Genomic DNA, 137,500 nt, shown 5'->3' with positions numbered 1-137,500 from the left:
TGGTCACACACACAATCATACAGAGTACAACATGCAGTGAAATGTGTCGTGTCCGAGCTGCAGACAGGCTGCAGATGTAGCCGCGCCATGTCAGGGCTCGGTGGGCCTAGCCAGGACCCATACTGGATACTGGGAGGGAATCAAACTTGCGACTTCCACTCCAAAGCTGTGTGGTCTTACCACTACGCTAAGAAGGGCGACGTGTTTCGATACGTTTCTGCGAATGTTTGATGAAATCTGATTGGTGAGTTAATCCAGGCGCTCCGTGTGGCCGCTCATACTTCCTCAGTTCTCAGGCTCTGTCACTGTGTGAAATCTCTAATGGTTAAGAAACGCACGTCAGTCCTGCTTCATGCTATGATGACATGGACGGCAAATAGATGAAAGTAAACCTGTGAAGTTCTCCCTGGTCAACGTGTTGCAGGTCGAGTGACGTACTCTTTGGAAAACAGAGCTCAGGTTGTTTTGAACCCAGAACAGAAGCTGGTTCAGAAAAAGAGGAAAAAGTGTTTGTGCGAGCAGAGGCGAGACGGCGTTTCCAGGGTGGTAGAAATGCTCCACTGCCTTCAGGACTGAGAACAGATGCAGCTTCCTGTCATGAAGCCCGGATTCAGATGGAATCCACACAAACTTCCTGTTCACCAAAAGTCTTGTCTGCACTGGACTCGCTGTGGTTCTGTCTCGGCCCGTCCTCTGTGCTGTCAGTCGTGTGCCAGCCGCTCTTGAAACTACAGAAACCAGCAAAGAGTCCTGACTTCTTCGTCTCTGATGTTCTAGATGGAAAGTTGCTTCATTGTCCTGGTGGATTCGACTGCTGTTCTTCAGCCAGTATAATCCTGCTCTCAGCAGCGCTCCGCTTTACGCCAGTTTGTTTTTCAGAGTCGTGACAGAGTTGGTCGCCTCAGTCAGCGACCGTCACTCCAGTCGGTCTGCCTTCAGTTTTTGCTGCTCGTCGAGTTCCTCTGCTTGTTGTTGTTTGTAGGAGTACAGATATTCCAGTCCTCCAGTGTGGGTGACTTTGACACGGCTCAGCTCACGTACTCAGGTTTTACGTACAGACCCTCCAAACCTGCAGAGATGGGCTGCTGTGCCCCATGCACCGCAGTGACAGCAAACCTCAGTCAAGCACAGCATCAGTGAAAACAAAGGGTCAGTGTGACATGAAGCACTCAGTCCTTTCAAATACTGCCATGAAACACGTGTGCACATCCGCCTATGTGTGCAGGAGCTGTAGGCGTGCAGCTTGTTGTCAGCCTCCATGTCTCAGGTTTATCCCTCCATATGAAGCTGTGTTTTTATGTCTCGTGTGCAGCAGAGGCCGGGTTTCCTCGCCGAGCTGAAGGTCACATCGTGTGAAGGAAGACTTGTTTTTGTGCTGGTCGGAGCGAGCGTCTAAATGGAGCGACGGTGACAGTCAGCGTAACCTCTAACTATATCTGTTAGCTTTGGCATGGTGCCGTCTTTGCAGCGACTCCTTAATAACACGCTGCGAAGCGTTTAGAGCCGCAGCAGGCCGCACTCTGAAACCACGGCTATCATCTCGCTGCATCCGTCCTCTCCAGTTTAAATCAGTCAGATTAGGGAACAGACGGATGTGCACAACATTCCCGAAGAGTCGAGCCGAGCCACTCTTTGAGACACACGCAGCCGTCTGATAGGCGGGTCACCTTTTTCCTCTCAGCTCACAGACAGCTGACGGTTTCCCGCCACACACACTGCTCTGATTGGTCACCAACTCAAATTCAAACCCTCGCCAGCAGGCTCAGCGTGTCAGAGACGAACCATTTGACCCGAGAGCTTCACCGAGCACCGACTCTGGGTTAAAACTGCAGGAACACATCCACGCCAAGATCACCATGGTAACAGATGACTCTGTGATCAGTCACCTGATGGTGGTAACCATGGCGGCAGCAGGAAGTGGTAAATTAGACCCCAGCGAGGGTCCTGTCAGTGTTTGCTTCATCCTCAGAGTGCTGTGCCACAGAGCTCATCCTCGTCATCGTCGGCTCTGATTGGCTGAGACGGGTTTGTAAAATAAGCACGTTAACGATGCATAATAAACAGGACGGCTAATAACGGTGACATAAACACATTTCCTCCAAATCACAGGATGTTTGTGTTTGCTTTAGCCCATCGTGAGAAGTTCTGTCAGCGCACAGCGGCGTGTGAGCGCACAGCGGCGTGTGAGCGCACACCGATGTGCCTGCAGTGCTGCTCGCTTCACGGGGTCTCTGATTCATGTGAAGCTGCTGTAGACGACTGCTCGCCACGAAGCACAGCTGTTCCCATGCCGGACGTCGGTCTGCACATGAACTATTAATAATGAGGTTAAATGGTTAAAGTGGACTCTGAGCCAGTTTAAAAAGTTAATCCCGAGTTAAACACATTAAAGTCTCACAGAAATCCAGAAGACGGTGAAGTCAGACTCATCAGGCGTAAAATCATCCCGGTTAATCTTACTCAGAAACCACAGACTGTATACAGAAGAGGGAGGATGTGGAGCTTCAGTATCAGCATGTTGAACCCCTGCTGGAGCCCCCGGTGGACGTTACAGGAACTGCAGCTTGTGGTGTCTCAATTTTCAGCTCAGAGATTGATCCCTGTCTGAAAGGAGCTGTTTAAGCTCCTCCCCCTTTAAGACAACGTTCTTCTCATTGGCTGCTGTTTGTAAACTGACGGTTTGAACACTCAGTGGGTGGAGCTTCTGTGGCTGAGCATATAATGATATCCCCTCTCGATGACATCATAGAGGTGATAGAGATGTTTAAAGCTTTTTACTCACACCCTCAGCTCATTGTTATAAACATGTTTGATATTATTAAGCTGTGATGTAACATCAGCAGGGGGCAGGAAGTATCCAGTCAAAACCTCATTGTGTTTCCTGTGGATGAACGTATGAGCTGTACCTGTACGTGCAGAGTTTCACAATAAAAGACCGTTTGCACTGACACTTAAAACCTCCGTCCCAGTGTCAGCCACGCCCACAGTCACTGGAACCAGGTAAAACCACAGGGAGCATGTGCAGCTGATCAGGAGATTTGAACCACGAACCTTGTTGTGAGGTGACAGTGCTGAGTTAGCTTGTCAGGACGATGCTCCTCCCTCTCTGATGCGTTCACCTGGCGGTCACATTCAACTGCTTTCGTTTTCCTCCAAATTCAGAATGTTGTACAGTCTGAAAACGTTGCGTGGAGTCAAACCGTGACTGCTGTCGCAGCACAGTCTGTGTTCATCATTAAAAGTTAACGATTTCAAGCGCGTGCGGTGTCACTGTGGTCCTGTCTCTCTGCTGTTTCTCACGGCGAGCTCAGGACTTTGGGTCAGAGAGACCAAAAAAAGTCCAGAGACTGCAAAATGTGGCCAGATGCAGTCGGACGTCGTGATATTTTTGGCTGTTTCTGACATACTATTTGGGACATACTAAATCTTTTTCTGGGGTAGTGGAATGCAGCCTTCACGAGGAAACACAAACTCAGCTGGTCGCAGCTCAAAAACCCTGCTGTGCTTCAGTGCGTCGACAGATACAACAGCCTCAGGTACAGTAACCCCACTGACTTCTCACTGGGAACAAATCTCATTTTTCTCCACGAGTCACCAGGGTTGTGTAAGCCACCAAAGCTGAAACACTTCAAAATAAAAGGTTAGAAATTTCAAAATAAAAGTTTTTTTGTTCAGCTGCGGTGGAAATGAGCTTCCTCCGGAGGGTGGCTGGCCTGTTCCTTAGAGATAGGGTGAGAAGTTCAGCCATCCGGGAGGGGCTCAGAGTAGAGCCGCTGCTCCTCCACATGGAAAGGAGCCAGCTGAGGTGGTTCGGGCAGCTGACAAGGATGCCTCCTGGGCGCGTCCTGGGTGAGGTGTTCCGGGCATGTCCCACCAGGAGGAGGCCCCGGGGCAGACCCAGGACATGCTGGAGAGATTACATCTCTCGGCTGGCCTGGGAACGCCTTGGTGTTCCCCCGGATAAACTGGAGGAGGATGGATGGATGGATATTGGTTTTTTGTTCCAAGTTTTCATGAAGCTCAGAGGAGGAGCAGCCCCACATGAGCTGAAGGCTCAGCCACATATCCTGTTAGAAACACTCAGAACTCATTCTAGTAAAGCTGCTTCAGTCCACCCACAGCTGCAAGCTGCTTTGCAACCCACCTGCTCCTCTCCTGCTGTTTTCGAATCAGACGGTTCAGACTCGAATCACAAAACTCACAGAACCAAACCTAATAAGGATGACCGCCGCGATCCTGCCTGAGTTTGAATATAACAGCAGCATCATTAATGAATCATAAACTGATCACTGATTAAACCATTACCTGTTTCATTAACAATCAAAAGGAATTCATTCTGTGATGTTATTTCCTGTTTTATTTTGGTGATTGGACTTCCTCGCACTTCTTGTCTTTATCAGCTTTCCTCCTTTGTTATTGGCTGCCCCTCGCTGATATTTTTCCTCCTTTTCCACTCAGTGTGTTTTCTCTCCTCTCCTCCTCAGTCCACTATGAAGCGGGGGCTGGGCTGCCACCCTTGACCAATCACAAACATGGATAAATGTCCCGACAGTGGAGTGGACAGGTTTTATAAAGGACAGAGTGTGACATTGTGCAGATGTTAAACCCAGACTGGACGTGCGACAGCAGAGGGAGTGTGTGAGTTAGCGGCGCTGAGTGAAAATCACATGAAGTTCCTGTTACGGCAGCAGGAAGGAGAATCTGATGGAGCAGGTGAGGGCGACACCATCAGTTACCATGGTGATACACCTTCGTGGTACAGGAAACTCAGAGTTAACCCTGACTTTACCCGGCTAGTAGTGCAGACTCTGAGACGGTTACCGTGGCAACAGACTGTGTGACTCCCACCCATTCTGACCCTCAGCTTCACTTCCTCACTCACACCTGAAACCTTCTGATAAAGACGACGGCTGTGAACGAATCAGCGCGAGGACGGAGACAGCGATCGATGTGGACTCTGCGGTCTCCATGGAGACGCTTTAAGTATTAATACTGATCAGGACCAGCGATCAATTTGTCCCACTGATGGATAAATGTCTGCCATAGCTGCAGCTGTTGGGTCTGAGTGACATCACAGGTCAGAGCAGCTGTGATCTGATTGGTCCAGATTTGTATCTTCAGCTGCTTCGACCCGTCAGGTTAAAGCTGAACATTTAAACATCACAAGTGACGAGTGTTCATTTCCCCACGTTCATGCTCGAGTCCCCGAGGTGCTCGGAGCTTCTCAGAGCTCGCTCTGCTGCCCGGAGCAGGCCTCGGGCTCGTTCCTTCTCCTCTCTCTGCAAACACAACAGCAGTTACGTAAAAGCAGCCTCTGAGGCCACCGTCCAAGGAAGCAGTGCGAGCAGCGTGAAAGAGCACCATGAGAAGTTCGAACACAGCCGCACCAGCTGACTCTGCTCATTCCTTTAAAAACGTTTCCAGGACTAAAAATTCCACACGGTATTAGTGGAAAACAAACACACATCATCATTCATAACCAAACAAAAGCACTTAATAAGCTGCAGCAGATATGAAATCCATGACCTCCTCCCTCCGGGGAAATCAGCTCCATCCAGCGGGAAATAAATCAGCTGTTTTGATTTACTGTCCTCTCGGCAGATCGGCGTGCACGTACGAGCATCCCTACGTGTGCTCTGGGCTCCATCGGTAGGCTTGTTTCAGAATCAGCTGATTCATCACTCATTCATCACAGAGCAGTTGATAAAGTAATCAGATTCCTTCATCCTTCACGTGAACTCAAAGCTAAGTCAGCCGCCTAAAGCGTTAGCCCTGCAGAGCGAGGGGAAGGATTTGACGCGTGCTGTGATATCACTGCTGTCGATGAGTGCTTCCACTCGAGTGTCCGTGGGGCCGCAGACGCCGTCGGTCTGAATCTCATCAGCGCTGCTCGCTCAGTCACAGCCGACAGCTCGGCACGCCGCAATGCTGTCTGGCACTTGGTGTGGGAGGAGCCAGCAGACCAATGTGATGCCACAGTGACACATCGACCCACAGGACCACTTAAGTCCTCCGTGGAACATCTTTATCCCAGATCCTGGATCAGATTGGGATGTGAGGAATGTGGAGGTCAGGTGAAACACGGCGTTCAGTCTGAGTTATGAGTTTAAACTTTGATCCAGATAAAAGCTTTTCCTTTGTGTCAACTGAAGCTCGCCGTTTAGTTCACTTTGAGCCAAGATAGTCGACAGACGGTCTTTGGTCGACATGCTGAACCTGGAAGCAGCAGAAGCAGACGTCATGGAAACCAGTGGAGCGATCATTAACCCCTTGGAGGTGGCAGCTGGCCGTTGCCAGTGCACGGCGCCCTGAGACGCTGCTGCTGTGATTTGTTCCACCTAGGCTCCTCCCCCCGTCTCCAGCAGACTGAGCCATTCTTAGACCTGTTTCCTGTCTTTGTGCCACGACGCACAGGTGGCCTGTGCAGGTGTGTCCTGCCTACCCCCCACCATGACCTGGGATAAGCAGTTAGAGAGCTGATGGCACTCGCTGTGTGGCACCGACCATGAGCAGCGCAGTTCGCTAACGTTTTAACCCTGAGGTCTGATCCGGTGATGCCGGACAGGACGGGTGGCGTGGCAGAGGCGGCGCTGCCGGACTTTTTCTTATTGCTCGAGCATTCTTAGAGATAAACAGGAGAGGGTGGGGGCGTCTGTATTTATCAGCAGCTGATTGGCTGCTGCAGCTCGTCATGACAACGTGTCTCTGAGCAGTTTGCACCTTGCAGAGTTCAACCTGGTTCCTGTTCACGCTGTACACGAATGGGGCGTGTTTGAGGAACAGGCGGCAACAGGAATACAGGAATCTGATTGGAGGTGAAGAACTTCACAGTGAAGATGAGGAGGTGATTTCCTCAGGTCAGAGGTCATTCTTCAGACTGTCAGCATTCATGTGGAGGTCGCTGAGGAGCAGCAGGCCTCAGACAGCCTGGACTCTCTCTACAGGAAGAGGCGGAGCTCTTCTTTAAGTCAGACTGAGCTCAGGGTCAAATGTTTCTGCAGGTGTAGGTGAGCGGTGGTCAGCATTGCTGCCTCACAGGGAGAAGGTCCTGGGTTTGAATCTAGCGGCTGGCCGTGTTAGCTGCTGATGGGTGGAGCAGATTTTTCCAGGAGACGGAGATCATCTGTGTTCACAAAAGGACTGCAGGTGGAGCTTCTCAGACTACAGGAAGTGTTAGTTTGCAGCAGCTGCAGCTGAAGTCTGCAGGGCCGCCCCCACCTCCACCTCCGTCGGGCAGCTCTTAGTGTCGGTGGATGTCCGTGTTATGAATAACGCACACGCGAGCGGTGTGAATGTGCTAATGTGCAGAGTTTATGTAACGTCAACAAAAGCACCGACATCAGCACCACGATGAAACACAGGCCACGCCCCCAAGAACACAGTGCAAACAGGTGGGTTATAAACACATGGTCCCCCGTACAGTAATGTAGGGGGAGGTTATCTGTGCGCCCAGCGCAGTGTCAGCCTCTCACATGATTGTGCTGTCCCTGCTGGACACCAGAGGAACTACAGCTCCTGACTGCCCTCGTGTGTAATTTGGCGTGTGACGCATGGCTGCTTCAGCCTGCCGGAAAGTTCCAGTTGGATTCTTCCCAGAGACACGACCAGCACGTGGCGGCTCGCTGCCTCAGGGCACGGACACAGTCGGAGCCAGAAAGAAACCCAAATAAATCCAGTGTGGACGAAGCTGGACAGCAGTGTTAGTCCCAGCGTCCGTCTCCGTCCTCACCGCCGAGCACCTCCCTGAGACTCCCCTGCTCTGAACCGCTCCCCGCTATTCGTATGATGGTATCTCAGCTGTGTCCATCAGCCACAGGTGTGGCGTCAGCCGTGGGCTGTCAGTGTCAGTCGACCCGTCCCACCTGTGTGACTCCCACAGAGACTGACTGAGGGGCTTTCAATGCTTTGACTCATTAATGTACGATTAGTTTAAGGAGCTCTGAAAGAAAAGCGTCTGGACTTCTTTAAGTTTCCATGAAGACGTTTCAGTTCCAACAGACCAGAGTGTCCCCAAGAGGGCCGTGGACCCCCTATTGATCCTCTACCTATCACACGAGCCAAGGTGTGAAGATGGGTGTGGGTCACAATGAGGTGAACCCACTGTGAGATCTTGCTCCACCGTATCATGTGACTTACTGAGAGTGGGCGTAATCCAGCTCTGAGATCCTTCCCTTCCTCACATCTCTCCACGATGACCTGGATGGTCGAGAACCTTCACAGACCTTCGGTTAGCTAAACTGATCAGAGTGGGGTGGGCCCACTCAGAGCCAAGTGTCATTTCCACACCGCCTGCCTGTAATTGAATCCACAGCGAGCAGGTTCCCACTGTGAGCTCGAAGCTTTCAGGCCCCGGGGGTCTGCATCGAATACATTATTAATACACATCATGGCCTCACGTCCTGCACGCTGCTTTAATAACGCTCCACACCTGAGCTCAGCCTCTGCAGCTGAACGCTCTTCAGGCCTGCTGCTGCCCCCGTGGGACCCCGACGCCCCCCGAATACTAACTCAGCCTCTGATCGAGCAGCTGAAAGGACACACAGACTCTGAGTGGGAGAGAGAAGCCACCCTGTGTGCCAGATTTCCTGCGAGCCTGCCCGAAACCACCACAGACTGAACCCATGCATCAGTTACCGCACATCCTGACTACAGCCGGGAAGCTCCCAGGATAACCCGGCACCACCAACATCGGGACTCCTGATTCAGACCCCAGCAGGACTATATGTGAACTGTAAACGAATCCTGCTGTGGGCACCTGTCGCTGCAAACTGAACCCCAGTCAGCCTGAGTCTGCTGCGTCACTCACACCTGAGAGTCAGCTGTGCTGCTCGTCTCTGGAGGTGGAGGTCCTCCAACACCTCACTGCTCATTAGGAACGACAGCGGTGCCTTCAGGTGTTGTGGGACATCAGAGTGACGTGACTGAGACTCAGGTATTCCCTCCACAGGTGATGTGACGTAGTCTGTGCCTTTATGGCGCTCCAGCTGGAAACGGCCCGCGTGCTCCCCGCTGTTAATCATCCTGCACGCACGTGCTCTCTGAATATTACATGAACGAGCTCCACGCTCCATCCAGCAGGAAGAATAACACACGCCAAAACCAATTAATAACTGATCAATAATTAATAACTCACAGCTTCAGACCAGCCAGAGAAATGATGCATCCAACAGCACGAGCCCGCTCACACACAAACACACTTTCAGGGTTTCAGTAAGGACGCGGTCTTACCGGCTCTGCAGCTCCGCTCTGAATGTCTCTGCAAACGCTGCTGCTCTGCCTCCTGCCTGCCCACACACAGACACACAATCTCACTCTGACACACACACACACACACACACGGTCTTTATGATATCCGAGTGGGAACATATGAAAGTGTCCACACAGTCCACAGCTCTGCTGCACACAGTCTGCATCAGCAGACCTCAGGGGGAGTCGGCCCATCCTGGCGGAGATTCATGAAATTAAATTAATTAATAAATAAAGTGCTGGGAAGTGGGGCGGGGGGGGACTATAGAATAACACATTTTCAGAGGGAAGAAAGAAAAGGAACAATTCTTAAGAAAAAAAAACAATAGAATAAAATAGAAATGTTTACATTTTATCGTGTTAGCTGAGTTTATTCTGTTTTGGAGTTCAGACCAAGGAAACATGAACAAAGGCAAATCCAATGAAAACAAAGTGAGCGCCATCCCGAGCACGACTTCTGATATCATCTAATATAATCGGAGCTCCTCCCCTGCAGAAGGAGAGATATTTTTCTTCTGGAAGTTTTCATCGTGGTTTCGATGAGGACCTCCACCACACACTATGCTAGCAGAAAAAGGAAACAGGAAGTGATGGTGATGGTGGCCTCAAACCTGAGGCGGTTAGTTTCAGCCACAAACACGTTTGCTTTCTCAAACGTTTTGGCGTTCTGGTCCCAGTCCACCTTGTTGAGCTCCAGTTCACCATTTTAGTTTGATCTCAGCTGAAGTTTAAAGACACAACTCAGGCCGTGTGTTCAGCTCCCTGCCCTCCAGCAGGCTCACGCCGCTGAAGGCGGCGCTTCCAGAGTGAGCCAAGAAGGCTGGTGTTGGTGGGTTTGCGGCATCCTCAGGATGTCTGCCGGCGTGGTGTCAGCTCCTCCTGATCCGATCATTACGGCGAAAGCTGAGAGGTGTCCACAGGGGGCTTCCGTGTGGGGACAGTCCTCACATGACGTCCTCTGTCGATGCTGAAGACTCAAGCTGCAGCAGGTCAAAGGTCAAAGATACCAGGCAGGCTCACAGTGACAGTGATCCTTATATGGAGTATTTACCTGAGCGGAAGCAGAGCTACGAGGACATGAACCTACCTGAGCCGTATGATGGTGCAGGTGTGAAGCAGCTCGTTCAGCAGATGGATGAGCAGCGGTTACACTGAAGGTCCAGGTGAGAGCGCCACCCTGAGGCGCAGTCTGACAGCTTGTGCCGCACGCTCCCTGCTTTTCACCCTGAACGCCACGTTTAGCATCCCAGTCTTTCTCCAAGGAACGCCTCAGTGTCGTTTAGGGAGCTGAAACAAATGAGAGGACCACGGCTACAAATGTTCTGGCACAGGGCGAAGGTCAGAGGTCACTGCTTCCATTACAGTCACCTGTCCTCTGAATAATCAGCCAATCACCTGCTGCTGCAGTCTGAGGCTGTTCCAGCTGTTAGAAATAAGTTTAACACGGGAGACTGACTCACTGCTGCCTCCGCTGGACGTCAGAGGAACTGCAGCGCTCTGTGCTGGTCTGGAGGTTGGTGCTCAGGTGTGATAAAAACAAACACCTGAATAACAGTGAGAACGCTGGGCTCATGGTGCGTTCAGGTGCTGCAGGGAAGAAGCAAAACAACGGTTTCCTCTGCAGGTTTCACACACACACACACACACACACACACACACAGAGACTCACACACACTGTGATGTCACAGCCTCATTTTTATTTTTTAACTTCTGAATCTTTGAACAAACGTTCACAGACGTCTGAAACACGAGCAGCACGCAGAGTCGAAGTAGATCTGCACACGCTCACCTGTTTGCGTGTCCGGAGACGGCCGTAGAGTCTCTCACACCAATTGCATTTCAGCGTTCTGAAGGCGACTCTGACGCTGTGAGCTCAGGTTTGGTGGTGTGGTCACTGATGGGTCAGGTCAAAGGTCACAGTTTGAATTTAACCTGGCGATGCCTGGTGTAGGAAAGCAGCTGTCTGAGCACATCTGGCGAGTCATCTGAAACGTTCCCACGACATGAAAAGAGCCCCTCACAGTTACCCGTCTGCAGCCGTGACTCATCTCGACGTCAGAGAAAGAGGAAATGCGTTAAAATGAAAGTGTCTTGATTCGAGGAACTCAGAGGTCATCAGCCAAAGGCGCACTCTACAGGGGGGAGGAGCCTCCTCTGCACACCTGTCCACTCAGACGATCTCACAGCTTTAATTAGCGTTGAGCAGCAAGAGCTCAGGTGGAAGAGCGGGTGGTGTTCCCATCAGGTGGTGAGTGGATCGATCCCAGCTCGTCCAACAGCGTCTACGAGTGCGTGGCTGATGAGACGACCACCTGTTACCTCACGCTCCTGACGCAACCTCGACCGTCAGGCTCTACCTTTAAGAGGGAAAACGTCACAGGAAGCAAACTTTCCTGAGCGCTGTGTTGCCAATGATGCTGTGTGTGTCTGTTCAGGTGTGACGAGTGTGACAGAGGTCAAAGGTTAAAAATCTTTATTAGCAAAAAGCTTTGACGTGTTTCTGCTCTCAGCCTCTGAGCGCGTCTGCAGCGACTGCAGCAGAAATAGTCTTAAAGTGAACTACAGCAAATCCAGTTACAGCAGGAACGTCATTGACGCCGCCACTTCCTCTTTCACTTCCTCCTCCTAATGAAAGATGACGCTTCGCGGTGAGCACACAGGAAGTCAGGAAGAAGTAAGAGACCGTAAAGTCGAACTGTTCTTAACGTCACCCACCTGCTGCATGCACAGGTGATCTAAGTGATGTCACAAAGGTGTCACAGAGGCCCCACCCACCTGCATTCAAACTGTTTGTGAGGGGCAGCCAATCAGAAGAAAGTTTTCTAACAGCCAGCTCGCTCGCTCTCAGATATTCTTATAACGTGATCTGATTGGCTCGTGATGAAGCCGGAGGATTTAATTGGCTGCTGAGAAATGAGCATGATGTGTATGTATGAATCCTCCCTTGCAGAGGGAGGAGCTAAAGCAGCCTGATTCAGACAGAGCTCAGACACAGAAGCATTATTCTGAGCTGAGACTCATGCTCAGCCACTCTGTGCAGCAGTAACCAGCAGAACAGGTCGACTTTACAGCAAACACAAACAGAGCAAACGCACAGGTAACATGACATCATCGACCTGCAGCGCCGCCACACACACAGGAAGTCATTTGGTATTTTCAAAGTAAAGTAAAAAAAAAAATCATCAAACACATACAAATTCCAGGAGGAATAATTTAACTCATATCAGCTCAGTCTTCATTTCCTAACTCCAGTGTTACATCTTCATCTCTACCATCATCATCATCGTTAACGTAGTGCTTTGAAACAGCAGGTCAAAGGTCAGTCATTAAATATCAGCTGTGTGTGAGACACACCTTCAGTCATTGTTCCTCCTCTTCCTCCCCGAAGTGTCTGTGAGCTCAGCCAGAGGGAAAAACACTAAAATCATTCACGTGACCTCTGACCTCTGAGACAAACACACAATCACCAATTAAGCAAACGAGCGTGAATCCGGGAATGAGGTGTGTGTGTGTGTCTGTGTGTGTGTTCCATCTATAATTAACACAAACAGTGGCTGTTACAGCTCAGAGGAAACACGTGAATGATTTTACTCTCAGCCACACGCTCCAAACCTCAGTGTGTGTCTGTGTGAGTGTGTGTCTCTGTGTGAGTGTGTGTGTGTCTGTGTGAGTGTCTGTGTTTGTCTGTGTGAGTGTGTGTTTGTCTGTGTGAGTGTGTGTGTCTGTGTGAGTGTGTGTGTGTGTCTGTCTGTGTGTGTGTTTGAATTAAATCCAGCTGAGCAGGCAGAGAAGCCACAGAAACCCTCCAAGGACAAAGCCTGTGTGTCTCTGTGTGAGTGTGTCTGTGTGTGTGTCTAGTGTCGGCTTGGGTTGAGCAACATTTCCAGTAAAGTGTCAGAGCGTTGCATGCTGGGATAGAATCTAAAGATGGATGGAGCAGAGCTGTAATTTAAAAGGGAGGAGGCTCTCCGCCTGTCCTGTTTACCCCACCCCCCACCACCCCTCCTGTGTCTTTTCCAGTGTATGGCGTGATGTTGGAGGCGGGGAATGTGGCGTCCCGTACATTCTAGCGGCGGTCCTGCAGAGAGTCCAGCAGTTAGACAGGGCCGCTCGTAGTGTTGTGTTGTGGTGGCTGCAGGGTGGAGGTGATGGAGCAGCGTCTTCTCTGTGTGTTAGAGACGGAGCGTCAGCTCAGCGTCACTATAGAATCCAAAAAAGATGTTTTCAGGAAACATCCCGCTCCGGTAAGCCCCGCCCCCCTGTGGGGAGCGCTGGTAGTGTCATGGCATCAGCAAAAACTCAGCTCCATCCAGTCCTGCATCCACCTCAGAGAGATGATCATGTGACTGCCTCACCTGTCCACTTATTTACTAACAGGAAGTGAAAGGGTGGCGTTGCTTCAGTCTCACTTCCTGTCTCTGAGGCTGGATGCAGGGCGTGGTGCTCCGGTATTTAGACGCAGCCGTACTCGTACCACACCGTCTGCGGGTCGTTGTTGGGGTCGGGTGACGCCGGCGTACTCTTTGGGCGTTCCACAGAGCCACACCTCCCGCTCTCGCCATCCTTCTTCGTGTGGGCGGAGTCGCCCAACCGCCCCTCCCTCGGGACCTCTGCATACTCGGGGGTGTCGTCAGGCTGCGCGGCAGGCGTCGCTCTCACTGGGGTTACCATGGCAATTTCTCCACGGTGAGGGCCGTTTCGGGAGGTGGCACTCCGCCCTCGGTCCCGCTCTCGCTCCGCGTAGCGCTCCGCCTGCAGGTTCAGGGAGGCGGAGTGGTGGATGGGCGGGTTCAGGAAGCTGCCATCTGCGTGCTGGTTGGACAGAGCGGTAAAACGAGCTGACAGCGGCCGCTCTCTCCCAGTGGTCCCGCCTCCTTGACGCCGCATCACGGCGTCGGCGTGGCCGGGGGAGACGTCGTGTCCTCTGAAGCTGTCCGGCCCGTTGGAGCGCAGCAGGTCGGCCGAGGCCAGGCTGAAGGTCCTGCTCAGTGATTGGCTGCTTCTCTGACCCGAGGCCGGTGACTGGCCCACGGGCTGACAAGGCGAGGGCTTCACACTCTGTCCCGGCCTCTGATTGGACGACTGCACGGTGGGCGTGACGTAGTTGGTGGGCGTCGCCTGATCTCTGCAGGCAGGACCTGAGGGGGCGGGGCTTCTAGCAAAATAGTCCGTCACCAGGTCCTCTCTGCTTCCTGTGGACACCTGAAAACCAGAGAAGCAGTCAGGGCGGGGCTGACAAAGGGCAAAGGTCAAACACACCTGAGCTGTGACTGAGAAGCCGGGAAAAACAACGGGTCGCTTTTATAAACAACCTCTGAAGCGGTTGATAACGGCGTGATCAGAGCGTGTGCAGCTCTGAGAGAAACCAACCGTGTCGGGACGTTAGCTCCACAGTTCTTACAAGGTGGAAACACAGACCGCCCACCAGTGAAATCTCCTGACAGGAAACGAACCGCATATCACTGCGAGCAACCGAAACACGGTGAATATAAACGCTTCAGTTAGAAACCGCCGCCACTGCCGTGCCTGCCTCCACCCATCAGCTGCACCTCAACATATCAACCACACCGTCAGTGTTTTTCACGCACCGTCCTGCACGAAACACCGAGCTTCAACAAGAAACATCTGACCTGCCGAAGCAGCAGAGCTTCCTGTTTTACTGCCGCTCTGCTCTCGGACGCTCGACGCGCCGACTCACTAAAACGCCGAGGGCAGCGCTCACAGCAGCAGGTCTTCAGGCTGGTTCTTACGTGCTATTTATCAGACGTTATCATCATCAAGCTGCACACCACACAATCGTGACATTGCTGCTCCGAACGCTTTGATCTGCTAGAAACAGGAAGTGTGCTGACACCGCTGTGACGTCATGAGTTCATCTCTCAGACTAAAGCTTCTCACAGTGTTACCCAGATTCACTGAATCATCACGTTTCAGTCTCACCTTTTGCTGCTTCTACTAAAAGTATGTGTGTTATCTGGTTGCTAGGTTACTCTATCCTCACTGAAGGTCATATTGAAACTCAGGCTCAACAGGAAGTAACGCAGGACGTCCTCGCTCTGACTCCTCAGGCTGGTCTAAACTGACTAACACAAAGCTCCTGGTGTGAGACTGAATGTCACGTCTGCTCTGTGGGCAGGTCTGAGGTCAGGGGTTCAAAGGTCAGAACGTCTTCAGCCTGAGTCTCCCCGACCGAAAGCTCGCCTCGTGTGATCAGCGGCGACGGCGGCGTGTGTGCAGAAATATGTGCCTCATGTCTCACCACAGGAGGAGACTGCAGGTTGCTCTCCTGCAGGAACTCTTCCAGCGTCACCATCTCACTCCCAGGAGAAGCAGGGCGGGTCTTGCTTCTGACCCCGCCTCCACGCTGTGGCTGGGCCCTCTGGGGTGCGTGGTCATATGGAAGGGTGGAGCTTCGCGACAGGGTCAGCTGTGATTGGCTGAGACCTGTGACGTCGTCACTGGACAGGCTGGCAGAGCGGCCCTGGTGTTCTGAGAAATCTGAAAAGAAAGTACAGCTGAGTGCGGCGAAAGTGGGAAAGGTGACATTTGCGCCTGTAAACTAGCCCCGCCTCCACAGATCACCAGGTCCCACCTCCAAAGTTTAGCTAGCATAGATTTGACCTGAAGTTCTTTAATTTCATTTATCAGAGACTCTGTTGCAACACACCTGAATACCCTGAGTCCTTCTTTAGTAAGACGATGAAGCTGAGGCGGCGAGCTCTAACTCTGCTCGAGTAAACGTTTGGAAAACTGCACTTCTACAGCACTTTTATTGCACCGTGTTCATTCACTCATGAGCTGCTGTAACATGAATCAAATGACTGAATTCAGCATGCAGTCAGGTTCGTTAGTCTTGCTGACGACCTACTAAACGTGACCACGTGTTGCAGCAGAGACACGCGGCCCTCGAGGAGTTCCAGACTCCTGCTCTGTGCAGGCCACAGACATCCACGTTTAACCAGGTGTGTGTCTGTACCTCTGCAGCTCACAGGTGAGTTGGAGCTGGACGTGTTGTGGCTGAAGTCGGCTGACCCCGGGCGACCTCCGAACGCCGGGTCCGAGGCGTTGTGGCGCGAGTCTTCGTCCAGTAACGGGCCTGTAAATGTGAGCCGCAGCGTCACACGTGCAGTGTTTCAGACTTCTACAGCTGCTCTGAGTAAAACAAAAAGCCGGCCTACCTCTGGGCCTGCGCACGGCGATCTGGCCCAGCCTGGAAGCGGAGCTGCCGGTGAAGCCCAGCGAAGACAACGGATGGCTCGGAGTGGAGCTCAGATGGATTTTATGGGTCTGACCTGGAATTAAAACAGACAATCAGGAAGTTCTTGTATGTGCAGTTCCTCAAACCTCAGGAATCATTTTTGTTACAGCGCCGACTCGGCTCGACGCCTGAGCTCAGCCGCACAAGCAAGGCTCAGTTTCACTGCTTTAATGGGCGCTTTTACTCTTTTAGTCAGGACCCACAGACTGCCACAGACTGCCACAGAGTGGGCGGAGCTCCCGCTCTGTGGGGCAGGAACACCTCAGAGCCCGAGCTGGAAGCCTTCCTCGGGACTGAAGCTGACCTGCAGCCTGTGAAAGCACTGTGAGGGCTACGGTACCTGGTCCCTGTGCATCTTCTCCGTTCACGCTTTCGCTGCTTCCTCCTGGCGTGCTGCTGTGATAAACACCCCGGCTCCTGTCCGACAAACCTGTGGACCAATCAGAATGCAGTGAGGAGGGATTCACAGCGGCAGGGTTAAAATCACTGGAAGCACAGCAGCGTGAGTGGGCGGGCCGTGAGCGTGAGGTCAGCGTCACAAAGAGCAAAGCAGGACACGGCGGCGCGCGCACACTCACTATGTGACCTGATGACATCACAGCGTGATCAGAGATGGCAGCTCCTGATCTGCATTCGAGGGACAGGACGCAGCTGAAGCAGTGAGAGCGCAAACACACCTGCTGCGTCCCACCTGACAGCGGACACGGTTCGTCAAAACTAAGGACACTGTGCTGTGATCTGACCAATCAGAAGCTGGGGGAGGGCCATTAGTGATAACTGTGACGTTTCCATTAAAGCACATCTGCAGGTTCAGGAACATCGCTGTCCAGACAGGAAACAACAAACCTACTTCCTGTCTGCGTACTTCCTGTCTGATGATGACTTTAAAGACGCTGGTTTTTACTTTCGTGATAAAACTAATCAAACGATGAAACATGACAGCTGCAGCGAGCTGTGCTTGTCTGAGACATGTGACCCTGAGCGCACAGGTGAGCGCACAGGTGAGCTGGGACACGGCCTGCAGCAGTTGTGATTCTGTGAGTGTTTCGTTGAGCGAAGCCTGCAGGTCTGCGTTAAAGCGGCGTCTGAAGCTTTCTGCAGCAGGAAGTGATGAGAGCGAGCGCCATCGCTACAAATCCACTCAGGACTGAAAACCTTCATGACTTTAAAGACTCACAGCTCAAAACAGACTGCAAGCTACACACACACACACACACACACACACACACACTACTTACTAATAACACTGTCCAGAAACACGGGGCTGCTCGAGGTTGTCTTTAATGTTTTAGTGTCAGAGGTGTGTGTGTGTGTGTGTGTGTGTGCGCGTGCGTGTGTCACACTGATGACTGTGATGATGAGGATGGTGTCAGTGGGAACAAAGGATGAGGATGATGATGAGGATGTTAGAAATCTCCGTTGGCTAGGATTGGCTGGCTAGCGATGAGGTCGGCTGTGAGGTCGGCGGAGGACCAAAATCGCAGTCGTCTGGTGAGAGAGAGGGAGGGGCGGCGGGTGATGGGGGAGGATGAGGACGGCGACAGGGAGGAGGAGGAAGAGGGGAGGATCTTGTCTTGACTTTTACTGCGGAGAAATTTGAAGCGTTTTGGAGGAGGAGCTGAGGAGACGGGAGGAAAAGGAAAGGTGAGTAAACGAAAGAAAACACCGACGTGAGAACTTGTTATGGATGAACAGCAGAGATCGAGCAGAGAACCCAGAACCCACCAATCAGAGAGCTCGTCAGAGCTGAGCTCGGCTCACGCTCAGGTTAACCTGAAGCTCGGCGCCGCCGCTGCTGCGCAGCGTTCTCAGTAACAACTCAGGCCTAACGCCGGTAATTACACTGTAATTACCTACACATACTCAAAGGTCATGAGGCTGTACAGCAAACAGAGAAGTAATTATACTGAAAGTACATTAAAGTACTGCAGTACTGACAGTAGCTGCCCGAAATCTGGAGTGGATCAACCTTTAACCTTTAGCATGGTGCACATCAAAGCAAGTCTGGATATAAATATAATCCACTCCATAATAATCCATAACACACGTCACAGCGTACGCAGATGTGGAAATACTCGACTAAATACACTTCCTGAAAGTATCTGTATGTAAATATAATAGATTACACTGAAACCTTTAGTTACAGGGGAACTACGCCCTCACAGGCTGCATTAAAGTGTTCCCAGCTTCAGTGACCTTTAAAAACACCTGACTTCCATCTGAAGCTGGAGGCATCGCTGAGCGCGGCACTGATGAAGGAGAGCAGGGAGGTGAGGAAGACTAGGATGTACCGTCCTGTGTTAAACAGGCTTTTAGCCGAGCTCAGCCCGAGTTCATCTCCAGAGAACCCACAGATGTTAGGAGCATGCACCACAGAGCGAGGAAGAGGACGACGCAGGAGCCGCTGTCTGTGACGACTCATCACTTTTTGCACTTGTTGGGTCACAAACGCTTCAGTGCCGACCTTCTTACTGTTTATAAATGTGGGCGGAGCCTAAACGATGTCAGTATGTGACGGTTCAAAAACCCGACGCACCCCTCTGTGTCAGTGTGAGGAAGTGTAAGTGCACGTTCAACCCCGGACATGTCCCGATGTAAGACGTTTCCACAGCACGTCTCTGTTTCTGTGGAGTCCACGCCGTCCTGCAGCCATCACACACAAAGGTTTGTTTTCACTTCCATCCAACAGTTTGCTTCACAGAAAACATCTTCTCAAACACATGATCTGTCCTGTTTTGTCCAGATGTGCTGAACAGCTGGAGGACACTGTGGTGCTGCTCATCGTGGACACAGACATGGACACAGACGTGGACACACGTTCCTGCTCTCAGCGACGGTCCGTGAGTGATTTTAACCCTTTATGACCCACCACAGAACCAGGTCCTCCAGAGCTTATCTTTATATGTTTACATGCTGTGGAGCCATTTGTGGAAACATTTCAAGCTGCTATACATCAATACAACCATTACAGCCCAAATTTTAATAATATGTCTGCATTAAGTGCAGAGTAACTACATAAATTGCAAAAAAGTGCAATAAACTACAAAAAAAATTGAAAATTGTTTTTTGTTTTTTTGAATATATTTGTAGTTAGAGAAATTTAAGAGGTTTATCCCTCAAAACTGTAAATACAAAAACGTTGCACAGAATAGTTTCCAACCACAGGAAATTTATTTTGAGTGTCTTCATAGTTTTATTTTTGAGATACACCAATTTTTATAAACTGCAGGAAAAACGAAGATAAATATTATAATGCAGATTTGCTAAAAAACAGCATCTGTATCAAAATAAACTATTTCCAGCAGTGCAGTTTGAGTTCTAAGCATCCCAGAAATAATAAAGAAAAGCATGAAGTCAAACATGACTTTTAAAAACTCCAGTACAGGCTTATAAGGTGAAGATAAAGATAAAAACCTACATTTTCCACGAAAATGACGTCACTTACGGTTTCGGGCAGGTAATGGCGGAGATGCGATCGTTCGCGCTGACGTCTATTCCAACATAGGAAGTGTTGATCAGCTGATCGGATCGGCAAAGCGTGTTTCTGGAATATTATGTTTTTGCTGCTGCAAGTGGTTTTTATGCAATTTTTGCAAAAGCTATATGTGGAAGGAAACCGTGACTGATGGCATAACCAGCCAAGCTGATGGCATAACATGTAAATACAACTCCTCCGGTTTCATATGCAAAAAAAATTATTGCGCTAGCTTACGTGGTTCGGGTTCTACCGGGATTTAAAAATAGTTACGCAAAACGGAGCGTGCCATTTAAAGGGTTGAAGGTGTGCCGGCATTCCCGACGGTCCCAAACTAAGAATGTGACATCTGGAACATCACGCCGGCCAAAAAGCACAAAGACAGTTTTTGTTGTTCTTTCCTGTTTCACTTTGTTCTCTTTTAGGCTCCAAAGAAACAAACAAAGGTTTCTGTGAGAGGGCTGCTCGCTCCACGTGTGCATACAGGTGAGGAGTAACACGCCAACAACACACCTGCAGAAAACTCCTGTTCAGACTAAAAGTGCACAAACAGCTGTGCAGACGAGGACCTGTCACTGCATGTCTGAATTTAAATGAGCTGCGTCTGTGGAGCGATGACCGACAGGTAACGAGTCAAAGAACGGATCGAATCTGATAAAAACCCTGAAAATCTGCAGTAAAAATATCAGACGTGTGCACGGCTGGATCAGCTGCTCGGGAAGGTTCCAGATGTGAACTTACTGTCAGTCATGTGAAAGCCAACGGCGCCCTCTACAGGACAGAGAGAGCAGCTCCCCCACATGTGCTCTGAGCCTCTGATCAGAAGTCCCCAAACTTCACAGTGAGCGAGTCCCTGAGAGGAAACGAAACACTCTGCAGGCATGTTTAACGAGTTTCTGTGTGTGTGTGTACCTCGGCTGATGGGGGTCACAGCTGGACTCTGGGGGCCCGGGCTGTTATGGCCGCCGTCCTGCGAGTCACTGAGGGTCCTCTGGGGTGGAGGGGGCGGGGTCTCGGGGGGCAGGAGGGGGGGCGTGGCTGGTAGGGGGATGTCCGGGGCGCTCTTAGTCCGCTCCCTCTCGGCCCCCCTCTCCCGGCTGCTCTCCTTTCGGGGTTTGATGAGCTTGACTAAAGCTTTGGCTCCGGCCCACTGACTCCTCCTGCAACACAGTGAGCACTCACACTTTTAAACACAATCAGGGCTCTGATTGGACGATAAAGCAGGAAACGGCGTCACTCTTTCAATTTGTATAGCGCCAAATCACAACAACAGTCGCCTCAAAGCGCTTTAACCGACTAGACCTGGAAAAATCAAACCTCTTCGAGCATGTTGGGCTGTTTCCGGCCTCTGCGCTGAAACCTGCAGCCGCTCACCTGTTTGTCACACCTGTGACAAACAACCTGGCAGCACACGTGAGCGCTGAGTAGGATTCTGGGATTTGGTCTGTAGATGCGTATGGATACCCAACAGCTGATGCGGTGAAGTGTGGACTCTTACTTTTTAGGCGTGGGGTCGTAGAACTTGTACTGGTCCATGATCTTCTCCTCCAGTTTCTCCTTCTGACGACGGAGAGCGTTCAGCTTATCACTGACGAGACAGACAGACATCGGTCACAGTCGGCCATGTTTGATCCCTGATGGCACCATGGTACCGGGTGGAGTTTAGATCAGCGGTGTCAAACTCACTTTATGTCTGGCGGCCCACACACCAGTGCAACTTCCTGTCAGACGTTACAGATTCAACTGTTTTTCTGTCAGCTCGACTCGACTGTCAGAACAAAGATGACAGAAAAGTTCTGCTCACTCAGACTCTCCACTTTATTTCACTGGAGTCACAGAAAAACTGATATTTCTCTTTAATCGTCTGCTGTGGCAGCTGTTTGGGTTGGTTGCTGAAATTGTTTTGAGCTTTTCGCTGAGACTCTGGCATTTCCGTGGAAACCACACGCGTCTACATTTAAATAAGAGATGTGACAGTACGTCCGTTAAGCCCCGGTAGGGGGCCTCGGGTTAGTGACTGTGTGTGAATGGCCATGAGGAGGTTTGAGTGGGAAAGTCCAAAACGTCTGCGTGTGCTTGTCTGTGATGAGCAGCAGAAGTATAATAATTATAAACAGCTTCACGTTCAGGCCTGTGAGACTCATTCAGACACTGAGCCGTGAGCTGCACGCACACATTTCTGCATCTCTGACATTCAAACACACGTTTATCTAATATTCATCACTGAACTGTACGTTTTCTTTTCAAGGACCTGATTTTTATCTTATTTTGTGGATTTATTGCTACCAGCGAGAACACGTGAGGTTTAAGGACAATCCTCATAATTTCTGTCCTCAGCTTTCCACTCAAACACAGACAACCGCTCATTTTACGTTTTCACTCTTTCTTCGCGTTCCCCCGACACGCTTGTATTTAAATCCAGCTCCCGTCTCTCTGTGTACCTGGCCCGTACCACTACACTCGCCTACCCCCTTCCTTCTTTCACATAATGGTATGATCCCAATCTGTCTTTGAATGTGATTTGCCGCATGGTGTGCCCGTCAAAATAATGTCCCACCCCTCCCTGCGAGGATTCTCAGCAGGGCTGACGATTCAACTCCCCCACACTGACGGCCATCAATAACTGACATGAAATTATCTCACCGCCAGATGTGGCCCACGGGCCGTACGTTTGACACCCCTGATTTAGATGTTCCAACCTGCTGATGAGATGGCAGGTGTGTGCCTGCAGGTGTGTGCCTGCAGGTGTGTGCCTGCAGGTGTGTGCCTGCAGTCCCGTAAAAGCTAAACACAGATGTGAGGACTGCACCGACTGACAGCTGAGGATAAACCGCGTTCATCAGCGATCAGCTCGTCCTGCAGGACGTCGCCTGTCTGAACCTCGCGGCGGCTGACGAGCACTCACATGTAGAGCTTCTGCTCCTGGTGGTACAGCTCCTTGCTCTCCATGCTCCTCTCCAGCAGCGCGTGGTTCTGCTGACTCAGCAGGTTGATCTGGCTCAGCAGGTGGTGGTTCTCCTCCTCCAGGTTCCCTTTGAGGCGACTCAGGAGCTGGGCGCACACACAGAGGAGGCGGTGACCACGCTGCAGCCCGTCAATCAGCCGTTTCAGAAAAACGTGCGCTTACCTCACAGTGGTTGTCTAGTTTAGTCATGGTGAGATCCAGTGTCTGGTGCTGCTCCATCAGCGAATCGTATTGTGCCATCCACTGACTCACTTCCAGCTGGGCGGAGCTTAAAGAGCTCTTGAGTTCGTTGAGTCGCTGCTGGAGCCCCTTGCTCTGCTCCGCCTGCTGTGATTGGCTCTCGGAGAGTCTGAAGATGGAAGCAGAAGGTGAACAGTTTAAAGTCTGTGCTCGCTGGCTGCTGTCAAGGGTTTTCATTGGCTGTTACTGAGCTCTGATGAGCAGCATCAGCTGGTAGCTCCGCCCTCTCATCCAAACATGGTCACTTCTGGAACCAACATGGAGGAGAAAACGCTAACACAGAGGCTTCAAAACATCAGAACCTAATGCGTGATGTCATGATTGTCCATCTTTGCTATACAGTCTGTGTGTGAAAACACATCACCTGTCCACATCTGTTTTCAGCTGGAGGTTTTCCTGCTGCAGGAGGCGGTTCTTCTGGATCTCCAGGTTTAGCTCCTCCTTCTCTTTCAGGCCACGCCCCTCATGCTCCTCCCATTTCTCCTTTTGCTGTAGCAGTGCACAGTACCTGCAGACGTGCAGAGCAGAATGATTAGCCACGTCATGTCACACGCTTTAAATGAATTTAATTTTTTATCACTACAATCTTTCTAATCGACTCTCTGAACCACCAGCTACCGCTTCGCCACCCTGTACGACACTGCCAGTCACATTATGTCGTTCATTACAAGGAGAAACCTCGGCATGAAAAGTGGATGGTGGAACCTCAGGAATACGACAGCTTAATATCACCGTAATACACCAGAATGAGTCGTTTTCCTGTAAACAAAGTCAATTTTACTGTGTGTATCAGCTGACCTATAACATGTTTACATCACATCATGTTGATCTTCTACCTTCAGCTGGTGAATAAGGAGTTTGAAAAGGACATGATGACAGAGGATTCACTGAAACTAAACTCTAATGAAATAGGAACGAGGCAGGCAACATGTAAGTGCTACAAACAACAACCTGCAGGATACAGCCGAGGTCACGTCAACCCAACGATTAGACCTCCTGCTCTTTATCGCCATTGTGCTGCGAACATCATTAAAACTCGCACATCATCAATGCAGCTGCAGTTTCAGAGTAAAACTATATTTAACTGTGAAAAGAGGAAGTCTCAATGTGTCAAAGTTTGGCTGTCTCAAAGTGTCTCTCTGTGTCTGAGAGTGGTTTAAATTCATGTACAAATATCAACCCCACTCAAAGGGTTAAAGGTGAGAGTACTTCAGCACAGGTGAGGCTGACAGAGACAGGAAGTGGAGCATGGTGGAGCTTTAGGAGGGGAGATGATGGAATGATACAAACTGCAGTCTCAGGTTTCTGTCGTTCTGACACCGTTACAGGTACATGATGTAACAGATTACTTTCTCTAGCAGCTACAGACTCCATTACTTGTAATAAAAGACTAATGTGTAATAGATTACTTTTTGTGAGTAATAATCCAACACTGCCTGTATCACATCTTTCATTGTTCTGGTTTCTTGTCCAGAACCAGACGATGGGGGGCGCTTATCGCGGGGTGGGTGGGGCTGTAAAGTGGTATATTTGGAAAGGTATATATAGATAAGTTGAACAAATATAAGCAGAGTTCGGCAGGAAGAATAAGAGTTCCCGCTCTGAAGCCAGGAGCAGTCAGCTGTGTTCCAGCTGTTCTCTCAGGTGAGTAAATGCGTCACACTGCCTGCACGTCAAAGCCTTCAGAGCGAACAGCAGTGTGACTGACACGGTGTGTAAACGCAGGTAAACGGAACTTTATTCTGTTTCCGGTCTGTCCGCGTGTCTGCTCGCACTGAATCACGCGGACCGGGGACGTTGCCGCGCGCTGTTTGAAGTGTGAAGGCGGAAGTTGGAAACCGGGAGTTCCGGGTCGGATTTCCACTTTAAAGCCGGAGAAGCCTGGAAACACAGACGATGGAAGCCGCTTCCGGATGATGCGCCAGAGCGGAATGAGTTGACCTCTGACCACGTGACCGAAGAGCTCGCGACTCCGCGCTCATTTCGATACAAATTCCGTAAATGTTTAACAGCGGGTCCGCCGCTAGCCAATGAGCGACCACAGTCAGAGCCCCGCCCCCACCCTTAAAGACTCCTCCGAAATCAGTCCGTGACGTCACGGCGGCTACAGCAATTATCGTTCGTGACGTTTCACAGAGCAGATTTCCCTCTGACCCGTCACCTCAGGTGTGTCATACACGAGTCTGCGGACGCCTCTCCGTCATCGGTGCCATTTTTTTTAGCGGAAAAACCGAAATAAACGTGGTGGACGTAGCATACAAATTAAAACTCAGATATGCGAACGGATATTTATTTGTCACAAGGTCCAACAATCAGGACTCTGCAGGCTTAAAGAGAACCTGCTTATTAAAACAATGAAACTGTGATCCTGAGCAAACTCACTGAGAGCTTCTGTCGGGTACAAATGTTCAGACACTTGTCCTCACACTCAGGCATCACAGCTGCATTCAGAGCACTGCATCTGTTTATTAGTGGGCCCTGGAGCAGGTTCAGAGATGTGACTGAGAACAGCACCAGCCCCACCTGTGAGCCTCCTCTGCTCTTCACCACACTCCGAGTCGTACCGAGGCAGCAGCTTTGACTTAAGTTCAGACCGAGTCAGAAGGAGCCGATCAAAGTGAAGAGTTACTGTTAGTGATGCTGTTAGCTTCCAGAGGCGATCCAGGACTGTGGGCGTTTAACCTGCCACAGGTAACGTGTGAGGACTGCAGCAGAATAAAACTCATAAATCTGGAATCAAAGCAGATTTTTCCTGGCTGTACTTTACAAAGCAAACGGCACAATTTTCTGCGTAACCTCTGACCTCTGGACCTTCACTGAATATAAAATTACATTAACTGATGGAGCAATGGAGGACCTGCAGGGTCTCGCTGATTAAGAACCATTTGACCAACTGCGCTGTTGTGTTAAACACAGCATGGCAATATGTCTGTGAAGGTTCTCAGTCATCCAGGTCATCGTAGTCAAAGGAGCTTGCAAAGAAAAGCGTCTGGACTTCTTTAAGTTGCTTGAAGACGTTTCACCTCTCATCCGAGAAGCTTCTTCAGTTCTAAGGTCAAATGGTGGAGAGTCCCAGATTTAAACCTAGTGGGAGTTTCCCCCCACAGAGGGACAAAAGGACCCCCTGATGATCCTCTAATCGCCTGAGCCAAGGTGTGAAACTGGGTGTGGGTCCCAATCAGCCAGGGTTTCAGGTGAGCTCGTTGTGAAACCTGGCCTTGATAAGGTGGAGCAGGTGGAGGGAGGTTTGGAGTCTTCACACCCCCCTGTTCTCAGCTGCCTGTTGGAGCGGAGGGGGGCTGGGGCTGGAGGAGGAGTTGGCCGTCCGATTGGGGTCTGGAATGTGGGGCCTCCCTGCTGCTGCCAAGCCGGGGCGGTCTGCTTCTCTCCACTCCAGGGAAAAGGGTAACACCACCTGGGTCTGGGTGCAGTTTCCCCCTCCAGGGGCAAGGGTACCTAGACCTGGGGAGGACGGGGCTGTGGCCCCCCCACACCCTCTAGCAGATCGTTACATGAAGGAACATTTTAAAAACAAGCGCGCTCATGCTCACAGGTGTACACACGGGTGCTCACACACACAAACTACACCCTTTTTGGCTCCTACCTCAAAGCACACTGTGCGCTGTCGATCTTACGTGCTGCACAATAATGTTTAATATTTAGTATTTACTGTTATATTCACATATATCATCATGATGTTGTTTATTATGTTGCTCTTTTTTTTGCTTGTTTTCTCTTTTTTCTTTCTCAACAGGTGATCCAGGTGATTGATAGATGTATTTTTTGTCTGTTTGTTTTGTTTGTTTTTGTTTTTTGCCCTTTATCACCGTGAAAATACATTGATGGGTTTTTTTGCACTAATAAAGTTAGTCAATTATATCGTCAGTTATATCATTATCACAAATTTTCAAATATAGATCATGATAAAAACTTTGGCCATATTGCCCTGCCCTAATAACAGCTTATTCAGAGCAGATAACTTTCCGCCTGAATCAGAGGAGAATGAGAACATTGTGTTTTGTAAAGGGTGCATTTAGTTTTAGAATATTCTGATTTGAATCATCGTGTAAATTAAAACAGAATATATTCATCATGTTTGCGCTCTGGAGCATTGATGGGACGTTAGTGAGATTCTGGCTCTTTCGTTGCATGCAGCTGCCTCCTTCCAGCACAGTGATGAAAATCTCGGGTCATTTCTTGTGTTAGGTGTTACTCACACGGAGGATCTCAGACTTATCCAGCATGCAGAGCTCGGTGACCGTGTGCTTCCTCCTCCTCGTCTTTCCCGTCAACGCACACGTCGTGAAAAACTTTGGGGTTTGTGTGTCAGTGCGTTCACAAATATGATAAGATGGTTTCTGTGTGTGTTTAAACCTGGTTTCTGCTGCTCTGTTGTGTAGACGTGCAAGCAATACTTTTACAACGGGCATGTGCCAAAGTGGACTCCCAATGATCACGTCCACATCTGCCAGATGTTTAATAACAGGTAATGATCATATTAAAAGTATTTATTTATTCTGTTAAACTGCAGAGCTGTTACTATTGTGAACTTTACTTTTAAGATTCAATCTTTCTAATTATTGACTCTGTGAACCACCAGATACCACTTTGCCACCCTGTACGACACCACCAACCGCATTCCCGTCTACTCTGCTTATGTAGTTGAGGACAACAATGAGACACAGCGGTATGATACCTGGATGGTGGAGCCTCAGGTATACGACAGCTTTGTAAATTAGACCCACTCAGGTTTCTTCCACAGACAGCTGATCCCAGACTTCCTGACAGATGCTAAAGCTTCAGCACACATTTAACATTTCAGTGAAGACTGTAAAAAGTGATAGCAGTACTTTCTGTGTTTAATATTACAGTAATACACCAGAGTGGGTCGTTTTAATGTAAACAAAGTACTGTGTGTATGTAGATCAGCTGATCTATAACATGTTTACATCACTTCATGTCGATCTTCTACCTTTAGCTGGTAAATAAGGAGTTTGAAAAGGAGATGATGACACAGGATTCACTGAAACTAGACCCTAAGGAAATAGGAATGAGGCAGGCAATAAATGATGACTACAAACAACTTCCTGCAGGATACAGCCGAGGTCACCTGCAGGTAAGAGAGGTCGAGCTGTTCTGAGGGGTTTGTCGTGTGTCTCATGCACACTCAGTAAGATGTACACGCGTGTTCTCACATGTGGGAGACAGAACACGGTCCCAGGAACATGTACCAGAGAACACAGGAAAGAAGAAGACTTCAAACACAAGACCTTTAAAAATAATTCAACTCTGTTTATGAGGGAAATGTATTCTACACAGCACTTTATCATAACCTGCTACACTCTCATCCACCCACCAATCACATCCTTCTTCTGTCTCTACATCATTTTCTACAGATGATGCTGCCAAAGCCACTCAGACCCTGACTAATATAGTTCCCCAAAAACAAAAGCTGAACCAAGGACTGTGGAAAGATCATGAGGATACATTTAAAGCTTTGGCCAAAGATAACTCCGTCTACGTTGGTCGGTGCGATTCCATCAGAAGGAACCTGGATCAGAAGAAATGAAGAGGATCGTGTCAACATCCCGGACTACATGTGGGTCGCCTACTGCTACTGTGACAAGAAATCTTGTAAGAGTGGAGGTGCCACAGCTAAAAACACTATGAACAAGATTGGCAAGTGCACCCTGTCACAGCTTCATGACTTTCTTAAAAACCACAAAAAAATTGAAGGTCAGCTGTTTGACAATGACTGCTATGTGGAGCAGGCTGCAGGTGCGTCTGCTGCAGCAGGAAATCTTTGTTTCATCACTGATCACTGATCTCTGCAGAGTCACGCAGCTCATCCTTTCCTCAGCACTGCACACATGAACTCATGTAAACACTAACTGTGATCTTAACTGTGTCGCACAAATGTCAGCACGTTTATGGTGCAGGTGAACACATGCTGTCATGCTTACAGGCTGCTTTACTCTGAGAGCAGCTTCACTGCAGCTTGTTGCTTATTAAAATCTGATGAAATGCTCAGTGTTGCATGTTTGTGTGTTCAGTCAGCAAGTGTGACAAACTTCACTGAGCCGATGGAGGCTCTGACCTCAGAGTGCAGACGCCTGATGTTTCTCAGCTGGAACAAACACATTTAACCCCTGACAGAGAGTGAGCAGCGGCGCTCCGTGCTCATCAGACCCTCTGCTCTTCATCGCCATCGTGACTGCAGCTGCAGTTTCAGCGCAAACCTCTATTTAACTGTGAAAGGAGGAAGTGTCATTGGGTCAAAGGTCGGCTGTCTCAAAGCGTCTCTCTGAGAGGTTCAAATTCATGCACACCTCGCAGGTATTAGCCTGATTTAAGGGGTCAAAGGTGAAGCTGACAGAACAAGTGACACAGACAGGAAGTGACAAGGATGGGTAGATCAGGAGCCGTTTCCATGGTTACACTCGGCGCCCTTTCTCACACCTGTGCTGCTTCCTGTCACCTGAATCATTCCAGCGCTTCACGCCGACGCGTCCACTTACTTGCCGTGCAGCGTCCTGTGCTCGCTCTCCAGCGCCCTCTGTTTGCCCTTCAGCGCCGCATGCTGACTGATCAGCTGCTCGTACTCGTGAGCCTGCCTCTCGTGAACGCTCAGCAGGCGCTCGTGATCGCTGAGCACGCCCTCTCTGGCTCGCCACGCCTCCTCGCGCTGCCGCTGCCACGACTCCACCTCCGTCTCCAGGGCGGTCACCTGGCCTTGCAGCACGGCATTCTGGGCCATAAGAGAGGCGCTCTGAGAGGAGAGGGTGGAGTTCTCCACCTGAGAGGACACAGAGATGAAGCGTGAGCGCGACGGCCTGAATGTAAACTGGGTCGAAGTTACACGTGCGTGAGCGTGCCTGCAGATTCGCCGTCTGCGTGTGCAACGCCGAGTTCTGCTCCTGCAGCGTGGTGGTGTGCCGCTGCAGCGCCGCCATCTGGTTGTTGAGGGAAGTGTTCTGGTTCTCCAGCTGCTTCAGCTGCTCCTTCAGCAGACTGCTCTCCGTCTGCAGGGAGGCGTTCTGGACCAAACAAACACAGTTTCACAGCAGTCACACAAACTCATCCATCAAATTAGCACAAAGCATTTTTCACGTGTGAACATTTCTGAGGTGCTGAACAGGAAACGTTCCTGTGCTGCTACAATCATTAACAGTGATAACATCATTATTAATGATGATGATCAGAAACAGCGGCTCACGTTCTTCTCCACGTCGATCAGGTGATCTTTGATTCGCAGCAGTTCGGCCGTGGCGCTGTGGTCAGCTGCCGGGTGCTGCTGGGAGTTGTGGTTTACTTCCTCGTGCTGCTGATGCGAGGCGGACGCCGTCTGACGAGCCTGCAGCGGGAAAGAAAAATCTCAGACTGTCGCACAGCTTCAACTTTACAGAGGCGAAGGCGAGGGCGCGTTTCCTCACAGCTTCCAGCTCCGCGTGAAGCGTCTTGTTGAGGGCGCCGCTTTCTTCCAGCTTCTTTTCCAGGCTGGAGATTTTCTCCTCCTTGACCTTCATGGTCTGCTGGACGGTTTCCTCCAGCCGAGACTCCAGCAGCCTGTACCTGCTGACATTCAAACACATCCGTGAGTCCCTCGTCAGAGATCCGCTTTAAAGTCCACAGGTGAGGTCGCGGGGTCGTACCTGTCCTCCAGCGTGTGCTCCTGCTGCAGCAGCTTCTCCCGGTTCAGTCCGATCTTCTCCAGCTCTTCGTTCAGTCGCTCCAGCTCGACCTTCTGCTGCTGAACGCTCAGCTTCTCCGACACCAGCTCCTGCAAAACCGCAACACAAACACCGCTGAAGGTCACAGGTGCTCGGCGTCAGGCTCAGAGCGGCCGACGTCGCCGAGCGTCTGCCCGAGCGTCTGCCCGAGCGTCTGCCCGAGCGACCAGAACTGAGCATCTGCAGTACAGCTGGGACATATTATACCTTTCACGGTAACACCGGTGTAATGTTAGGCAACATAAGAAATATGGAATAGAACATGGGTAAATCACGCAGTGCCTTTGTTTTCATACAAACATGGCGTAAAAATCACGGCGGTGGAGAACGAGAAGGCAAACAGACAAACCAGAACTGGTTTGTAAAAGTGGAGCAACCGCAGTGATGTGGAACTGGTTTGGTTTTCGTCAGAAAGCCACCAAAGCACAATGTTTTGTAGAACATGCCAGCGGGCCGTCGTGGTGAAGGGAGGAAACACCACAAACCTATTTCATCATCTGAAGCAGAAGCTGTCAACGCACACGAAGAGGCTTCAACTAGCGCGGTGGTGAGACCAGAGAAGCTGACTCAACAAACAGTCGGCTTTAAATAGCTGCAGACCTTAGCCAACGCTGGGGGGAACGAACTCACGCAGAGACGCATCGTTTAGGATATGATGCCCACTCAGAGTGTGGAGAAGGTTTCACACAGGTGCATTTGCTCTGTGACATGTTTGTAGCTTTAATGCAGATAAAACACAGCTGCTTGTTCAAGTGGAAATAAACTGATGATTTTTTTGCACTAATAAAGTTGAGTTGTAAAGTATTTAGTCTTGCATCAGTTACATGGTGAGTTACATCGTTTGGCCACACTGCCCCGCCCCACACTGCAGGTTTCCAAAGAGCCGAGAACGAACAGCTGACACAAGTTACAGTCTGTTTTAACCACATGCGCGTTTTCAGACTTGCTGATTGGTTGTTCAGGACTCGATGTGGTGCTCACAGGAACCTTCCACGCTGATGCTGTAAAGAACACCCCAGTGTTCAGTACCTAGCAGTGCAGCGCCCCCTGCTGGCCTTCTGGTGTATATCTCAGTTAAAGCAGACCGAGCGCCTCGTCTTTGATTGAGATTCAGATTTTGATACATTGTTTTCATTTTACTGCTTTTTTTGCAGTTCTGAGAGCAAAGAAATGCACCTTATACATAAAACTGATTAACCCTTTAAAGCCCACCACAGAACCAAGTCCACCAGAGCTGACCTTCATATTTTTACCTGCTGTGGTTCCATCTTTCAAGCTGCTATACATCAATACAAGTTTTAATAACATGTATGCATTAAGCCCGTAGTAACTATATACCCTGCCTTTTTGTTTTTACACATATTTCCAACCACAGCAAACTGACTGAGTGTCTCTGTAGTTTCATTTTTGAGCTACACTCACTTTTATAAACTTCAGGAGAAACTCAAACAGTGCAGTTTAAGTTCAAGTCAAACACGCTCCTCTGAAAGGCCCTGTGGGAAAAACTACGTTTCCCACAAGAAAAAAAAATGACATCACTTCCTGACATGCCATAGTAGGAAGTGCAATGAACAGCTGATCGGATCTGCAAAGCGTGTTTCTGGATTATGACGTTTTTTACGTGCCTTCTGCAAAGGACGAGCTGAATGCATGTTATGGAAGTGCGGCTCCTCCGGTCTCATATGCAAAAACATTCCTGCGACAGCTTATGCGGCTGCAATTCTACTGGGATTTAAATGTAGTTACTCGGAGCGTGTGCGCTCTGATGGCAGCCTCGCGGTCTCACAGGCGTCAGCAGCAACGAGGAGACCGACGCAGACCCACGAGTGACGCTTCCAAAGCTCACCTGCTCAGATCCAAACTCTGAACTAGAATCTAAATAACCCGCCCAGCGGCGCCACGGACGCCTTAAACGAAGCTCCTCCCCCTGCCCGTCCTCTCACCTCTCTGAGCGTGGCCAGCGTCCTCTTGTCGATCGTCGCTTGTTTCTGAAGCTCCTTGTTCTCTCGCTCCACCTCCTTTGCTTTCACCGCCGTCTCCTTCATTCGCTCCACCTCCTTTTTGAGAGCTCCTCCCTCCTTCGTGACCTCGGTGAGCCTCCTGGTTTTCTCCTCCAGCTCCGTCTCCTTCCCCTCCAGGAGCGTCCTCATCCTCCAGCTCTCCTTCTCCAGCTGCTTCCGGCCCTTCTCCGACTGCTCCAGGTCCAGCTGGAGCTTCTTCCTCTCCTCGTCTCCTTCCACTCGCCTCCTCCGCTCCTCCTTCAGCTCCTCCACCTCCCTCTTCAGGTCCTCCTCTCTGCTTTCTGCCTCCTGCCGCCTCCTCTCTTCCTCCACCCTCTCCTCTTTGCTCTTCTCCATCTCCTCCTCTATGTGATGCTTCTCCTGGTTCAGAGCCGTCAGGTTCACTTCCAGCCTCTCCGCTCTCTTCCTCTCTCCCTGCGCCTCCTCCCCAGCTTGATCCAGCCTCCTCTGCAGCTCCTGCAGCTCCCTCTGCGCCTCCTGGAGCTCCTCTTGCACAGTGGTGAGGCGGGTGGATGAGGAGCGCAGGCTCTCCAGGGAGCAGCGGAGCTCCAGGTTCTCCTTGGACAGCAGTCCGTTTTCAGCCTCCTGCTTCGTCAGCCGCTGCAGCTCCCGCTGGCTCTCCTCCGCCTCCCGCTTCAGCCTGTGCACCTCCTGCTCCAAGGAGGTCACCTGTTTCTCCAGAGCCTCGGAGCGCTCGCTGCATGCCCGCAGAGACGCCACCTGGAGGCGACATGGGCACGTTACACTTATGCTGCAGTGAGACTCGTCAGAGAGGAGGAAGCGTTTACGTACCTCTCTGCTGAGCGCCTCCCGACTCCTCTCCAGCCGCGCCACCTCTCGCTCCACCTCCTCACACCGCCCCACCCGCTCCCTCAGCCTCTCTGCCTCCTCATTGGATACTTTGAGCTGTGTTTCCAGGCTGGCCAATCGGGAGCTGGTGTCGGTGATGCTCTGGTGCAGCAGGCGGTTCTCTGATTCCACCTCGCGGACCCTCGCCACGCTGTTAGACTGAGCGCGCTCCTGAAGGGACGCCACTGCCTCCGACAGGTGCTGCTTCTCGCTCTCCAGCTCTGAGATCTGATTGGACAAACAGAAGTCAGCCGGTCTCCTCTGCGACTGACAGTGAAGGAGATGTTACCTGAGCGTGCCACACACCTGTCGGTCCTTCTCCGCCTTCAGAGCGTGCATCTCGCGCTCCAGACTCTGTTTCTCCTTCAGTAGCTCCTCCCCCAGAGCCTCCATGTCCTGATTGGTTATTTTCTCCTGGTCCAGTAAACCCTGCAGACGCTCCAGCTGAAACAAACACAGGTGTAGCTTTTAGAGACAGGTGAGTGTTTCAAAGCTCACTGAGGTTGAATGATGCTGCAGGACGTTAAAACTGGACAAAAACAGTTAAAACGAGACGAGTTTGTTATCAAGGTTTCACGTCGTCATGTTTACTCTCTGAAAGTTCCCCTGCAGCACAGACGGAAACACAAATACTGGACGTATGAAGGTTTACTGAGTGATGTTCATGTTTGCGTGCACGACTGGTGCACCTGGAGTCAGGTGGAGACACCGGCTTGTGTGTATGAGTTTTACTGTAAACCTTAACCGATGAGATCCATGTTTCTTTATTGATCAGCTGTGTTATCAATCAGTAAAAGTTGCACGTATGAGTCTCATATCAGCATCTAGACTAAACGCTGCACGCCTGCAGGACTGAGGCGCGATGCATCACTGTTACTGTAAAATCAAATCACCGCTCAGATGACAGAAATCAAAGTTTATTAAACTTTAATTAAAAAACAGAATCCCCACAGCAGCGCCTCGAGCCGCAGGTGTGACTGTGAGGTCCCACCTTGTTGCTGAGACTCTGGTTCTCCCGGTCCAGCTCCTGCGTGTGGAGCTGCTGCTCCTGCAGGAGGTGGTTCTCCTCCTTCAGCCTCTCTATGGACGCCTGCAGCTCCCGGTTCTCCTTCTCCAGCTTCAGCATGCGGCTGGAGACGCACTCGTTCAGCTCGTCGACCAGAGACTTACGGGCTGGGCGGAGAGAAGAGAGCCGGTTACCAGTGTACAGCCGGGTGGAGGACAGACGGGGTTAGGACAGAATGATGGAGACAGACGGGCTGAGGACAGACAGGTGGAGGCTCACTCTCGGTGTTGTCGTGGTTCTTGGTGAGCTGCTCCAGCTCCCAGCCCAGGTGAGCCGACTCGTTCATGCTCTGCTTCTGTCCGATCTCCAGCAGCATGTTCTCCTCCACCAGCTCCTCCAGCCGTCGCCGCTCGCTGTCCCGCTCCTGCAGACAGGTGGAGGACAGACAGGTGGATGATGAGCAACACTAACAGGAGAATTGGATTTTTACAGAGACCAGCGTTCTTCTGGTTTCTGCCCACTCTATTAATTGTTTATGCTTTTCAGGGTCCCGGGGGCGGAGCCTATCCCAGAGGTCACAGGGGGAGGGGCGGGGTATCGACTGGGCAGGTGGCCAGCCCATCACAGACGTGTGTGCTGTTACACTGCATTTTATTATAGTTTGTTTATCACCTGAGCACGCTGATGCCATGTGACTGTTTGTCACAGGAAGTGTTTTTTTTTTTTTTGGTTTTTTTTTTACAGGTAAAGGGGGCGTGATCGGAAACGATGATGATGAGAACTTCAGAGGCTGACCCTGACAGTAAGGGGAGGTGCTCTCATCCTACGTGTGTTAATCTACGTCACACACCACCCAGCCACCATCTCCGTCACAGAGAGAAAGCTTTGTGTCAAGAACATCTGGAAACATCTGGCGCGGTGACTGTGTGAACCATGTGACGGCGTGCGTCTGGGTCGTACCATCTCCAGGTCGTGGATCTTCGCCCGCAGTAGCAGGTTGTCTTTCTCCAGCGTGTGCAGTTTGTCACAGCGCCCCCGTGAGGCCGACAGCTGCTCCTCCAACAAAACCTTCGTCTCCAGCAGGGTCAGGTTGTCCTCGCGGAGCTCCTGGAGCACGCACGCACATACACACACACGCACGCACGCGCACACACACACGCGCACGCACGCACACACACGCACGCACGCACGCACGCACACACAGTCAGATTAAGTGCAGAAATGTGTTTGGTGTGAGGACATAAACAGAAATATGAAAATATTAAAACCATGAAAATAATCGTTCACCCCTTTGTCTTTTTTTTCTGTCAGCAACGACATTAAAACCACCTGACATCACCAGGCCCCTCCCCCGAGTGGAGGAGGTGTTCTGGAAGCTGTGCGGTGAGGTCTGTGTACATCACTCTCAGTCAGGCATTAACCGCCTGACAGAGGGCGCCGCCACGAAGGCGTGTGCAGGTCTGTGGTTAGGGAGGGGATCAAACATGAAAGCAGGACCCAGGTGTCCCAGCTGAACACCACCCGGAGCACCACCCGGTCTGCACACGCTGTTGTTCTTATGCTCATCTGTTTACAGCATTCAACTGTTGCTCCTTACACAGACTGTATGCAGAAGATGGAAGTAGCCAGGTATCTGTCTGTGAAGGTTCTCAGTCATCCAGGTCATCGTAGTCTAAGGAGCTTGCAAAGAAAAGCGTCTGGATTTCAAGTTGCTTGAAGACGTTTCACCTCTCATCCAAGAAGCTTCTTCAGTTCTAAGGTCAAATGGTGGAGAGTCCCAGATTTAAACCCAGTGGGAGTTTCCCCCCAAAGAGGGACAAAGGGCCCCCTGATGATCCTCTAATTACATGAGCCAAGGTGTGAAAACAGGTGTGGGTCTGGGACTCTCCAGCATTTGACCTTAGAACTGAAGAAGCTTCTCGGATCAGAGGTGAAATGTCTTCAAGCAACTTGAAGTCCAGACGCTTTTCTTTGCAAGCTCCTTAGACTAGCCAGGTATTTGACTCCCTTTTGGAACCAGCCTGAAGCGGACGCCAGAGGACCCACAGCTTCCTGTTTCAGGCGGCGTGCGGAGGTGATGGTGGTGTTTGTCGGTGGCTTTAATGTCGAGGCTGCTCTGTGGTGTGACGCTCTGGTTTTACCTCCACTCGGGTTTTGTAGAAGTGAACATCGTTGAGCTTCTCTTTGCATCTGCTCAGTTCGGTCTCCAGGCGGTCGACACGAGCGGCTCGTTCCCGCATGGAGTCCACCTCGTCCCGGTACACCCGGGCGGAGCGCGCCTCAACGGACAGAGACTGGTTCTGAAAAATAAAACAGGAACACATTATCGTCACTTCCTTCCTGTTATTAATCCAAACCTCACGATAAAAGCGCCGCCACCATCCAACCACTCTGTACGAACCCAGAGCAGCGGCCTGCGTAAACTTCTTCTATACAAACGTTGTGTCGCTCTGATCTCCTGATGCTCTGTAATCTGTTGGTAATTTAAATGCAGAAGCCGTGCAGGATTACACATCATCCTGTTGTACACGTATTAATCTCTGCTGCGTGCTCAAGACCAGTTCATCAAACTGGGACAAAGTGACCGAGACCACTGCAGAAGGGGATGACCCTCCATCAGATTACATGTGAGTCTAATCCCAGCTGTGTGAGAGGACCGTGTTAGAAATAATCCATCGTGCAAACCATGTTCAGCTGGACAGAGCCGTCCTCCAATCACAGCCCACAGAGAGCAGGTCAAAGGTCAAACTGATCAATCCTTTTATGTAGAATATGGGCTCATCTTCAACCTGATGCAGCGTCGTTCCTGCTGAGGAGCGGTTCCAGCTGCTCCAGATGTTTCCAGCCTGTATTCAGTCACCGTCCGCCCTCACAGGCCGCCACAGAGCTCCGCCCCTGAACACCTTCGCCTCATCCGACCCGTCATCAGCCGTCAGATGTTCCCACAGCTCCGACTTCTCCATCTTTCTGTTGCTCCAGGAACAACTTCATGGCAGATCCAAAGTGAGCAGATAAGAAATGCTCAGGTTGAACATTGGATGCTCTCTGTGGACCATCTTTAAATAATTACAGGCTCTGGTTTTGCTTCCTTTTAGGAAGCATCCCGCTTGCAGACGAGGATTCTCCCAAAAGCTGAGCACGACTCACACCGGCACGCAGGAAAACGAGCTTCCACAGAAATGCTCCTCACGGACACGTGACCGCTTTCTGTGGCTCAGCGCGTCAGCGATGTGTGACTCCTGTTTCTCACCTCCTGTTTCAGTCTCTGCAGCTCCTGATCCAAACGCTCCGCTTCATGTCTCGAATCCATCAGCTGCTCCGTCTTCTCCTCCCTGCACACACACACACACACACGCACGCACGCACAGACACACACACACACACCGTTAGTGATCTGACGCCAACAGCACGCTCGCTCTGAGAGCACTCTGCTGTTTCAGTGGTTAACGTGGTCGAGGTCGTGTGTTAGATTTCGTGGCTCTGTTTGTCTCTAAACTGTTTCCTGTCGGTCACCAGTTAAACACACACGTCCTGTCAGCGTCGTTATGGAAACACCATCGGCGCTCTGACCTTCATGTAAAAAAAAAAAAACGTTATGTTTAGGACCAAAAATAAGAAAGACGTGAGTGTGTTCAGCAGAGAGCTTCCTGGGTCAGTGAGTAACGCAGGCGTGCCTGCTGTTAACCTCCAGTCACATGTCTCCGCCCTGTGATTACAGCGGCGTGGTCGTGTACACACAGCCTGTGAGATGTGCTGGAGCCTCGTTAGCGTTCGTGTGAGATAAACATTACAGCTCAGGCTCGTCAGACTTTATTGGACGGACGTGTTTGAAGGCAGAGACTCACAGCTCCTGTCTGTATCTGCGGAGCTTGGCTTTGGTGTCGGCGAGCTCCACGGACAGATGCTGCTTCTCTTCCTTGGAAAGCGCCGCCCTGGCCGAGCCGCCGTTATTCACTCCCGCCCCCACGGAGCTCCGCCCGTGCTCCGGGCCGATCGTGCCCAGGACCCTGCACCCGTCCTGGGGCTGCTGACCGGACAGGTAGTCCCTCTCCTGGGTCAGGTCCACAATCACCTGTAAGGCAGGTGTGCAGGTGTCAGAGTGGGAAACGTGAACATTTCAGGTGAAATATGTTGAATCTCGTGTCAACAACAACAACGGACGTGAGATCGATGCGATCAGTCCAATCAAAGCTTCACACGTGACCCTGCGGTCCTTTAAAGCTTAACGAGACAAGCGTTCTGACCACACACTGAATATGAGCAACTGTGACCTCCCGTCAACAGAACGTCACATGGATCATTGAAGGCGACCAATCACGTTATTCTGAGACGTTACAGTTTTATCCTCTCTCCTTCAGTTAAACACGACCTTCAGACTCAGCGCCTTGTTCACAGACATCACGGCGTCTGCGTCACGCTGACGACATGTGTATAAAGCTGCGTCTGCGAGCGTACCTCGCTGGCTTTGTCGCGCTGATCGATGAGCTGCCGCAGGGACGCCGCCATGTTGCGGGACAGAGGCTCGAGCTCCTCGTGGATGATCTCTGCTCCTTCCTCCAGCCAGGACAGGTCCAGAACATTCAGCTGGTTGTGGGTCACCTGATGCACACGCACACGCACACACACGCACGCACGCACGCACGCACGCACGCACACACACACACACGCACGCGCGCGCGCACACACACACACACACGCACATACACAATGCAGCTGAAATTTAGATTTTAAAGTTTCTAAACAGTTTCCTGCTGCTGATGATGTCACAGTGAGTGTTACACCTGCTCTCTGGTTCAAGCCTGGTGCTGATAAACCTAAACCAGAGGAGGGGTGTGGCCTCTCCTCAGGTGGTTGAGCGGTTTAGTTGGCTAATAAACGGCGACGGTGATCGTCCCGTGCTGGTTTCTGAGGGGTCCCTCCCCTTCAGCCTCTGCTATTGATACAAAATGATTTCTAAAGACTCAAGTTCAAAGATGTTTTAGCGTCACAGTCGACACAGACGCCAGCAGAAGGCCACGTCTCTGCTCGATGCAGGTGGCGTCCTCCTGGAGGCGCCAGAGGACGGTCTGCAGGTTAACCTGAACGCTGTGAGGCTGACGTGGGTCACTAACGTGAGGGTGCTGCTGCTGCAGCGGCTCCACCTGGGACAAACTTTCCCGGGTGGAGACGCTGCAGCAGGACCATGTGATCAGTGATCAGCAGTGAAGCTGCTCTCAGCAGGTTTAATCACCTCCTGGATGTGAGACACGATGGCAGCCTGAGTCTGGATGTCCAGCAGCTTGATCTTCTCGATCATCTCCTCCTTACGCTCACACTGAGGAGACGCACACACAGACACACACAGACACACACAGGAAATGAAGGATTAAAATCAAATAGCAGCTGTTGTTTCTCTTGTTTGTTTGGTGGGTTATTAGTTATTTAGTTATTCAGCATCTTTAAAAACAACATGACAGACGTCAGAAAACTAAAGTTAAAAATGAAAGTGTGTGTTACACATCAACAGCACAAAGAGTAAATAAAAGACGACGTCACATAAAAGTCGAGATGGTAAATACGTCAGTAACAGGTGGACTCGGAGGTGAGGGGCTGTGCAGTTTATATCCACGACCCAGTAAACACTGATGATGTAACTGCATGTGCACACGTCTGCTTTCTTACATTCAAAGCACAAAAATGAATCTTTGGTTTCTGCTCTAAACTCGCGTCTGTCGGGCACAAAGTCCCAACATCACAGACTAACTGCAGTTTTTAAAATCCAGCGTGTTCGACACGTCCGGGCTGATGATGTCAAACGTACAGCAGCAAAGCTCAGAGAACTCAAAGCATAAAGCTTCAGGTGGGAGGAGGCAGGTGTGCAGGTGAACGTTAGCAGGTACAGGGCTGAGGGCAGCGTCATCCTCACTGATGTGCTTCTACCGTTAGTTGTCAGGTGTGTGTCTGCAGGGCGGGGTCACAGCTATTTAATGCAACAACAACATCATTTCCCTGTGGTTTATCCTCCCTCCCTGTTCCCCTCACGGCCTTCCTCTTCCTGGGAACCAGTCGAGCAAGTGCAGGGAGGGAGGGAGACAAAGGGGGAGGGGAGGGGGGAGGGAGGGAGACAAAGGGGGAGGGAAATTAGGAAGCTGCATTCAGAGTGATGGGAGAGCTGAACAGACTGAGCCCACCTGTCAGCACAGGTAAACTCAGCTCGACACATCTGGATAAATCACTTCCAGGGAGGAGCGGCTTCCAGCAACACGCTAAATAACCTGACTGTGATCAGGATCCACGGGGTTAACAGAAAAACAACTGACTGGTGTTTAAAAGAGCGAGAAGCCCCGCCCACATCCAGTCCAGGCCTCGTCAGCAGGAACACGAAGCGACGACTGTGCTCAGACATGCAAAACGACACACACACAAACACGATTCCTGGGAGAGGCTGTGTGTGTGTGTGTGTGTGTGTGTGTGTGTGTGTGTGTGTGTGTGTGTGTGTGTGTGTGTGTGTGTGTGTGTTACCTGCACAGCACAGCCCAGAATCAGCAACAAAAGCCTCTTCAGTTCCTCCATGCTCTTTGCTGAGGGAACAAAACAGAGAAACTCGTGGTTACAGTCACGCCACGGCTCGATACACGGCACCATGATTTCACGCCACAGCAGCAGCGAGGTGCGGCGGTCACGCCGTCCGACCTCTGAGAACAACTGAGAAATAAATACAAACCACTTTTCAATCACACACTCTGGTTTAAATCCTGCATCTTCAGCAGAGCGAAGGGCTGATGTCACCACAGGTGAGTCTGTAAAGACGAGGCTTAAAGCACGAAAGCTACACAAATCTGTCACACACACACACACACACACACAGGCACACGCACACACACACTAACACCCCTGTTTTCCCAGGAAACCTCCAGAATTTGGGACCCCTGGACTTGATGAGTGTGTCTAATGAAACCGTCTGCACACGGTCACCTGTCAGCACAGCCTGGCCTCAGGTGTGTGATCAGCTGATCTCTGTGCACAGATGCTCAGTGCGTTTGAGCGTCTCAGCTCTCCTCACTGCGAGGACACCATACGGGTGGCGCGTATGGACGAGCCGCCCCGGAGCAGCGGGCGGTCTCGTTCTAGCAGCTGGGACAAAGTTTGGAGGGATGAGCACCGCCTGCTGCACCTGCGCAGGTGAGATGGACTCGCGTGTTTTCTGATCCTAACTGGACTGACCTAAGTTTATCTTCACTGCGCTGGTCGGGCGCTTTGATCAGCGTGTGGAGGTACATTCACCTGGGAAGGTGTGTCGACGTAAGCGTTACCTGATATCGGGTCCTTGGCGATGCAGAGGATGTTGGGCAGCGGCATGACGATCAGCTGCTGCAGCGTGTCCTGTGACCGAGCAAAGAAGGAAAAGTATCATTACAGTGACGATGATGACATCACATCAGGAAACAAAGCGTGCTTAGCAATGAGGCGGTGGGTGGATCCACGTTCAGACCTTTCACATGTTCCCACCGCCAAAATAAAGGTTTTAATATTTCTGCTTTTTATAAATATTAACATGTCAGTGAGTCCTGCAGAGGCTAACGTGTGATCCAGTGTGCCTAGGAGGACCAGCTTCATTCACAGGTACAAGCTTCAGTCTCTCGGTTTGTGCTTCATGAAATCAGAAACACACACCTGTGTGTGTGTGTGTGTGTGTGTGTGTGTGTGTGTGTGTGTGTGTGTGTGTGTGTGAGCAGTCAGCCAACAGGAAACACCCTGCTGCTGACAAAGTGTGTGTCATGAAACAAAAAGCCCATGAGGAGGGAATGCTTTCCATTCCAGAACACTGTCCCACACTCACACACACACAGACACAGAGACACACACACAGACTCACACAGATTTAATATGAACACTTTTCAAAGCAGAGCAGAGGAGGTGGAGGAGGTGGGCCTTCATCAGGTCAGAGGAGGGCTGACAGGGAAACGTCCTGATCGGAGTGTTTACAGGAGGAGGGAAGTGGCTGTCAGCAGCAATCCATCCAAACCTGCCCGGTGTCTCACACACACACACATTTATCCACAGCCTGGCACTGATAGCACAAAGCAGACCCCACCCTGCCATGTGACCCCAGCTCAGCGTGTGCGGGAACGTGTCAGAGCTGAGCCTAAAATCCACCAACGTTTCAGGAAAAGTGGAAAATTTAATTAAAAATTAAAGTTTACAAAGTTTGAATCGTTTATCTCGATGCTCTGAGCCGTTTTCACGCCTGCAGCTCTGACAGAAGGAACTGAGCATTTCCACGTTCACACGTCGGCCTGCAGCTGATACGTTGGTCCTGGTTCTGGTCCACAGATCCTCGACCAGAACCAGGACCTGCAGCTGTTGCAGAAGCACACGGAGGAGATGAAGTGCACGGGAAATTCAGAAAGGTTCCCGTGCCCCTGCATCAGCTCCAACTTTGGTTTCAGTAAAGGAGACGATCGAGATGGTCTGCAGGTGGAGTCTGTCGATGGTGTGACGGGACAGCAGGCAGCTACAACAGAAGAAGAAGAAAATATGGCTGCCAGGCGCTCGACAGTACAGCGTGGAGAAAGACGACATTTCCAGGAAGAAACCTCTTTAAAACAAATACACAGCAGGTCACATGACTCCACATCTGTGGCAGAGACAGTCTGAGGTGTCTCTGAGCTTCCAGAGAAAAGTTCGTTCTTGTACTTTTGGTCAGGAATGTGCATCACTGATTAACAACATCATCACATGTACTGTCGCTCGGGGTTGAGTTATGTTTGTTATCAGTGACCGGCCTGGTTAACGTCTGTGGCGAGACGGCACAGAACAGACAGGAAGTGTCTCAGTGCCCTCCAAATTTAAGATCACTGTTTAAATCAACAGCTAGGACTTTGGGGTCACCAGGGGTCAGGGGGAGGTTTATCTGAGTTTGACGCACACCACAGGTAAGCTGAGCTGATGATGACCAGAGGTACAGTAGGTGTCTGCAGGACCGCATTTTACCACGAACACACACACAAACACACACACACACAGTCAGCTGTGCTACAGCGTTGAGGTGCCTGCAGGTAATGTTACACTGGTCTGTACAGGTAACATGAGAGCCACCCAGGCTGCCTGCTCTCTCTCACACACACACACACACACACACTCACACTCACACACACACTCTACAGCATGAATAAAACATGTGTCCTGGCCACCATCTGTCTGTCTGCAGCGTGAGCTTCTGTCTTTATCCTGAATGTGACAGACTCACCGACTCTCACACACACACACACACACACACACACACACACACACACACACTCACACACATCAGCTTTCCTTTTGTCTGTTTTCATAAAGCTCAAGTTTACAAGTTACACCAGGAACAAATCTGCAAGTTAGTCGTGCTTGCTGATCCTACTGACATCCAGCTCAAAGCATCGTCCCGTTAAATACACAAATGAATAAAAACACACAAACACATCGTGGCTGCAGTCTGATTGAAGCGTTTCAGCCGTGAGAGTTTTAACTCGAATCACGATCTCGTCCGCAGCAGGATCTCTGACATGAGATCGATGCAGCCGGCAGCACTGACCCATTTAACAGGCCTCAATCCTCGGCCTGCTGACACACTGGGCTCACGTTTCTAATCCCAGATCAATGAAACTGTGGCTGCCAACGAGAGAGCCGACTTCTCCCGGGCCGCCGGCGTCTGCGTTCCAACAAATTCTCACCAATTTAAAATGCAAAGCACAGACCAGACTTCAATGAAACGTGCCAGCAGAGTCTGCAGGCCACAGACCTCAGCGGGACAGAAAAAGTGCTCGATGCAGCGGAAAATAAAAGCTCCACCAAGTCTCAGCGCTGCTGGAGCCGCAGAACAAGTTTACTACAGAAAGTGAAGAAGGAAAACCACCATCAGACACTGCAGTGCGACAGCAAAGACCGGGCGAAGCTCAGCGGAGCGTGAAGTTTAACCTCGAGGACAAAGGAGACCTCCTCAAACAAAACTCTGACAGCGACAGTCGGTTTACAACTTTAACGCAGCATCACAGCTCATTTCTAACGACAACCCGAAACTGTCTGCACACTCCTGTGAAGCTCAGAAGTCCGTTTCCTCAGGCTGTCATTTAAACGCAGCGTCACTATAATATACTAAAATTAATCTGATTCATCTGACAGGAGAAAAAGAGGTAAAAACTAGTCTGGTTAATTAGTTTGTTTCTCACCAGGAACAAATTAAATGCTTCAGCTTACGTCACTGAAACACTTAATGGCAGGGTTACTGTACGGAGGACCAAAACATACATTTAAAAATAAATAATCAGCCCAAAAAACCCAAAATGCAGCCATTTAATATATCATCCATTATTTATTTTATATATATACAAATTATTTATTTCATTAAATTTAATATATAATTTAACATTTTTTCTTTTTCCATTTAAATGTAGTTTTCTTTTATTTATAAGTTTATTCTTGAGCTCATGACACGCTTCGAGTGACGCCCATCATTTGCATAGTGAAACAGAAAAATAACGAGCAAATGTAAAAAAGAAACACAGTGAGAAGATAAATACTGAGACAAACCCACAAACACAAGATAAATAAAAACAATAGAAAAAACTGATGAAAAAAGTTTATACATAATAAAAAAAACGAGTAAAAAAATAACAAGTTTCATAAAGAACCTTAAAATATTAGCAATAATATTTGATAGATTTATTCAAAAACAAGTTTTTCAAAATTAAATTAAAAATACTGCATAAATGATTAAATTTAACATAAATATCATTTTAAAATAAAATATTTACTTTTTTTATATTTACTGGAATCTTTGTTCACTTACTGAGTTTTTAACTTTTAGCATTTTTGTTTAATTTTAAACTCATGATTTTTAAGTTGGCAGTTTTGGTCCTCCATACACGCTGGAGGTAAACAAAGAAAAAAGCGACTTTTGTTTGTTTTCACACGTTAACGTGAGCGGTGTCTCTCACCAGATGACAGTCTGAGAAAACACAAACACACACAAATTACCAAAACACATACAGCGCGCACACAAAAGTAGACAACAATCAGAAACTGCCCTCTGGTTACCCTGCAGCCTGACCTTACACACACACACCCAGCATGCTCAGACACTTTGTCAGTGTTTTATTGTTACTGTCAGGAAAAGCTGTGTGTGTGTGTGTGTGTGTGTGTGTGTGTGTGTGTGTGTGTGTGTGTGTGTGTATATAAAGTAGGGCAGAGGATATGGAGTTCCAAACATGCTAGACTGTAGGCTGAGGCCTTTGTTCTGGAGTTCCCACGGTAACCGAGGAGGGTAAAGTGAGAGGGGAGGGGGGGAGGAGGGCTGCTTGCGTTACTGCAGAAGAATTAAAACTTCTGTCACCACAGCCTCACACTTCAGAGGCGTCACGCTCTCCCACCGGCTGTTTACCGGTCGTGACCTTTGAAACTAGGCTGAGGGCCAAACTTAGGATGGACTCTGACCTCAGACCACGTAAAACATTAATAAAGCCGATGTGATCACATCGCACACAGGAAACACCACCGCAGCACAAACACAGTCCAGAGGTTCAGTTAGCAGCTACCTGTCAGAGGCCACGCCCCTAACGATGCAGGTGAGTTACAGAAACGCGCTCTCCTGTACATAATAAACAGTTTGTGTACACGTTTCTCATAAAAACAGAGCAGCGCTGATTCAGCTCCTGATCAGGTGATTGATCCCTGTGATCGGGTCCTCCTTTTCACAGACACTAGCTGCATTCACAGTGTTGATTCTGATCCTGGAAATTATTTTGAGCCAGAAGGAGATGAAGATGATCCTGGTCTGTGGATGCAGGTAAAAGGAGACCTTTCATGTGCTCCCACTCGCTCTGAGCACGCACCTCTCCCACAGGCTGATACGAGGCTTTAAACTTTACCCAGAATGCACTTTGTGAGGTTTCCTGTAGCAAATGATCAGAAACAGATCAAAGATCAGGCAGCAGCTGCTTTCTGCTTACGTCACAGACATCAAACTGCTGCAGGTGACCCAGGTGACCCAGGCTCTGGGACAGACGAGCCGGCCTTTAGTCTGCATGTTTCAGCCCTGAGAAACTCAGAGATCTGCTGAACACACACGGCCTCGTGAAATGAAGTTAGAGCACATTATATAGATCAGCTGACGGCGAGGAGGTCACCTGTACCTGTACATAAATGACCTCTCAGGGTGAGAGGACCTTTAACCTTTGAACCAGTTTCAGACACAAAGAGTCGTCTTTGTATTTTCACTGATTCATTTTTTATTGATAAACAGATCAATAACTGTGGACACAGTCAGGCAGAGAAACAGCAAAGACACAACAGAGCTCCAGATATCAGCTTACTGAGCCCCCCACACACACACACACACACACACGACTCAGCAGGCCAGTCTGCATCTGCTGGGACTTCATCTAATTAGGACAAAGCCGACGCCCAGCTCCACACGAACAGCTGGAGGTGTGTGCGCATGCGTGTTTGTGTGTCCGTGTGCTGCAGCTGATCCTGCTCTCTAAAGCTTATTGACTTCATATTATCATCCGAGGTGTGTTTGTGCTCAGATTTTTAAAAGATGTTTGAAAAGGCAGCAGATTAACTCTGTCCTGCCCAAAGACACGCGCGCACACACACCAAACTGTTTTTATAGGATTGGATTCATTCATAATTATTTTGTCGTGTTTTTGTGGGTTTCGTTTCATTTACTCAGTAAATGTTTTGTTTTTATTCCTTCAGCTGTTTAAAGGGAACAGAAATCGTACGACAGCTTTGAAGTGTCTCAGCCCTCGTTTATTAACCTGGACCCAAAGACCAGCAGATGACCGTGGCCACACCTCCATCGCTGTTTTCTCCTTACAGGAAGTAGAACTGCTGAGGTCACAAAGAGCGCACAGATCCAGACACAACTTCATACACGGTCCAATTAGCACAAAGTTAAAAATGAAATCCATCTCAGAATAAAAGTAAAGTGTCTGTCGGGGGTGTGGCCTCTTCGTGGTCATTCCCTATTCAAACACCAAAACTTTATTAAAACTCATTAAAGTCCATTGACCTCCATCTGAAACACTTCCTGTGGACAGATGGAGGTCGCACAGCACGATCTCACTGCAAACATCAGCTCATCCTAAACACCCATCAGCATCTAAGACTAGCCAGAGACCCAGACCCGACCCAGACCCTTCAAACAGCACCTGCAGCCGCTGCAGGAGGGCATCATCGATGGGACACTTCACTCTATGTGGAGCCTCCCAAACCTGCGTGTGTGTGTCACACAGAGAACGATGGAGGCTGATCCTCAGTAAGCTCGGCTGTATGAAAACGAGGAGCTCTGATCGCTCAGTCGCAGCTGTAAATGGTAAATGGCCTGTATTTGTAAAGAGCTTTACTAGTCCCTAAGGACCCCAAAGCGCTTTACACATCCAGTCATCCACCCATTCACTCACATTCACACACCGGTGATGGCAGCTACATTGTAGCCACAGCCACCCTGGGGCGCACTGACAGAGGCAAGGCTGCCGGACACTGGCGCCACCGGGCCCTCTGACCACCACCAGTAGGCAACGGGTGAAATGTCTTGCCCAAGGACACAACGACCGAGACTGTCCAAGCCGGGGCTCGAACCGGCAACCTTCCGATTACAAGGCGAACTCCCAACTCTTGAGCCGCGATCGCCCCACGATCGCAGCTGTTTCACAAACAGCCTCTTTGTGTTCAGCCAGCTGCTGAAAACAGACCAACAGTAACGTTTCCATCAGCAGCTTCAGTCTGAAAAAGGACAAACGGTGCGCCGTCACCCGCAGACCTGCAGGTCACAGCCGGAGACATCAGCGTATGCAGATGATGCATGTGTGCTCATGACAAACTCCCAACAATCAGTTCCAGCTGTATTATATTTAACACTGGAGGACCTGAAACCTGACTGTTACCTAGCAGAGGTATCTGGCTCAGAGCTTTCAGGACCTGACAGCACTTCCTGCTCCTTTCTTTAGGACGCCCCGAGGCAGACCCTGGGTCAGCTGGAGAGATCTCTCTGCTGGGTTGGGAACACCGTGGTCCCTCCACAGGAGCCAAAGGAGGTTGCTCAGGTCCAGTTTGGAGCCTGTAGGATGCAAACGTGTCTGCTGCTTCCTGGCAGAAGTTATTTTAGCAGGTCTGCACAGTCACACAGGTGCTTCCACTTCCTGTGATGAGCCACGGGATGAACGAGCCACGAAGGCTGGGAATCAAATCATTACAGACCTGCTGCAGTCGCTTATTCTGCATTGTTTTCATAGGCGAGCAACTGAAGGCCTCACGCACACACAGACAACAATCCTCTGTAATAAAAGCAGAAACTCAAAAATAAACTTCAGTTTCAACAATGTTAACAGCTCTCGGAAAAAATACAGTCACATAATCCAGACGACACACAGGAAGTGAGTGAGTGAGTGAGTGAGTGTGTGTGTGTGTGCGTGTGTGTGTAAGAATGCGTGCAGGATGTGAAGCTGTTCAGCCAAATCAGCTCCATCTGAGCTGATCTCTGATTTATAGAAAACACACAAACATGCACGCAGGGCTGTACTTCACACACACACACACACACACTCCGTGTCCTTGTTCAGCCACTGCTGCTCTGACACAGGTAAACCTCACCTGTCAGTCTGCCACAGCATGCACACCGATGAAGCAGTGCTGAAAGGTCAACACTCTAAACCAGCTTCCAGTGAACGCACTTCCTGCATCACTTCCTGCTGGGACTGCGTGTGTGTGTGTGTGTGTGTGTGTGTGTGTGTGTGTGTGTGTACCTGGTAGTACGTCCTGATGTGTCTGGTGAGAACTGCCAGGTTGTGAAGGCGCAGCGACACATCATTGTTCACGTTCTTGTTCAGCCTCTGATTGGTGGGGCTCGGGTCGCTATGGAGACAAATAAACACACCAGAGGAGCGCTGAGGCTGACGTTTGTGGCTGTTTGGGACAAAGATCATCTCACACACACACACAAGTTTCGGGTAACCATGGCGCAGGCATTTCCCTGCACGGAGCCTGATTAGCATGTGAATAGGGGGCGTGTCCCGCTGTCGGTCTGTCTGACCTCCTGTCGCTGTCATCGTGTCAGTGTGACGCGTGAAGATGGCCGGTCTCACAGCGCAGCGAGGACTTCACATGTGATTATTCATTAAACCCTCACAGAGAATCAGGTGTAACTGATTAAAAGCTGATTTAAATGTCGTGTTTTCAGTCACTCAGACTGAGCTTTCTGCAGGGGTCTCTGTCCCACCACCTCAGCTTTCCTCCAGCAGATCTTGTCAGGCGGCAGACACCTTAAAAGAAGTTTAAGGTCACATCTCACTCAGCCGTCCAATCAGAGTGCAGCAGAGGCGGGACAAACACTACTCCGACCAACTGTCACAGGAGGAGGTGGCTCTCTGCAGAATGCTCCAAACATGCTGTTTATCACAGCTTTTTACACTCTTAGATCTGGATGATGTCACAAGGAGGGCCTAACTGCCCCACCCACCTGCTGGCAGCTAATCAGAAGAACACGTTGTTAAAGAGGGAGGGGCTAAAAGAGCTTGATTCCGACAGAGGATGTGGTGAGAGGCTGTGAGGGCCACTATCAGATAAAGGAGGATTATTCTGAGCGGTGAGTCATGCAAAGCTGCTCTGACAGAGTCGGAGAATAAAAACGAGGAGCTGGAAGCGAGCAGTGCCGATCCACGCTGACACGTTCGGGGTATAAACGAAGAGGGGAACGAGCTTCTTTCATAACTGAAGCTCCGACCTCACTGACTCCGGCATCTCTCAGCAGCTCGCTCTGAACCGTGAGCTCATTTTTTCCACGACATTAGACCATCTCCACCTCGACTCTCGGCCGGCTCCGCAGACCTCGTTAAACTAGCTGCAGGTTTCTGTGGAGAACTCAGTGATTTAACAGCCGACGGCTCCGCAGACTCTCTAACGTCTCCTTTCATACTCCTCACTGCTCCTCTGTAACCCAGTTTCCCATGAAGCCCCAACCACCCCCCCTGGGCCCAGCCGACCCTCGCCGTTGAGAACAATAGCGCGATTATCGTCGTTCCTGGGGACAATAACCGACAACAATAACTAACATGAACATGTGGTGCGATCGGGTCAGGGGGGCGTCCCACACAGAGGATTATCAGCACATGAAGGATGAGTCTGCTGCTGTTTTCTCTTTTTAATTTCAATAAATCCCAGAAACACAAACCAGTAAACCCAGTAACCAGCCCCACAAACACACTCCTCCCTGCAGCTCTGTGGGGAAACAAGACTCTAAATGTTCGAGGTTTGAAAGGCAGATACTGAAAAGTCGATTTCTGCCATCATTACATAACACCACCCAGCTGCACCACCTCTGGACATCCTGTCAGACGTGAGCTGGGCTCATCTGAATGAGTGTGTGCAGCCGTGCCGTCTCTCCTTCCAGTCACGGCTGCGATCAGCTCCTGCAGCTGCTGTCAATAAGCGAACTTTAACCACGACTTCAGCCTGTCAGGGTTTTCTAATGAGTGGATCAGCCTGCACGAGCGCCTCGGCTGGTGACGGCTGCAGTGACAGTACGAGTCACTGAGGCGCCGCACCTGCTCTCTGATCGATGCTTCTACTCTTTCTCCTGAATGCCCACAGCCTACAAGCCTCTGCCCATCACACACAGCTCGGTCTAATTCCTGGACCTCAGTCTAGCTGACCTGATCTGTGCTCTGAGGCTGCAGATGACGACAACTCTGTGAAGTGCTTCAGCGCCGAGCAGCACATCTGGCTGTGAAGTCTGAACCTGAAACTCAGGATGTGGTTGCACAAATACACTCGCACAGACACACACAGGAAACACAGGATTACCTCTCTTACCCCCTTATGTACTCACACACACGCACGCACAGACACACACACGCACAGGCAAAAACCACCAGAAACACTCGGCAGTTTTGACTGACTCATGCAAATGAACGCGCTCGCTGCCACCTACATGTGTGTCATGATCTTGTGCAGGAAGACGCCGTCCACCAGCTCCATGAACATGCTGAGTCGCTCGTCTGAGCCGGCGCCGTCACCTGACCCCAGCGGGCCCAGCGTCCGCACCTGAGGGCAGAATCAGAACATCAACTGTCTGCAGCTTTAAAAGATCTCACATTTAAAAACCAAACTATGAGAAACACAGAGGTGAGTTTGAAATAAACTCAACACCTGTCTGAGTTTCAGAGCTCAAACTTTGCCCCATTTTATGCTTTTCTGGCTCATTTAAAGGAGCCGTTCCACCAGCAGCAAAACAAGTCAAGTAACAAGGAATAAAAATAAAATCTTCCCCATTTTCCATGTTTGAACCACCTGGACACACCTGAGCAGGCAGCTTCCCGAGTGCTGCCGCTGCTCTCAGGCTGCCTGTCATCTTTACATCATCATCATCCTCAGCTGTAATCTAAACACCGGGCTGAAGGACGGCACAGTTTGGCATCTCTGCTCCTCTGTGAATCTCCACCTTTCTGTGGTAGAGGTGGGGTATGTGTGTGACGGGAGGGGCCTCTGAAACCAGCTCCATGGTCATAAAAGCCTCTGACGCTGACTGTGAGGAAATCGTTTCACTTTTAATGAGGAGAACAGCTCAGACACGGAGAAACACAAATGTCATAATTAGACTGGTTATTGGATGTGACCATGTGACTCAGTGAGCAGGAAGTGGAGGCTGACGGGGTTTAGGTCATATCTACAGAGCCGAGCTCTCCGCCTGGGCCCGAGGAGGCGCCGGGTGATTCGGGCGTCCCGAGCAGGTGACGTGCGCTTTGTTCTCCTGGAGTCTCTTATGATCACGTTGGTATTAAACAGCAGTTTGTTCTCGTCTTCTCCAGTTTGAGACATTCTAATGCCTGCAGCCAGGCTGAGCAGGGTCAAAGGTCACGGTGCTGTGACACATTAAATAGGGGCTCTAATGTCACAGACCTTGGCTGTGGCGGCGGCTCAGGGTCTAAATGACAGCGTGCAGACTCACGGAGACAAGCCGGCTTGAATGAGTGGATTCCATGTTTTTTTAAGCATTACTCACTCGAGTAATGGCGAGGAACGCCCTGCACGCGCTCACTGAGGCTCTGCTGGAAGCCAAACCACAGTCCCACCGTGTCACCTCCTGATCCGAGTTTCCGCCCACGGGACAATGGTTGGCTGAGCCGACAGCTCAACAGGAAGCGCCACAGATAGTAGCAGCTGACAGCTCCGCTGGCCGTCCCAGCCTCTGACCTGCCTCCAAAAAGCTTCAGAGATGATTCCAGTCCAAACATCTGGAGCCATCAGAGGAACATCATCACCACGGCGATAAAATCACCATGAACCGGGTTTTTTTGGGACTACATTAAGTAGTCCAACTTAAATTTGCCTCTGCTTTAAGAATGTTCCGGGATAGCAGGAGCAAACACTTTAGTGTTAATGACACCCCGCAGCTCTTGAAACATCCAACACAGGAAATGATCGACCAATCGAGTTTTTACACGTGATTGGCTGTAAGAAGACCCTCCCACAGAGGCATCAGTGCACGTGCAGGGGTCACTGGGGCATCTGCGAGAGCTGAAGCACATCTGCAGTTTCTGCTGTCGTCCAGATGTTTCCATTTCTCCATCACTGACCTGAGAACAGCCCAAACCATCACCGCTGAAACATCTGGAGCTTCATGAAGCCGCGAAGGATTTCCGACAGTCAGTCTGGGTCCACCGGACTGTTCCCGCTTCCCTGTGCCCTCATTTCCTGTTGACCTGCCGGCTCAGCCAACCATTGTGCCCGTCTGTGCTGGACAGAAACTCTGATCAGGAAGTGACACGGTGGGAAAGTGACACAGGGACACTTTCACCGACACATCCAAGGGTTCAAGGAACTCCAGGACCAGACCCAGACCCTGGTTCTGATCCAGATCCAAACATGTCTGCAGATGTGGCTTCATGCTGGATTTTTAGTATCTGTCTGGACTTTTTCTGGAAACTTTCAGTTTTTAATTCCTAAAACTTGGCCGTGAATTTCCGGATACTCCCAGCAGAGCGGTGCTCAGGCTACAGCTGCAGAGTCTGAATCCGCTGCTCATGCAGGGAAAACTGGCTGATGGGCCGACACCAGGCCAGCCAGCGGGCTTCTTCACATCCACGAACTGAAGCTATCATCGATCCACCTGAACCCTGCAGGAACCCCAGGACCAGGCCATGACCCTGGTCCAGGTCCAGCTCTGGGTCCTGTTCCTGGTCTCAACCCTGATCATGATCCTGGCTCTGTTCCTGGTTTCATTCCTGGTCCTGGTCCTGGTCCACTCGCACATCTGCTCCGTCTGTGCGGATTCTCAGAGATGCTGAGTGCTTGGCTTGTGCTCTGTGTGTTTCTGTTAAAGGTGTGATGAGGTGAGCTCAGGTGAAACATCCGGAAGCTTCTCCTGGTCTCTGCAGCTTCTTCAGGAACTCAAATCACCCCTGAAGCTCAGACTGACCGGAAGTCCTTCAAACTCTTTTCAGATTAAAATGTGCTCTGGAAAACAGTGCGTGAACTTTTCTGTGTAACACCTGGAAAGTCCCACAATCACGAACCAGAAGCTCCGCCAACCGCTCACTCCCCAAAATCAATGTGTGTGTGTGTGTGTGTGTGTGTGTGTGTGTGTGTGTGTGTGTGTGTGTGTGTGAGATACACCTGACGTGTGCAGCGCGTGGGCACCAAAACTCACAGCTGTGTGTGTGCGCGTGCACTCACCCACACCACCAGGGGGGACTCCATGAACGCGCCTAGCAGCTCGGACAGGGTGACGTCCATGGCTCTGCTCGGTCATCAATACTCCGATCGATCGGCAGGTATCTGCGGCGGGCACGCGGGAGGTCTCCACAGCGGGCAGAACAAAGCGCCGCGAGGCATCGACCCTCCCCGCCACCAGCGCGAGCTCCCTCTCTCTTTCTTTCCCTCACTATTGTCTCGCGATGAAGAGCCGGTCCGAGCCACACGAACGGAAACGGAACCAAAAAAGTACTGGGAGAGCCTCTGCGCGCGCTCCCGTCGGTCCCGGCTCGGTTCTGTTAGCTCAGCGCGTGAACGAGCAGTTTTTTTCCGCTGAAGGTAAAAACACCGACCCTAACTTCGCAGGACAGTTGATCGTGTTGCCAGGGAGACACCACTGGGACCGTAAAGTGGAGAAACAGCCGTGAAGTTTGAAAAAAGAAAGTAAAGTGAGTGAAAAAGAGCCGAAAAAGGCGGGACGAAGAAAAAACGCGAAGCGGAGGCACACAGAAAAGTTTCCGCTGCTCGCAGCACCTTCACCGTGTTTCTCCTCCACAGCGCTCCATCAACCTGACCCACAGACGCCACACGCACGAGCACAGACCGACGGACCCGCCGGCCAATCAGCGCTCACTACAAACTCTGCTCCCGCCTCTTTTCAGGAAATCTGCCAATAACAGACCAAATTTACTCTTTGTCTGACGTCACCAACAGACCGAATCAAAGAGTTCAGACAGAACAAGATGGAGACCTCCCCGAGGAGGGAAATGTATGGAGGACACAAACTGCCAATAATGGACAAATTAAAATGCCTTAAAAATCAAATACAGACATCGTAATAAAATCACAACACGTGACATGAGCCCTGTTAATTTACCTATTTATTACAATTATAATTTACATTTACAAATCATTTTGTGTTTATTTGATCTTTTCCTTTGCATTATTTCTTTATTTCAGGAATTTTTTTTAAGTCTTTATTTGCCAGTTATATTGTCTGTTTGTTTGTTTGTTTTTTGTTTGTTTTACTTAATTATTCCAGTAATCTAAAGAACATGTGTGATAGTCATAAGCTGAAGAAAGGGAGGCGTACTGGTGTACCTCACAGGAAAAGGCTCACTGAGCGCTGGATGTGAGGAAGGGACTGGTAACGAGCAGCGAGGCATCGAGGGCACTTTAAACAGTTTAACTGGAGAGTGAGAGGATGAGGAGGGATGGAGAGGAAGTGTACAGGTGCTGATGTGCAGAGCTGTAGGAGCTACAGAGGGTGAAGCTGATGATGAAGGTGGCCTGTGGTAAATGGCCTGTATTTGTATAGCGCTTTACTTAGTCCCTAAGGACCCCAAAGCGCTTTACACGTTCAGTCATCCACCCATTCACACACTGGTGATGGCAGCTACAGATGTGAGAAGGAGTTTTTGAAGCTGACCTAAGAGAGCAGCCGTGTGGCTCCGTCCTGACCACCAGATGTTGGTGGAGACGTTCAGAGAAGGTCAGGAGGAGCTTCACTGAGTCTTTGTGGACGGCTCAGAGTCAGAGAGGCTGAGACGGTCTGAGCATGTGCAGACGAGGGAGGGTGGATATGCTGCAGGTAAAAGAAGCACAAACCCACTTACTGAAGTGCACTGAATACATCGTCTCAGCTTTGTTGCTGATGACAACTCCTGCACGGCTCAGGTGGGATTCTGGCCCGTCCTGTAGGTTCTGTGGGCCCGTCTATGAACTCTGACCTTCGTTCTTTGTGTCAGGTGGATTCAGGTGATCTGATTGGCTGGGCCATCCCAGCAGCTTTATTTTGTGTCTCTGAAAGCAGCTGAGAGTTTCACGGCTGTGTTTGGTCATCGTCTCGTTTCTTCATCATCCCGGCAGACGGCAGCAGATTTAACGTCTCGAGCTTCCTTCACTTACACAAAGCTTCACGGTGCCGTACACTGACAAACAGTGTATCACCCCAAAAACACCAACAGGGAGGTTTGGTGTCAAATGTCCCACCAGAGGAGAAAACGCTCTAGACCATGTTTACTCCAACATCAAGCATGCATATAGAGCCATATGGAAAAGATATATATAAATCTTATAAAGTTTGTATCTGTCTTGTATGAAACTTGTATGAAAAGCAAACAAGAGTGAAAACACATATAAGATCCCTTGAAAAATTATATAAATGAAACTTGTATGTTTTGGATACCTACTAACAAAATATATGAAAGTAATGAGAAAGTGGCCACTTTCATGAGTAAATCATGTATGTTTTTACTATTTCTTTTCCATATGGGGAGCCATACCCCTCCCCCACCTCGGTCAGTCCGACCACCTCTCCCTCCTGCTCTCCCCAGCCTACACCCCCCTCAGGTGCAGTGCCAGACCCACCACAAAGACGGTTACGACCTGGCCTGAAAATGCTCTCTCCAAACTACAGGACTGCTTCACAGAGACAGACTGGGACATATTTGAACACCAGGACCTAGAAACTTTCACAGGATCAGTACTGGACTACATCAAGTTCTGTACTGCAAATGTGACTGTGGACAAAAGCATTCAGGTTTTCCCAAACCAAAAACCCTGGATGACTAGCCAGGTCCGCTCACTCCTCAAAGCCCGCGATGCCGCCTTCAGGTCAGGTGACAGAGCTCTGTACAGGGCTGCTTGAGCTGACCTGAAAAGGGGGATTAAAAAAGCCAAGTCAGACCACAAAATAAACATCGAGTCCCAGCTGTCCAGCAACAACACACGGGAGGTGTGGCAGAGAGTACAAGACATCATCAACCACAGAGGCTGTGAAAGCAGAAAACCTGAGTGTGCAGCTGGCAGAGGAAATAAACAGCTTCTTCACCCGCTATGAAACACCACAACAGCAGCATTCATCTGCCTCAGCCCTGCTCCCATCCTCATCCTCACCTGGTTCCTGCACTGCTTCACTCACTGTAACGGAGCACGATGTCAGACATGTGCTCCTAGCAGTGAACCCCAGGAAGGCGGCCAGTCCAGACGGAGTACCTGGCAAGGTACTAAGAGCATGCGCACACCAGCTCACCCTCATCTTCACCAGACTCTTCAACCTCTCACTGGATCAGGCAGCCATCCCATCCTGTCTAAAATCAGCCACAATCATCCCAGTGCCGAAGGAGTCTCCCATCACCAGCCTGAACTATTATTGCCCTGTGGCCCTCACACCGGTGATCATGAAATGCTTCGAGAGACTAGTCCTTCAGCACATCAAGGATTACCTCCCCCCAGAATTCGACCCCCACCAGTTTGCATACCGCGCAAACAGATCCACAGAAGACGCCATCGCCACAGCCCTCCACGCTGTGCTGAGTCACCTAGAGCAGCGGCAGAGCTATGTCCGAATGCTCTTCGTGGACTACAGCTCAGCCTTCAATCATCCCGGACATCCTCATCACCAAACTGGTCACTCTCAGCCTCCCTCCTCTCACATGTGCCTGGATAAAGGACTTTCTCACAAACCCGCCCCAGACTGTAAAACTCGGCCATCATCTCTCCTCCACTCGCACACTGAGCACCGGCTCCCCACAGGGCTGTGTGCTGAGCCCCCTCCTGTATTCTCTCTACACCCACGACTGCAGTTTGACCCACAACAACACTCTCATCATCAAGTTTGCCGATGACACCACGGTAGTCGGACTCATCTCAAAGGGAGACGAGGCAGACTACAGAGAGGAAGTCCTGAAGCTGGCAGCCTGGTGTTCAGAAAACAACCTGGCACTGAACACTAAGAAAACCAAAGAGCTCATTGTTGACTTCAGGAGACACAGCACTGACTTGGCCCCCCTTTACATCAACGGGGAGTGTGTGGAGAGGGTCCACACCTCCCGGTTCCTTGGTGTCCTCATCTCTGCTGACATCTCCTGGACAGACAACATCTCAGCGGTCATCAAGAAGGCCCAACAGAGAGTCCTCAGGAAGTACAAGCTGAACTCCAACCTGCTGCTGACCTTCTACCGCTCGTCCATTGAGAGCCTGCTAACCTACTGCCTCACGGTATGGTACGGCAGCTGCACCAAGGCAGACAGAACGAGGCTTCAGAGTGTGGTCAAGACAGCACAGAAGATCATCGGCTGCCCTCTCCCCTCCCTGATGGACATTTATTCCTCCCGCTGCCTCAGCAGAGCAGCAAACATTATCAAGGACAGCTCCCACCCTGGTTTCTACATGTTCAGCCTGCTTCCCTCAGGGCAGCGCTGCAGGTGCATCAGCACAAAAACCCACAGACTCAAAAACAGTTTCTTCCCCAAAGCCATGACCACCCTGAACTCACACATGCACCGATAACACAGCCCCCCCCCCCCCCCATTTGTTTTTAAACCAGCTTGTACATTTGTACATTATATATATATATATATATATATATATATATATATATATATATATCTTTTCCCTCTGTTAATACTATCCATATGTATATAGCGCTGCAGAACTGTGCCCCCCAGCATGTTTGCACTGAGTAGGAGATGCTCTGTATCTCATTGTACAGCTGTATAGTGACAATAAAGGCATTCTATTCTATTCTATTGTGAGGAGCACCTGATGGTTTACATTGAAATGATGATGAACTGTGGCCCGACAGTCTCACTGGAAGCTTCAGCATGTTTTAAATAAAGTTTGAAGGTCTGGAGAGAGCTCACGGTTTCACCATCACGAGATGTTTCTGTGTGACACGCTGGTGATGACGCACCTTTCTGAGGCCATCAGGTGGGACTGAACCAGCTGATGCTAATCTGCACCGAGCAGCAGGACTCATTGTAATCACTGTTGTTGAGACTTTTCTGCACGTGCTCAGTGCTTATTTTACCCGCTGCAGTGGACGGAGGAGGAGCTCAGAGGAGGTTCATGGATGAAGGATGCAGAGGGTTGGAGTGACAGAGGAGGAGGCTGCGTTAGGAGCAGATGCAGGCAGGTGGCTGGTTGTGGCGCCCCCTAAAGGGAGGCAAGAGTGAGGACAGAATTTCTTCAGGATGATTTTTTTTTTATTGTTTTTTATTTAAATCGATTCTTTTGTGATCTGAATGTTTGTGTTCATAATCAATAAAGATCCTGAGCTGCTGTTTGAAAGACTGATTTTATTTATTTAAAATTTGTAAATACTCGCCGTCCTGTTTGTACTGAGTTTAACGCAGGTTTTCTCCTGAAACGACCTCACGGGGTGAGCAGCAGGGAATCCTCTCGCTGCGCCTGCGCACTCTCTGATTTTACTTACAGGTTTGAAGGATCAAAGCAACGGAGCCGCAGTGGCGCACGCGCTGTGACGTTTTTACGCCTGAAACTTTCATAAACACGTCAGCGTGCTTCAGTCTGACGTCACTGCGCTTGTCATCAGTTTATCTCGTTATCACCTGTGGAGGAAGGAGGGGCGGGTCACACCTGTGGTCCTGCACCCCAGTTTTCTCTCTTTGTGTGTGCTTTTATTCTGAAAGGAAACCTGAGCTCACGGCTTCACACGAACACCGGAAGTCCATCAGACACGCTCACACCGTGTGGGAACAGCTCCACCCTGTGGCGCACTCACGCTACTACACGTCACAGAGCGCAACGCTGTTTGTACGGCTGCGCAGAAAATCCCGCCTCTTTCTGAACGCTCCTTTATTTATATTCCACTGTGGTCTCTACTGTGGATCTTTATTTTATTCATTTCATGTTTTTGTTCCGTTTCATTTGTCATTTTTTTTATTTTAATTGTTGTTTTTTTTACTGTTATAATTTTATGTTTTCTATTTTTCTTATTCAATTATTTTACTTTTGCATATTTTTGACTTAATTAGTCATGTCTAATTAAGATATCTTTTCATTTTTAGTCTGTTTATTTTTATTTACTTGTTTGAGTGTGAATTTTCGCCACTTTTGTTCATTTTGTATATATTTTATTTTTATTTAGTCTTCTATTTTATTTTCCATTTTTATCTTTCAGTTTTATTTACTGGTTCTTATTATTTATGATTCCCACCTGCTGAGACATACTTTTATTTTGGAGGGTGGCCCGGTGTCCTCTGACTTTGACTTTCTCTTCTTTTTCTCTCTTCCAGAGTTAACTTCAAGTCTGAGTCTTTTTTTACATCTTGTTCACAAGTTTCACCATATTTAGTGAGACTCATGAATGTTGTAATTGCTTTAGTGGAGAAGAAGAGAGAAAAAGAAACATTAAGGATAAATAAGTAAAATTAAATTAATCATCTACAAAGTGCAGTAGAAGTACAGCAGGATTGTTTAACCACTAGGGGGCGATAAGAGACTACAGCGCGAGCTCGAACCTCATGCAGGCTCCTACAGTTTTAATTGCTTTTCGGTTTTGTGATGAACACATTGAATGTACTGTTTGAATTAATGTGTTATATTTAAATCTTAAATGTGTTAAATGTGTACAGTTTAGATCACCTTTAGCATATACACTCGTGAGAACAGGTTTCCCTACATAACGAGTCTTATTTCTCCACAGGAAGGTAAAGAGCATCACTAGAGTTTTTTCTCCACATGCAGACACAGAGCTGCTATTGTTCATGGTGAGATTGCCTCTGCTTTGGTGAGCAGAACTCTTCCTCTTAAGGAGAGATCTCTCTGAGGATAGGTTCCAGATTTAAGGATGTCCTTCTTTGCTGATCCTTCGTAATTATTATTCAACATCATTTAACTTGTATATTACAAATAGATGTACTGGAACATTCCTTGACAGCCATAAGTTCACGGTCGTTAATATTCAGATGTAAGCCAGAACTTTCACTGCTTCCAGAGCTGCTTGGTTTTCATTCATCAGTAAAACATCAGGCAGCTGAGTGATGATCAGATTTCTGTCCAGCAGTGAGACACATATGAGATCTGATGTGGTCTGCTAAGAGTTGAACGAATGGTAAAAAGAGGTACAGAGAAGCAGGCCATCCTTGTCTGACACCGTTAGTGTCACTGAGCTGTTTCTGTAGAGTCTCTGTGGATGAACAAAAGCCAAGTTTATGTAAGGACTGTAAAATGAACTGGTGTTTATAAAGATCTACAAATAACATGAATCCACTGTCATCAAAAAGTTGACAGTAGTCTAAAACGTCCAGCACTGACCTGATACTGTTGGTTATTTGTCTGTTAGCCATAAAACCTGATTGTGTTCATTATGAGGGAAATCCGTTTTGAGCCTCTTTGCTGAAATTAGAGCAAAAGTCTTATAATCCTTATTGAGCAGACAAATAGGCGCCAATTATCTGGAAGTAAACGGTCTTTATTGGGTTTGGGAATGAGAGTGGGCGGGCCCTGAGTCATAGTGGGGGGAAGACTTCCCTCATCAAGACTTTGCTCAAAAACAGGCTCAGCTCAGCAGCAAAAACCTTAGAAAACTCTTCAGTTAGACCGTCCGCTCCTGCTGATTTGTTATTTTTGAGAAGATTAATACTGCTCAGCACCTCCCGCTGCGATAGTTCGATCACATAACTATTATTTAAGGTCTTTGTAGGAATGGAGGTCAGAAAGGAATCTGCCTGTGAGAAACTGGATCTGTAAAGTTGTTTGTTGGATCAGAAGTTGGCTGTTTCGGTCCTCAGTAACAACCACACTGATGTTTAACTTGACAATAGTGTTAATGGTGCAGTGATGTTCTTCTAGGTTGAGGAACTAATTTGTTCACCTTCTGTCATCAGGATGTTTCTCTCTCCGGATATCAGTGAGATGAAAGCAGAGAGATCAGAGTTTGTTCTGTTATGTAAACCACGTGGCCATTTATCCATTTGTCCATCAAAGATGTTATTGAAATGTCCTCCAACTTCAACCCTGACTCAGTCACCATGGTAACAGACTCTGAACTTGCACTTACTGAAATACAATGAACCTTTCTTCATTTTCCTGAGTAAACATACTTAGAAAAGCTGAGGATTCCTGAGCGATCAGGAATCCTGAACGTAGCAGATGACAGGGATGAAGAGTTACTCCAAGAACAGCTGATATAATAGGAACATATCCAGTCCAGAAAGCTTCCAGCTCAGGACAGAAAAACATGTGGCTATGGTGACAAGGAGAGCCGTGGCAGTTATCACATTTATTTTCCACTTCCAGATACAATTCAGAAAGTCTACACTTAGAGAAATGCGCCCTGTGTATGACCTTAAATGGAGTAAGTCCAAGACAAGCACAGGAGGTGGAAGATCATACCCTCGCTATAGCCAGTTCCCAAGACTCCTCGTGGAGTTGAATTCCTAGTTCTCCTTCCCATGGACACTTGAGTGGTTACTAAAAGACAGGATAGCATCATAGAGTTTTGAAACGGTTCCTCTGTGATGGGATCAGAATTCAGCGCCCTCCTTCATGAGACAGTTGGCGTACTGCGAGAGTTTTATTGCACCAGTTCTGGAAATAATGAATTCGTTTTTACAAAGAATGGAGCTGTTATTCCACATCAAACGTTTATGTGCAACACAGTCATGTTTACAGGACCAGCTGTTTATGAAAACATCTTTTTAGGGGAATTTGTTACTTTTGTATTTGCAGGGCAAAAGAAAATCACGGACAGATGAAAATTCCTAATGTGGAATCAAACTCCATGAAGGGGTTTGCATCTCAGAGTCAATATTTGTCCAGGTGACTCTGAAAGTGTCATTTATTGAGGTCAAACCATTAAACCCAGTCCACCTCTGCAGTAATCACCCATCAACAAAACCGAGGAGAGCTCCATCTGCAGAAGCTACAGGTCGAATCTTTTCAGTTTCTCTGCTGTGGGACTGAACTTATTGCTGTGAGTGTGCACGTCTCTCACACAGGTGCGGGCGACCACATGCCGCACGGCTGAGAGGGACCAGGCCGGGCCCTCTGACCCCCCCCCCCCACACACACGTTCATGTCTTTTCTCCATGTGTGCGTCTCTCTCTCTCTCTCACACACACACACACACACACACACACACACACACGCAGCTCTGAGCCGCTGTGGCTTCAGGTAGGAAGCTACAACTCTGTTTGAAAGGAGGAAGTGATGTCAGAGGTTTTTATGATAATAAAGTTTGAATAAAAACAAACAGGTTTATTTTCTACTGATGATCTATTTTATTCATTATTCGTGTCTTTGTGGTGAATATTCATACAAAAAGTTTTCTCTCAGGAGGAAGTGAGAAACAGGAAGTGGAATCAATTACATTCAGTACAGCTAGCCCCCCCCCACCTTCCCGTCCAGGAGGAAGAACTTGTTCTTCCTCCTGGACCAATAGCAGGGGATGAGGGCAAGAAAGCTGCACTCCTATTGGTGCTTTCTGGTCTTCATAAATCTATTTTGAATATTACAAATATATAAAAGCTCTACAGTGATGATACAGAGTCTCTACTTCAGCTCAGAGTCACACACCTGCAGGCTGCCGGGTCAAAGGTCAAACAGAATCAGCTGATAGAAAAACAATCACAAGTGCAGTAAAAGTCAGTCAGACAGGAAGTCTGCGCTCTCAGCCCGGCCGAGGGGGCGGAGTCAGCAGCCAAAGTGTTTGATCTTCACATTTCCTCCTGAGGAGCCTCACCTGGACAGGTGGGTGTGTTTATACAACAAATAAAAACAAACATTAAAAACAAACGAAATGATGACGAGGCAGTGCCGACGGCGGCGAGGTCCAACACGAACATGACTCCAAGAAAAACACGACATCCTGAAACAGTCTGACGTCAGAGTGTGTTCATAAACTGATTCAGAGTCAGCGACAGGAAACAAACATCTGAGACTTTCAGAATAAAGCTGGAAAGACGTTCAGAATCTTTCCAAAATAAAGTTTTTAATGCAGCAACATCAGTGTCGATTTACACAATAAATATTCCAGCAAAACGTTTAAAAACGAGAAATGAGCAGAAGGTCAAAGGTCAAAAGTTTCCGTTTGTGTCATGAAAAAAAAAAAAAAAAAAGGATTATAAAGTCGCTGCTCCGAGCCTGCTCGCCCTCAGGTATCCCAGAATGCCTCAGTGGGGCGGGGCACAGAGCTCTGCATCTCTAAAAATGTGAGTGAACAACTCCGTCTGCACGTGACCACGAGCGAGGACAGAAACACGCTGAAATGTGAACCAATCGAGCGGCAGCGACACTACAGGCTGTGAGACCCGCCCCCTGCTGGGACACTGAGGCACTGTGGGGAGGAGGAGGAGCTTAATGCCGAGACTCATTTTTATTGGTCAGAAACCAGATTGTTCATGTTCTCACTAAGATAACAGAAATAATTTGAGCTCGTTGTGATGTGTGACGTTACTCCGTCTCGTTAGTCGATTATGATTCTATTGTTGCTCAGCAGGACTCGTTCTGCCCTTAATAACAAACACTTATGATCCAGTTTGATTCAAAATCTCAGATTATTTCTGTCCTGACGCCGACCCCGAGCTCCGATTGTGTGTGTGTGTGTGTGTGTGTGCGCGCGCGCGCGCGTTCAGCGCAGCCAGGAGCAGGGCACCCACTGCGGCTCCGTGTCCAGCTTGTTGATGAGTCTCAGCAGCTCGGTGAAAGCTTTGTCCTGATCCGTGTTCACGATGATGGAGTCAAACAGGTGACCGCAGCCCTGCTCCATCTCACGCGCCTTCTCGATGATGTCACGCAGCTCCTCGGGCTACACACACACACACACACACACACACACACACACACACACACACACACACACACACACACACACACACACACACACACACACACACGTCAGTACTGAGACACATGCATAAACACAGCTGAGGGGCAAACGTAAACGGACGAGCACCTTGGGGTTCTTGTTTTCTTTAGCCAATAAAGCTCGAAGTCGTTCCTGGGAGGGCGGAGCTATGAAGATGATGTAAGGCTTCAAGTCTGAACTCCTCAGCACCTTCAGAGCCTGGAAACACACACAGACAGACACACACTCTATGTCATGTATAAAACAAGCAAACAGTGGAGAAAGCTCTTCAGCACAGGTGTTCCCAGGTATGAACACCTTCATGGCTTTCTGCAGGTGTACCCGGTCACCTCCACAGAGCTCCCATTAGCTTGCTGGCTCAAAGCTGAGCTGCTCTGAGGACCTGCAGCATCTGAACAGCTCACATTCATACTTCAGTGTCTGTTTATCAGGATCACCTGCACCGCAGTGTAAACGAGGTCCGTTTGTGATGAGTGCAGCTTGTGTAACGTGGATCATCAGTGGACGTGATGATGAGCTGTTATTTGCATGGAGAGCCTCTGAGGCAGCTGTCTGACACTCTTCTTGTGTCTGTGCCTTTATCTCAATCAGCAGAGTCAGAAACGTAACCCCTGTCCTCTGAGTGCTGGAGCTGCTGCTGAGCCTTCAAAGCAGACGTGGTCCTGTTGGCTTCATCAGGAGGGAATCAGCACCTCCGAATCTCAGCCCACTGTCCTCAGCAGGAAAGGGTGGAGTGGCCACTCCAGGTCAGGGACAAGCTGCTGACCCAGGTGGAGGAGAGGAAGTATCTCGGGGTCTCGTTCATGAGTGAGGGCAGCGGGGATCAACAGGTAGACCAAAGCTGTACAGATCTGTTGTGGTGAGTACAGAGCTGAGCATGATGATTAAGTGGTCAATCCACGTCCCCACCCTCACCTATGGTCACGAGCTTTGAAAAGAACAACATCACAAATATGAACAGGAGAAATCAGTTTTCTCTGGAGCGTTGCTGGCCTCTCTAAAGAAGCTCGGGGGACTCTGAGCAGAGCCGCAACTAAGGCTGGGCCATATCACACCTGTGAGATTATTATATTATCTTATGCCACATTAGACCCCTAAGTAAAGATTGTGAAATCATTATGTAGTTTTAGTTTGCATTATTCTCCTGACTTAGAAGGTGATAACTATTACATTTATTAAACTGATTTGTATTACATTAGATTGCCAATTTATGGTGAATGAGTGATATTGTTTTATGATGCATGTTACTGCAGCGTTATAAGAAATACTGTTTTCAGAGAGTCATCACCTTATTTGTCTGCACAGGAAGCCAAGGTCATAACTCAGGCTCACTGAGAGAGAAAGAATGTGGATGTTTAGGTTTTATGACTTTGGAGGTATAAGAACGTGAGAAACGCTCAGACACTTCGAGATCAGGCGGACACCCTCCCGCGCTCATCTCCCCTCCGGATTGTTTATGCTTAAAAGTGTTGTATGGAATAAAATGATTGTTGATTGAGCATTTATACACCGAGTGTTGTCCTTCCTTCAGCCCAAAGATCAAAGAACTGGAATATTTAACACACCGTTCACGGTAATACCGGTATAATGTTAGGCAACGATAAGAAAATAAGATAACCTTTATTAGTCCCACACGTGGGAAATATGGCGATAGAATATGGGTAAAACACGCGTGCGCAGTGCCTTTGCTTTCATACGCACATGGCGGTGACGCAGAATGAGAAGAGCGAAAGTGGATCGTTGAATGAAACTGATGAACCAGAACTGGTTTGTAAAAATGCTGCAACCTCAGTGGTGGAACTGGTTTAGCTTTCGTCCGTCAGATACACAACAAAGCACAGTTTTTGGTAGCGCATGCTAGCGGGCCGTCGTTATTACCGAACTGAATTTATGACGTACACGGCGCTCAAACATCTGTCAAATGTTTCAGTACGACTTTGCTGAGCTACGAAGCCGCACCGCTTGATGGATTGTCGGAGCATTACGGCTGTCGTAGGCAGGAGCCTGGCGGAGTGATACGTACTGTGCTTCAACATAATATTACTGTATTGTGTGTGTATAACCTCTTTTTAAGTTTTGTGGATATTATACATGGTTATGCTGAGGATATGTCGGCCAGTTTCCACTGGAAATGCCTTTTGGTTAAACTGTCAGCGAGGAATTTGCATTTGCACTGTTACATTTTTATATAACTTTAATGCACATAAAAAACAGCTGCTTGTTTAAGTGAAAATACATTATTAGTGCAAAAAACCCCCACAAAGTTGTGGAGTTGTAAAGTATTTTGTCTCATGTCAATTATATCGTCAGTTTTATCGTTATCACAAATTTTCAAATATATCGTGATAAATATTTTTGGCCATATTGCCCTGCCCTAGCTGGAACTCCTGTACAATGACGAGTTGAGGCGTTTCAGGCATGTGTCACTGGGAGGAGATGCTGGAGCAGATCCAGGACTCACTGGTGAGATTGTAGCTGTGTCCCAAAACGTCGGCTGCATCCTTCGGAGGCCGCATTTGAAGGCCGATTACGTCACAGCCAGGTGACGAAGGCTGTCCCAATTCGTCGACTCCTTAGAATTCATAGCGCGGCTCAGCCAATTCACGTTTCCAACAATGGCGGTTTTAATATTACTCTTATTATTCTTTCTGGGTCACAAAATAAACTTTTAACATATTTTCAGGCGAGAATGTAGCTGTGGAAACCTCAAATATCTGCTCGGTTTATGAACACATCACATATTTGCAAAAGTGCGCCGACGTTTTCGGAGATGTCTGTTACCCACCAGCTCGATAGCGAGCCGGGGGCAAGGCTCACTCGAGCGGGCGAGAGCAGCGGACTCCCGGCTTCATTGTTTTCAGACCCCTGCTGTCTTTGGCCACTCAGGTTAAACATGATATATAAGCAGTGTTGGGGAGTAACGGAATACATGTACTGTCGTTACGTATTTAAAATACAAAATATGAGTAACTGTATTCCGTTACAGTTACCGTTTAAAAAGGTGGTATTCAGAATACAGTTACTTTGTTGAAATAAATGGATTACACTGCGGTACTTTCCAGTTTCATTTTGTCGCGGGTCAGGACTGTTTGGGTTTTGTTTGACAGCTACGTTCTGTTGTTCCAGGCGGCAGCGTTACGGTTGCCATGGTTACTGGGCGACTCTCTCTCTCTCTCTCTGCGACTGTGTGTTTCCTGGGTGAGAGAGCGCCTTTTCGTTGTTGTTGTTGTTGTGCTAAGCTAACAGGCAGAATGCTACAAGCATAGCTCTAAAGAATGTAGCATCATGGGCAGTGTAGTCCGTGTTGCAGGGAGAATGGACTGCCATACACGTTATGGGTCTGTGAGCGCGAGGAGGGAGAAAAAGGGGAGTGGAAAGGTATGAGTTGTCATCGAGGAAAAACGGGAGCTGGAAGCATGTAAATATAATAATAACCACTTCAGCCAAGAAGAGTGCCTGACGAGCCCAGTTGTAAGTAAGCTATTAAGACTCGACTGTACACTGTGTTCGTGTTTTCCTCCGAAAACAATAAGTTCCGTTGGAGCAGTCTTTCAACGCCTCTCTCTGTCTCTCGCAAGAAAAGTTGACCCACACAACAAAGTAAAGCTATTTTTCGGCTACGAGCCGACAGGGACCCCGCTGTATTAGTCAGAGGTCCCTTTACTACAGTTCGGAGTCGCGGACTTTCAGTAATAGTAATAAATCACACAGCAATAGTACATTCACGTTGTTGTAAAAAGCATGATAATATATTAAGTAATCCAAAGTATTCAGAATACGTTACTGTCATTGAGTAACGTAACGGAATACGTTACAGAATACATTTTGGGGCATGTATTCTGTATTCTGTAATGGAATACATTTTAAAAGTAACCTTCCCAACACTGTATATAAGTCACTCGGATAACTTAAAAATGTTATTGTTAAACAGAAGTGTGAGATGGTCGAGAGTTTACTCCAGTGTCCTGTTATATTTTAGACAGCAAGGAGCAGACGGACGAGTTTATTAAACTTCACCGAGACAGCGGTGACGCTAATCAGAAGGCTCGACCGTCCCATCTCACAGCCTCGCACTTCTGGCCTTCTCGGTCTTCGAAGGACCCGGCCCACGTAGACCACGAAGGCCAGGTCCTCCGAAGGATGCAGCTGACGTTTTGGGACACAGCTTGTATCTAACAGCAGCCCGGGGACGACTCTGTGACCCCAGGACGAGCTGGAGGAGGTGGTGAGGCAGGTCTGGGCTTCGATGGTTACTGTTGTCACTGTGATTGGAACCCAGATAAGCAGAATGATCTTCATCATGGAAGCACAGAAGCTCAACTCTGAGCTGCATGGTGAGGTCCAACGGTGCATTCACAGGACGTCAGGTAAACTGATGCACTTTGTGCTAATTTATTCAGGGCTCAGCTCCATCCAGGCTATCATAGAATCGTCCTTGTGTTTGGATGCGCAGACCTTTGGGATAGACTACTTTCTGAAAACACTGCTTCGACCTTTGACCTTCATATACAAGCTGAAAGAAAACATGACGCAATCCTCTCTCAAAGGATTGTGGAAAGCATAAAACTGAACCTGGGCACATCCACCTCGTTCTGCCTCAGTACACACTCAGAGGATTTTAAAATCAAAGATGTGAATGATTCCGAGGTTTTAGCGACAGTGCCACATTAATCGTCTCTCATTTTCACAGGTTCAGAGTTTCTCGTGGTTCGCTTCCTCTTTAAAAACGTGATTTATCGGAGCTGCAACTCTGTACACATGAACTTGGTCAGGCTTCAGGTTGGGATGTTTCTCACAGCTGGAATCAGGAAATACTCGGCGTGGTTTGGAGGAAGCATTTGTGTCAGAGCTGCAGGTTAAAGATGTCAGAGTAACGGCCTCATTCACTCCTCTGTCTGTGTCCTCTGATGAACTCGGCACCATCCAACTCCAGTCCTTCTACTTTATCACCTGTGAAGTCCTCCCGAGAACCGTTGGAGACAGTTTGTTTTCATTTCCATGAAGAGGAGATAATGTTAATGTAACTCAGAAACATTTACATTAGGGCTGGGCGATATGGCCTAAAATTCATATCGCGATATAATTTGAAGCACGTGTGGTAACGATATATATCGCGATATATTCTTTTCTTCTGTTTAACGTATTTTCCACACTATAAGGCACACTTAAAATCCTTTAATTTTCTCAAAAATCGAGAGTGTGCCTTATGTATGAATTCTGGTTGTGCTTAGTGACCTTGAACTGATTTGGGCAGAAATCAGTTAAAAAATGTTTTAGTACAACTTTGGTAAGCGCACTGCTTGATGGATTGTCAGAGCATTACGGCTGCCGTAGTGAGGAGCTTCGCGGAGTAATCTGGGTCCAAAACTCCGTCCGCTTCAGGTCCCAAAGTCAAACGAACACAGAGTTAAAAACGGTCTAAATTCTTTCACCTTTAATAAAATCATCAGCGTTGCTGCTTTACTGGGTGTAACAATTAAGTTTAACATCCATGAAAACAGAATTTATTAAATTTAACGGAGTTAGAAGTTAACAGGAAGTTTGCTCGCTAGTTTCCACCTAAACATTTCATACCATGTTCTGACAGATTTTTGAAACTAATTCAAACGTACAGCTCTGCTACCACTTCCAACATAAATGAAGACAGAAAACTAAACAGCAGTGGCGTTTGCAGGGTTACTGAAGTTGGACTAGCTGGTATATAATGTTGTGCTACGTGATTGCTAGCGACACAGCTATGTTAGCATAACATTAGCACAGTGAAGCTGGAGGATGAACGCCAGCTTTTTTTCCCACTCGATAAAAGTTAACGTGACGGATTCTGGTGGTCAGGGACAAATGCAATCGCATAGCAGGATGCTATACACGGGCCAAACTTCAGTCAGGAGAACAACTGAGATTATTCATCCACAATACGAGGTTAGTTATTAATATACTGCAACAACATGGGAATAGAACAGCTGCGAGAGAATTCAACATTAATGAATCAATGTTACGGAAGTGGAGGAAGCGCAGTTTTTGGCTTTCCCCATATTCCAAAAGTGCTTCATCTCTTTGCTATGACTGTCGGCATAATTTGCAGATGATAATGGTTGTAGCCGCTGCGATGCTTTCGACCAAAACAGGCGCAGCTTGATGACATCATCAACATGCGCCATCGCGGTAGAGCGGTATAGTCAAAATCTCTATCGTTGGCCAAATGTATATTGTTTATATCGTATATTGTTTATATCGCCTACCCCTAATTTACATGTTATATGGTTTTTGGAAAGAGGAGCCGCTGAGACACGTCAGCGTGCCCGTTATAAAACCCTCGAGCCGCCACACTGACCCTCAGTCACCAAACGACGACCCGACTCCACAGGTGAGACGCTTCGACTCCGGCTCATCAGGTGAGTCTGATTCTGTCCCTCAGCGTGGAGAAAATTTTAGCAGAGGTCACTGTGTGCTGAGCTGTAACAACACCAATGTGACCTGTGCAGGTGTGCAGAGGTGTGTCCTGTCCTGGACCGTGCTGGCCCTGCTGCTGTCAGCTGGAACCAGTCTGGATCAGGGGATTGAGAACAAGCTGCCTCAGATTATCAATTTAATCAGGTGAGTATCCTCACAGGTAACATCTGGATTATTCTGTTTTCTTCACAATCAGCACAAACTAGAAATGTCCTTTCTTTGGCAGGAATTTAGAATCGGGGCAGTTCTGTGCTGCTGTGAACATCCCCCTGGATCAAATGGACCAAGTCCGATTCAAAATGTGGACAGACATTTATATAGAAAAGCCCAGGCCCAGGGAAAATGACCATGCTGAACCCCTCGTTTTGAAATACATTTACAATGCGTGGAGCAACAAAAATGAAAAGAGCTTTTTACTTCTGTACACATACCTGTCTCCATGTGCACACAGATGTGCAAACCCAGACAAACCTTTAGAAAACATTTTGGAATTGATTACACTGATGACAAACTGGCCACAGCATGCCCTCGTGTTTACACAACCATACACAACAGATAAAGATGGTAATCTATTGTTTTCTGATGATGAGTTAGAAACTTCTTGCAGAAAAGATCGGTTATGCAAACATATTCCGGTGTTACAGACCAGGCAATACATTTCAGTGTATCAGATGTTTCCCAGAACAGAACATATTTAATGGTAACTGTATTTAAAGTGCAGCCAGCAAAAAGCAGCCCTTCATCAGACCCAGGCATCGCTGCAAAGAAACGAGTCCCACAGTGACAGCAGCACAGAGTTTAACATCAAGCTGTCCGACATCATCCCTGAAGCCACATCCTGAGTGACCGAACACAGGAAGCTTCTCCAACATGATTTGTTTCCAAACTGTTAAGCTGATGATTTCAATTCTGTTAAAATGCTGAAAACATTCATGTGTCTGATTTTCTGAATAAAGTCTGAAAGCTGCAAAGAACTTCATCTGATTAGACTCCGTTTATTTCATGCAAATGTGACTGTCTGCAGGCTCTGCACTAACCTCACACTCATTCATCACTTAGTTTTCAGCTGAAAACACACACCTGTGACATTTCACACTGAAGCAGCACAGCTCGTGTTCTTCAGACCGAGTTTGGGAGCTGGCCTCCTCTTAAGATGAGATCAATAAGAATAACACAGCTGGAAACTCTGCTTCAGCCTCTCCAGTAAAATCGGTTTGAGACCCAGTGCAGATAAAAGCAGTGCTGCAGCTGTGCTACAGGTGGAGGCAGCATGACGTGGATCAGCTGATCATCACCTCCAGACTGCGATTATTAAGATTCTGCTGAAGTCACTGCCAACATAAAAGCACAAGCAGCAGGTGAACCAATCGCAGCTCCCCACTCGGCCCTTCACTGCTGCTTTAGTAGGAACACACACAGGCCACACATCAGCGTTTCCTCCAATGAAAGCGTTCACACTGACCCCGCCTCCTGCCACATTAATCCAGTCTGATCGTCTGACCGCAAACACAAAGCATGCAGCTCTGCTTACAGTTTACACCCTGCAGGACCGTTCAATACAGCAGAAACATGTGTGTTCACATACACACCTGTGTGTGTTCACATACACACCTGTGTGTGTTCACATACACACCTGTGTGTGCAGACACAGCACGCAGATTTTCCCGGTGTTGATGACCTGTCTCACTGAGTCCGTACTCGTCCCGTACAGATTCTTCTCGAACTCTCCGGACTCGATCAGCTTCCCTGAAACACAAAAACAACTCATTTCACACCAACAGGAAGTTAAAGACTTGCAGACACCCTGAGCCTCACAGGCTGCAGTTTAAATAAAGCACTGACGCCACCTTGTGGTACAAACTGGTTTTACATCAGCGCGCCATATTTCTGCCTCAGCATGTTTGGGACACGCTCGTCACCCTGCTTTCCTCTGATGCAGCTGCACTTCAGGACGTTTAAACACTTCTAACTTTAAATCGAGCACATTTCAACGACGTCATCACGAATATTCTCAGATTTAAACGTCTCACCAGCCGCCAGCTCAGCCTCGAAGGTCTGCCGAGAAACAAAGTGATAGTCCCGACCGCTCTGCTCGCCCTCGCGACGGCTCCGCGTCGTGTCTACGACACACACAGTTAGTTTACACACACACGCACACACACACACACGCACACACACACATCCTTACGAGGTACAGCTCCAGCGAAGCGCTCTGGTTCACTGTTGAGCAGCCGCTGCCTGAGCTGTTCCTGCCCACAGCCGCTCGGACCAATCAGAGCAATCGGCCGCTTCCTATTGGCCGGCTGGTGGTACAGCGCCATCTCCTCATAGGTGAGAATTTCTTCATTATCGAGATCTGGAGCAAAAGACAAGAAAAAGAGACATCTGGAGTTTGAGTGAGGGTAGAGCAGGAGCTGAGTCTCCGCCTCCTCGCTGCCTCTCAGAGTTTGGGGACAGACTGACGCACCGTCGTTCCTGTGAGGGTTGTACAGCAGCTTCTTCCTCTTCCTCTTGTTCTTCTTCCCACACCAGAGCTTCCCTGCAAACAGACACCACTTCAGTGCACGAGTCACATGACCTCTAACCCCACACAGGTTTTTACAGCAATGAGGTCATAACGTGGGCGGAGCAGGGACCGACCGGACTTCTCTGGCTCATCTTCTTCTATGGTTTGCTTCATAGCTTCTCTCTGCTGCTGGAAACTCTTCCCTGTGGAGACAGAAGCAGAGAGCTGCTCAGCTGACACGAGAACAAACCGAGTTTTCCTCCAAATGTTGAACAGCTGACCTCAGGGAAAACACGATCACGCCAAACATGAGGAAACGTTTCAGTCCAACATATGAAAACAAACAGAGGTGAGCCCACGCTCGCGTGAGCGCAGCATTTCTCCCTTTGCGGGAGTTCTGGGCACGCTCAAATGGGGGAGAGCCCAGGATCTGACACCATCTGGCCTGGGATCATCCAGGAACAACTGGAAAAGCACGTCAGCTGGAATTCTGCTGATGCCACGGGCAACCGGAAACAAAGGCGGAGCTTACTGACGCCCTCTGAGGGCAGCTGGACCTTAGGACTGAGGGGGGTAAGAAGGTGGCACTGCACACGAGGTGAAATGTCACTTCCTGTTTGGTGTGGAGTCAGCAGAGGGAAGCCACGAGTAACCGTCCCAACGGTCACGTGATCACAGCGGTCACGGAGGTCAAAGGTTGCTGCTAATCTGCTTTCTATTATCCACATCAAACGCTCTGAGTGCGCTCACACCGTGCAGCATTCTTCAAACCCTTGAGATAAAAACCTCCAGCCGTCAGACCGCCGTACCTGGCACCAGGCCGGCGAGCGGCTGGTTATCCTCGTCTCCGTCCCGGTACGCCTGCCACCAGTTGGGGTCGGACTGGCTGATGATGTGCAGGATATCTCCCTTCTGGAAGGACAAGCCGAGCTCTCTGCACGGCACGTAGGGGTCGTCCGAGGGGTCGTAGTCGAAATGAGCCTTCACGTGGACCTGAGGAGCGGAGCAGAGTCATGGGGTCAGAGGAAGGCTTCCACCCTCATCGCTTCAGCGCGTCGGGAACGAGGCGTTCCTCTCATATCGCAGCACTCACCACACTCTCTTTGACGGGAGGAGGTTTGCTCTGATTGCTGGGAATCAGCACGAAGGTCAGGAGGCCGTGCATGTCGGCCTGTTTAGACACAAAGACACAAAATCATCTCCAACCACTGACGTGAAAGCGCCTGAGCTCACAGATGACGCTCAGCCGGAGTCCAACCTGTGCTCGTACGTGAAACACTCACCAGGATGTCAAACACCTGGTTGACGTCTTTGCCTCGGATCTCGATGCCGTTAATCTCCAGGATTTCGTCTCCTTCAGACAGAAGCCCGCTTCGTTCAGCCGCGCCGCCGCGAACGATCCGACTGATCACCACGCTGTCCATTTCATTCCGCACCGTCGCCCCCTGCAGAGCAAACCATGCATTTCATCACAACCACGGAGACCTGGCATCAAACACCAGGATGTTGTTGTCGTTTTGAACAGAGCTCGACTGTTTCCCAGCCCTCAGATTTCACATCTAATTAAAATGGGTCACATCTGGACTCAAATGTGTGTGTGTGTGTGTGTGTGTGTGTGTGTGTGTGTGTGTGTGTACACGTACCAGAGGGATGTCTCGGGCCTTCTCGATGCGAACGATCTTCACGGTCTCTCCTCCCCACTGTGTCAGCATCTCGCCCTCGGCGGGCAGCGGCTCCAGCTGCATCTCCATCTCTGCTATGCTGTCATGGGTCAGAAGCAACGACTGCGCGCGCACACACACACACACACACACACACACACACACACACACACACCTGAAGACTGAGAAATCTGTGTGTGACTCAGTGGCGTGTCCAGCGGGGTGGCCTGGGGGGGCACAGGCCACCCCCCCAACCAGACTTGCCACCCCAGGTGCCACCCCAAAGGCAAAACAATAAAATTCAATCAAATATCAAATGTCTGATTATGTTTTCACGGTGAAGCTCAGATATCCGAGTGTAAGTGAATGCAGCATCGGCTTCTGCGCTATGTGCAGCACGTTAGCAAAGGTAGGAGAGCCAAGCACAAAAGACGGCACTGCAGGAAACAATTTTTCGGTGAAAGAAAATGAGGACAGAATAAATGTACCGGTAAGTAATATTAAGTTTGTTGAGTTTAGTAAACTTCGGTGAAATTAGAATACCAAGGAAAAAATAACACTTAAAGAATTATTGCAGCCGTCGAATATTTCAGACAGTATGCTACTGAGGGGAGATAACATAAGAGTTATGAGTTATAAGATATAATCTAAGTCGTAACATTGCTGTATGGAGCTGCAGATTTGGTTGCAGGTTAACATAGCTGGACTGGCCATTGGGCATATGCCCGGTGACTTATTTTTTATTTTTTTTTGTAACGGCATGAACAATGAGAGGTGGTGGATTGGCCAAGTGCAGGTCGATGTGTAAAAATAACTCAGTTGTTTGGTGGTGGCTATGGCCGGGCTTCCACAGAGGCCAGCAGGTGGATGAGGGAAGGGGAGGCAGGAGGAGAGCCCCGAGGCAGCCACCAGTCCGAGTGTCAGGTGAACTGAACTTCAGGTAAGAAGTTATGACCTGCAGTCTATCTGGGTCAGATATAAACCAAGTTTAGGTGGAGTTTATTTTCGTTATGCTGACTTTTTACCGTCAGTTGCAATAACTCGTACTGCGTTCTAGCCAGCTTGACGGAGTTTCTATACAGCTGTTCGGTTGCTATGATGTTACTGATAGTGAACTTTATTTTATTCATAAGGTTAGTTCGTAGAGTTGCCAACGGCTCCTTAAAAAAAATGGAATGGTCCCTCATTCAGAGAAAATATTACACGTTTCGTGTTGAGCTGAGAAGAGACGCAGTTTGTCCTGGACTTTCGCTATAATGAAAAAAAGACACAAAGCTGGAGTTATTCTGTCGTTACGCTGCACAGCTGCCTCTTCTCCTCTCATTCTCTCCCCTCTCTCTCCTGTTTCTACTTCAATCATGAAACTGATCAATGATCCGCTGATCAGCTTTTCTCTCTTGTTTATTTATCGCCCACTTTGCGCCAGAAAGAGGAAACCAGCGGATGTCACGCTAAACAACAGCAGCACGTTTGATCAGCTGTTGTTAGAATTTATTTAATATTAATTTCTAGTATCAGCTGATGTTTGCTGGAGCCACAGCTGTAAAGCTGCTGGTCATGATGTCGGTTTGGATATGTGGTGAGAGGGAAACATGAAGATGAAACCAGGAGATGTCCTTACTGAATCATCAGAGCTGAACAGGTGATGGAGAAACGGGTTTACCTTTTAGGTGACATGAATGAGTTGAAGGGAAGTTATGAACTGTTTCTGAGAGACAAATAACACCAGGATCCTTTTCTAAGCAGCTGACAGCTGGTAACTGTGCAGGGGTGGATCTAGGAAAGTTTTGCCAGGGGGCCAGGTAGGGCGTTAACAGGGAGAGGGGGGCACAAATAAAATACTTTTCTTTCTTATTCTCATTTAAAATATCTAGCTTTTATTAAATAATTATCTAAATCTTACAACCAAAGTTTTATCTGACGTAAAATGTATAGAAATCATACATATACCAACAAGACTGTACATCACTGTCACAACAGTGTTTGTTTTCATTCAAAGGCTTTATGGCTTTATTACCTGGTAGGCCGGCCTATAGTCAAAATGCCCGATTTTCTGTCCCAGTCCAGTCCTGCAGGTTAATACTGGCAGTGTCACCATGCCAGCTGGCTGTATTTCATCATCAGCCAGTGTTCTTTATCAATATTACCAAAGTTTACCATAAGGCAGCATAGAAAGTATTTACTTGCTTTCAGGTTTTATTCAAATGTTAGTCTTTTCAGTTGTTTCCCCACTTTTTTCCTGTTTCAAATTCAAACACCAGTTTGTGAGAAGATTATCTTCTTTTTTTAATAGGCATTGGTTTTGCATTGGAATTGGCTAATTTGTCAATTGTTTGTTACAAATGTTCGTATTTTAATATTAAAAAATGTTTTTGCCCAAAACATATGTGCACTATATGTCAGTAAAAATACTATGCAAATATTGCTGTCCTTGAATGCTGAGTAAACACTGACAAAGCACTGATTGTATCTCTTGTACTTTATCAACGCAGTATCTAAAAACTTTGCACCGTAGTGGTTAAAATCTCATTCTAATAAGAGTTAAAAGCGCATTTGGTTATTAGGTTTATAGGGTTATTGAATTATGGTTAACGGTCGGTAGAATTTTTTTTTTTTTAAAACATTATCTGCCAATTACATCCGCCACCCTTCTCCAAATCTGTGCCCCTACCTGGCCCCCCCCACCAAAAATTTTCTAGACACGCCACTGGTGTGACTGTAAATATTTAGACATCTTTGTGGGGACCAGCAGTCCCGTCCTCAGGGTCACAGAGAGGTTATTCTCAGGGTGAGGCTGAGACGTTTAGGGAGATTCGGGAAAGCATGAAAACATTATGTCAATTAGATGTCCTCGCTGAGACATGAAAACGAGTGTAGGTGTGTGTGTACCTGCAGATGTGTGTCTGACAGCAGGCTGTGCAGCTCCAGGCCTTCTTTATTGTGACACGCCTGCAGGAGGTTCCTGACCTGAAACAGCAGTAGACACCCCCGCTCTGATCACTTCCTGTCACATGTCCAACCGTATTTTTTACATTATTAGAAACTTTGGTCGTGTTTAATGACAAAAACAGACATATTGGTGCTGCGGCCGCAGTGATGCGGGCGCTGCACCGGTCCGTCATGGTGAAGAGAGAGCGGAGTGTAAAAGCTCTAAATTTACTGGTGGATCTACGTCCTTACCCTCACCTATGGTCACCAGCTGTGGGTGTGACCCAAAGGACGAGATCGTGGATACAGGCAGCAAAAATGAGCTTCCTCCGAAGGGTGGCTGGCCTCCATCCGGGAGGGGCTCAGAGTGGAGCTGCTGCTCCTCCACATTGAAAGGAGCCAGCTGAGGTGGTTCAGGCATCTGATGAGGATGCCTCCTGGGCGCCTCCTGGGTGAGGTGTTCCGGGCATGTCCCACCGGGTGGAGGCCCCGGGGCAGGGACATGACGCGCTGGAGAGATTACATTACTGGGCTGGCCTGGGAACACCTTGGTGTTCCCCAGGACAAGCTGGAGGAGGTGGCTGGGGAGAGGGAGGTCTGGGCTGCTGCCCCCGCGACCCGGCCATAAGAAAATGGACGGACAGACAAAAACACACCCGTGTTTTCCTTCATGGAGGCCTTGCTGTGGTGCTGTTACACGTCACAGCTGAAGACGTCCGTGTTACATTTCAGTGGGTTTGAAGGTTGCTCATTTCCAGCTTTAGAGCAGCTTTGCCTGATTCACAGCTCATAATATCCTTCTTTGTCTGATTCCAGCCTCGGCGATGTCTCTGACTGACACAGGCTCCTCCCCCTTTAAGACCATGCTCTTCTAGTTGCTACAGATGTATGACCAGCAGTGAGTGTGGCTCAGCCCTCCGTGACATCACACAGATTGCAGAGTGTAAAAACTGATGGCGTGTACTTACTGTACACACACAGAGCTGCTTGATCAGCGTTGGGGTGACGTGAGGAAGAACAGAAGAAGAAGAGGAGGAAACCTTCGGTAAGTGCACGAGCAGTGAGTAAGGACTTTCACAGATCGGTTCTCACGCTCATATTTCTGTTGTATTAAAGATCAAAGGCAGATCTCTGACGTGAACAGCGGTGTGCTGCACTGAAACAGTCCTCCTGCACTGCTGCAGCACGTTTCTGCTTCGTTCCTGATGAAGAAGCAGCATGTTTGTGAGGACAGCGTGCACGCCAGCTCTTCTTTTCTCTTTGATTCTGGAAGCCAAATGAGGGTGGGGGCGGAGACGCCAACATGGATAATGTGCTGCTTTTAATCAGTTGCCTCTGAAACGAGGCCCGAGGAGCGCAAACCCCAGCACCGAGCTCAGCCTCGCTTTCGCGGCACGCAGGAAAACTCCCAGACTCACCGACGGTGTGATGAACCAGACCCCGCCCCTCAGGAAGACTGTGGGCTCAGTGGGAAAGGGAACCACACAAGCTTGATCCCAGGACAAATGTGGATGAGACACAGACGTCAGGCAGAACATCGTGGAGCAGCTGGACGAGTCCGACATACAACATTTTTGTAGGTTTGGATTAGCTGCGTTTAGTTAAACCGGGTTGTTTCAGCTGAGTTTATGTTAGTTTCACTGCAAGTGAATCGATCAGGTGTTGCTTTGATCAATCACCTGTGTGACTGCAAAGGAAAAGAAAGATCATGAATGATGTTGGTGAATTAAAAATGATCCTGCAGGAAACAGTGTGTGACCTACTGCAGCTCTACAAACATACTACAGTGAACGTGTCCCTGCTGTGCTGCCCCCTCACAGCAGCTTTGGACAAACAACCACTAACTCAGTTTGATCTGCAGCACAAAGAGGTGAGAAATAACAAAGGATTGACTATTAAAGACCAGCTTTAAGTGTTTAGTTCACATCCAGACTGATGAAGCTAAACTTCCTGCTCCATTACCGCAGTTCAAATACAGCTGTGTTACCTCCATGGCGAGCGGAAGCGCCTGCTGCGTGTTGGGGTACGGTGGAGACGGTCGGTGCATGCTGCTGGCCACGGCATTGTGGATCTTCAGCGCCGACTGGAAGTCCGACTGCAGAGAGAAAAACAAAGACGTCAGCGACTCCGAGCTGTCATTTATTCCCACTCGATGCTGCGCTGAGTCAAAAGCTGATTTAAATCCTCACAAACCGAGTTCACATTCAGCAAAAGCTCCAGTTTTATGACTGAAGTGTTGACCTCTGACAGTTAACCCACCGACAGGTCACTCAGGTGGACGGCGAGTCGAGGGCTCAGAGTCAGCATAAAGATGGCCGAGCTTCTGGAGGAAGACCTCGGTATCCTCAGAGCTCGCAACAGTCGATTTCCACATGAACTTTATCATAATAATGAGATTAATGCTGCATCACCACACATCAGCACTTTTTAAAGAGACGCTCGTTTATCGCCTGCAGGTGAGCTACAGGTGAGACATTTTGCACAGGTAAAAACAGACGCTACAGTAAAGCTACAGGCTGCTCTGCATCAGGTCTGCTTCATGCTGGAAGTCAGGTTATGTCACCAGAAGAGAAAAGAAAGATTCAGAGATAAAAACCTGTGAAGCAGAGACAGCGTGGCTCTGATCATTAAACGCAGCTCAAACTGCTGCATAGCTGCAGAGTGACGCTGTGAAAACAAACCCTCGGTTCAGCTCATGACTGCGAGGAAATATGAGTCCAATCAGAGTGCGAGTTTCCTCAAATGATCAGTACAGTTTATTTTAATGAGCTCACAGGAAGTCCTGCACTAATCCGTGTGGCAGAAATAAAACAAACCTTCAGCAGAGCAAAAACCACTCAGACGTCTCTATGTGGGCGAATGGCTTCAGGCAGCAGCAAGGCTCTGAAGCACGACTCAGGAGGGTCAACTTTGACTCCAAAGCATCGCAGGAATGCGCTCTTTCATGCATCTGACTGGCTGAAAACAGCCACATGACTCCACACGGCTTTGTGACAAAGATTAAACCTCTGAGCGGATTTTAAAAACCTCACGTCTCCGTGTTTCTGCAGCTTTAAGTGCAACAGAGCGGCAGGCAGGCGGCGTCACGATGACCACTTTACAGGCCCACTGAAGGATGATTTTACATTAAAGCTCTGTTAGAAACCAATCACACTGCAGGTGTCACCCTGCTGAGTGACAGCTTTCAAACGCCAGTGCAACCCGGCGCTGACGCTGCGACCCCGTGGTCACGGTCAAAGAAAACGACGAGCCTTTTCCTTCTTCCCGTTTCATGCACTGAAACGTGCGGTTTGCCAGGTCTGTGTTTGTGTGCTTTACAGAGCAGCAAACAAACACAGTCAGTGCACACCTGCACCATGTGAGAGCGTCTGCAGAGTCACCACCAGCCCGAGGGTCTCTCACCGCGCATCAGGACCAGACCCAGCAGCCAAAAGTTGCCCTGCGTCAGGAGAGAGCCCCGCCTTGACCACAAAGCTGCAGCTCAGACAGCAGTGACGAGTCTTTGACCGCAGAGTCTCACAAAGAAGCCACAATTACACAGCGGGCCGAGGCCTCGCTCGCTAATATTACCTTGTTCAGCAGAGCGAGGACCAACTCGATGTCATTGTGACTCTGCTGGTCCGACAGGCTGCCCCGGACCTGCTTCAGCGACAGCAGCAGCTCCTCCAACTCTGCAGAGACAGAGCACACGTGTTCAAAGCAAGCACACACATAGCTGACCTGAGACGAACAGTGTGTCCTCCTGTGTGTGTCAGCGCTGCCGCCCAACAAACAAACTCTTAATTAAGTCGGGTGCTTCACTCCCTCCCTGAGGAATTCCCTCCCTGACTGGCGTCTGACATTCCTGTTCACTTTCCTCCTTTTTCAACGCTGTCAGCATCTCTTTAACTTCCACCTCCTCACCCTTTGACCCCTCAGATCTGCACAGTAATAACTGCTGTGTGTGTGTGTTACCCAGCAGCGCGTGTGTGTGCTGGCTGCTGAGCGCTGGCAGCTGCGGTGTGTCTTGCAGGAATGTGGGGTTGTCGATCCCGCTGTAGGGATTCTGGGAGAGGTTCCTGAGTCTGAGTGAGGCGTTCAGATCCAGCTGCCGACCTTCCTCTTCTCTACGACGCCGAAGGTCCTCCTGACACACAAACACAGAGCAGAGGAAGTTACACAGGAGGCCCTCCATATTCCTCATGCATCAGAGCACACACGGCGTCCTCTGCACCGACCTGTGCACGCTGAGCTGTGATTGGCTCTGTGCTAAAAGCCCACGTGAGTGTGTTATGTAAATGAAACCCACATCAGGTAAAACCTGACGATGCTCAGGACTGAAAAATCAGCCGAAGCAATCCCACGCCCACTCGAGGAAACTAAACCTCGTGTTGTTTTGGCTGCAGCTCATTCTGAGCCAACACCTCCCCCACACGCTCAAATCAGCCTGAAAGTTTACCCACAATGCACTTAGTGAAGTTTCCTGCACTGAACTATCAGAGATGTGTTTGCAGGAACTCTGATGAGCGCTGGCTAAGCTGAGCCTCGGAGGGCTCGCTGCACAGGTTAGCTCAGGCGTGCTTTCATCCCGCTGTCGTTACACAAAACCTGTCACAGTGAAACATGCACGGCCCCAAACTAAACACCTGAAGATAAAGGCCCCACCCACGCAGGTTTCTCTGTGTCCTACCTGATGCTGTCGTATCCTCTCCAGCTGAGCGGAGCGCCGCAGAGGCAGCGTTCGGCTGCCCAGGTCTCCCGGACAGTCCACGGCCATTTCTCGGTGCTGCTGTCCTCCCCTCGCCTCTTCATCTCCTCCTCCTCCTCCCTCTCCAGCAACATGGCCATTCAGATGGGAGGTCGTCATCCCTCGCATGCACGCACGTCTTGTACTGTGTGCGTTTGATTCGATTCCTCAGACGGGCAGTTTCTACGATGGTTATGTTCCTGAGATGTTTAGGAGGGTAAGTCGGTGAAGAAGGCAGCCATGACACCGTCACCTGTGCAGGAAGCAGACACACAAGGTCACCTGTGTTGAAGGAGCAGATGAGGCAGACGCAGCGTCTGCTTAGGGCTGTTCGATATAACGATATATATCGGATGACGATATAAAAACGTCTATCGTTTCCTATCACGCTATCGTTTGTTTCGTGGTGTCGGAAAATAAACTTTACAGCAATATTTTTTTCATGGTTTTGATGGTCACGGTAGCGGCTTTATTAAAGTTCTCTCTTTCTCTTATATTTAATATAACCACACTACGGACGGACAAGCGCCTGTTTTTACGTGTTGTCGTTAGCAACAATGACGGTAAAACTATCGCGTCCGCTTGTTTTGTTTTCCACGTAAACCTTTCACAATAAAGCTCAAGATCCTGTTGAGACTTTTCAAAATAAACTGAATCATGTGAAAGAGCATGCAGAGAGTTTACGGAGGAGAAGCAAAAAAAGAGCCGTCATGTGCTAAAAAAAAATCAACCTTGGACTCAAACTTTGAAAGACAACGGCGGCCGTTACAACTTATGTCTAAAAATGTATCATTTCATGCATCGGTTAAAACACTCGAATCCAGGTAAAAGACGCCCAGCTGGAAAAACTAAATGCAAGTCGAGCTGCCCGAGATTCACAGAATTTACAGAAAATTTTAAATTTTTGTGATTTATATCGTTGTCAGGACGATAAATGTCTTATATTGGGATATGGCATTTTTGTCATATCGCACAGACCTACGTCTGCTGACACTAGGGCTGCCACGATTAGTCGCCTAGTCACGATTACGTTGACTATTAAAATCGTCGATGACTGATTTAACTGATGTCGTTTGGAGCTTTGTAAGATCACAAAAGACGCAGGAATAAGTAGTAGGATTTAAGAGTGTAATAACGAACTGAAACAGAAGATGGCAGCACTGCATGTACAAGGATGCCAGCTGCCGTTAAACCGAAGAAGCTGTCCCAGAATTCATAGCGCGGCCCTGCTCAGTTTCCAACAATGGCGGCAGCTAGTTAGTTTTAATATTATTCTTATTATTCTTTCTGGGTCACAAAATAAACGTTTAACATATTTTCAGGTGAGAATGTAGCTGTGTAAACCTCAAATATCTGCTCAGTTTATCAAGACACCACATATTTTCAAAAGCGCTCCGACGTTTTCGGAGACGTCTGTTACCCACTAGCTCGATAGCGAGCCGGGGGCAAGGCTCACTAGAGCCGTGAGAACACCGGACTCCCGGCTTCAAACCCACCGCCGTCTTTCGCTACTCAGGTTAAACATATATAAGTCACTTAGATAACTTAAAAATGTTATTGTTTGGCTTTTTTCAGTATTTTATTTGTTCCTGAGTAAATCGGTTTGGCTGAGATTAAAGTTATAGTTTTTACACAGCTGAATAAACGTCAAGCAGACAGCTGATCATCAGAAGTGTGAGATGCTCGAGAATTTACTCCGGTGTCCTGTTATATTTTAGATAGCAAGGAGTTTATTAAACTTCACCGAAACAATCTGCAAATGTCATTAAAATTTAACAAACTATCATCTTGTCTTTATTTTTAGTTAGCACATACCTTAAACACTTAAAGCTGTAAGCTAATGATAGTTATATAAGAGCAGATGCTGCTGGTGCAATAAGCTGTACGTTTTACGTCCAATGGATGATGATCTGATTAGTCGACTATCAAAATAATCCTTTGTGGCAGCCCTAACTGACAGGTCACAGGAAACATTTATGAAGGCGTGACACCAACCAGGTAACACTCAGCAGCTTTTCATCAGGGTGGAGCTGATGAAGCACAGCAGGATCACTTTAAAAAGGAAGTAAGGACAGTCACATGACACACCTGTTTCGCCATCACAGCATTTTAATGTCACGACGGGAACCTTCTCGCTGCCGCACAAGCTACGAACGGCAACGACGAGGTGAAGCGATCGGCGCTGCAAGTCAGAGAGGCGTCAGGTCGGCAAACAGTTTATCCAATCACAAGACCCCAAACATCCACCCCACGTTCAAACCTCTCCTTTTTCTAACGCTTATCTGCAGCTCAGAGAGGGAAGACCTCGCTGCCCCGGCTCCTCTGCAGGAGCACCGAGGAGTTCCTGAAACTGTCACCGGCTCCCCCCCAGGTGTCCCCCAGCTAGGAGGCACTTCTACTCCCTGCTCCTCACCCGTTTCTGAGACCTCTGTCCTCCACCTTGTGCTCACAAACTGTGAGGACGTTCTGTCCATAAAGCGTGTGAACAGGACGGGCGCAGAACATTCAGCCAGATGTGCGGGACACAAACAGCTGGTTTAGTGACAGGTGCAGCGGGTTAACAGCAGCGCCAGATGAAGCTCGGTCATTAGTTCAAAGGCAACAATACCAAGACCGCCGCCCACTCCATACACGTAACCATAACAACAATGGCTTTGTCTGCAGCCGGGTGGTCCGGGTAGGTGGGAGGGACGAGGGCCGGCGCTCAGGTCAGGAAACAGGGGAGGCAGAGGGCGAGTGAGGTAACGACGAATGGAAAGCAAAAAATGAGAGAGAGAGAAGGTAAAAATAAACAGAGACGGATGGAGGCCTTATCTCAGTAACACAATAACATGTTTGTATGTTATCTGTGACACACACGACCCATGATGCACAGTGAGGAATGCCAGGCAGCCTGGGAACAGCATTCCTGTGATGGGGGAAGGGAGCGTGTCCCAAAAACACAGAGCTGGGATTCAAACATCGATGCACACTTTCAGCTCTCGTCTCTGAGCTGTGCACAAACACACCGACCTGATGAGGGCACGCGCTCGTTTACAGGCACACACTGTTACATACACACAAAATAATCGTGAGATATTCAACCAAAGCCTGACCCCCGCTCTCAGCCCCCCCATCATCTTTAATATTTGCAGAGGTCATCTACGTTTACAGTGACAGGAGTGCAAACACAATAACCAGCAAAGCTCTGCTTACAGAATTAAATATGTGAAATCTGTCCTCAACTGTGTGTCCAGGTAAGCACACCTGAGTACTAACGACCACTGCAGTCAGACGAGTACTCGAGTATCAGTTGATACTCAAAGCTTAGCAGGGTTTGCAGACAGTTTGCTGGATTCTGTTTCCTGGACCACAAACATCTCCGTGCGTGAATCACACGGACCAACTCATTCATCGGGTTTCACTGCAGCCCCGAGCCGCTCCATCAAGCACCCGGCTCCATCTCTGACTGCACGGCGTCCTGACCCGAGTCTTCAGAAACCTACACGTCTGAGGAGCTGCACTGAGCGCTCACATTGTCTAATTCAGTAAAATCACAGGTTTGACTGAATAAAAAGAGAAACAGTTTCCGCCTAACCGCCTCAGAGACACCTGACAGATTTACAAAATTCAGCAGATGAAGATGATCCTGGTCTGTGGATGCATGTGCCCCACTCACGCTGAGCACACACCTCTCCCACAGGCTGACACCAGCCTTTAACCGTTACCCAGAATGCACTTTGTGAGGTTTCCTGTAGCAAACGTGACTCCGGGAGCGTAAAACTGATGGCTTCATTAAAGACCGGTACGACTGCAGGTGTTTGACCTACAGCAGAAAGAAAAAGTCAGTGCTTGAAGAGAATCAGCTGAGGGGGTGAGGAAGAGCGGACGAGCCCTCCTGCTGAGTGTTTTGGTTTGCGGGGAAAGGGGTGGAGCTTGGTTTGAAACCCAGTTTGGCTGGAAAAGCCTGAAGCTGATCAGGACTTGAAGCCGTTTCCTGCTGGATTGCTGCCCTCAAACCATCAGAAAGGGCATGTTCTAACTCAACTCATGTTACTGATCATGTGACTCGATCAAGATAAACAATCAATAACAATCCTGATAATAGCCCCTCCCATCCACCTTCCTCCACCCGCTGTTCTCAGAACTTTATGAGTGTGAATGAGTTTTGTCACACACACACACACACACACACACACACACACACACACACACACACACACACACACACGCGCACGCGCACACACACACACAGCTGTACCAGCCTGTACCAGACAGGAAAACAGAGAGGAGGGAGTGGAGGGCGGACACACTGAAACAGAACAAAAACAACTTCAATTATTTTATGTGAGCAACAAAAACCCGTCAAACTGAAAGAAAGTCTCATCTGAGTCATGGACACGCGAGTGGATTTAAACATGTTGAACGTGACACTGATTCCTCCCCCACCCTCCAGAAACACCACAGCCTCTAACAGCCTTTCACGTTCTCTCACAAAATCTGATCGGTTGACTGGAGAGCAACGTCCTGGCTCTTATTCTGAAAGTTCCCAGCCCTTCCTGTCACGTCTCTTTGCTGCTTTCCCACTAAGTTCCCAGCCCTTCCTGTCACGTCTCTTTGCTGCTTTCCCACTAAGGCTCTCATCCTGCGGACGAAGTCCTCCACCTCTGCGCTAGACTGCAGCTGGTGATGTAGTCCTGGTTCTAGTCTGGAGGTCCTGCACCAGAACCAGAACCTGCAACAGGTGGAGAACTGGTTCCTAAACCACTAACTAACCAGCTCACCTGAGCAGGACAGACTGGTCAGCAGGGCCGTGTTTGTGAGGAAGGAAGCACGAGACAGGAAGGGCTGGATCTTTCAAAATAAAAGCAATCAGACTGTCCGGTGAAGTAAAAGTAGAAGGTGCTGGTCTCTGGCAGATTAAATAAGGAAATTTTGTAAAATATTTAAAAAATATAAGCATGGAAAGGACTAAACTCAGTCCTCATACACACCTGGACTTCAGCAGCGTCCCACTGCCTGAGGACGCAAATGGACCAAATCAGACAGCAGTGACCAGTCGGCCCCGGCACGAGCCCCCCAATCAGGCCGGAGAAGCAGCAAGCGAGCATTCCTGAGAACAGAGGACGTCTGTCTCTCTTTGGCCGGACGCCCTCAGCCCCGTCCTCACCTCACTGCTTCACCAGCGCTCTGCGTGGAGGGTAAAGTGAGGCTCCCACCGCTCTCTGAAATTCAGCCGATGACCCTCCACATCCAGCTCGCACAACACCTGCAGCTTTCTTCCTGTGCTGCAGAAGCAAACCTACAGCCGCTGACGAGGAAACCAAACACAGGCACCCGACCTGACTTCCACAGCACCCTCACAGATAACACCAGCCTTATTAAGGACAACAAAGACGAGCTTCAGGGAAAGCTCTGACTTCAAAATAAGTCAGAAAAATACTAAACAAGTCCAATGGTTCCTTCTCCAAAAAGATAAACACTAGTAGTTCTCAGAGAAAACTCACTTCTCCTGCAGAGCCTCACTCATCTTATTTCTTCATTTGGGTCTGAGGTCTGAGAGCCGAACACACAGCAAGGGGAGCTGCATCTTAAAGGTGGAGAGCACTCAGAGTCTGGAGCCCTGATGTGAAATTCTTACAGGTGAGAAAACTTTCCACAAACACGCCAGACACGCATGTGCAGCTGAACCGTGACCATGTGCAGGAAACTGTAGATGCAGCAATGAGTCACATCCAACCAGCCGCCGACCGCGGTCACTTCACTGCGCCCAAACACGCCGTGGGACTCCAAGGCAGTCCTGATGTCATCAGATGAAACATCTAGCGCCCGAGAGCCGACTGCCCTGTGAACAGCTCACACTGAAAGGTAACAAATTCTGTCTCACCTGCACAGGTGTGATCAGAACGGCAGCAACAAGGAAGGGGAGTGTTCTGTGTCCTCGTGCCTGCTGCAACCCGTTCATGCTGCACAGGTAATGCAGCTCCTCCACACCTGCTGCGTCTGCTAGCAGCATCAGGAGGAGGAGTAGACGCCGGGACCGGACCAGCATCCGCTTCTCAGTGTGAGGAGGCAGAGGAGGAGCACGGCGACCTCCAGCGGCTCCTCGTCTGACTGAGATCTCCCAGACAGACCCTGAGATGGTGGCGTGAGGGCGTGACGCCCTTTAGTGGGACCTGCGCTCGCATCCAAACTACGCTCTTTGTAAGACTCAACATTCACAGCAACTGCATCGTAACTTTATTCACAGAAATTCAATCAGATAAATGAATTCTGGGCACCAGTTTACTCAGAGAGTGAGCTGGCGACCGTGTGATCCATGGCCAGGAAGCCGGGTACGACTCTGTCCACAGCAGTGAGACAAACCAGCACAAGGTCACGCTGAAAATAGTCTAATAATAATGCAGCGACTCACAGTGAAGGCCGACAGGCTGCTGGGAGGGCGGGGTCACATCTTAACACCGCCTACATTCACAAGAAACTCAAATACTTAGGACAGAAATCCCCCAAAACAAGAGCAGAGAACTACAAATTTACAAGAAACACATACCATGAATTAATTCGTTTTTTCATAAAGGTATGACTTTTTCTAAACTCAAATATCAAAATAATAAAAAAAGGGAAAGAATTCAAATATTGACAAAAAACGTTACTTTAAAAAAAATGTAAAATAAAACACAAAAAGATCCCAAAAAATTCCCTCCAAAAATGACTAAAATGTACAAATATTTATGAGGAAAATGTAAACTTAAAATAAATCAATTTACCAAAAAAGAATTAATTAATAAAATTGTGGGGCAAAAAATAAAAACAAAGAAATTCAAAAACAGATTAGGAAAAAAAGTAACTATTTACTGAATGCCCGTCACACATGGTTGTTTGTTTAAAAAAAATAAATAAATAAATGAAGAATAAAGCCAAAAAAAGCACACAAAACATGACTGAGAACATATATGCGGGGTAAAAACAAACAAACAAACAAACAAATAAGAGAGAAAAAATAAAGAAACCCCAAACGCTGAGAGGACTGCGTGAGGAGGCCGGGCTGGGCTTGTCCCTCACACCGACTGAAGGTTTGAATCCCAGCCGCCCACTGCCACTCAGTCTTCGGTAATCTCGGACCCTGATAACGCTCCATTCAAAAACACATTTCCTTCCACGGCAGTCACGGGGAGCGGCAGGGAACAGGAAACGAACGCTTTATTTCTCTGTACAAGGAAATAAGAAGCTCACTGTAAATACAGCTTCCTGTAGTTTGACCGGTTGTCCAGCACTCAGGTGAACTTCAGCAGGTCTACGCGGCGGCATTTTAGTAAAAATGGCGCTTTTAGTCGCTGCTGAGGTGGAATAACTGAAATAAAGATAAGCTGGGCGGTGTATGCAGGTACCTCTCCCCCAGCCTGGAGTTTGTCTCACTGACAGCTGGCTAACCTTAGCTCACTCTCGAGCCTCTCTGTGTTTTCCTGCTTCTCTCACTCGAGCGACAGGGCTCCGGGGCGGACCGGCTCCGTTCACAGCCTAAACTCGGACACCTGGGTCGGTTTGGCCCGTCAGCGAGCCGCCCTGCTCGGAAAAACGCACTTTATTCGAGCCTAGCGTTAGCAGCTAGCTGCTAGCGGCACCTGTTGATAACAAAGCCACTTGAGAGCGAACAGAAAGCGCTGGAAGCCTCACCTGCTTCAGCCCGACCTCCGCCTCTGTCTCACGACTCAATCCCCCGGGAAATTGCCGGGTCACAGCACCGCTGTGAGCCCTATCCGCCACTCGCTTCGCGGACTTTCTGTCGGTGATTCTCCGTTTCTCTGGCAAAGTTACTGCTCGCTGCTCGGACATCAACGGAGACCCCCCCCTCCTCTTCCTCACTGTCATTCCCAGCTCCAGAGAGGGGGCGGGGCCAGCGAGCCACCAGCTAGATAACACGGTGACGCTGATTGGACGCACCTATGAAAGGAATTTGGTGTCAGCCAATGAGACACGCCGCTACATGGAATGCAGCACAGCGAGGTTAGCATTAAAAGTAAAGCAGGCAGCTGGGCTAGCTGTGCAGGGGCTTCCCCAGGATTTTTAACAGGGGGCCAAGAACACCAACATGGGGGGGGTTCTGATCATAAATAAATAAAGAGTTATGTAAAGTCTTTAGGTGAGTACAAGTCATAGTCTTCCTTACCCTGTCTTGGATGTATGCAGCTCGTTGGACTGCTGTCTGCTTCAAACAACCACACAGGGAAAATAAAGTTATCCTCTACCTCGCTCGTTGTTTACTCTGAGTGATGTCAGTTTCATGACATCACTCATAAATGTGATCTGTTCAGTCAGCTGTGCTGTGTTTAACTTCTGCCTGCTGTGATTATCTTCGTGCATCATCAGTGACTCACTGTGAGGAATGTAATTCGATGAGAATGTGCGGACAGGTGGGATAAAAGCTGCAGATAGGTCTGACCTGCAGAAACTGCCCATTCAGTAAATCACTTTTTGGCACCCAGTCTGGCTCAGAGAATGGTGGTCGTGCTCACTCAGAGAAATAATAACAAATACCACAGACTTCCAAAATGGACCCAAATAGATTACTGGATTGTAACTGAGACAGTCATGTGTTCTACACCTGAATGGTCTCCATGGGTTTGATCACTTTGTTGTTCTAGCCTTCCCAGTGCATTTCAGATCCAGTTTAAAAATCTATTATTTGTTCTAAGAGCGTCGATGGTTTGGCACCACCTTACCCGACAAACCGTTTGAAACCCTTCAGTTCTACCACAGCACTGAGGCACTGCTGCTCCTGGAGATTCAGAGATCCAGGTTTGAAAGCAGAGGCGATGGAGCCTTCTCAGGGGTGACTGCTAAACTTAGCTTTTCACATTAGAGCTGCCCGAACTCTAAGTCACTATAAACAAAAAACAACTGCTCTCAGGTCTGTTAGAGCTTTTGTTATGCAGCCACAGTCTTTAATCGTTGTAATTTGTAGTCTGTATTCACTGTTGATTTAGTGATTGTTTTATACAGTGTACATTTGGTATAAGTTGCAATGCAACATGCAATAAAACTAACCTTTGACTTTAGAGTAAGGCCGTCAGCGAGAGTCTGCTACAGAAACACTTCAGTACTAAAAGCAGGTTAATCAGTAACTTTCAGGACATAACGAGCTCTCCAGCCGGAGCAGGTGAATCATGTGAAACGCTGCAGCTGGTCTGAACGTTTCTCGGGACTCTGTGTGATCTGCAGCAGAGCCAGAGTGAGGCCGGATGCAGTAAAGCACTTCCTAATAGGGATGAAAACATCCACACATTCCTGATGTCAGATTATTTTTTATTTCCAGACATGAAAAATGAGGTCAGCTCATCATCATCATCACATCGGTCGGTCGTTGTGTTCAATAAAAAGACAAATGTGCACATTAAAGGAATATTCTGCATGTTAATAAAGAATCTGAAACTACATTTCCCATGATGCACAAAACAGCCGACTAACCCTGCAGATAGAATCTGAGGGGGCGGAGCTTCAGGTCAGAAACTACAACAAAACGTCCTCACGCGCAGCTTCAGAGTCTGTTTTTACAGCGCCGGAGGATCTGCTGGACCAGCACGGCCCGGCCCAGGTTCAGGGTCAGCGCGGCTGTCCCAGCAGGCCAGCTTTAGCCGCCAGCGCCTCGTTCTGCTGGATGTGATACTCCTGGAAACGCATGGAGATCCTCTGAGTCATCTTCAGATACTTCTGCAGGCACGACTCGGAGCAGCTCGACTGAAACACAAACAGCTGTGAGGATTTTATCCAGATGTTCCTTCACTCACATGTTTCCATTATCCAATCATCTTTTTTTACCTCCTCGGGCTTCACGTCTCTCGTGGTGAAGTCTCGGACGCAGTCCATAAAGCAGTTCTCCGTCACCTTGTTGTACGTCCCCAGAAACTCCTTAAACTGAACACAGGAAACAGACCCGGCTCAGAAAACGGCTGCAGAGCAGCAACTCAGCAAAAAAATCTGAGAGACGACCGAGAAGGATCCGAGGTTCAGGTCTGGGAAGAAATTTCCTCAAACAGGTTTTAACCCCCGTCTTCTCGCTGCTTCAGGCACGCTCAGTTTTAGAAATAAAAAAAAATATGATTCAGCTACAGGTGGAGCTCATAAGTAGAACCGTTAGTGCAATTTCTGGCATTAGATTTACATGTGTGCTGGAGAGCTGCTCCTTTTGTTCACTAAAGCACATTTGTGAAGGAATAAAAAAGTCTACTGCTCTGAAAAACTAAATGTTCAGCGAAGTGCAGCACAGAAGCTCCCGTTCATAAAACAGTATTACAAAGAATAGTGTATTTGTCATAAATAAGCCCTTCAATATTCTTTTTCAAAAACTTTTAACAATTTTTTTATTTTTTTTATTTTCTTCTTTTTTCATTTCCTGAAGTTTCACCTTTTTCCATTCATTTACCTCCTTTTTTACCAACTTGCTTTTCATTTCAGATATTCATTTCTTAACTATAATTTTTCATAATGCCATATAATATTTTCTTGTTTTACTTGATTTATTTTTATTTAATTTATTTTCATTTATAAATGGTAAATGGCCTGTATTTGTATAGCGCTTTACACTACATTCAGTCATCCATCCATTCACACACTGGTGATAGCAAGCTACATTGTAGCCACAGCTGCACTGGGGCGCACTGACAGAGATGAAATGAACAAATACTTTATGATCTTTGAAGTTACTTTTATCATACTTTCTAATTTACGTGCTTAATTTTTTACTTTAAAACATTTCATGATCCTATCTCTCAATTATACGGTTTCATTTATTTATTATTTATGTGCATTGCTTTTAGCTACTCTTTAAAGGAATTTTTCATTTCTAAATTAAAACTAATTACTTTCTTTTCCACTCGTGTATTGGTCCCAATAAGCTGGCACAGTTTTCTGGCATTAACAGTATTTGAGTTTGTTTTGATTGATTCTGTTTTTATCTATTTATTTTTACCTACGGGTCTGTCGCTCTCTCCTTTTTTGTCCCTTACAGGCCTCCTTGCTGTATATCTGTGAAGGTTCTCAGTCATCCAGGTCATCGTAGTCTAAGGAGCTTGGAAAGAAAAGCGTCCGGACTTCTTTAAGTTGCTTGAAGACATTTCACCGCTCATTCGAGAAGCTAACCCAGAGCTGAAGAAGCTTCTCGGACGAGAGGTGAAATGTCTTCAAGCAACCTAAAGATGTCCAGACGCTTTTCTTTCCAAGCTCCTTAGACTCCTTATGTATAGTTCAGTGCGGGCTTTCTATGGACCCTGGAGGCCACAGTAACCGGACTTTGTGCCTCTGAATTCTGAGCCTCTTTTCTCAGAGTCGACATGAAAACTCTTGGGGTCACTTACCTGTTTGATCTGGTCGGACTCGGACATCTGGACCGCCATGATTCGGACTCTGTGGGAGGGGAAACAGGGCGACAATTAGCAGCAATGCTAACATACCAGACTCCATTCATAAATCCTTCATTTTTAACTCTCTTCGCGGTCCGCCTCTTTTAAAGCTCTTCCGGCGCTCACGTGTTATTCTTTCAATGTGACCTTACAGGTGTACCGTTCAGCTTAGGTTGGCTGGTTTAGTAACGCTTCAGATAGCAGAGGTTACCCGGGATTTAGTGACATGATGAACAAACCTACCTGATAAAACAGCACGTTTAAACGGACTGCTGCTGCTAACGGCTATCGGCTAGCCCGGTTAGCGCCGTGTTCCCGCCCTGTGATGAGGGTCCCTCTGTTCTCCTGGAGATGTTCTTCTTCAGCCTCCCGAGCAGCAGCGCTCAGTTTCTCTTTACAGCAGCAGGAGGACAGTTTTTATTCCACCTGAGCTCCGAGCTGGCTGAGGGGAACCTCCGAGTGACGGACTGAAGGACGCATGCGCGCAGAGCAGCAGATTCTCTCCGATATTGACTATGTGCACGTTAGCATATGCTACTTCCGGTGCGGAAACTCCTGTGGGGAGCTTTGTTTCCGGTGTCCTATTCGCGCCTGGTTTACGGTCCAAAACAAGTTAAGCAAATGAATGAATCAAGCGGCGATTTACATTTCTATAGATGTCTTGGGCATTTACCCAATATATCTTTAAATGATGTTCATCGACTTGTCGATATTTTTCCCCTGCGCCTCAGAGCAAAAGAGAAAAGGGATTCAAATGTTATATTTCTCAGCTGTCCCTCGTTTATCGCGGGTGTTATGTTCTAAAAATAACCAGCAATAGGTGAAATCAAGTAGCCAATTTTATTTTTTGACGGTGCAAAACGTTTCGTGGACATACAGTACTGCACTTCAGAGTCACACTGCTAGCGATCGATGCAGCGATTCTGTACTGTACAGGAGAGACATCACGGAGGAGATCGTCTGCAGCGATCAGGACGCAGGACACAATGTGACATAAAAAAAGCATGCAAACTTGCACTAAAAAATCCGCAAAACAGCAAGGTGAAAGGTGAACCGCGTTATAGGAGGGACCGCTGTAATTTTGAAGGTAAGTCACAACATACCCTTCGTAAATACTAATGTATAGAAACCGTTATCAGCAATCATTCATTTTTTGTGTGGCTTTTTTCACGGTTTGTTAACATGCTGTGTAGCTGTGTACTTGACTAGCTGATATCGACATAACGGGGGAAACATCTGGTTTGACTATTCTTCACCTGTAGTTTGAATGCTGAACATTTGCCTGTTTAAATCATAAGACCAGTCATTATACAGAGATGTGCTTCTGAATGTGGACGATGTGTCTTCTGCATGCAGTAATGCAGTTCTGCTTGTGTTGAGTGATGTAAACAACTGATCGATCTAAACGCTTTAAACGTCAAAATTGATCATTAGATTTTTTTATGACACAACAGCGGTGAGTGTTCCCACCTTCTGCTCTTTGTAACTTAACGCAATCTTTCCGTTTTCGAGTTTTGGACATGATTTTTGAGTATATCTTCGCAGTAGCGATTGACCGCAAAGTAAAGCTACCGGAAATGCACAACCCCACATCCGGTCTCAAACCAGGAAGTTAGCATTGTCTCGTGCACATAGTCAATTTTTGCGACTTTTCATGTAAATTAAAAAGAAAAAAAGCATTAAGCTTAATATTCAGCTATTAATTAATAATTTTATTAAACTCAAAACACGAATAAAAATGTACATTTGAGAGAAAAATGTCACGAATGTTCAGGTCAGAAACCGAAACTTACCGGAGAGCGACAAAAGTTCTGCGACTGGTGTTCCGACCTCCAAATATAATCGCATTAAACTAAATCTAAACTTCATCAGTAAGTCCTTCTATAAAGGCAAACCATCTTCAATCATAATTTCTCCTGAACCAGTCCAACTTTACAGGGTCGTTTCAAACACATTTCAGAAAAACAGAGTTCTCGCGAGCAGTAAAATGCACTCTGACAAAGAAGCTGTTTTCACAACTGCAGATTCTAGAACGAGTGAGACGAGTGTTTCAAGTATTTATGAATGATGTCTCAAACTCATGGCACATTCAAAAGTCGTTCAAATATGTAAAAACCAAAGATCAAGAATCCATTGTCATGTGACGAGACCTCTGTTTCTTTTGGTTTATTTATATTGTTACTTTATTATTTGATTTTATTTAAGTTCATTCATTATGTTTGTATTTGTTATTTAATTGAGTTAATATTCGTTTGAATACATCTTTTCAGTCATTTTCGCACTCATTGATTTTTCTATGATAGAGGTGTACTGTCCAGTTTTCGACTAATAAATACAATTTTAATTTGCTGTGTTTACTTTGTTTCTCAATGCCGTTTGTTCTTCTTCGTGTTTTGATTTTGAAGCGGAGTTTTTTCAGCATCCTGTCTGGAGCGGAAGCCGGAAGTTCGGTTGTTTGTTGTCAGCAACAGTTGCTGTGTTTGAACATTTTCTTTTTTTTTTGTCGTGGTTTCTGTGGGGTTTTTTTTTTCCTGGCGTCTCGTTGGGTGTAAATTACTTTAACTCTCTCCTCGCCCCCCGCGACGCTGACCGCCGCCTTCCTCCGCCTTCCTCCGACCTTTACCCGGCCAGCGGCGGGTTTTAGAGCCGGAGCGGGAAGTCTGGACGAAGTTAGCTTCCATGCTAACAGTACAGCTTTAAATCAGCTTTATTAACACTGTAGGTAAACAGCGTCATGTCTGCTCCGGCTGCACTCAGTCCGGATCAGTCCTCCTGCAGCTCGGACACCGGGGACGTTTTAATCCGCTCCACACGAGTCCTCCACCCGGACCGGACCGGTCCCGGAGGCGGACCGGGACCTGGATCCGTCCAGATAACCGTCCGAAAACTGCAGGACTTTCGTCCTCCTCCTCTGACCGAACTGAGACAGAATAAGCAGCGGCGGCGGAGTCCCAGACAGAACCCGGATATCGCTGCGCCACATCGGTCAGCAGCGTACTTAAAGCCCCGTAAGATCTCCGGAGGAGGAGACGGAAAACTCGATGAGGCGATGGACACAGGTAATATAATACCTGGCAGGTGTGTTCATTATTTTAAAACGTGCCCAGACTGAAGGTGTGTCCGTGCATCAGGGTGTGGGGGAGTTTGTGAGGGTCATGGAAGAAATCCAGAAACTTTGGATAAAGTCTAAGGCTACGTTCACTCTGCAGGTCTTAATGCTCAATTCCGATTTTTTTTTTATCAAATCCGATTTTTTTGTCTGCTCGTTCACACTACAAATAAAATGCGACAGCAAACGCGCTCTAGTGTGAACGCTCAAAGCGGCCCGCATGCGCAAAAGAAGACTTCACACACGACGCGCTCTGTTTAGACCCAGAGCAAATAGTATGTTTGACTGATGGCCTTAATATAAAGACTTCGGACTTTACGTTTCCCAATTTTTGCTTTAAGTTATTTTGTTATTTACATAATAATGTAAATAACCTAATAATTATCCTTATTGCTGTTTTAGAGGAGCGGTGCTTCAAAGGATAGCTGCAGATTTCTGTCAGAATCTGCAGATTATACAGTACAAAGAAAATGTTCACGTTTCTCCAACGTTGTCTTCCCAACAGTTTCACTGACATCTACACTGGATGTCCAGGAAGCGTTCGCGATGTCTTCTCCGGAGCTGATAATTGGCGTCTGTCTTGTGTCAGTGACGTAAAAGACGGATTTAATGCGACATGACCATCAAACAGCAGTCGCTTTCTGAAACATCGGATATGTATCGGATTCAGAACCACATACGAAAGTGACCCAGATCGGATTTGAAAATATCGGATTTGTGCCGTTCACACTGTCAGACCATGATCGGATATGGGTCGCATAGGGTCAAAAAAATCGGATTTGATGCGCTTTCGCCTGCAGTGTGAACGTAGCCATAGCTGCTCACGTTACTCACAGCTGCGTGGAGCTGTGCCGTTCACTTTAGTTCAGGGTGAGGTTTAAAAGCCAGCAGCACAGAGAAACACTGAGGTAGGGTTAGTTCACTAAAACTAGCTGTGTCGGCACATTTCAGTTCACTAAAGTAAAAATTATTAGTCGTAGTCTTTTAAATAACAATAAAAACTCAAATAAACTGAAATGAACGTGGAAAATAAAATAGGATAAAAATATAGTGTAAACATTTGTTGGTTTGAAATAATTCTGTGACATCGTGACTGACTAGGTTTTAATGGACATCTTTGAGGCTGAGGGTCGCTGTTCAGTGTCATAGATCGTGCCTCTGACACACACCCTCTATACAGCAATACAGACTAAAGGTCACAATAACGTTCAAATACAAAACTCTAATAACTCTGCTACATCTAAAGCCATTAAACCAGACGGTCCTTTAAAAGCAGTGAAGATCGCATTTCAGCCAACAATCAGCAGCCTCGCGTTACAGATCCTCCTGAGCTCTCTCAGATACGTCTCTAGACGTTAGAGTCTAACGGTTAGACAGAATTTCTTCACACACGATCGTAAAAAGATCAAAATTCATATTTTTTGTATTTTAGTTCACTCACCTCTCACCATAATCATTCAATTCAATCTGAGTCGTAAAAGGTTCTGTGTTTATCTTTAATCATCACAATACTGACTCCACCTTTGCTTGCATCATCAGGTGACGACGTCCTGACGTCACGGTTTGCGTCTGGGGGTCGAGGAGTCGTGCTGGCGGCTTTGAAGCAGCGGTGAGTGAAACGTGTTTCCTCAGACTTGCTACTGGTTGCTCATAAAAACACATCTCATCTTATCTGTGATGCTCAGCTCTCACAGCGCCCCCCGCAGGAGGGAGGTCAGAGTTCACTTCTTGGACCCGATGCCGCTCCACTCTGTGGGAAACCTCCCGGACGCCCCTGCTCTGAGCTCCCGGGATGCAGCGAAGGATGCTGGGGTCCAGATGGAGACGCCGCTGTCCTCTGCTGACCTGGGAGATGCCAGTAGCACAGCCGCTGCCGCTGCCACTGCAGCTTTGGCAGCTGCTGCTCCTCTCTTCAAGGTGAGTACAGCTGATAGAATAGAATAGAAATTGAGCCCATACACATGTTTATTTCTGCTTTTTCCACATGTGAGTCTCTGGGACTGACTCACTGCTGCCTCTGCTGGACATCAGAGGAACTGCAGCTAATGTTTAGCACCTCTGTTTGTGTTTGTTTACAGGCTCAGTCTGATATGGAGGCTCGTGTGGCTCAGCTGGCTGACGGCATCCAGAAGCTGCTGCAAGCTGACGGGTAAACTGTGTGCACCTGTTGTCTCGTTATGCTGAAAACAAAAACAATAAGAGAAAACTAATTCTGTGTTATAAAAAGTCACTTTAAATGAAGTGGAGATGTGACATCACTGTGACATCACCGTGTCATCAGGGAGGGTGGGGACAGAGGGCGGAGCATGAGCCAGCAGACACTGCAGCACCTGGAGATGCTGCAGTGCCAGCAGGTGCAGCTGCAGGTGAGTACAGGAACACCTTTAATGATGTCACCGTGCTGAACAATAGCAGCAGGGCGTATCAGACGTGTTATCCAATCAAAGAAAATGTAAAACCTGGGAATTGTAGGAATAAAGATGCGACGCCTCCTGCGTCTCTTTCTAAACTTTCATTGGCACTTCTCTCCTCCAATCAGAGCCAGCTGCTGGAATCAGCCCTCAGGATAGCGAGCGGCCATGCTTCAGACCCGCCGACGCACCTGCAGGTCACACACCTGGATGCTGCAGGTAAGCACACAGCAGTTTGTGTTGGTCAGCATGAGGTGCGTCCTGTGAGTTCTGACATCAGCTCAGTGGGTCAGCCTGGAGCTTACACACATCAGTACAGGGGAGGTCACAGGAAGGTGGAGTTTGCAGTGTGCGACCAATCAGAAACATGGACAGGTGTACCAACAGCAGAGCAGGTGCATGTTTGTGCTGTGTACTGTTCCGACCCACACATGACATTTTGAATTATTTAGCAAACAATAGATTATAAATATCAACCTGTTTGTCTGCCTGATAAACATCTGAAACATAATTATTTCAAAAACGCTGTAAAAAATAAAATCATTTTCTTTTTTCATCCAGTAACTGAAAAATCTTCCAATATTTTTTTCATTTTATGGCTGATTAAAAACACATTGTTTGGACTTAAAGTGCAGAAATGCAGAGAATTTTTTTGAGCTCTTAAAATGATAAAAATGTTATTTGTTTGTGGATAACAAACAATTATAAACAAATAACTAAGTTTTGGACTGTCAGCCCTGAGGTGTTATGAGGAAGGTGAACCAGCAGGTGGCAGCAGTGTGTGTGTGTCACTACTGCAGGCAATGGAGACAGTTGTCATGGTAACCAGAGTGTTTGTAGCAGCATGACTATTTTTAGCTTCAATGCTGAATTCAGATCGTGTGTGTGTGTGTGTGCGCACATCTGTCGAGGCAAATATCGCAGAATTCATGTCTGAAATTCTGAAATATGCTTTCAACATCTTCATGAGATCCACCTGGAAAATCCTTGTACACTTTTCCAGGCTTTCCAGGCCTGGAAAACATTGAAACTTCGTGGATGATTAACCTCTGTCTCTGCTTTGTCTTCTTCTTCACTGCAGCAGCAAACAGCCTCGGCGCCCAGCCACCGAGCTCCTTGCCAAACGTAGCTGTCCTTGCTGCCCCAGTTACCATGGAAATGCATCGCCTTGACCAATGGGCAGATCAAACCAGGTGAAGGGGGGAGGGGGGAGGATGTTTCTGTGGGTTTGACGGAGGCGGTTTTGTTAAACAGAGACTGAGAGACACAGACAGGAAACAGGCTCAGGGTTCAGGTGCACTCCTGACACACCTGGAAAAGCTTGAACCTGCTTATTAAACAGCCACCAATCAACACGCTCAGAAGGACTCTTGGTTTTTGGTTGTTCTCATTTATGTGATGCGTTCAGTGAGCACACATGGAGATCTGAAGGGATGTCATCATAAAAATGTCTTTAGGTTGAGAAAGCTCCTCAGAGTGTCCTGAATGATCCTAAACTAGTTTGGATGGGTCTGTTTTGGTCACTCCATGGTGAGGATTCCCAGCGCTAACGCCGTTAACTCCTCTGGGTTCAGGCCTGAAACCGAGACATCACGTGGCTCTCGTCTCACAGCCAGCTTCAGATCTTCACGCAGGACCCCGTGAAAGCATCCGTTTATCGTTTCCTTCATGCAGACTTTTCAGGAATTTTAATTCTTACTTCAGGAAGCTTCAGACCAAGTTTCCCACGATTACTTTGCTGCACAAATGTTCTTACAGACCTCAACAAACACTGAAAATGCCTCAGCAGCAGGGCCAGCACAAAAACAAATCTTTATTACGTTTTTCGTGTGTTTATTTAAGAAAGAAAGATAAAGATGTTTGATTATTCGCACAGATCCACGTGAACCGAATAATCAGCTGAAGCTGAAAATGGAGGCAAATAAAATCCTGTAAGTCACAAACTGACTCCAGGCTGGATTCAAATGTGCACAGAACCGGTTTGACTGCCGGGCTCTACACAGGCTTTCTCCTGGTTTAAAGAAGCCTTCAGAGGTGTCGACACACATTACCATCAGTGATCTGCATGTGGTCACCGTTTGGTCTGAGTCAATTAAACCCACCTATGAAAAAACAAGCCAGTGATTTTCCTGCAGTGGAAGAGCAGAGTGAAGCCCTCGTGTGTTTTAGAGACAAAGGTTAGATTAGTTCCTGTGCAGTGATGCTTCAGCTAAAGCGATGAAAGGTCATGTGAGAGCATGTGGAGGTGCTGATTGGTCTGCTCGGTCAGTCGGAGTGCTGTGTGAAGACTGGAGCAGGTGGAGACATAAAGGAGCCTGGGAGCGTCTGAACGCTGCAGCAGGTCTGCGTCGCTGCATTTGCATAATCATTCATAGTGTGTGTGTGTGGGGGGTGGGGGGGGGGGGGGTGCTACAGTTGATCCTGTATTCTGCAGCTTCTCCTCGCACGTTTCCATGGCAACGCCAGCAGTATCCATGAGAGGCACGCAGATGCTTTTGTGTGTTTATGGAGATGGCACTAAGCCAAAGCCGCCACCCACTGCTGATAACTGAAAAACCGCAATATTCCCAGAATGCACCAGTGTAGCGCATATTTTCATAACTCACCTGTGTAAACTCTGTCAAGGCAAGGTTGCATATCGGGGCGTGGCCTATTTGACTGACAGGTGGGTGTAGCTGCTAGCTCGTGCTAACTGGACTGTGGACGTGTTTGTGTTGCTGTGAGGTTTCTGTACGAACAGACGTCTTTTACTGTTATGAATGAGCAGGTACCTGTGACTGTGACAGCCAAGGCCAAACTGCAGCCAAGTCCCTCTGTGAGTTACAGGCTGTGAGGTAACCCCATCCTGTTTGTGCACACTCTGCTTGAAACTAGTGTAGTTTTTATTTTTCCGCCTGTTTGATGAACTGCGTGCGGACAGCTCCACAGAGACTCATTACTCAGTGATGTGATTGCTGTCTGCAGCAGAGCTGAAGCTGCTGTGTGGAGAATCAGGATATTTTCCACAGTCAGACGTGCTCTGAGCACCGAGAGGCTCGGGTCAGAGAGCTGCCCATCACGTCACACAGACCGGCTCATATCATGTCTGACTGCACGACACCTCGATCAGGAGACACACGAGGGGAAGGAAAGAGGCAAACAAACCTCTCCTATTGGTCAGTTCTTTGCTTTAATCTAAAGAGATTTACAGTATACCACAGTAATCCTTTGCTGATTACCGTAGTATACTGCATGTGTTACACATCACAAAACTCATTTTTACTTATCATTTATTTATTTAACTGTGCTGCACAGCTACACTGAGCGTTCAAACAAGAGCATAAATTAACTTTGCTGAGCTCTGAAGACAGAAACCAAAGAAACATCAGAGCAGCGAGGGCGATCGAGGCTCAGTGCACACTGAGAGAGAGAGGAGGGGTGGGTTGGAGCAGAGAGGTAAAACCTGCCTGACAACACGGATGCCTCTGCAGCCCAGACCCCCAGTGTCCACCTTTAATATTCCACCTTAAACTGCTGTGAGGTGATGAAACACCTATGCTGTTGTTTCCTCTGAGGGGAGGGGGGTTGATCTCCGAGTTTCTTCTCATGGGGGGGGACAGCAGACCCCCACCCTCAAAAGCCAAAGACTGGTAAAAGGAGCAGGAGTTATTTTAAGAAACAAGCTGTGATACTTTTATGATGACTCGTGAACAGCCCCCACAAACTACAGACAAAAATATGATGGGGGGGGGGGCCTCCCGCTGTGTGCCCCCTCCGGACCCGTGTGTGCTGGGGTCAGACCCGTGAACCCCAGCAGCTGGAGTGCTGCAGGTGGAGCGGGGCTTCTTCTTTACCTGGATGTGACAAATACAGGATGAAGAGGAGGAGGTGGGGGTGACACAGATGGGGGAAGAACAAGGGCAACAAGTGGGATCATGGAGGGGGAGGGACGGTGACGTCAGCTACTCCACCAGGTGGCATTGTGTGAGAGGGGGTAACAATCCGAATTCCTCCGCTTCCCCGGGAGTGATGCATGCAGGGAAAAAAAAGGCAGAGCTCCCTCCTCCTCCTCCCTCCTCCATCTCTGCAGCAGCACACGGAGCTACAGCTGCAGGAGGAAGAGGAGGAGGAACAATAAGCTCAGAGGAGGCTCCGCAGTCCGGCGGCGTGTCGCAGTTTTAGCGGGAGCTGGTGAAGCGGCTGCCCGGAGGAGGAGGCAGGGGGCCGGCAGAGGGAACATGTCCTCCCCGCAGGTGTCCCGCCGGCAGTCGTGCTACCTGTGCGACCTGCCGCGCATGCCTTGGGCCATGATCTGGGACTTCACGGAGCCCGTGTGCCGCGGATGCGTCAACTATGAGGGCGCGGACCGGATCGAGTTCGTCATCGAGACTGCCCGCCACCTGAAGCGCGCTCACGGCTTCCAGGAGGCCCGCGGCGCCGCGGGAGCGCCCCCGCAGCAGCAGCCTGGGGCGACGAAGAGCCAGGCGGCCATACTAAGCGGCAAAGAGCCGCCGAGCCACCACCACCACCCGGCGGATGGTGCAGCCAAGCCCCAGCATCCCGGGACGGACCGCTACTCGCTGGGACGCTTCGACTACGGCGGCAGGCCGCCCACCGGGCTCGGAGGACCGAACGGCTTCAAGGACGACGGCCCGCCGGAGCTGAACCGCCAGAGTCCGAACTCCCGCGGCAGGACCCCCGCCGGACCGCCGTCCGCCGCCGTGCCACCCAGCCTGCTGCCGCAGACGGGCCGGGCTGAGCCCGGGGCGAAGCGGCCCTCCTCGGTTTCCGCCGCCGACCCGGACCGGGAGCTGAAGGAGAAGCAGCGCAACGCGGAGGTGCTGGCAGAGTTGAGCGACAGCCTGCGGAGCCGCCAGGAGGAGTGGGCGGGCCGGCCGAAGGCCGTGCGCGACACGCTGCTTGCGCTCACCGGAAGCACGCCCTTCGACGTCCGCTTCAAGAAGGACCACGCGCTGTTGGGCCGCGTGTTCGCCTTCGACGCCGCGTCGAAGCCCGGCGCGGAGCATGAGCTGAAGCTCTTCATCGAGTACCCGAGCGGCTCCGGGACGGTGTTCTCCAGCGCCTCGGGGGTGGCCAAGCAGATGTACCAGGACTGCATGAAGGACTTCGGGCGCGGGCTGTCGTCCGGCTTTAAGTACCTGGAGTACGAGAAGAAGCCGGGTTCCGGGGACTGGCGGCTGCTCGGGGACCTGCTGCCCGAGCCGCTGCGCTTCTTTCGGGAGCCGCTGTCCGTAGAGCTGCTACCGCAGCCGCACGCCGACGGCGGCTTCCCGCTGCCGCCAGGACGGGCGGGGGGCTCCCGGCCCGGGCTGAGGAAGAGGAAGGCCTCCCCGGAGCCGGACTCTGCGGACGAGCAGCAGCGGCAGCAGTGGCTCGGGGGCCCGGGCGAGGCCCTCAAGACCCCCCCTGAATCCGCCGCCGCCCCGCCGCAGAACAGACAGTCCCCCATGGCCGCGCTCATGTCAGTGGCGGACGCGCTCGGTAACGCGCACTCGCCCGGCAAGGACAGAGACTCCGCCGCGCACTCCAGGCACGCGGCCGGCAGCCCGGCGTCCCCGGCCTCAGCCTCCGGCCAAAGGCGCCTCTCCTCCCGCAACGGGGACCTCGGGCTGCCCGCGCAGGACCAAGTGCACGCGCAGAGCGTGCCCGACTCCCCCGTGGCCAACAGCGGACCGCTGTGTTGCACCATCTGCCACGAGCGCCTGGAGGACACCCACTTCGTGCAGTGTCCCTCCGTCCCCGGACACAAGTTCTGCTTCCCCTGCTCCCGGGAGAGTATCAAGGCCCAAGGGGCTTCCGGGGAGGTGTACTGCCCCAGTGGGGACAAGTGCCCGCTGGTCGGCTCCAACGTGCCCTGGGCATTTATGCAGGGGGAGATTTCCACCATCCTGGCTGGAGATGTGAAGGTAAAGAAGGAGAGGGACCCCTGAGGAGGAGGTGCTGGAGCCTCAAGCCCAGATTTTGTTTTTTATGTTCCCTGGATCACAGCCCAGGTCGAGGTACTTCAGCCTGCCCCCCACAGAGATTCGCTCTAACCTAAACTCAGTAAAATATTCAAACCATGAAGAACAGCAAACTGTTTCAGTCGTTTAGAGTCTGGCCTGGTGATCATGTGAACGCTTTTCTGATTTAACACTTTCCACCTTCCTTTGTCATCGTGTGTGTTTTTGATGTGACGGAGGTTAAAGGTTGAGTTTCAACCTGGCGTCAGTAAAATAAATGAGTGTTACTGAGCCAGCTGACACTCTTCAGTTTAAATGTCGAGCTGCCTCCAGCTCCGTGTGTGTGTGTGTGTGTGTGTGTGTGTGCAGTAAGATCATGCATGCTATAGTTTCTGTCCAACACTCACAATCTTCTTTACTGTGAGGCTTAAAACAACCTCAATATTCTGTTAAAGGAGTTCATGTTATTACAGGTGGCTCCTGTAGCATAGTGTGTGTGTGTGTGTGTGTGTGTCATTACACCCATGAGTCCAAATGTGTGACCACGGCGCTGGACCCTCAGCCCGTTTCTGCATCTGTAAAGAAAACCTGATAAAAATACGTTGAAGGCTTGAAACGGAGATTATCGTGATGCAGTTTAATAAACGGTTCGGACAAGCAGGCGACTCTTATTTTGAAACAAAGAAATATGTTAAAATTTATAAGAAAAATGTAATCGTCCAAATTATCCAACAAACTCCGATGTATGACATCAGAGTGGTGATCTTTGGTTCGTCTGGCGTTTAAACTTGTGCGTTTACTTTGTGAATGAGTCGTTTGTGTTTTTGTCTGTTGTTTAGGACGATGTGCTCACAGACTGAAACAGTTTGACTGAAACATGAAATATTACTGACGTTAATCTGTGCCTGTTGTGTGGATCCAGGTGTCGCTCATGTTCGTCTGGAGTTTGATTAACATACAGTCACAGTTTGTGTCCGAGTCGCCGTCACACTTCTCACAGTGAAACTCACATCAGTTATGTTTGTTTTAAACGGTCGTAAATTCTTCCTGTTTGATAAACGAACCCGTTGACGACCGGGTGGAGAAACGTGTGGAGGGTAGGCGGTGCTCACGTTCAGCGTTTATTACCTTTGACTCTTTGTAATTAACGTCGTGGACATCATCAAGCTGTGACTGTTGTGAAGCAAAGGTCTGTTAGCAGCGATGAGACCGGCGGGGAGTTTCAGGGCGTCTTTGTGCACATTCCCACTGCAGGAAGCGGCCGGTAGGACGCCGTTTCAGGAGGAGAAAGCGCTCGCTTACAGTCCGTCGCTCCACGCTCCCACTCTGTGGAGCCGCACTCGCTGCAGCTGGAGGGGCTCTTCATGAAGGGTTATTCCAGAAATGCAGCTTGAAGCTGTGGAGCGCGCTCACAGCAGGTCCATACCTGTGTCAGGTGTCCTCACTGTGAGCGTGCACACACACTCGTTTTGAACGGATCGTCACAACGATCGCTACCGTCCCCTGTGAGCTCACAGAGCCTTTGTTAAGTTATGTCTCGTGGTTTTGGTGCCTTTAACGAGGCGTCGCACAAAGATCAGCTCGGTAACGTTCTCGGCGGTAGACCGTCACTCCTGTGGCACGTTGGCAGAAGCGGGGGTGTTGAGCTTAAGATGATTAGACAATAACTGGCTGTGTACAGACTTGAACTTTAACTTTAGGCTTGTTGGACGTGCGGATGAAACGGGAGTCATGCTGTTTACAGAGCCGCTCCTCGCCTGAAACAGCTGCAGCATCAGTTCACCTCCTCTAACCCAACATGGCTGAGAGGAGGCGCGGCCGCGTTCGCTCGTGACTCTGATCTCTGCAGCAGCTTTGAGACTCGCTGCAGCTGTGAGCCGTCACCGCTCAGCTATGCGTGTTTGCTGCTCATAACTCGCTTATAGAAACTTTCTGGGCTTTAAAAAACAAACTTCATAGTTGGATTCGTCCAGCGAATAAATGTTATGTTTCTGTTGCACCTGGATCCACAAAGCAAACGCAAAGATGGAGGTCAGACTGATGAATTCTTCATTTTCAGTCAAGTTAAAACAAGTTAACTCCCAAATGCAGAGAGTTTCTGCTGTGGACAAACTGGTCCCAGTGGTTTGAAGTGAACCAACCAAAAACGCCTCGACTTTAGCCCTGACAGTTGGAAGGTAAAGTCACCTCGAGGAACACGTCTGCTGCTCGTTTGCTGGTTTTCTTCTGTTTGGACTGGACAGGAAGTGAGAACCGTGAACACGCTAGCTCTCTGACAGCTGTTGGAGAGACTAAACAGGAAGTTTGTTTCTGCCCAGAAAGCCAACGGTGTCAGAGTATAATTATGCTGACGTTTCACTGCAGATGTAAACGAATAAATCAGCATAAAAACAGACGAGCAGGACGTAGAGTCATGTTTAAACGACCCTTGGAATTGTGTTTCGTTTCTACCTTGTGTCATGATCTAAATGTAAAACAGAAAAAAACCTTTTGTACTTGAAAACTGTGTCAGATGTTTTGGGGCATCAAAGAGGAAACCGTGCACACGCCGTCTTCCCTCCATCCAGGTTCCAGCCGAGTTTGGAGCAGACAGCTGAACTTATAAATATTCTACATGTGGATGTTTTAGAAAACGTGTTTAACAAAGAAACGAGCGTGTTGTGTTGTCGTGGAGATGAAGGCGTGTTCAGTGCCGTGGTGTTTAGGAGGTTCAGTGTGAGGCAGCCGGTAGTCACTAACACATGCTCCATTTTTACATTAGAAAGTCGTGTCTGTAAAGAAAACAACAAAAAAAGCAATTTTTTTTATTTTTATAGAAATAATTTATTTCATATTTTCATTTTGAATTGGACGTTTTAAATTTTTCCTTTCTAATATATTTTGTACTGCAATAAGAAGCCCCTCCTCTCTGTTCCTGCCTCACATTAAGGTTCAGCTTGTTTTGTGTTTCTGTTCAGATAAAATGAAACTAACACATTTGATCTTGTAACGTGCCTTGGAGCTGAGTCGGTTGTAATAAATTCCTTTTCTGTCAAACGTGACGTTTCTTTAATGCGACACTCGACTTTATTTTGAAATTCTGGTGCTGGAATCACTCACGTCCTGTGGCTAAAGGCTTCTTTCAGTAGAAACTGAGTCAGGCTGTGATGGAGCGGCTCGCCTGTTTTTTCCAGAAGTCAAGCTAAAGTAAGAACACTGGAGTGAATGAAGTCTCACTTATTGATCTTTATGTCTCCAGGAAGTTGTGTTGGGATCAAATCCGGGCCTCTCAGGGAAAACAGCCACATTTCCACCGTACAGGTATTTTCTGAATTTGTCAGCTCCTGAAATCCTGCACTCAGCGTCTTCTCATGGACGCTTTTATGTTCTTATAATTCCAACATTTGTATTTGACAAAGATGCAGATTTGATCGACTTGAAGCCAAGAGCGAAACTTTCTCTGCTGTCTCTGGGTTGATGAAGAAACTCGAAATGTTGAGCCTTACCTTTAATTTTACATTCACTTGAACTGTGACCTTTCCTTCGTCACCAAACGTGATCAGCATTTTAATGAAAGCTCGAGGAACTCGTCCATTTTCGGGCCGTATTGGACTGTTTGTTGGGCCAGATGTGGCCCCCGAGCCACATGTTGGCGTCACAAATGTTAGAAATGATCATGTGAGGAGCCGAGCGGCACCAAAGTGTAACCAGCAGAAACACACACAGATCAGCGTGGTTAGCATTCACACAGCGAGCTGCTGCACTGAGCCAAGGGCACCTTAACCATCACCGTCCACACACACACACACACACACACACACACACACACACACACACACACACACACACACCAGGGGTGTTTTTGTTATTCAAAGAGAAAATCTGCAATGCAGCAAGAAACTACAAGTACAGCGAGTACTGCTGTTGATACTGCAGTAATGGTAGTACCAGTACTGCATCAGGAGTTTGTTACCGAGACAGCAAGGACTCTGATTAAAGACACGGCGTCGTATTAAGATCCAGAAACTGCATCTGCTCAGTTCACCTCTGCTGCGCTCTGATTGGCCGCGCAGTGTCTGACAGAGTGTTTTTGTGCGTGCAGCTGCAGCAGCCGAAGCGGCTCAGACAAAGACACCACGCTGCAGGTGTGTGGATTTACAGCGAGCTGCTCTCAAACCTGCAGCTCGTTTCTCGCGCTCTGAGAGCGGCCTTGCACGATCCTAACGGCAAGTCGGGACATCCACAACATCAGCGGCTGCTCTGAATGTTTTCGCATTCTGTGGCAGATCGCGGCGTGTGGGGACGACACGGTTGCCCAGAGCTCGAGGGTATCGCGCTCGCTGTTCTGATCACAGAGGAGGCAGCCTCTCTGCGAGCTGTCTGACTCTTATGGCAACCTTTGTGTTTGCAGCCATAAGTAACGTTTTATCCTTACTGGATAAAACGTAGATATTGACAAAGTTCACTTGCAGTTGGAGAAAGGTCATAAATTGCAATAATAGGTGATATAGGTGGTTTCATGGGATGTCTGGGGCTCCCTGCCTGAGCTCATTGTTAGAAGCGTCATGTTTATCCTGAACCACAGAAACATGACAGCATCCGCTCGAAAATTGTGAAAAGTCTGAAGGAAATCTGGCACAGTGCGGTGAAGAATGCCAGCTTGGATCAGTTTCCATGTTCAGACACAGTTGAGTTAGGCGGAGTGGGCGGAGCCTCCATCAGTGAGTCGGCGCTCACGTGGGCTGAACGTGCAGAGCTAAATAAAGACACGGAGTCGCAGCGAGGTTTGATTCATCTGTCTGCGCAGCACCGCAGTCGGTTTTCTCCCCCTCCTCTTCGTTCGCTGTAGCCATGGAGGATGCTGCTGTTGCCATGGTTACCAGCTTCACGTTTAAAGACATAATTTATTCAGGAATGTGCAGGAAAGTGCTGCAGTGATCGGCCGCTCGTTAAACACTGACAGAATCGTGATCGCAGCCGTCAATAACTTCACATTCGTGCCAATAAACAAGCCCCCACCCCTCCCTGCGTGTCACGGCGTTGACTCCATTTAAGATGATGATGTCAGCACTCTTTTTTTCGTCCATCAGCACTCCCCGCAGGACCCCCCCCAACCCCACACACACACCTATGACTGTTTGTGGCGTCGACCCTCCCCCACTGGCCCGCTCAGAAGCCTCCGTCTCGCTGTGTTTTTATGTCGCCTGATTGGTCCACTTCAGCTTGTGCTGCAGATTTCATGCAAACCTGATTTAGCTCCACACCTACAGCGGATCCATCTGGAGTCGGTGGATCCGTGTTTTGGAGTCCAAATGCTAAAACGCTTTATGTGGGCCAGATGTCAGGTATGTCATGATATTTGAACCACATCTGGCCCACCTGACATTTTCCACCCGCTGTGTGTCTATTCCACTTCATGTACCCCACTTAGATTCAGTCAGCATTCAGCCAGCTGTGTGTGGCAGGTCCACATTTAGCCTGTACGGCAGCAAAGGGGGGGGGGGGGTCTACGTTCACAAGTGTCCCTTTTTGTCCCACGTTGGTCCACATTTAACCATAATGGATTTTGTCTCAGGTAGTTCAGCAGTTAAGCCGGGTCTGCCTGCTGAAACTCACCCACAGGGCCTCGTGCCACACACAGGGACTCTCTTTATTTAACATGTTTAAGTATTATACCCAGACCCCACCACACATGTGGCTCCACATCTGTCCTAGGCAGGTTAGCCCGTTCGGGTCCACATTCAGGCAGCACAGCAGTCCACCTGTGCTCAGCATTAATCATCGAATGAATGCGGTCCACGTGGGCCTGCACAGGTCCGGTTTTAGCTCGTGTGTCGAACACGCAGCGCGCTCGGAGCGCTGAAGGGAAGCACAAGGACAAAGAAAAGGGTGAAGCACAAAGACGCGGCATTAATATTCATCCGCAGCCGTTACTACGGCGCTCATGAATTATTGCTGGCATGTAAAGGTCTACAGAGAGGAGGAAGGGGAGGCCCGGGCCCCCTCCCCCGCCCGTTTCCTCCATCAGCATCTCTGCTCGCTGTCACCATGAGAAACCACTGGGGTGTTGCCTAGCAACAGCAGCAGCAGACAGCCTGCAGCAGCCGTTTGTGATAGTTTCTGAGCGATTAAATGACAGAGGGCAAGTTGACAGCGGCGCCCATTTTATCCCCACCCACCGCCACATTTTCAGCTTCAGCGAGCGTCACGACTTTAGCTGAGGGCGTTTGGACCTTCTGAGTTGAAGGTCAGACCAGGGGCGATTCTAGGATCAGAGCTTTGGGGGTGCTGAGCACCCAGAGAGCTGCCCAGCCAGGCAAGATAAACTTTACTCGTCACGATGGTAAATGGTAAATGGTCTGTATTTGTATAGCGCTTTACTTGGTCCTAAGGACCCCAAAGCGCTTTACACTATACACAATCATCCACCCATTCACACACACACACACACACACACACACACACACACACACACACACACACACACACACACACGATGACACGTCTTCCCCGTGTCTGTCAGTCCCTGCATCCCTGAATGTCTCCAGTTGTCCCGAGTTCCCTCTGACTGTCTCCTTGGTGCATTTAAACCCCTGTTCCTCCCTGTCCTCATCGCCTGTTGTCTTCGTCTCCGTTATCAGTCATCATAATTTTACCATCTCTGTGCAAGTCTGCAAATTTCTTTATTAAATCATAAGATTCTTAAATTCATCAAGTCTCTCTGTGCCTGGGTCCTCGTCACAAAACATGACATCACTGTTTTGTACATTTTAACACAATTTAATCCCCACATTTGTGAAAGAAAAGCAAAACACTTTTTTGAAAAGTCCGTAACAAAACCATCAAATCTGATCAAGGTTATTTAAATGCTGCCAAAGAAGAATGGATTGGAATAAAAAAAAATACATATCCTAACCTTAATTACTGGGGAGGATAATGAATGATGCTCATAGTGAGTAGGAAGTAAACTGAGTGCATTTTTTGGACAGAGATTCACTTTTAATGTGTATGTATAATACAATACAGATACATAAAAATACACTCCAAATATAGAATCTGTAACCGGAAGGTCGCCAGTTTGATCCCCGGGCTCTCTGTCCTGGTCGTTGTGTCCTTGGGCAAGACACTTCATCTACCGCCTACTGGTGATGGCCAGAGGGGCCGATGGTGCGATATGGCAGCCTCGCTTCTGCCCCAGGGCAGCTGTGGCTACAACTGTAGCTGCCCCCACCTGTGTGTGAATGTGAGAGTGAATGAATAGTGGAATTGTAATGTGCTTTGAGGGTCTTGAAAAGCACTATATAAATGCAATCCATTATTATTATTATTATTAAATAGATTGTATTCAATTAGATAAAAAAATTACATTAATATGAAAAAAAATATACTATTAAGATCACTAATAAAAAAAAAAAAGTCCTCAGTGTACTTTCAACCAAAAGGCAAATAACCAAACCACATGAACATCTAATAAAAGATAAATATTGAAGCACTGATCCAACATTATCCTTGATTGACGGATCATTTGATTTTACACTTTTACCTGAATGTGGCTCCTGGGTTTAATCTTGGCACATATGACAATAAGCAGCTTCTCTCATTCCATTTCAGGACAGTCAAATGTCGCTGATTTTACTACAGAGCAGGACGGATTGTAGGGCAGCAAACATCGTCGGAAAACACGTTTCCAACACTGCAGGTTACCTGGTGTAATGTTTTTCAGCTAACAGAAACATGGTCTGACTCCTACCAACTATATAAAGAGTAACTGAAGGTTAAATGCAGCTAATATGTCCTGTTTTAAGCCAGACACTCACACCTCCACTCCTCTGCGTCTCAGCCACCATCGCTCTGGCAGCAACGGCGCTACAGCCAGAGTAGGGGAGAGTCAAGCTGGGGGTGCTATGATTCATTTTTGGGGGTGCTGAAGCATCCCTAAAAATGGTGGGTAGCGAGAAAGCTACCCACCCTCCGACTGTGTGTGTGTGTGTGTGTGTGTGTGTGTGTACTTTCTCGCTACCCACACGCACTCACGCAGACACACACACACACAGACACACACACAGACACACACACTCACACACAGCGGGCCGTCGGCAGCGTCTGGAGTCACTCTAAGGACACGACAGTGTGACTCAGAGTGTCTGCTTCATTCCACCAACCTGTCAGGTTTCTCTACACGTACAGTTTGAAGTACTTGAGTAAAGTGAAAGCACAGACTGGGGGTCACATGGGGTTTTGGTCCGTTGTTTGGAGGGTTTTTATTTCAGAGCCATATGTGCTGCGGCACGATTTTTAACTGGCAGAAGGAAATTTGATCACATCACTCCGATTTTGGCGTCTCTACACTGGCTTCCAATTGAATTCAGGATCCGTTTTAAAGTCTTTTCATTGGTTTTTAAATCTCTAAATGGTCTGGCACCTGTTTATTTGTCTGACTTACAATTCAATTCAATTCAATTCAATTTTATTTATATAGCGCCAAATCACAACAAAAGTCGCCTCAAGGCGCTTCATAGATACAGAGAAAAGCCGAACAATCATATGACCCCCTATGAGCAAGCACTTTGGCGACAGTGGGAAGGAAAAACTCCCTTTTAACAGGAAGAAACCTCCGGCAGAACCAGGCTCAGGGAGGGGCGGCCATCTGCTGCGACCGGTTGGGGTGAGAGAAGGAAGACAGGATAAAAGACATGCTGTGGAAGAGAGACAGAGGTTAATAACAGGTATGATTCAATGCAGAGAGGTCTATTAATACATAGTGAGTGAGAAAGGTGACTGGAAAGGAAAAACTCAATGCATCATGGGAATCCCCCGGCAGCCTACGTCTATTGCAGCATAACTAAGGGAGGATTCAGGGTCACCTGGTCCAGCCCTAACTATATGCTTTAGCAAAAAGGAAAGTTTTAAGCCTAATCTTAAAAGTAGAGATAGTGTCTGTCTCCCGAATCCAAACTGGAAGCTGGTTCCACAGAAGAGGGGCCTGAAAACTGAAGGCTCTGCCTCCCATTCTACTTTTAAATACTCTAGGAACAACAAGTAGGCCTGCAGAGCGAGAGCGAAGTGCTCTAATAGGGTGATATGGTACTACAAGGTCATTAAGATAAGATGGGGCCTGATTATTTAAGACCTTGTATGTGAGGAGCAGGATTTTGAATTCAATTCTGGACTTAACAGGAAGCCAATGAAGGGAAGCCAAAACAGGAGAAATATGCTCTCTCTTTCTAGTCCCTGTCAGGACTCTTGCTGCAGCATTTTGGATTAGCTGAAGGCTTTTCAGTGAGTTTTTTTGGACATCCTGATAATAATGAATTACAGTAGTCCAGCCTGGAAGTAATAAATGCATGAACTAGTTTTTCAGCGTCACTCTGAGACAGGATATTTCTAATTTTAGAGATGTTGCGCAAATGGATGAAAGCAGTCTTACATATTTGTTTAATATGTGCGTTGAAGGACATGTCCTGGTCAAAAATGACTCCAAGGTTCCTCACAGCGTTACTGGAGGCCAAGGTAATGCCATCCAGAGTATGAATCTGGTTAGATACCATATTTCTAAGATTTTCAGGGCCGAGTACAATAACCTCAGTTTTATCTGAATTAAGAAGCAGAAAGTTAGCGGCCATCCAGGTCTTTATGTCTTTAAGACATTCCTGCAGTTTAACTAATTGGTGTGTGTTATCTGGCTTCATGGACAGATAGAGCTGGGTGTCATCTGCATAGCAGTGAAAATGTATGCTATGTCTTCTAATGATGCTGCCTAAGGGAAGCATGTATAATGTAAACAGAATTGGTCCTAGCACTGAACCCTGTGGAACTCCATAATTAACCTCAGTGTGTGAAGAGGACTCTCCATTTACATGCACAAATTGGAGTCTATTAGATAGATATGATACAAACCACTGCAGTGCAGTACCTGTAATACCTACAGCATGTTCTAATCGCTCTAATAGGATATTATGGTCAACAGTATCGAACGCTGCACTGAGGTCTAGCAGGACAAGCACAGAGATGAGTCCACTGTCAGAGGCCATAAGAAGATCATTTGTAACCTTCACTAAAGCTGTTTCTGTGCTGTGATGAGCTCTGAAACCTGACTGAAACTCTTCAAATAAACCATTCCTGTGCAGATGATCTGTTAGCTGTTTGACAACTACTCTTTCAAGGATTTTTGATATGAAAGGAAGGTTGGAGATTGGCCTATAATTAGCTAAGACTGCTGGGTCTAGAGATGGCTTTTTGAGTAAAGGTTTAACTACAGCCAGCTTGAAGGCCTGTGGTACATAGCCGATTATTAGAGATAGGTTGATTATATTTAAGATCGAAGAATTAATTAATGGCGGACTTCTTTGAGCAGTTTTGTAGGAATGGGGTCTAAAAGACACGTTGATGGTTTGGAGGAAGTAATTATTGAAGTTAACTCAGAAAGATCAATTGGAGAAAAAGAGTCTAACTTAACATCAATGGTACTAAGAGTAGCTGTAGATAATATTACATCTGTGGGATGATTACTGGTAATTTTTTCTCTAATGATAAAAATTTTATTTGTGAAGAAGTTCATGAAGTCATTACTAGTTAACGTTAAAGGGATGGTTGGCTCAACAGAGCTCTGACTGTTTGTCAGCCTGGCTACAGTGCTGAAGAGAAACCTGGGGTTGTTCTTATTTTCTTCAATCAGTGATGAATAGTAAGATGTTCTGGCTTTGCGGAGGGCTTTCTTATAAAGCAGCAAACTATTTCTCCAGGCTAAATGATGATCCTCTAAATTTGTGACACGCCATTTCCTCTCCAGATTACGAGTCATCTGCTCTAGGGTACGTGTTTGAGAATTATACCACGGAGTCAGGTACTTCTGATTAGAGACCTTAGTTTTCACTGGAGCTACAGTATCCAGAGTCGTACGTAGTGAGGAGGTGAAATTATTAACAAGATAATCGACCTCTGTTGGGGTAGCGTTCAGATAGCTGCTCTGCTCTGTGTTGGTACAGGACATTGAAGATGATAACAGTGGGTGGATTATATTCTTAAACTTAGTTACAGCGCTTTCAGAAAGACATCTACTTTGATAAAATCTACTCTCCACCGCTGTGTAATCAATTATTGTAAATGTAAATGTTATCAGGAAATGATCAGACAGGAGAGGGTTTTCAGGAAACACTGTTAAATGTTCAGTTTCTATGCCATATGTTAAAACAAGATCTAGAGTGTGATTAAAGTGGTGGGTGGGTTCTTTTACATTTTGAGAGAAGCCAATTGAGTCTAATAACAGACTAAATGCCATGTTGAGGCTGTCATTTTTAGCATCTACATGGATGTTAAAATCACCCACAATAATTATTTTATTTGAGCTCAGAACTAAATTAGATATAAAGTCTGAGAAATCAGACAGAAACTCAGTGTAAGGCCCAGGTGGACGATAGATGATAACAAGTAAGACTGGTTTCTGAGTTTCACAGCTGGGGTGGACAATGTTAAGCATCAGGCTTTCAAATGAATTAAAAGTCTGTCTTGGTCTTTCATTAATTAATAGGCTGGTGTGAAAAATTGCTGCCACACCGCCCCCTCGGCCTGTGCTTCGAGGTTTCTGGTAGTTAGAATGACTCGGGGGTGTTGATTCATTTAAACTAACATAATCATCCTGCTGCAACCAGGTTTCTGTAAGGCAGAGTAAATCAATTTGTTGATCAATTATTAAGTCATGTACTAACAGAGACTTGGAGGAGAGAGACCTAATATTTAATAATCCACATTTCACTGTTTTACTCTTTGGTTCAGATGTGGATACTGTACTGTTCTTTCTTTTTGATTGTTTATGTTTAAGTTGTTTGTTGCTGGTTTTTAGTTTGTTTTTTGTCTTTTTGGAAGCTGACACAGTCTCTATGGAGATGGGTTTTTGGGGGGGTAGCAGGAGGAGAGAAGCTGCAGAGAGGCGTGTAAGACTGACTTGTTGAAGCCCACGTCCCCACTCGTTCCCTTCGGTCAGCTGAGCAGTTGCTGTTTTCGGTCCCAAAGTCACGGCTGAAACTTAGAGGAGACCGAGCGTTCTCTGTTGCTGCGCCGATGCTTTGGAATAACCTTCCTCTCCATATTAGACAGGCTGCATCAGTGCCAGTTTTTAAGTCCTTATTAAAAACCTGGCTTTTAACTCTGGGGGTAACTGACATGTTTTTTTTTTATTGCTATGTCTGGTTTCTATCTTATTACTATATGCATATTTGTATTGTACAGCACTTTGGTCTACCAGGTGTGTTTTTAAAGTGCTATATAAATAAATGATGATGATGATGATGTGAGTCAGATTGTGTATTAGGATATGTAACGCTGCGTGGAGCGGAGCGCTGGATGGGCTGTTACTTTCACTTCTTGAGTAGCGACAGCGTTGTTGAGTGTTTAGTCAGATAAGACACTCAAAAACTAACAGATATTAATATTATAGCGTTACACTGGTCATTTATTCAGGCTGAGCGATCTATGAAGTTAAATCTGTTCTCTTTGCATGTTTTTAATGCTTCAGACATGCTCACATGCCTGAAAGGTCTCAGCTCCAGTCTTTAGCCAATCACAGCTGGGAGGCAGCGAGGAGAGCCAATGACGTACTGCAGGAGATGAGGCGTCTGAAGACTGAGATGAAGATGCTGCTGACGGTCAGTGTACGATTCAGCTCAGCTCGAGTTAACGGGAATCTGTAATACTGAAGCCTGACACACGTTCTGTCCCCCAGCAGCCAGAAGACCCTCTGAAAACCAGTAGACCTCCACCGAAGCACCAGCAATCCCAACAAACCCAGTCCCAGCAAACCCAGTCCCAACAAACCACCTCAAAGGAAAATCGCTCGAGGTCCCAATCTTCCCACCTCCAACAAAACGTATCCCATGAAAACAGTTTACAGTCCCAGCAAAACCAGTCCAGACTACCCCAGCCCAATAAAACCACTGATGAAGAACATAACCTCTGGTCCCAGCAGTCCCAGTCTGTGCTGGTCCAGAGGAGGTCCGCGGTCCCGTCCCTGCTGGAGGAGGCAGGTCAGGTTCTCCGTCAGGTTCGAAAGCAGAAGAAAGTTCTGGAGGAGAACCTGGAGGCTCTGCTCAGAGCCCGGACCGGAGAGGTCCTGCACTGCCAGCTGGAGGCGCTAGCTGCTAACAGGTAGCTAATGGTAGTGTTGACTTCAGGTGTGCTTGCTAACACAGGACAGGTTTAAACACTTAGGATGGTTTCTCTGACCGGCAGAGACCACAGCGAGGAGGTCCGCATCAAGAAGACAGTGGACGCCTGGATCAGCAGGTTAAGCAGAGACATCCAGGTGAGCTCCAGCAGGCTGGGAACACCTTCATCTTTCTCTTTGTCTGCTTCTTCTTCTTCTTCTAAACTTCACTTCTAGAACTCCGATGTGGCGCCATCTGTTCTCTCGCTGATACGACAGCACAAACGCTTCTTCTTCTTTGAACTTTTCTTCTTCTGCTCCTCCCCCGGTGCTCAGAGAAAGAGCAGAAGAAGTAAAACGGGGACTGACCCTTCTCTGCCTTGCCATCAGGCTGAGATGTCCTCAGGGAACATCAGCAACCATCACTCAGCTGTGGACGCTGATAGCTCCGCCCACTCAGGGAAGGAGAGGCCAGTGGGCGCGCTCAGAGGGACAGGAAGTATGAGGACAGCGAGGAGAGGAAGCAGAGGGCAGAGAGCCGGAATCAGAGCGGTGAGGCTGGATTCTTCTGGAAGCCATTGATTTCTCATCAATAACAAACAAGCGATCATTGATTGGTTATGTGTTTATGCACCCGCAGGGGGTGGAGCCTAACCGAGGCACAGGTGGAGCAGCTGAGCGTCATCAGTTGGAAGTGGATGGAGAATCGTACCTGACCCGGCTGTATGGCCGGGCGCCGTATGAAGGTCTGAGACGGACCCTGAAGAAGAGTCCGTACCTTCGCCTCAGCTCACCTGCCTCACCACTCGGAAGGAAGCCCCGCCCCCGACTAGTGGAGAGTGTCCGAGGTCAGAAAGTCGACATCAGTAGGTGTGATGGTAAAGGTTGACCTGTGGGCGTCGTCAAACATTCTGCTCTGTGTCTCAGGTGTGAAGCTGAAGTCCTCCAAGACTCAGACCAGCCTGGCCCCACCCCTCACTCAGGCCCAACCAATCATTTCAGCCCCTCCCTTTGCTTCCTCCTCACCTGGCCGATCTCACATTTTCAGCTCATCACACCTGACCTCAGGTCACTTTGATGACCTCAGCATGACCCCTGCAAACAGCTGCCCTGTCGCCATAGCGATCCCACTGGGTCAGTAACATAGTAACCTGTTTTTGTAAAGGTTAAAATAAACATAAACAACAGTTCCAGGTCAAAGGTCAAGTATAACACACACAACCCTCCCCATGCAGGTCCACCCCGGATGGACTCCAGGTGTGAGCATCCTCAGGAATTGACATCAGCGCTCGCTGCCTCTCCAACAGCCTCTGTGGGCGATGAAGCACCTGACCAGGTGAGCAGCTTTGAGCCTCTGAGGACTTCAGTCAGTCAAGGGTGGAGGTGTGAGCTCTGACAGGTGTGTGTGTGTTCACAGCAGCTCCTGGAGGCAGAACAAGCTCCTCCCCCTCCCCGTCCTCCATCACACATGATTGACATCATCGAAGGGAACGAGGAAGAAGTGGAAGAGGACGACTTCTTCCCTGGAACTGACTTCCTGTCTGTTGTTGATGGTGTGCAAGTAAGCTCCTCCCCCTCCTCTGTGCTTTAGCGCAGCCACCGTCGTCTCATTGGACGGCCACTTTAGTCTTCAAGTAGTATAAAAGCAAAAAAATGCCCACAAATACTTCCTGAAATGTTTTGTTCCCTCTTCACTAACTGAAGCCTTTCATTGGAAGTTTGTTCTGTGCACTCGTGGCAGCACTGCTGCTGTCATTGTGTTCGTAACTAAATCAGACATAAGTGAACACGTGAGTTTGTGACTCTCACTGAGCTAACAGCCATCCCTCAGCATGTTTGTGCTCTCTGCTCACGACATATTCGATCATTTTAAAGAACTTATTTTAACATCGTACTCAACAAAAAACAATTCCTCCTTAACAAAAAAGTCTCTGCATTCGATTTCTTCACGTCAACATGCAGCACCAGGTTGAGACCTCTGCTGTAGACTGTCAGTGTTTTCAGTGAGGCTGCAGCGCCACCTGCTGGACGAAAATAGAACAGCAGCAACTCAGATCGAAGAAGATGATGATGATGATTGTTATTATTATTCATGTTTTTGGACACATGGAGACGTTTCATTAATTAATCCTTTGGTCTCATTTTTGTGTTTTCGTAGATTTTTCTCAGTGATTTGAGTAACATCTAATTTATATCTCGATCCTTTATCCTGTCATTTCACTGATTTTCAGTTGTGATGTTTTTTGGGTTTTTTAGACTTTTAGTAGAAATCTCAGAAAACTTTAAACACTGAGCCGCTGTTTCAGAATTTTGGGCTTTTTACGATTTTTGGAAGGTTTTCGTCATGAAGAAGGTGAAGATGTTGTGTAGAGTTTTAAAATAATCTATTGACTCATTAATATTAATGTCAGGCACATGTAGGTTACAGCGCCGTGCAGAAATCTTGAGCTCAGGTGTAGTGATGTCACTGAATAGTGAAGCTCCTCTCAGCAGGAGGTCAGCGTGTCGGGTGAGGAGGCCGTGGAGCTGGATGGGGGTCCGTCTCCCCCTCCGGTCCTCTACCAGGGTCCCATCTTCCCTCCCCAGGCTCCCTCTGCCCTCCCAGCCCAGGATCAGGTCCCCGTCCTGGGCACGGCCCTTCAGCGGGACGTCCTGGAGACCCGGCTGGTGGAATGGTGAGAAACCAGCACGAACCCCAGACCGTGGAAACGGCGCCACATTGTCACCATTTTGGTTTCTATGTTCAGGGTGGAGCAGCAGCTGATGTCCAGGATGATCTCAGAACTGTACTGGCCCCCGCCTTCTGACCACACCCACAATAGCGACGTGGACCAGTCAGATCCAGAGGAGCGCAGCGTCACCTCAGACATTGGTAGGTGTACCTCCTCCTGCTCCTCCTGTTCTGCTCCCCCGCCCCTCCCTGACTGTTTGCTCCTCTGTGTGTCTGCAGTGGAGGCAGCAGGAGATGCAGGCCTGCAGCTGTTCGTGGACGCCAGCGTGCCCGTGGACTCTGAGTTAATCCGGCAGGTGGTGAACGAGGTTCTGGCTGAGACTATCGCCCTGATGCTGGGCCAGAGAGACCCGCTGGGCGCAGGACCAGACCCGGCGCTGGAACCAGCAGGCCCTCAGGAGGTACGGAAACTCTGTCGTAGCGTCGTAGCGTTAAGCCCCGTCTCTGAAGGCCGCCGCTTCTCTTGCAGAACGAACCGCTCCCATTGGTCCCCACACCGGAACCAACCCCACCGCCCAGCCCGGCCCCACCCAGCAGAGAGACTACGGCGGTAACCACACCCCCTCCATCAGAACCGACAAGTCCGCTGTATAAGGAGCCTCCTCAACCAATCGCATCACCAGGTCTTTTGGTGACCTCAGAGCTCATAGCCACACCCACTCTCAGCCCAGAGCCCACCCCCTCTGCAGAAAGCCCAGCTACTGTACACCAAGCCCCGCCTCCCTTCACTTGGGAAGAAACTGAGCTTCCATTGGATGAGGAGAGACTGGTGGAAGACATAACCACACACAAACCACCTCTGTATGTCCAACACACACACACACACACACACACACACACACACACACACACACACACACACACACACACACACACACACACACTTCCTGGTTCATTAACACGTTTCTTCTCCTGCAGGTTGATGTCAGTAGCGGAGGAGGAACCTCCTCTCTCTTCTCCTCACCCTCCTCCTCCTCCCTCCCTCCCCCCTGCTCGCTCCCCGTCTCCTCCTCCTGAGGCAGGACCGGCGTCCCCCTCCACCTCCTCCGAGGAGTCCAGCAGCTCCAGCACGGTGACAGCCGGCACTGAAGCAGCTCTCAAACACATCTCAGAGGGAGAGCTGCTCATCAGTGCCAACCAGCCGGCAGCCATGACAGGTACCATCATCATCATCATGTGTGTGTTAGCAGCACATCTGTAACCTGCAGGTGTGACTCTGTGCTCTGTTTGTCTGTCAGGGGGCGGGGCTGTGTGCAGCTTCAACAGCTCTCTGCAGGAGCTGCAGGATATGGTGAGGAACCACTGAGCAAGGCACTGCTGGAAGCACAAGCTGAATATTAATATAATGATGTGCCCCCTCCAGGACTTTGACCCCCCCAGTGAAGGACAGGTGAAAGGTCGCGACCTCCTGCGGGCCCTGCTGACCAAAATGGAGCAGGGAGTCACACAGAGAGGAGAGAGGCCTCAGCCCGAGGTGAGCCTGCAGGCATCAGAGTGCATGTGAGAGGCACCACACCTCAGCTTATGACCTCTGACCTCGTATGTCCTCAGGGCTCCTGGGGGAGGGCGGACGGGAAAGTAAGCTTCACCCACAGCGGTCAGTCCGGCTCACCTGGACAGATCAGTCAGGCTGCAGGTATGCCTGCCTTCAGACGACGCTCAGGGACGAAAACACAAGTTTTCTCTCGTTTAACACAACAGAGCCACTCACACTGTTCTCATTCAGACACCTCCAGGTTTTACACTCTCACCTGGCTTCAGTCAGAAACTGGCCCCGCCTCTGATTCACCTCTGACATCACTCTGTTTCCATTCCCTGCAGATGTGTCAGAGGTCAGCTTTGAAGCCACCAATCAGGGCTCGTTCACTTTGGGCGACTTGACGGGGGAGCTAATAGGTACACTGACCTCTGACCTCCACACAGAGCTGTCGCTGTCTCCTCCTCCACACCTGGAGAACACACACACTCCAGGACAGGTGAGACACACACACACGTTGGCTGTTTTCGTGTGTTTTAATTTTTTATGCCGATAAGTGTGTGTGTGTGTGTGTTCAGGTGCTGCTGGTCAGGACGTCCGACAGTCACACAGGTAAGAAACACACCTGTCTGTGATTCTTGAACGTTTTGTGGGTCTGCAGATGTTTTTTAGCTGAGATCACGGACGCCGCAGGCTTGGAGCAGCACAGGAAACATCGTCAGCCGATAAAAAGTGAGTCACTTTTTATCGGCTGACGATGGAGGAGATGAAATGAAATGAGCGAGTTTCGAACAACATCTGAGGAACAGAAACTGACCCCAGGTCAGCTGTCCACATACTTTTGGTCACATAGAGAATAAAATGGCTGCTCTTCATTGTGTGAGCAGCAGGGGGTGTCAAGTGTCCACACAAAAATCAGCCCAAGTCTCCCCGTGGGCTGCCCTGGTTCACTGGTTCACTGAGACCTGTTTGATTCCTAAAGATGACATCAGACACAGGAAACACCTGACAGGTAGATCAGTGTGAAAACTGACCTGCTGAGAGCCGCAGCTGTTAACGAGATCAGGTGACCCCTCACTCTTCAGCTTTTATTGTTTTAAAGTTGGAAATTTGGTGATGCTGATTGTAACACGACACAAACACCGCATCATGGCGGCGAGACGCCACCGAGGCGTCCCAGCACGGCGGCGCGGCGCTCAGGTCGATGTTACATGACCAGATGTTCTCTTATTACATCTGGAATTTGATCACATGGGTCACGGACGTCGAGCTGGGGCGCTCTGAGTTGGGTGAAGTGTTTAAGAAGGAGCAGGCTTCTGTCTAACTCCGCCTCCTTCGGCGAGGTGTCAGGTGGTGAAGGCAAACTTTTTAACAGGAAGCTGAGCAGGTCAAACACTCGCTCTGACGGAATGGGAGCACGTGGGCGTGTACTCTTAGCTTTAGATCTCAACAACGAGGCAGTTGTGACATCATACGACCAGCGCCTTACAGGAACCAGAAACTGCTGCGGTTCACTTCCTGTGAATGAAACGTGCCTGAAGACGAGGACAAAGAACTGAACCTCATCACCAGCCTCTCTCTTTGTGCTCTGGTTGTCATGGAAACATATCACAGCTGGTGTGCGCGCAGGCTTCACCGACCAATCAGAGCACGTGTTTACATACATCTGTGTGTGTGTGTGAAGGTTCGTCAGGTCCACCTTCGTCTCTTTAATTAGAAGATGCTCAGTAACCATGACAACCAGCTCACGGAGGCATGTGTCGTAGTGATGGCTCTGTCTTGATCACCATGGAGACGCAGGCTCACGGGCCACTCGCTCTGATTGGTTTATCTCTGGACACAGTGAGAGCAGCTCTGCATGACTCAGTTCATAATAATCCTTCTTTGTCTCGGCTCATCTGCTGTGTGAAACAAGCGGTCTTAGCTCCGCCCCCTTTAAGGCAATTAAAAGGAGCGTTTGAACGGCGGTCGGGAGGAGCCGTTCTGTGACATCACACAGACCCCTGAGTGTTGAGAGCAGGCAGCGCCGTTACTGTCCTCACACTGAGCTCATTGTCCTGTTTGAACGTCCCTCCCAGCGGCAGGAGTCATGTGACAGGAAGTGAGGAGCAGCAGTTTCACAGAGGGTTCGATTCAGTGACTGAAACAAAAATAAATCGTTTTCAGGGACAGGAAGTGAGGCGTCCAGACCTCCATCATGGCGGCTCATCCTCACAGTGAGCTCAGTGTCCTGCAGCTCCTCACACCGCCTCCCGTCTCCCCGTCAGAGCTCCTCTTTCATGCTCCTCCCTGCTGGAGACAGCCGCTCAGTGTGTCCCAGAAACCCACAGCTGCTTTTCCATTCCTGGTGGCAGCTCGGGGTCAGCGAGTTCCTGCTGCTCTCAGGCTTCAGACTAACCTCATGAGCCGAGCCGGCAGAAGGAAACGGACGTGTCAAAGCGTTTCTCGTCACCTCCTCTTCCTCGCCTCGAGCGCACCATGCTGCTCGGCTGTGACCTCAGCGAGCCTCTTTCTCCTTTCACAGTGCTCTGATGTCAGCGCGTTATGTAAACGCTTTACTCACTGCAGGCTTCCAGAGCTCAGCCAGTCAGAAGAAGGCTAGGTTAAAGGGGGGAGGAGCTGAGGAGTTTATTACTAATGGAGTCATGCAAAGCTGCTCTCCAGAATAAAAGATTCAGCAGGAAGAAGTTCAGCACCTTCAACAGCGGGACGAATCAGAGTTCTGTTGTTTACAGTGCTCCAGTATAAACAGTAACAAAAACAGACAATACACACATATACAAAATATACAATATACATATAAGTCACTTACTAATAAATATCTGAATAAGAAAGAAGAGCGTGTGCAAAAAAGGTGTAGCTATGGCAGTAAACAGTGTGTTGGGTGGAGGAGTTGTACAGGGAGCCACAGGCAGGAATGATTTCCTGTGTCGTTCAGTGGTGCATTATGGGTAATCTCAGTCTCTCACTGAGCACGCTCCTGTGACTGACCAGCATGTCATGGAGTGGGTGGGAGGTGTTATCCAACATTGTCTTTATCCTGGACAACAATGGCCTCTGCAGCACCACCCTAAGAGAGTCCAGCTCCATCCCCACAACATTGCTGGCCTTGTGGATCAGTTTTTTGAGTCTGTTGGCATCAGCAACCTTCAACCTGCTGCCCCAGCATGCAACAGCGTAGAGGGAAGCACTGGCCACAACAGACTCGTAGAAAATCCTGAGCGTTGTCCGACAGATGTTGAAGGACCTCAGCCGCCTCAGAAAATAGAGACGACTCTGGCCCTTCCTGTAAGTCCAGTTTATTTTCAGTGTGTACTCCGAGGCATTTATAGTCCTCCACAATGTCCACACTGACCCCCTGGATTGAAACAGGGGTCAAGTGTTTCCTGGTCTTCCTGAAGTCCACTATCAGTTCCTTGGTCTTTGCCACGTTGAGCTGCAGATGATTCTGCTCACACCACGTGAGTGTAATAACAGCAGGGTGGGCGGGCGCAGCTGAAGTCATCTTATGTGTTTGCATCTGCAGCTCGACAGCAGGAGGAAGAGGGAGGAAGCAGGAAGATGGGCGTCCACCTGCCCGCCGTAAGACCTCCGGAGGAGGAGGAGGTGATGGAGGCGTCGGTCAGTGCGGCGGCAGACTCAGATTCCTCCACCAGCGATGTTTTTTAAAAAGAATATTTTTATATTTAAACTCATTTCAAATAAATAAAGTCTGATGGAAACCAGACAGATGTTATAATAACTTCATTTTTAAAATTTGCTCACAGCAATAAAAGCTTAATGCTACACTTAACCAAAGACACAAAAACCCAAAGAGACACGTGAACATCTTAATAAAACACCATCCTCTTTGAGTTTATTCTCTAAGACTCTAAAAATGTTAGATATACTTCAAATAAAGTTTCACTAACCCGGGCGAACAGCAGCTAATAGAAGCTAACAGAGATCCCAGCTAAACAGCAGCCCTTACAGACAGCTCAGCATATGTTCAACAGCTGGTCATCAGTCAGCAGTGAGCTTCGCTGACTCGTATCGGCTCCTTTCACAAAGCGTTACAGCCCCCAGAGTAAATAAAGATGGACGCCTCTCCCCTGGCATAGACAGCTGATCTAAACGGTATGATCATATTTAATGTTTTTGATCTCTCTTGAATGACTAAAACATGTTTAGCCAGGATTATGCAGTTGAATCTGAAGAGGCGGGGCCTTTGTGTGAGTCAGAGTCCTGTCAGCGGGCGTTCGTAGCCTTCAAAAAGTTCTTCTCTTTGAAACTTCGCAACTTCTTATCGGGCAGTTAGAATGTGTGCTGATAACAAGCTGATGGTTTTTAACTTCTCACCTGTAAATATAAATGTGGCACAGCTACCGTATGTTGCTAACATGTGGAACTAATGTGAGGCTCCATAAAACGCCATTGCTGTAAAAACGCGGTCCTTGGGAGAGAACGCAGATGACTCGACTCCTCCATTCAACGGCTCCAGGGGAAGGGGTAGGAAAACAGATCTACTGCCATCTAATGGTGAAAAACATTTGTACAGTTTACCTTTAAAATCAAATTACATAAATGCAGCGCCACCTGCTGGCCACGGAGGATTCGGCTCTCAGAGCAGAACAGTCGAGCTGCTGTAGACCCGTGGACATTAAAACGGCACGGATTTGTTCCCACCACATGCCGCTGACGTGACATCGCACATCTGTCATGGAATTTAAAGAGCGTTAGTTTGACTTATAAAACTTTATTGCTTTTGTGACATGACGACGCTTAAAGACGTAAACCAAACTCTCCAGGTGTCGCCTTCATGTGAAAATGTTTCTTTTTATTAATTTTTTTCCGCCTGTCCCGTTTGGTTCTTTTCCCATCAGAATTATTGTCTAAAGGCAAAGAAAGATGCCCAACAGATTTACTTTACCCGATGGACCATCCCGGCATCACCATGTTGGAAAATGTGTTTCTTTGTAGTTCACCTTCACAGTGAATTTCACTCATCAGTCATTCGAAATCACAGAGTCAGCCTGCAAGTCCAAACCATGGGAACATTTCCTATTACACAGCACACACTCACACACACTCAGACACACTCAGCAAACACAGACTGTGTTGCAGATAAAAGGATGATGGGGAGGAAATGGGATTAGTGAAGCAGCGAGGGAGACTGTGAGACTGACACTGACCAGGGCTCATGCACACGCGCACACAGATCTGCAGGGGCCTCTGGGTCATGTGGTAGCAGACTGATCCTGACAGTGTGAGGAATCCAGCACAGAAAACCCTGCAGGAAGCTGTTATTTACGACAAGAGCTCAGCGATAAAGTCAGCTCTTCACAATAAAAGCTGAGCAGAAAATACAGAAATTTGTTTTATGTAAACTGAATAAATATTTTATGATTTCATCAGAAGTGAAACGATCCTGACAGTGTGAGGAATCCAGCACGTCTGCTGGTGTGTGTGAGAGAGAGTATCGATCAGGCTGATCAATCGGCTCTCTGAGGGTCCGTGTGTTTGTGTGACGATCGATGTTCTCAGAAAGAGGCTTGAACTCTGTGCAGGTTTAATTAAGCTGCAGATGATCAGCGAATCTCCAGCCACAGGAAACACACACACACACACACACACACACACACACACACACTGCTTCTCTACCTGCAGTCGTGTTTCTGATTGATCAGCTGAGCCCTGACTCAAAGATCTCATTTCACAGTTAACGAGGCTGAAGTTCAGGTCAGCTGAGAAATAATCAGAAAAATGATTTTCTGCAGGGATTAAAGACAAACATGAGAGAGAGAGGATGATTCGAGTGCTGCACTGAGCAGAACAGAGTGTGCGTGTGTGTGTGTGTGTGTGTGTGTGTGTGTGTGTGTGTGTTACTGATCCATAAATATGTACAGAAACTTTCATGGAGCTGCGTTTGCTCCTCCGGTCTTGATCAATATTTCATCCTGTGTTTTTTTGTTGTAAAACAGAAGTTTGTTGTCATGACGTTCAGCTCCACCAAAGCAGAAGATGAGATGCCATCGTGTGGTCATCGTGTGCTGCCCTCTGTCTGGAGCTCTGATGGTTAAAAATGAGTTTGTCCTGTAAACATCTGAGGAACTGAAGCTCATCGACAGATCGTCTGAGCTGACTGAAACTGGGGCTGTCCTTCGCAGGAGGCGGGGCTCAGGACGGCTTAAGGAGGTTCTCGTGACCTTCAGGATGTCTGAAGTGCTCTACCTTACAGCGAGCTGGAGCTGAAGATGTGGATGATTTGGACGTTAAAGTCTGCATCCCCCTAAGGACTCCGGGAACCATCACCAGGTAACACATGCAGGGTCGTCAGGGCAACGCATCACTTCCTGCTCCTCCATCAGCAGCTGGTCCCGTCCCTTTAAACCTTCAGGCTGAACCTGCAGGAGCACCGTTCTGCTGCCTTTTTGTGTTCCCGTACCAGGCTCAGCGGCGTCTTTGAGCCCGCCGGCTCGCCTGATTGGTCGACAGGTGACAAGCCGATTAGTTCTTTCTAACAGGACGTTTTGTCCCGAGCTGCAGCAGGGAGCAGGCTCCAGGTTTTTAGGAGGATTTCTGGGTCTGAGACTCAGCAGATTACTTATTCCTCATGAAAAGGCCCGACACCATGACATCACAGGAGCTTAACAGGAAGTCGCTGCACAGAAGAACAAAGGCTTCTCAGCGCAGCGTTGTTAGAGCTCTGATTGGTCAAGTGTAGCGTGTCCTACCACAGGTCAGCTTCACCTTCACGCTCAGCTTGCTCCACCACGACAAACTGGTACGCCGTCCACATCATCCACCCATCATCATTACCTGTGAGAGGAACACCTCACACGCCATCATAGTCTTGCGCAGTCTGAGATAAAGGCCACGTTCTGGCACTGTGAGGTTTCCAAGACACCCTCCTTGCCTCGGTACACTTTGATGATTTGTTTTATGTTGTCTGATCTCTGATCAGCTTCACGAGGTCTCGGCCTGTCAGACAGTAAGTGACTGCCGACCGTGGTCAGCAGGGGGCGCTGTGCTGTGAGCGCCTCATTAACGTGTTAATGAAGCATGACCTCATTAGCTGACTGAGACTGTTGTGACCCAAAAACCACACAAAGGACCCCTCACTGTCTGTTCAGCTGTTTGCAGGAGAACAATAAAGATTAGTCAAAGTAATGACGCGTACAAACACGATTTCAGCTCTCAGCCACGCCCCCTGCCTCTGCAGATGAACTGTTAGAAAAATAAAAGCTTCTTCTAATAAAAAGTTTGGTTTTGGCAGAACTTGTTTGTTGTTTGCAGTTATTTCCTTTTTTAGTGACAATAAATTCTAATGTAACATAAAAAATAGAAACTAAATGTTTCCATTTTGTGGTTTATTAAAACCACGAAGCGGTTCTAATAACATCGCACAGCTGACGGCTTTAGGACCTGCGGGAAACCGTCAGAGAACAGACCGGCCTGAGCTGCGGCGCATCATGCTGACGCTAATTAACACGATCAGGCAGGAAGTGCCCTGACTCCGCCCTCCAAAATAAAACCCCATGCTCGGTCCGATGTTAAAATAAAAGCCTTGACAGTGGTTCAGTATTTTTTCTGCTCTCGTCTGCAGTCATTCGACTCCAGTCATAAGTTAAAAACTCGTTTCTGCTGCAAACACCTGAGTAGAGATCAGGACAGCAGACACAAACCTAAATGATAATAAATTCATGTTTCAGCATGCTCACTATCCACTGGGACGGTTTCTCTTTTATATGCTTAATTTCCTGAAAAGGATCGAATGTGTTTGTAGTTTTAATGAACTTTATGACTGATATTATTGATCATCTGTCCTGATGCTCACGTTGATGACTGTGTTTGTTCATATTTACTGTGACGATTGGGCCTCGTTTCTTCAACTCTCAAAACACATTTTCAAAATCTACATGAAAGCTTGAATCGTGTTCTTGGTTCACAGCGCGCGTATCCTTTAGGGGTATGGAATGAGCTCTTCTGCAGTATAAAAAGTGAAACTGAGGTATTTTTATTTTGAAGGAGAGGAAAGGAAGCGCGCGTTTGTCTGCTGGGCTTGTCTGTGCACAGGGGGCGGGGTTTAGTGGTAGCGCGTGCAGCGGAGGTTCAGTGTGTTCGGATCTTCGGTGGCGCCAGCAGCTCCCAGCTCTGCCCGCATCTCTGCGCCTTCTCTCTGGTTCTGTGCGTGCGGCGGCTCTGGGGAGGCTCGGAGCTCCCTGCGGACCGCCCGAGGACACCCCGCAGCGTATTGCTGACGGCACCGACGGAGACCCGAGGGCCCGGTTCGCGCTCCGGGGCTTTCAGGTGAGGTCCAGGTGGGCTCGGCAGGTGTGTCTCCGCGGGATGCTCCCGCCCTGAGCTCTGTTGGGAGATGCTGCCGTCCGGGACCTCCAGGCGGGACAAAGCGGCGGTCCGAGAGCGGTTGGAGGCCTCCGTGTCCGGGCTCGGGGAGCTGGAGCTCCTGCGGCGGCGGCAGGAGGTGCTGGTCCGGGCCGCGCTGGAGCTCCGGGAGCCACGAGAGGAGGAGGAGGAGCGGCGGCGGCGAGAGGCTCCGCTGAGCTCGGAGGAGAAACTGCTGGAGGGGAACATCCTGCTGCTCCGGAAACAGCTGGTAGGTCCTCACCTGTGTCTGTCTATGACCTCTGACCTCTGTGAGCCTGGGTCAGGGTGCAGGGAGTGGTCAGCCTGACGGTCACGTGCAGAGCTGCAGGTAGTCAGCTGATCAGTGATGATCAGTCACAGGATAAAGTGTCAAATCTCCCTTGACATGTGAGCAAAAACCATTTAATATTTACACTTCTCCATATTTTACATGAAAAACACTAAAATGTGTTTGTGAAAGAAAAGAATGTCGTTCATTAATAATTAAAAGTATTATTAAAAATGAGTAAAACAAACTTATTTTATCATTATGCTGTTATCATAAAGAAATAACTTTATGTTATGTTATTTACATCAATAAATATTCAAAATCAATTATTTCTTTCTGGTGAATTTGAACCTGCTGGGCGGGTTTCAGAAAATCAAGTTATTAAATTTAAATTTTAGGTTAAAATCAGCGAAAACACAGAATTGATCAATCGATCGGTAACAGCAGAGACGAGGAGGTGGAACCTCACAGTGGGTGTGCAGCAGACAGAAATGAGGACTGAGCACAGAGCCCTGAGGAACTCCTCAGGCTGACCTGAGATCAGCACACCTGTGCCAGGTATGCCAGAGCAGTGGTTCCCATGGCGATAATTTATCAGAGGAAGAGGAGCAGGCTTCTGATTTTTCCCGAAGATTTTCTATGAGGCCTCAAAGCTGCTGATCCATCAGATTGGAAAATCACCTGTTGTCAGGCCACGCCTCCTACATCAGCTGTGGGACAGTCGCACCTCTGTGGCTGCTGTGAATGTCTCCTGCTCTGTTGTCGGACAGTGAGAACATCTGCGTACCTGCACAAACCTGGACTTCCTGTTTGAGTCGGCGTCACCTGAAATGAGCGACTGAGTTCAGAAACATATCAGGAAGGTGTTCACTGAGGGCGGAGCTGAAGGCGGAGCTGGAAGTGAAGGTGTGAGGCACATCTAAATCGGCTGTTTTGTCGCTCAAACTTCGGCATCACGTGGACGGCTGCAACCAATCGTGTGCCTCTCTGGTTAAATTCCCACAATCCTTTGCAGAGCTTCACTGACCCAAACACAGGCGCACGAACACAGCTCCAGGCTGACGTGAAGCTGAAACCAAAAAGGTCAAAGGTCAGAGACCAAGGAAGCTTCAAGTTGGGAAGAAGAAAAACAGGAAGTGATGTCACACCGAGGTTGATGTCAGGCTGAAGCTGAAGATGTGGAAACACTGGAACGGGCCCGGCCTTCACTTGGATCTCCACTGAGAGCACTTCCTGTCAGTTGACCGTCAGCTGTCGTCCCCGTGCTGCGTTCAGGTGCCGCTCCTCACACGCCGGCGTGTCAGTAAGAGCTTTGAAGTGTGGGCGTGAAGTCAAACAGGATGGAGGCGCACAGAGGGGAGGAAGAGTCTCTTCGTCTTCATCTGCACGGTCAAGGCGCATTCAGGTGCACGTTGGGAAGCCTGGACATGCGGGCGCTGTGTTCTTGTCCAGGATCTGACCTCAGATCTGCTCCCGGCTCACATGTCTGAGCTGGTCGAGCATTTGTTTGCTGTCTGTCCTGCAGCTGAAGCTCTTCCTCGCAGTCTGGATCGCATTAGTGACCCCCCACCCCCCACCACATTCAGCCCTGCCCCTCCCCTTACGAACAAATGGAGATTCCTGCGAGCGGCTGGAAACTCTGCAGCTCGACTTTCAGCTGAGACACAAACCAGGCGGCTGACTCATTCTCTAAAATCAGACTGAGAACGGACTGAGCGCACTCAGAATGGACTGAGCGCGCTCAGAACGCTCCGTGTCTCACAGCTATTCTGGTCCGACCGGTAACGTCCACAAACTCTGAACCGAGTGGCTGCTCTGACCTCTGACCTCTGACCTCTGACCTACTGTGTACTGTCCTGTGTGCAGTAGTATTGTGTGTACTGTGTGCAGTAGCACTGTGTGTACTGTACTGTAGTATGTACTGCTGTGACGTCAGGCTGGGCGCCATGTTGCTGTTTGGAGGCTTCTGATTGGCCCGTGGCTCATGCCACTCGCTGTCGGCTGGTGCAGACCGTCGGCCGCAGTGCCGCTCGAGCTTCTTCACTGAAACCAGCCGATCACTGCACAGGTGTCGGAACAGAGTAATCTGATTACAGTAACCTGTAACTTTATAGGGACATCAGTGTCGTTAAACATGGTGTTTTTGTTCTTTTTGGAACAGCTGATTGATTTGTGACATCAGCTCTGTTTTTACGATCAGACCGACGCTGTTGCCTGATTGGCTGCTCTGTGGTGGGCTGCAGAGCGTTTGGGGCAGTGAACGCAGCAGGGAGGAGCTTCCAGGCTTGAAACGGAGCTCGTGCTGCTGCACATTAAAGCGCTGAGGACCGACGCAGTCATGGGGTCAGCTCTTCGCTCTTTATTGGAACAGCATGATGGTGAAGAGGCAGGCTTTTATTTTGAAGGCTCACAGAGGTCCTTTAAACGTTTCTTAGGGTGAATTCGTAAAGCTGAACGAGCAGACATACAGCAAGCTGTAAGTAGAAACAGTGTTACCTGGGCGAACAGGTGGGCTGTCCCGATTGGGCGGTTAGTTTGTGTTTTTGTGTCTTTTCGGGCATTAATGGGTTCAACGTACAAACTGGGCCACTGAAGCCACTCTGAGCTAAAATCTGTGTTTTTTTTGAATGGAGTCAGGTAGATAGTGAATAAACCAGTAAGTCCTCTACGTGTGTTTTATAGTTGGAGCATGCTCAGTGCTGCAGGACGGCTGCGTGTGTGTGTGAGGTCGTGTTTAGCCTCAGCATTTCAATTCAATTCAATTCAATTCAATTTTATTTATATAGCGCCAAATCACAACAAAAGTCGCCTCAAGGCGCTTCATAGATACAGAGAAAAACCCAACAATCATATGACCCCCTATGAGCAAGCACTTTGGTGACAGTGGGAAGGAAAAACTCCCTTTTAACAGGAAGAAACCTCCGGCAGAACCAGGCTCAGGGAGGGGCGGCCATCTGCTGCGACCGGTTGGGGTGAGAGAAGGAAGACAGGATAAAAGACATGCTGTGGAAGAGAGACAGAGGTTAATAACAGATATGATTCAATGCAGAGAGGTCTATTAATACATAGTGAGTGAGAAAGGTGACTGGAAAGGAAAAACTCAATGCATCATGGGAATCCCCCGGCAGCCTACGTCTATTGCAGCATAACTAAGGGAGGATTCAGGGTCACCTGGTCCAGCCCTAACTATATGCTTTAGCAAAAAGGAAAGTTTTAAGCCTAATCTTAAAAGTAGAGATAGTGTCTGTCTCCCGAATCCAAACTGGAAGCTGGTTCCACAGAAGAGGGGCCTGAAAACTGAAGGCTCTGCCTCCCATTCTACTTTTAAATACTCTAGGAACAACAAGTAGGCCTGCAGAGCGAGAGCGAAGTGCTCTAATAGGGTGATATGGTACTACAAGGTCATTAAGATAAGATGGGGCCTCATTATTTAAGACCTTGTATGTGAGGAGCAGGATTTTGAATTCAATTCTGGACTTAACAGGAAGCCAATGAAGGGAAGCCAAAACAGGAGAAATATGCTCTCTCTTTCTAGTCCCTGTCAGTACTCTTGCTGCAGCATTTTGGATTAGCTGAAGGCTTTTCAGTGAGTTTTTTGGACATCCTGATAATAATGAATTACAGTAGTCCAGCCTGGAAGTAATAAATGCATGAACTAGTTTTTCAGCGTCACTCTGAGACAGGATATTTCTAATTTTAGAGATGTTGCGCAAATGGAAGAAAGCAGTCTTACATATTTGTTTAATATGTGCGTTGAAGGACATGTCCTGGTCAAAAATGACTCCAAGGGTCCTCACAGTGTTACTGGAGGCCAAGGTAATGCCATCCAGAGTATGAATCTGGTTAGATACCATATTTCTAAGATTTTCAGGGCCGAGTACAATAACCTCAGTTTTATCTGAATTAAGAAGCAGAAAGTTAGCGGCCATCCAGGTCTTTATGTCTTTAAGACATTCCTGCATTTTAACTAATTGGTGTGTGTTATCTGGCTTTATGGACAGATAGAGCTGGGTGTCATCGGCATAGCAGTGAAAATGTATGCTATGTCTTCTAATGATGCTGCCTAAGGGAAGCATGTATAATGTAAACAGAATTGGTCCTAGCACTGAACCCTGTGGAACTCCATAATTAACCTCAGTGTGTGAAGAGGACTCTCCATTTACATGCACAAATTGGAGTCTATTAGATAGATATGATACAAACCACTGCAGTGCAGTACCTGTAATACCTACAGCATGTTCTAATCGGTCTAATAGGATATTATGGTCAACAGTATCGAACGCTGCACTGAGGTCTAGCAGGACAAGCACAGAGATGAGTCCACTGTCAGAGGCCATAAGAAGATCATTTGTAACCTTCACTAAAGCTGTTTCTGTGCTGTGATGAGCTCTGAAACCTGACTGAAACTCTTCAAATAAACCATTCCTGTGCAGATGATCTGTTAGCTGTTTGACAACTACTCTTTCAAGGATTTTTGATATGAAAGGAAGGTTGGAGATTGGCCTATAATTAGCTAAGACTGCTGGGTCTAGAGATGCTTTTTGAGTAAAGGTTTAACTACAGCCAGCTTGAAGGCCTGTGGTACATAGCCGATTATTAGAGATAGGTTGATCAATCGATCTGACCAAAGCCGCTTCGTCCCGATTGGTTTAAAATATCACCACGTGGAGACTGAGGCCAGCAGGCAGCTGATAGAGAAAACAGCTGGATGGGTTACACACACACACAACAGAGTAACACACACACACACACAACAGAGTAACACACACACACACACAACAGAGTAACACACACAACAGAGTAACACACACACACACTAGGGCTGCCACGATTAGTCGACTAGTCACGATTACGTCGACTATCAAAATCGTCGACGACTGATTTAATAGTCGACGCATCGTTTGAAGCTTTGTAAGATCCCAAAAGACGCAGGAATAAGTAGTAGGATTTAAGAGTGTAATAACGGACTGAAACAGAAGATGGCAGCATTGCATGTACAAGGATGCCAGCTGCCGTTAAACCCCGAAGAAGAAGTAGCTCTGTCCCAGAATTCATAGCGCGGCCCTGCTCAGTTGTCAACAATGGCGGCAGCTAGTTAGTTTTAATATTACTCTTATTATTCTTTCTGGGTCACAAAATAAACGTTTAACATATTTTCAGGCGAGAATGTAGCTGTGTAAACCTCAAATATCTGCTCAGTTTATCAAGACACCACATATTTTCAAAAGCGCTCCGATGTTTTCGGAGACGTCTGTTACCCGCTAGCTCAATAGCGAGCCGGGGGCAAAGCTCACTAGAGCCGTGAGAACACCGGACT

General features: G+C 48.6%; 8 protein-coding genes across 23 annotated transcripts in view; 4 read left to right on the top strand and 4 right to left on the bottom strand.

Annotated features, from left to right (window-relative positions):
• Nucleotides 1–9,181, bottom strand: part of gpr68 (G protein-coupled receptor 68) — a 21,249-nt gene extending 12,068 nt beyond the window's left edge. For 2 of the 3 annotated variants that reach the window (XM_084913845.1, XM_084913846.1), the window contains exon 1: nt 1–9,181. This exon is cut by the window's left edge. The gene's annotated coding sequence lies outside the window, so the exon portion shown is untranslated. The other variant, XM_084913848.1, reaches the window with a different exon arrangement.
• Nucleotides 9,182–11,704: 2,523 nt separating this feature from the next.
• On the bottom strand, nt 11,705–55,139 carry ccdc88c (coiled-coil and HOOK domain protein 88C). Of its 3 annotated transcripts, none has more exons than XM_084913843.1 (31): nt 54,483–55,139; nt 51,739–51,851; nt 49,556–49,664; nt 42,083–42,152; nt 41,292–41,350; nt 40,021–40,104; nt 39,246–39,389; nt 38,636–38,862; nt 38,041–38,122; nt 36,932–37,090; nt 35,751–35,897; nt 35,070–35,214; nt 34,776–34,957; nt 34,091–34,228; nt 33,728–34,012; nt 32,858–33,655; nt 30,837–30,964; nt 30,618–30,756; nt 30,401–30,538; nt 30,060–30,221; nt 29,703–29,980; nt 23,549–23,692; nt 23,107–23,293; nt 22,885–23,030; nt 21,478–21,567; nt 20,892–21,139; nt 16,845–16,934; nt 16,425–16,538; nt 16,223–16,342; nt 15,506–15,744; nt 11,705–14,448 (listed from the first exon to the last, which is right to left on the bottom strand). In XM_084913843.1, the coding sequence occupies exons 1-31, from the start codon at nt 54,540–54,542 to the stop codon at nt 13,699–13,701; spliced, it is 5,775 nt and encodes a 1,924-aa protein (XP_084769969.1). In that variant the 5' UTR covers nt 54,543–55,139; the 3' UTR covers nt 11,705–13,698. The 3 variants fall into 3 exon arrangements, with proteins under 3 accessions (XP_084769969.1, XP_084769968.1, XP_084769970.1); XM_084913842.1 differs by having other exon boundaries at nt 30,618–30,759; nt 54,483–55,138; XM_084913844.1 differs by lacking the exons at nt 38,041–38,122; nt 38,636–38,862; nt 39,246–39,389; ... (4 more) ...; nt 51,739–51,851; nt 54,483–55,139 and adding an exon at nt 37,192–38,008 and having other exon boundaries at nt 30,618–30,759.
• On the top strand, nt 24,750–28,811 carry LOC146365314 (endonuclease domain-containing 1 protein-like). The gene is made up of 6 exons (XM_084913849.1): nt 24,750–24,828; nt 27,391–27,501; nt 27,585–27,670; nt 27,785–27,899; nt 28,163–28,300; nt 28,581–28,811. Exons 2-6 carry the CDS (start codon nt 27,427–27,429, stop codon nt 28,608–28,610), a joined length of 444 nt encoding a protein of 147 aa, XP_084769975.1. The 5' UTR covers nt 24,750–24,828; nt 27,391–27,426; the 3' UTR covers nt 28,611–28,811.
• Nucleotides 55,140–63,505: 8,366 nt separating the features above from the next.
• LOC146365312 (protein PALS1-like) lies at nt 63,506–91,292 on the bottom strand. 3 transcript variants are annotated; one of them, XM_084915276.1, is made up of 17 exons: nt 91,040–91,291; nt 83,330–83,639; nt 82,615–82,786; nt 82,231–82,331; nt 80,648–80,755; nt 78,622–78,699; nt 75,715–75,855; nt 75,355–75,516; nt 75,165–75,242; nt 74,881–75,064; nt 74,206–74,274; nt 74,033–74,104; nt 73,754–73,921; nt 73,596–73,685; nt 73,199–73,311; nt 65,203–65,313; nt 63,506–65,055 (listed from the first exon to the last, which is right to left on the bottom strand). In XM_084915276.1, the coding sequence occupies exons 2-17, from the start codon at nt 83,513–83,515 to the stop codon at nt 64,879–64,881; spliced, it is 2,010 nt and encodes a 669-aa protein (XP_084771402.1). In that variant the 5' UTR covers nt 83,516–83,639; nt 91,040–91,291; the 3' UTR covers nt 63,506–64,878. The 3 variants fall into 3 exon arrangements, with proteins under 3 accessions (XP_084771402.1, XP_084771403.1, XP_084771404.1); XM_084915277.1 differs by lacking the exon at nt 91,040–91,291 and adding an exon at nt 88,360–89,065; XM_084915278.1 differs by lacking the exon at nt 73,596–73,685 and having other exon boundaries at nt 91,040–91,292.
• Nucleotides 91,293–92,651: 1,359 nt separating this feature from the next.
• timm9 (translocase of inner mitochondrial membrane 9 homolog) lies at nt 92,652–99,413 on the bottom strand. 2 transcript variants are annotated; one of them, XM_084915281.1, is made up of 4 exons: nt 99,312–99,413; nt 94,717–94,765; nt 93,182–93,277; nt 92,652–93,100 (listed from the first exon to the last, which is right to left on the bottom strand). In XM_084915281.1, the coding sequence occupies exons 2-4, from the start codon at nt 94,753–94,755 to the stop codon at nt 92,966–92,968; spliced, it is 270 nt and encodes an 89-aa protein (XP_084771407.1). In that variant the 5' UTR covers nt 94,756–94,765; nt 99,312–99,413; the 3' UTR covers nt 92,652–92,965. The 2 variants fall into 2 exon arrangements, with proteins under 2 accessions (XP_084771407.1, XP_084771406.1); XM_084915280.1 differs by lacking the exon at nt 99,312–99,413 and adding an exon at nt 95,005–95,244.
• On the top strand, nt 95,575–127,275 carry kiaa0586 (KIAA0586 ortholog). 8 transcript variants are annotated; one of them, XM_084915273.1, is made up of 26 exons: nt 95,575–95,848; nt 99,410–99,479; nt 99,556–99,787; nt 99,949–100,019; nt 100,152–100,236; nt 100,410–100,500; nt 101,363–101,474; nt 118,714–118,843; nt 118,921–119,342; nt 119,427–119,499; nt 119,578–119,892; nt 119,981–120,188; nt 120,268–120,474; nt 120,576–120,676; nt 120,758–120,901; nt 121,831–122,015; nt 122,088–122,212; nt 122,291–122,472; nt 122,541–122,872; nt 122,990–123,228; nt 123,310–123,362; nt 123,435–123,545; nt 123,623–123,707; nt 123,893–124,047; nt 124,127–124,160; nt 127,075–127,275. In XM_084915273.1, exons 1-26 carry the CDS (start codon nt 95,674–95,676, stop codon nt 127,215–127,217), a joined length of 4,080 nt encoding a protein of 1,359 aa, XP_084771399.1. In that variant the 5' UTR covers nt 95,575–95,673; the 3' UTR covers nt 127,218–127,275. The 8 variants fall into 8 exon arrangements, with proteins under 8 accessions (XP_084771399.1, XP_084771396.1, XP_084771394.1 ...); XM_084915270.1 differs by lacking the exon at nt 95,575–95,848 and adding an exon at nt 95,868–97,820 and having other exon boundaries at nt 121,834–122,015; XM_084915268.1 differs by lacking the exon at nt 95,575–95,848 and adding an exon at nt 95,869–97,820 and having other exon boundaries at nt 118,924–119,342.
• irf2bpl (interferon regulatory factor 2 binding protein-like) lies at nt 102,725–109,259 on the top strand. The gene has a single exon (XM_084915279.1). It carries the CDS (start codon nt 104,499–104,501, stop codon nt 106,209–106,211), a length of 1,713 nt encoding a protein of 570 aa, XP_084771405.1. The 5' UTR covers nt 102,725–104,498; the 3' UTR covers nt 106,212–109,259.
• A 4,354-nt stretch (nt 127,276–131,629) lies between the features above and the next one.
• dact1 (dishevelled-binding antagonist of beta-catenin 1) overlaps nt 131,630–137,500 on the top strand; it is a 15,804-nt gene continuing 9,933 nt past the window's right edge. For both annotated transcript variants that reach the window (XM_084914721.1, XM_084914720.1), the window contains exon 1: nt 131,630–132,144. In XM_084914721.1, the coding sequence (XP_084770847.1) occupies nt 131,905–132,144 (240 nt within the window). In that variant the 5' untranslated portion in view covers nt 131,630–131,904. The remainder of the gene's footprint in view (nt 132,145–137,500) is intronic.

Source organism: Perissodus microlepis, chromosome 19 (genome assembly GCF_051167445.1).
Source record: "Perissodus microlepis isolate ML-2025 ecotype Zambia chromosome 19, ASM5116744v1, whole genome shotgun sequence".
Lineage (NCBI taxonomy): Eukaryota > Metazoa > Chordata > Actinopteri > Cichliformes > Cichlidae > Perissodus > Perissodus microlepis.
Note: the sequence above shows the minus strand (reverse complement) of the source record. Positions and strands in the feature narration are given on the sequence as shown.

What these genes read in the sequence shown, in the direction of transcription:
- ccdc88c (XM_084913842.1), bottom strand. Translation starts at nt 54,542, where the DNA reads ATGGACGTCACCCTGTCCGAGCTGCTAGGCGCGTTCATGGAGTCCCCC. An exon ending in GAACCACGACAACACCGAGA is followed by an intron (nt 34,958 to 35,069) that starts GTGAGCCTCCAC and finishes CTCTCCGCCCAG; the next exon opens with CCCGTAAGTCTCTGGTCGAC. An exon ending in TGTGACCCCCATCAGCCGAG is followed by an intron (nt 16,935 to 20,891) that starts GTACACACACAC and finishes ATTGGTCCACAG; the next exon opens with GTTTGTCGGACAGGAGCCGG.
- LOC146365314 (XM_084913849.1), top strand. Translation starts at nt 27,427, where the DNA reads ATGCAGAGCTCGGTGACCGTGTGCTTCCTCCTCCTCGTCTTTCCCGTC. An exon ending in ACGTCGTGAAAAACTTTGGG is followed by an intron (nt 27,502 to 27,584) that starts GTTTGTGTGTCA and finishes TCTGTTGTGTAG; the next exon opens with ACGTGCAAGCAATACTTTTA. An exon ending in CCTGGATGGTGGAGCCTCAG is followed by an intron (nt 27,900 to 28,162) that starts GTATACGACAGC and finishes TTCTACCTTTAG; the next exon opens with CTGGTAAATAAGGAGTTTGA.
- irf2bpl (XM_084915279.1), top strand. Translation starts at nt 104,499, where the DNA reads ATGTCCTCCCCGCAGGTGTCCCGCCGGCAGTCGTGCTACCTGTGCGAC.
- timm9 (XM_084915281.1), bottom strand. Translation starts at nt 94,755, where the DNA reads ATGGCGGTCCAGATGTCCGAGTCCGACCAGATCAAACAG. An exon ending in AGTCCGACCAGATCAAACAG is followed by an intron (nt 93,278 to 94,716) that starts GTAAGTGACCCC and finishes TCCTGTGTTCAG; the next exon opens with TTTAAGGAGTTTCTGGGGAC. An exon ending in GAGACGTGAAGCCCGAGGAG is followed by an intron (nt 93,101 to 93,181) that starts GTAAAAAAAGAT and finishes TTTGTGTTTCAG; the next exon opens with TCGAGCTGCTCCGAGTCGTG.
- kiaa0586 (XM_084915267.1), top strand. Translation starts at nt 97,496, where the DNA reads ATGTCTGCTCCGGCTGCACTCAGTCCGGATCAGTCCTCCTGCAGCTCG. An exon ending in CTGCTGCTCCTCTCTTCAAG is followed by an intron (nt 99,788 to 99,948) that starts GTGAGTACAGCT and finishes GTTTGTTTACAG; the next exon opens with GCTCAGTCTGATATGGAGGC. An exon ending in TGCAGGAGCTGCAGGATATG is followed by an intron (nt 123,363 to 123,434) that starts GTGAGGAACCAC and finishes TGCCCCCTCCAG; the next exon opens with GACTTTGACCCCCCCAGTGA.
- LOC146365312 (XM_084915276.1), bottom strand. Translation starts at nt 83,515, where the DNA reads ATGCGAGGGATGACGACCTCCCATCTGAATGGCCATGTTGCTGGAGAG. An exon ending in CTCCCGTCAAAGAGAGTGTG is followed by an intron (nt 75,065 to 75,164) that starts GTGAGTGCTGCG and finishes TCCGCTCCTCAG; the next exon opens with GTCCACGTGAAGGCTCATTT. An exon ending in CTTCGCTGGAGCTGTACCTC is followed by an intron (nt 73,686 to 73,753) that starts GTAAGGATGTGT and finishes TGTGTGTCGTAG; the next exon opens with ACACGACGCGGAGCCGTCGC.